Here is a 142962-nt window from a genome sequence, read left to right on the forward strand (position 1 = left end):
TATCTCTCTACTAAATCAAATCGCTAGCAGTCACTGTGTATTTTTTCCTGGTGTTTTATAGAGTGTCAGAGGCCTGTTTTCCATTTATTTGGTTTCCCGTTTGCCACTTTCTTTCTTCATGTTTTCCACTTTATAGATTGTATAAGGAGGAAAAGACTGTTTATCATTTTTCTAGGTCGGGAGCAAATAAAGACATTTATTTATGGTCTGATATACAGACCACTGTCAGGAAGGTGTTTAGGATCTGGGCTGGAGATTGAGCACAGGGGGATTTTTCTCAGCTGGAGCTTGAGATAATATTAGATTTGAGGAGATATTGCCTGGTGTGGCAGGTTGGTTTCCTCACAGTGAAAAGAAAAGAGAAGCTGTCTTGGCAGATTTGTATTGCCAAGAGTTATTTTATTCTATCTAGTTTTGGGGATGGTTGATTTAGGAATTAGAAGGGGTAACAATTAAGACACCAAGTCAAGAAATTCAGCATTTTTCGTAACAAATGTTCGTACTTGGGTTTAACTTATTTGCAATCAGTTGTCTTTAGTTTATGCATGTGTCTCTGCAGGGCTTTAATGATATGAATGTATCTATATGTGTCTCAGATAATAAAAGGCATGAACAGGGAATATGTATAGTTCTTTATTCTCTTCTTTCATCCTTACAAAACACACATGTTTTCATGAACACTACAGTATCAGTGTGTATAAGCTTAGACATGTTTAATAATTGACACAGTACAGTGGTTATATGCACGCAGAATTTGGTGTACTACACTCTGACCTTCATATACGTGCTGTGTAAACAAATCTAGCATTAAATATATTCAAATTACAAATAAAATCCTGCCTGGAAAAGCCATCTTATTGGTCAAAAGCTAGATATTTAATAACAACATCAGTGCTGTATAACGGTGCTTCATCAATGATTTATTTCTGACTGCATCGTCCATATCAATAAATAGAAATAGCAAGAAAAGGCTATAAAACCTATAAGGACACACATAATTCTATCGTCACAAACTCATTAATGTCCAAAAAAAACAATACAAAAGTTTGAATCTGTGAATGGCTAAGTGTGGAAGGACTTATAAGGAAGCAGAAAGAAATGGCTAAGTGTGGAAGGACTTATAAGGAAGCAGAAAGTCTACCGCGCCGACTATCTTCTTTCTTCAGAGGTCAGTTTATGATTTTGGCTCTTAAGGCGAAGACGGAATCCCGACTGTTAAATCCCAAACAGTCGGGTGGTTAAGTAGCCGTAGAGTTGGTAAAGAACGTGATGGAAATGATTTCACTAGCCTTCTGTGTCGTCCCTGCCAACGTTAAACTCTGTTATCTCCTTAGCGATGCGCTCTGCTATGGCTCTGCTGCTGGCGATGATCAGCCTCCGAGACATCAGATCAAACGCTCCACCTGGATCAAAGAGAAAATAATGAGTATTACTGGTATAATTCTGAACTTCAAATTGTTGGTAAAAGACTGGAAAATAGCATTTGGAATGTGTTTTGCTTTAACCTGAATACAGCAGCTAATGGCCTGTAAAGTAACTATACTCCTGACATTTTTAAGGGCGTGAAGATCACATTTCTAGAATTTGTATTCCTTAGTGAATAATGTTGCTGTTTATATATACTCTAGTTTGCTCATATAAAACGTATCTTCAAGTAATTGCCATGTTTTGTTGGTTTTCTACTTATTGTTGCTCAAAGCTCACCAGGTAATGTATTATTTAAGTCAATGATTATTACGCCCTTGAGTAATACGATTAAATTCATTACTTGTCAAAAACAGAATAAAACACTGCTAGTCATTATGACACCAGTGGAGCACATACTGTATATGCCAGTGGATATTTTCTCCTCCATAGATCTGGCTTATTGCTCCAGCAGATCAATGAAAACAAACACAATGCATTCATTTTGATGCTTGTGTGGGTAGAAAAACAATTGCCGAGTACTAGGCTAGCCAAAAGGGGAAGTGTTATAAATGAGATGGTGAGGGCGTGGGCGATGATTTTCCAGGATCAGCATTCAACTCATTTTAGAATTCTACCCTGTGCAGGATCACATTGTTAGCGTGAGAGCTGATCAGGGAGTTATGACCTTGTGTTGTTGTCCGAAAGACTGTGCTGGAGGGAAGTTGTGGCTATAAGTATGCTCCAAAACAACATGTACTGGAATGTGTTAACCAAGAAGGTTATTTATCCATCTTCCAATCCTTATTTATGAAATAGAAATCCCATTGTAAATTGTGCAGGTTTGACTTGACAAACAGCTTCTAAAACATCCTAAATCTCATTGGCAGTGTTGCCTAAAGTTAACACCACATTTCTCAGCTTCCTGTTTTAAGTACAAAGCCATCAGCTGCAATTCTCCCCATTTTTTTTTACAAATGTGTATTAGGCATTCATGAGCAGAAAGAGGGATGAAAACCAATAACAAGGAGAATTAGTTCAGATGAATTATTCATGAACTTTAATAACGTCCGTTGTGTTCACGCTTTGTTCTGTAAAAGAAATCTCCTTCAGCACTTTTCGCAACATTTAATCACCATGTTGGCTGCTTCACGAGCAAAAGGAGCTCGAGTTTTCTCAGTGACTCACCTGAAATGTCCATGATCACTCCTCCAGCTTCGGTGACGACGGCTGCCCCCCCCGCCATGTCCCAGCAGTGGATGCCCATGTGGTAATAAGCATCAGCCGACCCACACGCTACCAGACACATGTTGACAGCTGCACTGCCCGGGGAGCGGATACTGCGGGAGGGAAAGGTGATGTTTGCTCTTATTTCACTCCGAAAGACACACTGATAACCGCCACTGAAAGATTGGTGTGTTTAATGGGAATGTTTTAAGCTATAATCCTTAAAATGCTCATGCAATCCACACCAATATGTAAAACATTTGTAATTGGTATACTCTAATTACTTCTTTCAATTTACTAGTTTTGAAACATTGTTATAATTTGCCATTATTTAACAGTTGTAGGTCATGAGCTTAACAACTATGCTAGCAGGGGACCCCACTATATTGAATTTAAAACTGTTAGTGGCAGATTTAAGTTTAGACTGCCTTTCCAGACAAACAAGGGATGAATAGGAAGTAGTTCATGCATGCAAAGCAGCGCTACTATTTCTATTTTTATCACATTGAATTTGGCCTCAATGTTTACTATTCATTCCACTACAGCTGCATCAGAGCTGTGTGTTAAGAAGCAAACCTATTGCCACCTATTGAGCAATCTTTTTTTTTCTTTAGAAGGCACAGGAAACAGGTTTCAGACACAGAGATAAGTAATGATAACAATCATAGTTTTAAAGAAGTGACTTCTATAGCTGACTTCTCTATCCAAACACCACAACCTTGTTTGATTTAACACCAAACAAATACCAAAGTGAATCTCCTATTACCTTCTAATAATGTAGGTGCTAAATGACAGTTTGCTGAAGTACATGAAACACCAGAGGCCTGTACTACGAAGCTGGATTTTCGCTTAGCCGGCTAAATTCAGGGAAATCTCGGGCTTTCCGGTCCTACGACGCTGGTTCTCTTTTTAGCAGGCTAGATTTCCATGGTAACTTATGCTGAGCGGCAAACCTGCTCCGGAGCAGGTTAGGTGGCAGGCTAAGAGATCAACTCAGTGAAAGCACCGCCTGCTGACCAATCAGAGCTCCGTGTGCGGAGTTTAAAGCGATCAATTCATATTACAGGATAGAGGAAATACAGAAAAACTGCCGTTGCAGGAAAGACAGCCGGCCAAAATCAACTGACTGTGTGAACGTGAAAATTAATACAATATCCCCTCCCATCTTCAGAGCAATCTGACTATTATAATATTAGCGTTAAGAAAGCTTACTTAAATATCTGCCACGACATAAGTAACCGGATCAGAGTAACATTAGTACAGTCCGCGGCACTGTGAGTGCAGACGTCGATGTGTGCCATTATCATTCATATCATATCACATCATAATGTATCATATATTTCCTTATCTGAGTCAGCTGAGCCGTATCTGGCCGTGCAACACTCACAGTGTCACATACTGTATGCAGAAGTATTATTTTAAGCAACACATTAAGTTGACGAAACACTCGAGTCAAATTCTCCTAATTAAAGTCAGATCCACTCGTGTCTTGGACGGGGCAGTGATTTCATAAACCTGTTAATGTACGCATTCAAACACTTTTTCTGTTACCAGCTGTATTCACCTTGCAGGTGCAGCTATGTGGCTTTTATCCTGGATAAAGTGTTTAAGTCATGGATGTTTAAAGTTTAACTTCTTCATATTTGACTAATATTAAAGTTCACTTTTCATTCAGGAAGTATGACGCTGCGCTGTCAGTACGGTTATCCGTGTTTGAGATTGGTCGAATGCTCCAAATACCACCCCTTTCATGTGAACGCGCACCTAACTAGATAGGACACGGCTGGCTTGAGCGATCCACTTGATAACCGGCGTCGTAGTACAGTTTAGCGCCAGCGCGTATGTTTTGGCTTAGGCCAACCGGCTAACTCCAACATATCCAGGTTAAGTTGAACCAGCTTCGTAGTACAGGCCTCAGATCAACCAGATCTAAAAGATAACATTTGCATAGGTGTATTATTTACCCATGCACAGGGATGGTGAGGATGGTCTTGACGTTAGCCAACATTGTATTGAAACGCTCAGGATCCGCGCTGAAGTTCATTTCTGTCAGTACGATGGATCGGCTGATATCTTGGATCAAAACACAAAAAATATCAACAAATTCAAACCTATTTACTTCTCTGAATATGCAGAACAACTGTGTGTGGTTCCATTGTGTAGAGCTGTTGGTACTAGCAGATATTATGGCTGTGATGTTGCCTCCACCTGGTGGAATGATTGAAAACTGCAACATGACATGATTATCAATATTTACCTTCTTGTCCAGACACTTTGATGGGTTTTCCGTTGCAGAATGCCCCTTTCCCTTTCCGTGCGGTGTACATTTTGTCCTCTATGCAGCTGTAGACAACCCCAAACTCTATCTGAGGCAGAATAACAGCAGGGAGAGAGGCATAGAAAATATAACAGCCTTACACTGGGGTATTGATGCAATTACCATGCTGATGTTTCTTTGAATCAAAATGTTACAGAGTCAAAAGCAAAAAGTGATTTACAAACCCACCTTTTTCTTCACGGTGAAGCCAATTGATACAGACACAAATGGGAACCTGCACAAAAGAAATGAACAGTTCAAAAACAATCCCTAAATGAACTCCCTTTAGGTTTAAGCTCAGCGGAATCAATGTCTATTATCAGTTTAGTTTCATCTACATCGTCTAATTATCCCTGACAGAGAGGTCAATCCAAGAGAGAAGCTAATTAAAAGATAAAAATAGATAAGGAGCGGCAGAGATAAAAGAAATCCACAGCCGTATCGGGGCTCTGAATGGTTTATACAGTATTAGAGCAGGCAGTACCTGTGAACAAAGTTGGTGGTGCCATCGATAGGGTCGATGATCCAAGTGGGGTCGTCAGTCAGAGCGCTGGAAGCTCCTGCTGCCACTGACTCCTCACCTATGAAGCTTCAAAATCAGACAGAAAAAAAGATATGCAAATAGGCTGTTACATCAGATGTAAATAAATCAGAGATACTACTGCACTTCATTTAGTCTAATTGCTGTATTTACCTGTCTACTACTACTACTGATAATAATAATAATAGAGTACATTTGTATAGTGCCTTTCAAAGGACCCAGGGCCGCTTGACATTACAAACAAACAAACAAACAAACAAACAAGTAGGGCAAACAATAAAGTAAAAATAAATAAAGAAGCGCCTATATTTAAAGTGGACCTATCATGCTATATTTGAATAATATAGTGTAGGACCATACCTATATAAGGCATATTTATACTTTTTTCTTTTCAAAATACCAGATCATGCATTTTAGCCATGCCTCATTTCGCTCAATTTGCACTTTTTTTTAGATCTGCTCTGCAAGGGCAGATTCAGTGAGAACAGCACCATCTACTGGCCTGGCATATGTACTACAGCGTCTCCAGCACTTTCGAACGGCAATGGCCGTGGCTGTCTCCTCCTGATTGGTGGAGTTGGCCCAATAGCCGTAGCGCCACCGTCCTGACGTCAGGACAGTGTTCAAATCTGGATCAGTTTTTATCAGATCCGTTGCAGCCCCTTTTTTAGAGATTTGGGTATGGAGGAAAATAGAGAGGGTTGTGTTTTCTGACACTTGGTGAGTTCCCTGGAACACCGGGGACACATATTCATGTATAAAAGACGTACAAAAGTGCATTTTGCATGATAGGTCCCCTTTAATGTATATTATGAGGATCAGTTTCCATTGTAGTTAAGGTCATTGTTTTCCAATGTAGCATTCTCGAGAAGGTTGAAGATCTTGAATTGTTCCTTGTGGGTATTTTGATCATTTCAAACTTTAAAGATGAAGAAACAACAAATAAATAAATAAAAGCATTCAGTGCTTCCCAACCAGAATGCATTTTGGATAGTGCAGATAAGGCTGCAAGAGAATTAAAGTCTTTATATAAATAGTTAACTGAAATAATAAAATGCTTATAATTTCAATTTGTTGGGTCTTTTTTTTCCTCCCATAACATCAGATTAATTTTATTCTAGACTACATTACAATTATGAATCTGACATGTGAACTACAACAAGACAACAGCCCGTATAACACAGAGTGAAAACTATGATCCAAATTACAAACAAATTAAGTAAAATTAGTCAATTGCAACATGAAATACCATGGAACAGACAAAAGCAGCATGAACACTTGGAGCAAACTTTAAAAGTCTTAATACAAATACAGTCTCCCATGTCCTGCAGTACTTTCAAAGCATTCATTTACCACCTAGCATCTCTCTTTGGTCCAATACCTGTGAGTGGGGTACTTCTCCTTGATGGAGGATATAATGAGCTGTTCCACTCTCTGGTCTGTCTCGGTCACCAGGTCAACCGGTGAGCTCTTCTGCATGACGGCGATGTCCTTCTGCAGCGCCTCACGGATCACCTGGCAGAACCACAACAATGACCAACTCAGGAGGGGATGATTTGGATGGCTGACTACATCTGGAACTTTAATCAAGCCTAATGGGTTTTCTGTTATGGTTTTATACTGTGGCAACAATGATGGGTCAAAGATGAAGAGAATGAATAAGACCTTATTTTGAAAGGTTAGCTCGATACAGCATGAAAAAGTATCAATCAGTCAACCTTGCCCAACATTTTATTTTGACATTTTGTAAGAAAAAAGGGTACCACTTTACAATAAGACTACCCTTATAAAGGGTTTACGAATAGTTTGTCATTCATTTATTAATTAGGTTGTGAACACTTTATAAGTCATTAATAAGCTTTTATAAGACATGAGATAAACAGGGCAACTGTGACCGGTTGCTTGCCAAATAGTGAGCCCACATTTATCTGTACTGCTAAGTCTTATATTGGCTACTTAGCTTACTTCGATTTCTTCATCAGCCAGCATCCTTGGTATCTGTTGTTCACTGAGTTGATTCTCGCTAAGTAGCCAATATAAGGCTTAGTCATCTTGCCAAATAGTGAGCCTGTGTTGATGTATGAAAACTATGTTGAAAACTGGTTTATTAATGATTAATAAAGTGTTTACAACCTAATTCATAACCTAATTATAAGGCTTTATGAATCCTTTATAAGGGTAGTCTTATTGTAAAGTGGTACCATAATATACACCAATAGTGTTCACTCACCTGTCCAGCCTTTTTGGTGACCTCCACACAGTGGTCCATGCACTCTTGCCAAGGATCACTCATGTTGATTGGTGATGAAGAGTAAATAATCCCCTGTTACAGTTTATAACTTTAACTTCCTGTTGAGAAAATGAGACTGAATGTTGGTTTACATTCAAAGTAACAGTAACATATAGACCCGATGAGCTACTGGCTGCAAACAAATAATTAAAAGCAAGTTAATCTTATATACTTCAGGGAATGTTGTAGTTAGCTGAATGCTAGTTAGCTTTTACACGAATAAACTGTCGCTGAGCATAATGACAACTACGGCTACAAACCAATGCAAACGTACACATGAACGGTATAGCCAGGCAGCTAAATAATGCCTAACATTAAGGTACACAAGCTACGAAAGTAAGCTAACTCAACCCACCACCGGATGGACTGACTTCACTTGACAGTGTTGACTTTTTGCTAGCTAGTTTAATGGAGGGCGGGACTAAAGGCAACTCCCGCTGTCATTGGTCAACTTGTGCCGCTGATGTACTGTAAAGTGTCCGCTCTCATTGGATAGAAGGCTGTCATGACTTATCCTGTTGTAAGCAAAAGAGGAAGTAATGGTTTATTCCCCAAGTGTCCGTATTTATATTTCGTGTAATATTTATTTTGTATTTGTACTGCAACTGCTGCACACCAAATCCCCTAGTGCTTATCTAATCTAATCTTATCTTATGTTTTATTGTACTATTCATCTTCCTAAACGTTGTCATCTGATTTATGAATGAAATCTTCAATGCAGGTTTCATGAAAAATATATATATATATTTTAGTTTTGGGAAGGGAATTGTAATATTTACTGTTAAAGCACATTAGAAAACAGTGCCGCATGTTTATCAACAGTAGTTATAGCTGTTTATTTATTTTTAAAAGAATATGCAGTATGTTGAGATAAATACAGAATAAAATAATTATATTAATAGGATACAAAAACGTGGCTGCTTGTCTATGTGTATAGCAGTCACCGGCAGAAGTATTTACTGCAAATGTTTGCCAATGTAGATAAAGTACAAAACAGTTGAGCCAAAAACAAATAACAACTCTTTAGCATAACTTGTTTATAGATGTTTAGTTCAATATGTATCTTCAAATGTAAAGTCAGAGGGGACTAAATAAATAAATGTCTATCTTCTGTAAAATGCTAACACCAGAAGAGAAAAATGATGATATGCATACGAACCTTCTTTAGTCCAGTAGGTGGCAGCAGTTGCACTGTATGAAATGAGCACTACTACTGTAAAGCTATGCTTTTTGTGAGACTATTGTTGCTGCAGGCAACTTTGGATGTTTGTGTTGACATTAATAGATGTCAAAACATGTTAAAACCTGTAATACATATCAAAACCTGTTCCCATTGACCTTAACACAGCCTAATTTACAAAATAAGTATTCTATGTGCAATTCATATTCAGAGTTATATATAACAATCCACAAAAGTCCTCACAGGAAAAATACGAATTTAATGCTTTCCTGCAATTCTTTAACCATTTCAGTTTTTCGTTTGTTGCTGCTGGTCTCTTAAACTACTTTTATGAGACATCATTTTGGGCCTCAGTGACTTGTACCTTTAGACTACAACATCTCCTAAAACAAAAGCCCCTCTCATCAAAAGAGCACCAAATTGATCAAGTAAAATCACCCTAAATTACAGTGAAAAGGAAGGGGAAAAAGAGACACAACATATCCACTGTTGTTTTTATAAATTAGTCAAAGTTTATGAATACAAAGTGCTACTGAGATTTGTGTTACACAATCTGCAATCATGAGGAACAACATCTGCACAGCCCTTGGTGGAAAAGAGAAAAACTGAATGTATTTGCCCCATGAAGTGAGGTAAGGTTAAGGCTCATTCTGGTAATAAAGGGTCCTACTGTATATGTTTAAACGCCTTATGCAATATAATGCATGTTATTATGCTGTAATGACCTTAGGATAATTGTTCCCCTAGGGTCTGAGTGTCTAGTATTTTGGCTATGGTTTATTATTGACTTATTATAACAGCTGAGGTTGATCTTCCAAAACTCTACCCTTTGGCCAAATGCAAGGGCACAAGGGTTGTAACCAAATATGAAAGATTACGTATTATTTATTCCATCTTTGTGTCCATTTTCAAAGGGGTCATTATGTTTCTACTCTGCTCAGGTCCACTGAAAGCCGAGCTGGGGACTACCCCCAACATTAAACACATTGTGGTGGGAGTGGGACGGTGTTTCAATGACATAACACTAGTCAACTCTAGTCTAAGATAATGGACAGTACAAAGACCCATATTTTATTTCAAATCATGCATGGGACTTGAATTAAATTACCTTTTCACATGATCCTCAAAACTTGAATGACTTGCTTTCCTTCCAAAGCTTCTAGACTATAAAGTCAGTACAAATAATCAGTCCTGCCTCAAAGCCCACATGAAGGAGCAACACTTGTTTTGATGTTGAATGATTTATCTTGTGCTTCTGTAGAAAGAAAGAAACTGAGAAAGAGTGTTGAACTAGGGCATGCACTGACATTCTTTAATGTGAAAAGACGTTTCATCTCATTGGAAATTTGAGCTTGTGCAACAAAGCTGGGTGTGTATTTGTTAGGTCAGGTCATATTTGCTTAGTTTTTCTTGGGAAAATGCTTATCTCATTTGATCTGCAGTTTCAGTTATTGCTGTTGTTGGATTACAAAAAGAGTAGTGTTTTGCTGTAGATATTGAAATGTCATTCAATTTAGTAAAGAACACAAGTGATGTTTCGCAAAGCAATGGTGCCCCCAAGGGCTGCTAAAATATTGGTTTTTCCAATTAATCCATATCAAATTTCTCTAAGAATAATAGAAACTTCATATTAAAAAGATAAAAGAACAAAAATGTCCCACTCTGCCTGATAAACCAAGTGTAACGATTAATCAATTACTGTTTTAAAATATTTGCAGATTCATATTTTGTCTTTTGAGAAAGTTGACTAATCTTTATGTGTATGTTGGACTGTGAGGAGATCTGGAGACAGTTTGAGGAGGCGGTTGTCTGTCAGTCCTCTTGTAATGTGACTGTGGAGGATTATAATCACGTGTTTTATGTAATGCCACAAACCTGGCCTTGCGATAAGGTGAGGAAGTGTAATACACATCAAAACCTGTTCCCATTGACCTTAAAACAGCCTAATTTACAAAAGAAGTATTCTATGTGCAATTCATATTCAGACTTATAACAATCCACAAAAGTCCTCACAGGAAAAATACGAATGTAATGCTTTCCTGCAATTCTTTAACCATTTCAGTTTTTCGTTTGTTGCTGCTGGTCTCTTAAACTACTTTTATGAGACATCATTTTGGGCCTCAGTGACTTGTACCTTTAGACTACATCTCCTAAAACAAAAGCCCCTCTCATCAAAAGAGCACCAAATTGATCAAGTAAAATCACCCTAAATTACAGTGAAAAGGAAGGGGAAAAAGAGACACAACATATCCACTGTTGTTTTTATAAATTTGTCAAAGTTTATGAATACAAAGTGCTACTGAGATGTGTGTTACACAATCTGCAATCATGAGGAACAACATCTGCATAGCCCTTGGTGGAAAAGAGAAAAACTGAATGTATTTTCCCCATGAAGTGAGGTAAGGTTAAGGCTCATTCTGGTAATAAAGGGTCCTACTGTATATGTTTAAACGCCTTATGCAATATAATGCATGTTATTATGCTGTAATGACCTTAGGATAATTGTTCCCCTAGGGTCTGAGTGTCTGTTTTTTGGCTATGGTTTATTATGGACTTTTTATTATAACAGCTGAGGTTGTAATTCCAAAAATAAAAAAATAAAAACTCTACCCTTGGGCACAAGGGTTATCAGAAAGCAAAGATATCCAAATTTGAACCGTGGATATTTTTAAAATGTCTGTGGAAATTATTTGGGTTACGTTGAAACTTTTTACAGACATGAAATAGTTCCACGAAAGGAAGTAGTGTTTGGATTATTAATATTAGGCTTCCTTTTAATTGAGTTAATGATTCATAAACTTCCCCTAAAGGCCTGATGGGGCAAATCTTTATGTATGCATACTATACATTATGGGGAAGTATTTATCACAGCAAATGTTCCTAAAAGCCTACAGTATGACTATATTTCAGTTAGTCAATGAAACAGTGAATAATGTATGAACGAGTGCTTCAGGCTTTAGATCAGATATTGGCTTCCTTTTATCTGAGGCTGTATTTGGTTATTAACCTCGGGGCGTTTTATGTCAATAAGCCCGGGCAGTCCTGTGGAGACGCTCTGTTCTCCTATACACAGCACTAATAACGCAATTAGCTTTTAAAACACAAGGGCATCGTGTCATCCATACTGTTTTACAGATTAACCTCAGACGGCCTTTAAATCTCACAAAGAGGTGACAGACATTCTAATTCATCACAAGCAGTTAAGAGGCGTGTGGCGCAGTGGACTAGTGCACTTGTGTTCGGAGCAGGGGAGCACAGGTTCAAACCCCACTGCAGTCAGCATGTCGTTGTGTCCCTGGGCAAGACACTTCACCCCAAATTGCTCCTGTGGGGATTGCCCACAGTATTGAGTAAAGTCGCTTTGGATAAAAGCATCTAACAAGTAACATGTAATGTGAAGTCTGGCAACAGTAAGGCATACATTAAATCCACATTTTTCTAGCCTAGAGAAATATTATTATACATTTTAGGACAAGTATATTAAGGATCACATTTTCAGAATATTTGGTGCCAAACAACATGGGATGAGTGGATGAGTGTTGGTTCAGCAGCAACAATCTGAAATAATCTTGATCATTATCTTGATAAGACAGTAGATGGTTATGTCAGATATAAGATGCAGTCCCCTCACAGCCAAACACTGTATATCACCTGGTTTGACAGTTCAATTGTTGTCTCTTTAGTAAAAATGAAATGTATTCTCACCTCGCTAATGTCACATTTTGTTAAATGTGAAAATGACACATGCTAACCAGTGTATTTTAACATGCTCAAAATGACAAGCTAACATGCTGATATATTACAGATGTCCTTTTATAGTTTATGTTTACTATCTTGTTTCAGAGCATGCTGACACTTGCCAATTAGCACCTTCTCTTTGATTGTCTCATTACGTACTAATAAGATGCAATAGGCATTTAAAGTCCCCTGAGGCACATGTGCAATCATTATCATTGAGCTATATTAAACTATTTTATTTAATGTTTTTATTTAAGATTTTCTCACACACACACACTGACAACTCTTGTACTAATTTGTTTTCTTCCATAACATTATGACATCACTATGTAACATTCACGTGTCTATTGGCTAGGGCTCCAACTGATTTTACGTGATCGGCTAAGGGGCGGGACATTTCCTACACTGTTGACCAATCAAAACAGAGCCAGACAGCTAACCAGACTGGGCTCTGATTTCAGACAGAGGGTGAAAAGAGGTGCAGTATGAGAAAAATAAAGCACTTTTTGAACTGTAAAGCAGGTACACAAGTCACAGTAGAGGCACAACATACAAATATGATCCTGAAAATGAGCATATGTCCTCTTTAAATTGAGTCAAAATAATAATAATTCAGTGTTTCAAATATCGCAGTGAGCAATATTAACTTTTTCCTCCAGCAAGCAACACCATGCCATGAAGAACAGCGAACACTCTGTGTGGGGAGATTCTTATTGGTACTATAACGCCAGTCATGTGGATCCACTCAACAGAAGGCTGGAGGAAAAAACATGTCATCTGTCCTTAACGGACATCTCTGTGGGCATGTGAGACATTAGCCCTGGCCTGAGGTTACACATCAGATCACTCTGTTATGGGAATTTCTGCAAAGATTTGTCTTGAGCAAGCTTTTACCATCCCAACCATGAAGCCGCGTGTTCCGATGTAACCTTCCGCATCGGAATTGGTGAGGACACTGAAGTATAAATTTGGCATGTGTGACTTGCTAGGGTGTGTTAACAACTGTAATTGAAAAGATTTATATTATTTGTGTGTATCCCTGCTATGCAATACTGTTGTTGTATTTTAAATGTCAGCCAATATTAAGTCAAAACTTCCTCGAGGGTATTTGAAAAGCTGCCAGGTTTGACAGCACCAGATGAAAAGAAAAACGTGGGAGGAAGTTTTCCTCACGCAACAAGAACATTAGTTTTCATTCAGCCACAAAGCAAAACACTTTTCTTTCTGCTTGCCTGTAGAAAATGAGTGAAACTGGTTTCTTTTGCTGTTAATCTTCAAGGTGGATTAAGGCATGTGCAAACACAAACTGAAGACCCAACACCATGAGCTCCTTTACAATATCTGCAGCCGTTTTAATGATCAGCAGGCCATGTAAGTCATTCATGTCTTTCTTTCTATTGATGTGCCCCTCCTAAATATGAACGATAACGTATTCTTTCTTCCATCTTTGTGTCCATGTTCAAAGGGTTCATTATGTTTCTACTCTGCTCCGGTCCACTGAAAGCCCAGCTGGGGACTACCCCCAACATTAAACACATTGTGGTGGGACGGTGTTTCAATTACATCACACTAGTTAACCCCAGTCTAAGGTAATGTAAAGTACAAAGACTCATATTGTATTTCTAATCATGCATGGGACTTGAATTACATGACCTTTTGACCGAAGCCTTTAAAACATGAAAGACCTTCCAAAGCTTCTATATTGGTATAAAGTCAGTACAAATAATCAATCCTGCATCAAAGCCCACATGAACGGCAGCAACACTTGTTTTGATGTGAAAAGACGTTTCATTCCATTCTAAGTAAATATGACCTGACCTAACAACAACAACGCTGGGTTTGTTGTTGTTAGGTCAGGTCAAATTGACTTAGTTTTCTTGGGAAAATGCTTATGTCATTTGATCTGTAGTTTCAGTTATTGCTTCTTTTGGATTACAAAATGTGTAGTGTTTTGCTGTAGATTTTGAAATGTCATTCAATTTAGTAAAGAACACATTACGGCTTTCTTTGGAAGTTGATTGAAACATAGCGATGATATGCAAAGCAATGACGCCCCCAAGGGCTGCGGAAAAACAATCTTCCCAATTCATCCATATAACATATCTAAAAAAATGTGAGAAACTTCATATTCAAAAGATAGAAGAACAACATGTGCCACTCTCTGCTTTATAAACCAAGTGTAACAATTTATCAATGACTATTTTTGAAATATTTGCAGATTAATCTTTTGTCATTTGAGATAGTTGACCAATCTTTATGTGTAGGTTGGACTGTGAGGAGATCTGGAGACAGTTTGAGGAGGCGGTTGTCCGTCAGTCCTCTTGTAATGTCACTGTGGAGGATTATAATCACATGTTTTATGCAATGGCACAAACCTGGCCCTGTGATAGGGTAAGGAAGTGCTCCAAAATTGAATTAATCTTGATCATTTTTCATTGATATCTCATTAGATGGCGGATATTTGTGTTAAGCTGATTGTATAGTTCCCTTTTCTTCTGTTTAGTTCCTCTTCTGGAGTAAAACCAGGACACTGATGCACATCTACGCAGCTGTTGTCCCTCACTACTGGACCCTGGAGGACACGCTGGTTGGCTACATGTTTAATGACCTCATCTGGTGTGGACAAGAGGAAGACTCCGGTAAACCTGTTCTAGTTTTATCAAGACAAAGGCAACTCTAATATAACAAGAAAAGGGATTCTCAATAATAAAATACCAACATTTTAACACACCCTGAAAACTCTGCTATAACTTCATCATAATCCAACATTTCCTGTTCCCTAAAGTGCAGAACTTGAAAATACTATGATATTATTATAGCTGCTCTAAGCTATACTTTTATATTAAAAAGATGTGTCAAATTAAGACATGAACTGTAAGGGGTCACTCACAATAACAATTACTCTGCTTCCCCTCAGCTTTAAAGAGCATGTTAGTGTCTTTCACTCATTGTTTTGATTTTACAACATGCACCGTTATGTAGAGAAACTTTAGTGTAAAATATCTAAAACCCCAGTGTACAGTACCTACTCAGCAGCAAACAACACACAAACAAAGTAAGCAAATAGCTGATGACACATTGAAGCATTTAGCCCCCTAACAAGTCATATATTTCCCTCAGGAGTTGGTAGAGACCAAACCCAGAGCTAAAAGAGAGGGGAAATTGGATTTAAATGTATGAATAACGTCTTTTCTTGCATTTGTAAAAAAGCTACAATTTGCTAACAAGTTTGCCATTTCAACTTAAGAGTTAAAAATGTGTCGGTGTTTAACATTTTTTCTACCAGTTTGCCAAAAAGTCAGCTAATGCATTTTTAAAATGGTTAGCATTTTATTTGTACCGAAACTATAACTGATATACAACTGTATTTCCTTAACCATACTTTAAAAATATTATTAGCATAAAAACTGTATTTATTTTAGCTTTTTTTATATCTGAAACAGATCATTTGGTAGCACCAAGATTCAAATATAACCTCATCGTTCAGGCTCAAAATTGTTTCCTCATGCTTTTATTTTTTTATTACAGTAGTAGTAGTGCTAAGTGATTAACCACATGTGGTGGCATGTCAAAAACAACACATACACGTGCAGGTCTTATTAATCAGTCATATCTTATTTTGAAATGATTAAGGTGGTGATACATATTTAAACTGATGGCTGTGAATTTGACACACAGGTTTTGATTTCAGTTCTTGTCCGGAGTGGTCGGCCTGTAGGAATCATCCAGTGTATTCCTTGTGGAGGCAAGCCTCACAAAATGTGAGTGCATGTCCAAACTACAGGAGTGTAGCTGTGTCATTTGTTATTCATATATGCAACATACCGCAGTGGATTCATTTCTCTCATGCAGCTTTCTTCACTCGCTTGTTAGTTTGCAGAAATGGCATGTGGAAACATCACCGTGTTACTGAATGGGTCTATTGTCAACGCGTTCAGTAGGAAAAGGTAAAAAGAAACAATGAAGCAAATATTTTAGCGATGTTTTTTTTTTACGAGTATGTACAGAATAATAACGTTTTTTTTCTCTTGCAGCATGTTTGGGAGTGATGAACTGGACAGTCTGAACGCATGCCGGGTGGATTACGTTAACATAAAAGTGGTGACCAATCTAGATGGACCTTTTATGTAAGAAAAAAAAACAGCTGATAGTTTCTATAATAATATAAAATAATGAATAATATAAAAGTGACTAAGTTACAGCAAGACCACTTTCCAATAGGTCACCCTTTATCAAATGTTTGTAAATTGTAATTTATGACTAACTAATGTTTGTCTGTTCTCTTTAAAATAAACGTACAAATATCTATAAATAGATTTCCAATATCCATAAGTTCACTATCTTGAACAACTTGGATCATAACCAAAGATAAATAAAACAATGAATCTGTAAATCCATGAGTCATTCTTATTTAATGGTTTATAATCAGTCATAAAGTATCATTATCAGCCATTAAGTTCCCCATTAATTACAGCTTTATAGTGACTAATAATAGGGTGGTTAATATTTATATGGACAGATTAAGTTCCTTGTTTTTCTCCTGTACAGAGAGTCATGTAGTGAAGGATCCATTGTAGACCTGATCCAGATCCTCCAGTCCAGAGGGTTCCGCTGGACTTGCACAGACAACGAGGAGTAAGTGACGTACAAATAGTGCTTCAAATTAAATAACCAAATATGTTGTAATACGACACATACACACAGATGTATAGACAAACAGAGGTGGATCTATAGATTAAGTATGACTCACATACAGATGTTCTTTTTGGCTTGATAACCAACTTCCTGATGCAACCCTGGGGTAACACAAATCACATTTGTCCACAGGACCCTGATGATCCTTCAGTGTATCCAGAACCCCAAACAAGCCTCCTGCCAAACATGTGGGAGCAGCCTCTCGCAGTTAAAGAGCCTCACATTAACCTGACCCCTCCCCCCCACCTCAGAGAGTCAGCATGTATTATGATATTGTTTTTTTAAAGATGGATACACTCAAACTGGATGCTCAAAAGATTTCCTGTATTAAAGCTGACTGTTCTCTTACTTCCATTCACTTTTCATTGATCCCATTTGATTAGGAGATTACATCAGCAAAACTGAAAAACAGCACTCAAGCTAAATATCAGCCAACATGATAAATTATCATGTTGGCTGATATTTATATTCATATAATGCCCTCAATGTGGGATATTGTTACCTTCAATCAGAGGAACAGTAGAAGATGTACTCAATGTATTAACTTAAATAAAAGCAGCAATACTAGAGTGTAAAATTACTCAACTACGAGTAAAAATTGTTGTATTATAATTATTGATTCAATAATATCAGTATTAAGTCAACTTGGTAAAGGAGGGGGTAATTTGAATTACTTTATATTATTCTGTATAGCTAAACCTATAATAATATATAATAATTAAATAGGGTATTTATATGTTGTATTGATAAACTAAATCAGGACAGTAACTTATAAATAATAATAATAAATGTAGTGGAGTAAAAGTTGAAAGTAGCATAAAATGAAAATACTCAAGTAAAGTACAAATAACTAAATGTTGTACCCAAGTACAGTACTTGAGTAAATGTAAATAGTTACATTTCATCACTGCCTACAATCAATGTTTAAGCCCTGTCTAGTTTTTCAATCTTGTCTCATTATTTTGATAAATGTAGCCTAGATTTCCCAAAGTGTTGTATGAACAAATGCTTACTGGGTAATGCAGTTACATTTTGCCTTGAGCCTGAAAACTGTTTATCATGTCATGTCATGCAATGTGTGTCATGCTATCTGTGTTTATGGATCAAAGGTCAGGCCACACTGCACTCCCGTAACTTGAGTTGCAAGTATTTAGATTACTTTGTTAAATTTGAGCTGAACCACCTGTCTCTGACACACCTAAATGCAGTGTGCAACAGGAAGAGATTTGCTCTTTTAGATTTCTCATTAGTTAAATCCTGTTTGGTTCTGTCAACACATGCAGTTCCATGGCTGATTTTAACTTTAGCCAATAACAATCTCATCACTATCAGTGTGTGAAGCAGAACTCACATCCTTTACTTGAGTAAGAGTAGCAAAACAAATAGTATGTTACAAATTCAAGTATCATATTCAACGTTTTGCTTTAAAAAAAATACAAATGCATTAGCATCATAATATACTCATCATACCAAAGTAAAGGTAGTCATTATGCAGCATTTTGCATTTAGAATAATGTATATTATATCACTGGATTATAATTATAAATGAATTAATGTGTAAATCAATTGCTGTTGCTAAAATATCTTTTTTTGTACTTGTAGATGTACTGTTGGGTAGCTTGTGATCTCCCCCCTTGTGTTCAATAAAGTATTTTTTTACTTACTTAAAATCATACATAATCCTTTCTTTGTTAATTACATTTTGTATTATTTGTATTGGAACCAGCACAAATGGTTACTTGTAACTTTGTCAAATGTAAAGTGCATTTAAAAGTTTGCCTTTGAAATGAAGTGGAATGCCAACAAATCAGGTACAGTATGAATACATTAGATTCTAACATGTAATTGATTCATGGCTCAAGCTGATAGAAGATTAGCGATCCACTAAATAATAAGCTCATGTTTTTGGATAATCAAGTCACACACATCCTGTAAAAGAGACAAAGAACCTGTTTACTGGAATGGTTAACCTTTAAGTTTAGCTTCAGGTGCGTGGCATTTCCCAACATGTTTCCCAAATGACGGCTGAGACATGACCTTTGAGTTCTTCCAGTCACTGATTAGCTTTTAATGGCAGGAACTCCATGTTATTGTAACAACTCCTTATAAATGTTTGCCGCAAACATGTGAATGGTCCAGACTTGTTCATCCTTGCACCGTTTTGTCTTTTTTAAATTAAGTACAGCCAGGTAGAAGTTCCCTGTACCCGAAGCGGTTGCTCCTGTATTGTTGAGGAGAGAAGTTCAATAAAAAAACAAAAATACATTTTATTTTTTTTTAGATGTACTGTAACATACAGTAGGTATTTGTGCATAATATGTATCTTGTTGAGGTCTGCAATTGTTGGGGGGTATTTCTATACACCTGCAGTAGAAGAAACTGTGTGTAGACTTTCATGTGGGGACTTTCTTTTTTATACAGAAAAAATCATAGAACATTACCTGTATAAATTACACATACAAATATAAATGATTATTATTTTTGAGTGGCGGTGTACAATGAGTTAGGCAGAGTCGGAAGACGATTATTTCTGGTTTCATATTTTATTTATTTAAATATTTATTAATATATCAGTTTTCTTTACCCATAGTTATTACAAAAAAACCTTGATACAGCCCTGAATCTGCAAAGTAACTATACCTAACCTAACAAGTACATCAACTATATGTGAAGGAATGTACCATGTATCTCAAATATGCACTCAGGTAGGCACACACGAGTTCAGTAAATGTACATAGGCCTAGTTACAGAGGGGAAGTACTAAGTACAAATACTCAAGTACTTTACTTGAGTATTTCCATTGTATGCTTCTTAGTACTTCTACTCCACGGCAATTCAGAGGTAAATTGTGTATTTTTACTCCACTACATTTATTTTAAACCTTTAGTTACTTTACATATTTTGATTAATTATGTGAAATATAATCAAAAGTTAAATCAGACTTTAGTTACACCTGGAGTAAATTCACAAGCTACCCTGCAGTATACAAAGTCATTAAAAATAGCTGCACCTTTACCAGCTTTGAGAACACTTCAATGCATCAATAATTATAAAACATATCATATATATTATTCTGAAATGGACCAATCTGCAGAGGGAGTACTTTTACTTTTGGTAGCCTACTTTAAGTATATTTTGATGCTAATACTTTTGTACTTTTACTTGAGTATGTTTTGAATGCAGGACTTTTAATTGTAACAGAGTATTCCTACACTCTGGTACTTCTACTTTTATTCAAGTACACGATCTGAGTACTTGTTCCACCTCTGCATAGTTACTCACATCCACTGCTTAACGGTCTCGTTGTGGTCCTCTGACCTCAAGTTGGGCAGCTCCACCTAAACAGCACAGGTTCCTGATTGGAGCAGATGACCACGAGCCACCGTGAGTGCGCTCCTCTATAAATAGACGGCGGAACGCTCGCAGTGTCTCAGTGAAAACAAACAACAGTCATCAGGCAGCCAAACTTTCATGGTGGGGTTGAACTGTAACAGCCTTTAATGGAGCACAGTGAGTATCGTCTTCCGGAGAAGAGACGCAGGAGACGCTGTATTATTTTAAGTGTCGTCTCTCTCCTGCTCCTGCTTATTATCGTCGCCGTTGTGTTGGGACTCAGTCTGCGGCAGAATACATACAAACTAAAGCCCACATTCATTGCAAGGTGTCAGGAGTTCAAAGGGTAAGCGTTTTTAAAACTCAATGTACAGAATATAAAGTAGGCTCAAAGTTAAACTGGGATTCCTCACATAACTGGTAATTCAATCTGGAATGCAATGCAATGGTAAATATTTGATGCAGTAAACATTTGCACTAAATTCCCAGTGTATTATGTAGCCTACTTAGCCAGTGCAGCCTATTACAAGTTACAACACACCTGCAATAAGCATTTTCAGCAAAGTGTATCATTTTTTTTTTTAAGTTTGTTGTTTGTGGTGCTTTTGATCTGTAATGCATTACTCAGAAAGCTATTCTGTTATTTACCCTTATTCATATGAATGGGATACACAAACTAATAAAAACACCTGGCAATAAATACTGTATAATGCATGCATTACAGATTCAAAACCACAAACTACACCTCAAAATTATAAACTCAAAGAAGATCGTATTTCTTACCGTAATTATGTATTAGGCCTAAAGGCTGCATTCATTTTAGCTATGTATAAAGTTAGTTTTTTATAAGATGCCCTTTATTTGTTTGAATCAACAAATGCAATTGCATGGCAAAAACACAAGACATATAATCAAGAAAAAGTGTCAATACGTCTGTGATTATTTAGTCTAGGAAAGAATTCCATATTTCCGTTGCTCTACTGTCCATTTGAGTGTTTACCTCCAAACCGTATGAATCCTGATTCCTAAATGTGTTTAATTGATTGTATTGATATGATTGGAAAAACTATTTATGTATTTTATAAACTATTTAACACGTTAAAATGCAGAGACATTTTTAAAATGCAGAAATAGTGATGTCATGAATGAGAGTTACAGTGTGTACGTGCTAGTTTATAATCTTAAGGAATATTAGCAAATACTGATGATTCACATTAATGTTTAGAAAGAGGGAGAGGTGCAGGAATATTAAGTGCTCACGATGAGAGAAAGTAAATGAAACGCTAAATATGGAGTAAAGGTTCAGTAGTCATTGACTCACCTACTGCACATTGTTTGTGTCTGACCAGTGTAAATACAGCTGATGAAAATGATATGTAGCGTCTGTCTTACTGTATCAACTGTAATTGAGCTAATCTTGACTGTAAATATGAATTAATCATACTGTGTTGGCTGCTTTTCAACCATGATAGTTCCTTTACAATGATAGAAATGTATAAAGCACTTATTAAAACACAAGTGACAAAGTGCTTCAGAAAGCACACTCAAATAAAACATGAATAGAAAGTTCATCCACACTGTCTTTTATTTTTCAGGTACGACTGTGAAAAGATGTGGGATGTATTTGAGCAAGCCTATGTAGGCCGGGACCCTTGTGATGTTCCCATGGAAGCCTATGACCCTTTCATTGCTGCCGCCCCCTTGAAACCTGCCTGCAACAGAGTAAAAACCCCTCATAACACATGTCTGCACATTATACACTCAACCCCTCTTGGTAACACGTGTGTGTGTTTGGGTTATAGATGATGTTCTGGAGTAAAACCAAGGACCTTGTCCATGACTTCACGGAGAAGAGGGATTGTTACGTCACCGTGGAGGACTCTCTGCTGGGGTCTGTGCTGGATGGTCTCACCTGGTGTGGAAAGGAGGGCAGCAGGGGTAAGACTCTTTGTGCAAAAGACGACCTCATAACTGTGTAATTTAGTCGAGTTATGCGATTATTTGCTTAATAAATTAAACAATAAAGGGCAGAGAAAAAAGGAGCTGCAGTGTCTTAACGATGATGTTCTATTTGACATCTTTAAACAAGTTTTTTAACTTCACTTAAGTAAAAAACACCCAAACCTTTATGTCAAATGCCAGAGGTGTTATTTATGTTATGCCTAGAGTTATTTTAACACAGGTATCATAGTCATGTTAAAGGGGACCTATCATGCAAAATGCACTTTTGTACGTCTTTTATACATGAATATGTGTCCCTGGTGTTCCAGGGAACTCACCAAGTGTCAGAAAACACAACCCTCTCTATTTTCCTCCATACCCAAATCTCTAAAAAAGGGGCTGCAACGGATCTGATAAAAACTGATCCAGATTTGAACACTTTCCTGACGTCAGGACAGTGGCACTACGGCTATTGGGCCAACTCCACCAATCAGGAGGAGACAACCACGGCATTGCCGTTCGAAAGCGCTGGAGACGTTGTAGTACATATGCCAGGCCTCTAGATGGTGCTGTTGCTCACAGAATCAACCCTTGCTAAAACAGATCTAAAGAATGTCAAATTGAGCAAAATGAGGCATGGCTAAAATGCATGATCTGTTTGGTATTTTGAAAAAAAAAAAGTATAAATATGCCTTATATAGGTATGGTCCTACACTATATTATTCAAATATAGCATGATAGGTCCACTTTAAGTAAAGAGTGCTTGCAACAGTTGCCAAATTACCTCAAGTTTTCTGAGAAGACAAGGAATAAGTAACAAGGTTTACATTTCATGTTGTAGTACAATAAATATCATCAAATTAAATTGCAGTTGTTTTTCAATCAGGCAATTTTCAGTTTACACACATGTCTCTCCAAAATGAATCCTTCATTTTATCCTGTTAGACATTTGTCTAACAACAACATTCTTATCAATTAATCCTTGAGTCCAAATGGACATTTGTGCGAAAGTTGAAGGAAATTCTATGGGGGACATTTTTAGAATACATTTTTTTCTATTGCTTTACTATGTTTTGTTTATGTTTGGATCACTTGTTTTCTTTCTCAGTGTGGGTCTGTAGCGTCCAGTTTTCCGTTTTGTTTTCAATGCAGCTCATCAAAGCACATTCTTATAATTGAAATGCAAAAAGGAATGACTGACTGTGTGTGTGTTGTTCTAGAAACATTCACTACCGGCTGCCCAGGGTGGACAGACTGTGTGAACAACACTGTTCGCTCATTTTGGAACAGAGTCTCAACTGCTGTGAGTTATCAACAAGATTTCACTAGTTTTGCCAAAAATACAACACTTGTTGGATACAGCATGATTGAAATGACCCATTTTAATCGAAGGTGGCGCATGAGGTGAATGAATGAGGTTGATATAGAGGAGAAAAGTAAAAGGTCACTCAGCCTGGTTTTAATCAATGAGGCTTTGTGGCGGTCTCCATGGAGTCACATTGTGTAGCTCTCTCCTGAGCAAGCAGTGTCCACCCACACATTCAGCAGAGCCCTCTTTATTTTTGCCTGGGTTTTATTCTGTGATTAAAACACCCACACTAAAACACACTTTTCTTAATATTCACCTAAACAAACCACTAAAAAAAAAACGTATTGATCCAATCACATATAAAAACATTGACTTGCAGGAACACAACATTTCTTTTAAAAGGGTTTAAACTAGACAAGCTGAAATGGATACAATTCAACCAGGACACATGAAAAACATGGAACTAAAGAAGCACTTTGTTAGATTACATAGATTAAAATAAATTAAAATAAATATATAAACAGTTAGTATACATTCATGTGTTTGTTTTATGCTTACTTATCCCTGCAGCAGACCACTGGAGGTCAGAATAAACTAGATTTTATGCTGCTGATAAGATTAATTCTGAGAATATTGCAGTACCAACTTCAAAACTTCAAGAATTGTTTATTTGAATCAGAATGTATAACCCTAACCCTTAAAAATACATAGAACACATTTATTTTGCAAATCAGACTTGGAATTCCACATTCCAAGTGTTGCTTTATACCTACTTATTATATCTTCCAGGTTTCCTATAGGTCCCCTATTATACTATTTTTCAAAAATATATTATAGGTCTCAGATAATACAAAACATGTCTTACATTCAGTTAATTATGGGTTCTTCGGCTGCTTGAAATATAGATGTCTGTAGGAGAAGGTGGTCTGTAGTGTACTGTACGTATATATATAATGTTCTCTAACCTCATCTTCCTGTCTGTAGTTTGCAGATGCTGCCTGTGGTGATGTCACAGCAATGCTAAACGGATCCATCGTCACACCATTTCATCCTGCAAGGTGAGCATATTTTATAGTTCAATGACTTTTATGCAAACCTTATTTCAATATCTCACTTGCTAATGCTAATTCAGCAACAGTTTGTAAAGAAGAAGAAGACATACTTTATTAATCCCCAACGAGGAAATAACTTTTCCCACTTTTTTACACACATTTCGCACACAAGCTTAATAGACATATACAGAGGATATGCACAAACAACATGCAGAGTGATTAGTTTGCCAGTTAGCCAGCAGCCTTGCTAAAGGGCAGCTCTGCAGGGCCCTGGAGGTTAACTGGCACCTCTCCAGCTACCAGTCCATACCCCGTATTTTTCAGTCCGATCCAAGGCCACTGCTGCCCCAATAATAAAATTGACCCCATTTTTGTAAGTGAACAACATCTCAAAGCAAATCAGACCAACAGGGATTCAGGATTTATGGGCTCAAATGTATACTCCTAACTTTTTTTTCAGTTTGAATTTAATCACATAATATCCAGTTTCCATTACACTTTTACGTTACCTGAAGGCCAATTTAGGTTCTCACTGCTAAACACCACACTGGACCCTAGAGAGCAGCATACTGGGAACTGCTGGAGTCCAAATGTCCTACACTGAACGTTTACTAAAGCTTCTAGAAGGAGAATAGAAAATGAACAGCGAGTGCACACAGAGAGTTCAACGAGATCATTTTGCCAGACAATCTTCTTCATATTTAACAGGGTGTGTACACATGTTAACTTCAAGATAGGACCATATACAATCTATGGATAGGGCAAATGGAGTCAACGCAGGTCAGGGACACTGCATTCTAAGAAATCTGTAAAACCAGATTGTCTCTTTGTTGCTTGTATTCTCCGAGGCTCAGGACTCTTGTGACCTTACAGATCCCTATTTCCAATGCAGCTGTGATTTTACAGATGGTATAAAATGTTTTAATTTATGGGAGACGGCGGAACAGACTTCCAGGAATGGGCCATGTCACGATACTGAAATCTGCTCAGAACATCTGAATGAATGCAATCCTTTTAGAGCAGGAGTGTCGGATAATTCCATGTCAGACCTTTCAATCATCATGGTTTTGCTCTGAATGTCTTAAATGTGATTGATTCAATATTTTGTTCTCTTTAAAGTTAAATATGAAGCCACTCTGCAGCAAGATAAACATTTCATAAAATAACTTGTAGTGGTGGTTATATATTGTGGGTTTGACAGTAATTGGATCTCCAAAAATGAAGCCTTTGACTGAGAAAACATATATATTATTGAGAATTATGTACAAGAAACATATGTAATAAGTCATATATTTTGTAATAACCTTACCCTAACCCTAATCCGACATAATATATGTTTCTTCTACATAACCAAGTACATTATTACTTTTGTTTTCAGTATTTTTGCGAGCATCGAGGTGAAGAGGTTCAACTACCCCAGGGTGAAAAGCCTGAATGTTGTTCTGGTCACACAGAACAAAACTGTGTAAGTGTTTTTCTGTTCATTTTACATGTGAAAAGTAAATAAATGTTCTGTTTTTGCTTCCAGAGTGGTTTATTTTTTTGGTGTTCAACATACAAATATGCAGAAAGTTAAACAGGTAAAGTTGTTCCTTAAGTCCTGTTTTCTGTATCCTCTTCAGGACAAACTGCACTAACGCATCTTTAAAGGATTTACAGAAAGAGCTGGATCAAGGGACAACATATAACTGCGAGGAAGTGACTGAGTAAGTACAGCATGTTTGTGTGAGAGGACGTCCCCATGTATAAATTAATATACTCATATAACGACTACATGTTACTGTTGCTATGCAGAACCCAGATCCAGGACTGCAGCTCCCATCCAGAGAAACCCTGTGGAGCCTGTTGGTGATGACCTGTGAACTCAATATCAGAATATACTGTGTAAACAAAACAATAACCTACTGTAAAAATAATATTTTTTTCTAGAATATATTGTGTAAAGTCTTTGTAAATGGAATAATGTGCTATTATACACAAAATATAATTATGTTTCTACCTATGTGCCAGTGTGACTAAATGTGAAAGGTGTATTTTTATGTGAATGTCAATGACATGTTTAACAATGACAATGTCGTTTTTTTTTTAAATCTTTTTTTAAATCTGGTGCTAGCTAATACGACTGACAGTCTTGCTCCCACCTGTAAGAAATGTTTTTAAATAAAAAAATATATATATATAAAGTTGTTTGTGTGAACTATTACATGAAATATAAGAAATACTTTTAAGATCCAACACTAGAATATAAATGGAAATAACTTAAATAGAAATTAAATCGAGAAATTATATTAAACGTAATATGTGCGTTATAATAAATAAACGTTGGGATTCACGATTGAATGTGTAAGAATATGGATTAAAAGACAAGTGTAACAAATAGTATTATTGTACAGATTGCAGTATTGTGTAAACCAGAGGTATTGCACATTTGCACATTTTAAACAAAATTATTGACCTGTTAAATAAAGCTTCTAATGCTAGTGAGAGGTACATTTTCAACATTAGGGGGCCCTGTTCAGAGATTCTTAGTATCAGTTTCATTCATGATTGTTAAAAGCAAAATCATTGCATTCAAAATGTTGATGCCATGAGGATGTTAAATAGAATTCAAACAGTACAACAAGGTTTGAAAATTGATCTATTGGACATTATACATTATGAATTGAACTTAAGGTGGACTTACATAGCTGTTTCCTTTGATTATTTTGTGTCTGCACAAATAAGACTACTTTAAGTTAATGAGGAGTTGCAGTTGAGGGTTTCAGGAAAAATACCTATGGTGAAAGCTCTCCTTAAAACTGTCTATGAACTTAGATGAGCTTGAGGGCACATTTATTTTTACATTAAATACGTGATCAACTTGTGAAATGTTGTCTTGATTTTTATGGTAAATATTTTTCCTTTTCATTTTGATTTATGTGAAACTAGGCAGACGAAAGTGTATGCGCACTACACTAAACCACTGAAGTGAATAGAATCTGCTTGACACCTGCTTTTTGCTCTTATATGTATGCTCTATATTTATGTAGATGTAGGCCACAATATCTATTATGTGTGTGAGCCAAGAGCGTGTTCTTGTTGACACAGACAGGAACTTAAAGAGTGCAGTCGAGAGTTTGCTGTGAGATTGTTTTGGCAGGAAGCAGGAATCACGTCGAGTTCAGTAACAACATCTTCTTTCCTTTCTAGTGACTTGCTGCTGTGTGACAGACACGTACCAGAAACAGTCTGCACAGGTGTTACATGTAAAACTACAACATGCTGTTGAGATAATACATTCATTTAAAGTCAACGTTTTAGTTATTTCAGTGTTGAGTACTGAGACAAGTACTGTAATGTCGGTAAACATCAGCATAGTTTTGGTAATTTCCACTACCACCACGGCACCAGGATACATAGAACGTAGAACAGAATTGTGTTACATTGAAACCTTTTGAATACTTTTTGATATTAAGGATACACACACTTATCTATAATTAACATGAATGCAAACTATTACCAAAGTGTTAACCATAGACATGCCAAATGTTTGTTTGTTAAAAGCTAAAATAATTCACATTTTGTCCGTCTTTATGACCAAGTAGTAGCCTAGTAGTCTGTTTAAACTAGCCTAGCATGTTAGCATTTTTCTTAAAGGTCCCCTATTATACAATTTTTCAACAGTATATTATAGGTCTCAGATATATACAAAACATGTCTCTGAAGTGTTTGGCTTGAATTACAAACAGATCGTGCATTGTAGCATGCCATAAACCCCTCTGTTTTAGCCCTGTTTTAAAAGTGCTGATTTTGTGTCTGTAACTTTAATTGCGAATGAGCTGCTGTTAGCTACGCCCCTCTGCGAGATGATTGGTAAAACACAACTGTGCTGTGGGAGGAGATTCAGGTGATAAGGTGGGCAGGTGTTACCTTGGTTGGTTACTGGTAAAAAAAACATTGAGACATCACGTAGTGGCCAAAATCTGATCAGCTCATTTTCAGACCGTTTTTATACACCGATCAGCCATAACATTATGACCACTGACAGGTTAAGTGAAGAACATTGATTATCTCGTTAGAATGGCACCAGTCAGTGGTTGGGATATGTTAGGCAGCAATAAACACTTTGTCCTCAAAGTTGATTTGTTGGAAGCAGGAAAAATGGGCAAGCGTAAGGATGTGAGCGATGTTGAAAAGGGCCAAATTGTGATGGTTAGCAACTGGGTCAGAGCATCTCCAAAACTGCAGCTCTTGTGGGCTGTTCCCGGTCTACAGTGATCATTACCTACCAAAAGTGGTCCAAGGAAGGAAAACTATTGAACTGGCGACAGGGTCATGGGCGGAAAAGGCTCATTGATGCGCATGGGGAGCAAAGGCTTGCCCATATGGTGCGATCCAACAGAAGACCAACTGTAGCTCCAATTGCTGAAACACTTAATGCTGGTTCTGTTAGAAAGCTGTCAGAACACACAGAACATCGCAGTTTGTTGCGTATGGGCTGCGTAACCACAGACTGGTCAGGGTGCCCATGCTGGAACCTGTCCACCACCTAAAGCGCCTACAATGGGCATTTGAGCATCAGAACTGGACCAAGGAGCAATGGAAGAAGGTGGCCTGGTCTGATGAATCAAGTTTTCTATTACATAATGAGGATGGCCGGTTGCACTATGGGAAGAATGCAAGCTGGCGGAGCTGCTTTGGGCAAAATTATGCTTGGGTCCTGCCAGTCATGGGGATGTTACTTTGACTCATACCCCCTACCTTAACATTGTTGCAGAACAAGTACACCCCTCTTGAGCATGATAATGCGCCATGCAGTGGCGGCTGGCCCATAGGGGGCGATAGGGCGCCGCCCTCACTAAACCACACACAAAAACATTAATATTAATAATAATAATAATAATACTAATTAATTATATATATTGTCCATATTTGTGTGTTTAAAATATGGAATGCACCCAGAAATATATGTAAAATATGATCTAAAAATAATTTACTGACTGGTAAATTAACACTGAAAACTCCAGGTTTTTTTGCATTAAGTCATACTGGGATGTTTGCTGAAATGCATTGCATGTGGCACAGCCCAACCTAGAAAGAGTTCCACCAGCCGCCACTGGCGCCATGCCCCACCTCGTAAATGACAGGACTTAAAGGATTTGCTGCCAACGTCTTGGTGCCAGATACCACAGGTGTAGAGTCCATGCCATCGACAGGTCAGGGTAGCAGATAACCAGGAGTTGATACACTTGAGCTTAAAAACAACAGTTAGACAGCCCAACGTGCATTGCTAGTTTGGAATTTTCAAAGACTCTACAATGGAGAAGAAACGTACAATGGAGAAGAAAATTATTATTGTAACTGCTGTCCCTTCTCTGGTTATTGTCGTCGCCGTTGTGTTGGGAATCACACTGGGGAAGACAACATTCAAGCAAGAATTTGAATACAGGTGTTCCATGTTCGAAAGTAGTAAGAAGTAAGTGTTTTTGAGTTTTGAAAGGTTAAGTTACGATATATTCAGATAATGGGTTTACTTGGTTACTGCAGCCTAATACAACACACCTGCAAAAAGCATTTTCAGAAAGTTGTGTTTTTTTACAAGTTTTTGTTGTGGTGCTGTTGAACTGTAGTGCATTACTTACAAAGCTGTTTCTGTTATTTAGCCTGCATGACTCATACGAATGCGGTGGACAAAATAATAACAATTCCTGTCAATATAATCCATTAACGATTCAAAAACAACACCTTTATACTGTTTTCATGCATTGCAGTTTAGCACCACAACAATGTCCTCGGAAATTATTATACGGTTGAATTGGCACTTTTTGTAAACATTTAATATTATAAAATTCATGGAGATGGAATTTCTTACAGCAATGTTGTATTAGACTGCATTTATTAAAGCTAGGTATTTTTAGGATACCATTAGCTGTACCCTAAAGCTTGTCTTCCTGGGGACTCAACACATTTGATGGCATGGAAACGGTCATATTTATCCTAATAAATACATTCCTATATATTTATGACTTTATTTTAGCTACTCAACATGGCTTCTCAGAATAAACTACAGATCCCCCAAAAGCATAGAATCATACAAATATCTGTAAGGTATTCCATTTAATTATTCCAATGTGTATTAAAGGAGGAATCTTTTAAAATACCGATTATTCACATTCCTGTTTATAAAGAGGGTGAGGGGCAAGAATAAGAAAAAAGGCTGACAATGAGAGAAAGTAAATGTAATGCTAAAGATTAAAGAGTAAAGCTTTGGTCAATGACTCGCCTACTTCCTGACTGCACATTGTGGACATACAGCGTAATGACAAGTCATATTTTGCTGTACAGGCTGCTTTTCAACCATGATATTTTCTTAACAACAATGGCAACATTGTATGCTATGTATGAAATTGTTTCTTGATGTGAAAGGATGGGAGGAAAAGCCCTGTTTTAATTTTCAAGATGCCAAATGCCTTTTTACAAGCAAAGCCTGCACCAAATTTGGTCCAACACTTCGGCATTTTCATCATGATGACGCTGATCCACTTTCCTGACACTAAACAGTACTGATTTTATAATTTTTCAGGTACAACTGTACAGAGATATGGCATGAGTTTGAAAAAGCCTATGTGAACCAGGACCCTTGTAAGATCCCCATGAATGCCTACGACTCTTTAGTTGCTGCGGCGCCCTTTGAACATGCATGCAAAAAAGTAAAAACCTTTCATCACAAAACTGTGCACATTATCCACTAAATGTATCTTTGGCAATGCAGATTAATACATTTTATATTTTTGTTTTTTGGGTTAGACGATGTTCTGGAGTAAAACAAAGAATCTGGTCCATGACTTAACTGAGAACAGGGATGATGTTGTCGCTTTGGAGGACACTCTGCTGGGATCTGTGCTGGGTGGTCTGCACTGGTGTGGAGAGAAGGGCAACAGTGGTAAGACACTTGCAAAAGTCAACCTTGTAATGGTGCGATTTAGTCCAGTTTAGCTTTTACTTGCAAAATAGAGTGAAAAGAAACTAAGGAGAGAAACAAGGAGTATCAGCAGTTGTTCTTTGGGGAATTTCCTCACGTTCACGGGTCACAGTGAGCTGAATCAATAACCGAAAGTGGTATCAATCGTCTCTACTCTAGGTGATAAAGGGAATCAGTGTATTCCTTTTTGTCTTTTTTAACACTTTATTTTTGAAAGTTTTCATTATAAAGAAAAATCATACAGAATGTAATTGAGCAGTCTAATACATACTGTAGATGCAACAGTGCACATTTAAACCAGACTGTCAAAAAGCAGATCAAATATACCCCCCACCCCTACGATCAACAATGTTTTTAACTCCTAATAAAACAAATACATACAGTATACAATACATATTAAGATTCTCACCAATGAGATATTTTACACATCACACATCATAGTTAATACAATCTATAGGCACCCTTGTTTCATTCACTTCGTTGTCTTTTTTATTGATTGACTATGTTCTGTTTATTGTTTGGATCACTTTTTTTCTGCCTCAGGGTGGGTATGTACTGTAAAGCCGCTTAGTTTCCTGTACAGCTCATCATAGCAAATTCTTATAATTGAAATTCAAAAAAGATTGACTGTCTGTGTTGTTCTAGACACATTCACTTCCGGCTGCCCAGGGTGGAATGAATGTGTGAACCCTCGTCGCTCTTTTTGGAGCAGAGTCTCAACTGCTGTAAGTTATCAACAATAATTCACCGGTTTTGCCCAAAATACAACAGTGGTGGGAAAAAGCTGAACCTGTAAAACCCCAACTAATGGTTAATAACTAACTATCAGTGCTATGTTGAGAGGAAGGCCTTGCGCTCGTTATACTACGAATGTGTTGCTGTATACCTGTTTTCTGTGCAACATTTCGTTGAGATAGAAAGACCTCTAAACAACCAGCAGTACATGTTGGCAAGGCAAGTTTATTTATATGGCACCTTTCAACAACAAAGGCAATTCAAAGTGCTTTACAAAAATGAAAGACATTAAGAGCATTAAGAAATAGTGCAGTGGAAACGCATTATTAGTTGGCATTAAAAAACTGTTATTAAAAAGCAAATAGAATCAAATAAACATAAAACAAGCTAATATATATAAAAAAAGAATTCAAGTTACAGTGTAGTGTAAGATATACAAATGCAGCTGATTGTACGGGAGCTTCTGCTGCAGATCATACATGTCTATATTTCACAAGGAAATTGTTGGTCTGTAGTTTAAATCTAAAATGTACTCTAATGTTATTTTCCTGTCTGTAGTTTGCAGATTTTGCCTGTGATGATGTCACAGCAATGCTAAACGGATCCATCGACACACCATTTGATCCTGAAAGGTGAGTACCTCTAATGCTGCCCACATTTTTATTTAGGGTCGGAAAATTCCATTTCATTTAATCGTTTATTTGAATAGGGACAATGCACATTAATGAACACTTTAGACAAATAATGCTTCAAGTGTAAATATGCCGGATTTGAGCTTTGAGCTCATTTCCATCCGTAGTCCATAGCAGACCTTTAAATGATCATGGTTCTCTGAATCCCAAATATGTGCAGATGTGTCAATAATGTAATGTTTTTCCTTTAGTTAATAGTTGAGGAATACATCATTGGCTGATGTGGTTGTAGGTTGTTTGTTTGGAAATAATGTTAACCTCCAATAATCAAGCCTTTTAAACATTTTTTATTTTCAGTACTTTTGCAAAAATAGAGGTGAAGAGGATCAAATACCCCAGGGTGAAAAGCCTGAATGTTGTTCTCGTCACTCAAAAGAACATTCAAAAGTAAGATTTTCTCTTTGTTTGTAAAACTTCTGCAAGATTATTGACCTTTGTCTGTTCATTTTGAACGTGATAACTACATAAATGTTCTGTGTGTGCTTCTACAGTGGTTTATTTTTGAGGTACAACACACACATATGCAGAAAGTTAAACAGGTAAAGTTGTTCCTTAAGTCCTGTTTTCTGTTTCCTCTTCAGGGCAGACTGCAACAATCCATCTTTAAAGAATTTACAGAGAGTGCTGGATCAAGGAATAACATATAACTGCAAGGAAGTGACTGAGTAAGTACTGTACAGCATCCATGTTTATACATGTATATACTCAAAATATATTGACATGTTATTTGTTTATTTGTATGCAGAGCTCAGATCAAGAAGTGCAGCTTCGATCCAAAGAAAACCATTGGAGCCTGTTGGTGATGAACTCAATATCAGATTGGACTGTGTGACAAAATGACACACAACAAGCCAAACAAATATTTTGCCTAGAGTTTATTTTTGAAAAGTCTTTGTAAATTGAACAATGTGCTATTATACAGTACTTGAAATATACTGTATCATTATTTTTGTATGAGTTAGACAACATGTGAAATTACTCTTTTTTTATGTAAATGTCAATGACCCATTTTTACAGTGACAATGCTGTTTTCGATCTTTTTTGCTTTTTAATTACGTTCAATTGACAATCTTGCTTGTAAAGTTTTCTGCCTTTTATATGAGAACAATGTTAAAAAAACCTCAACATTATCGATCCTATTCTATAATAGAAATAGAAATATTTTAGAATAAGTCATTGAAATAAATTCGTAGAGAAATGTTGATAAACGTAATAATCCATTATTGTTTAATAAAAGAAAAAAACATTAAAATATGGAAAAAAATAAAATGTGTGTTGATAATAAGGATAAATATGGGATTTATGAATATATGTGAGAAAATAAAAGTGTTAATAAGAATATTAACTGTGTCAGTATATTTATCGTATGGCTTGATTTCTGATAAAATATCATGTTTTGCACGCTGAAATCGTGACCTTACAGATCCCTATTTCCAATGCAGCTGTGGTTTTACAGATGGTGTAAAATGTTTTAATTTATGGGAGACGGCGGAACAGACTTCCAGGAATGGGCCATGTCACGATACTGAAATCTGCTCAGAACATCTGAATGAACGCAATCCTTTTAGAGCAGGAGTGTCGGATAATTCCATGTCAGACCTTTCAATCATCATGGTTCTGCTCTGAATGTCTTTACAGTTAAATATGAAGGCACTCTGCAGCAAGATACAAATGTAATAAAAGACTAATTAAATACATTAAAACTGAACTTGTAGTGGTGGTTATATATTGTGGGTTTGACAGTAATTGGATCTCAAAAAATGAAGCCAACTGAGAAAGAATATATATTATTGAGAATTATGTACAAGAAACTGTAATAAGTCATATATTTTTAAATAACCTAACCTAACCCTAATCCGACATAATATCTGTTTCTTCTACATAACAAGTACATTATTACTTTTGTTTTTCAGTATTTTTGCGAGCATCGAGGTGAAGAGGTTCAACTACCCCAGGGTGAAAAGCCTGAATGTTGTTCTGGTCACACAGAACAAAACTGTGTAAGTGTTTTTCTGTTCATTTTACATGTGAAAAGTAAATAAATGTTCTGTTTTTGCTTCCAGAGTGGTTTATTTTTTTGGTGTTCAACATACAAATATGCAGAAAGTTAAACAGGTAAAGTTGTTCCTTAAGTCCTGTTTTCTGTATCCTCTTCAGGACAAACTGCACTAACGCATCTTTAAAGGATTTACAGAAATATCTGGATCAAGGGATAACATATAACTGCGAGGAAGTGACTGAGTAAGTACAGCATGTTTGTGTGAGAGGACGTCCCCATGTATAAATGAATAGAGATGGGGTCGTTACTAAAAAAAAGTAATATATTACATATTACATATTACTTTAAAAAAAAGTAATATATTACACTACTTCGTTACTCTCTACATAAAGTAACTCGTTACTTTACTCGTTACTTTACTCGCAGGGCCGGCCCGCCCCTCCCTACAGGCAGATCATGCAGACTGCTAAAGTTTCAAATGTTCTCTTTAGTTCAGTTTCCATTGTCGCATAAGACTGATCCAGATAGCTCTGACCATGGCTGTCCTCTTTCTCCTGCTATCTGTATTTTGCGCAGTATATCTCTGAACGATGCGATGGTGATTCCACTGTGCAAATGGGCAACATTTTCTCTACTATGAAGGATGCTACAAGCCTGTCCATCTCTGCTTTGGTTACCGGTCATTTTTGCTGCTTCGGAGTCGGCGGCGGCGCACTCACAACATCCTCACTCTGGGTTTGGGGGTCCTTAGCTATTAGCTTCAGCTTAGCATGTATTCTTTGCAGGTGTTTGTTGAGGTTTGACGTGGTGTTTACAGCAGTGGATAACAGCTTCTGGCCTGGACACAGTTTGCACCTCACCGTCACATTCCTGTCTATTCTTCGGACAAACTCAAAATAATGGGCATACCTCCACCCCTCGAAAGATATTGCTGACTCAGCCATGTTTATGCAGCACTGCAAGTGGAGATGTGGATGCGCAAGTCGCGCAGATTACGTACATATAAACCTGCGGCGGAAACCCCTCTTGTCTGTCAGTGTGATTATGACTGATTTTATAAAAGTAACGAAGTAACGCGTGTCGGGGCAATGTTAGTAACTGTAGTGTGATTACTGAATTATAAAAGTAACGCGTTACACTACTCCGTTACCGACAAAAGTAATATTATTACAGTAACGCGTTACACCCAGGGTTCGAGTTATGTGGGAGCCAATGGGAGCTGAGCTCCCATAAGGAGGGGTCTGAGCTCCCACGGACGCAGTGAAATCATACATCTGTGGGGGTCGCTAATACATTACCAACAACCATTATTTTAATCACAAATAATGCATGTGTCAATGTAATGAGTATTATTGAAAAGAAAAACATGTTTTCCAAAAGAACAACGCATCTCTTGAATAACAATATGCCTGCACTGCACCTCTTGCACAATCTATGCCTGTGAGCGTGCTGCGCGAGCCGAGATCATGTGTGTGTGCGTAGTTGAACCTTTTCATACAGGGCCGTGGTAAGTAGGGGTGCTGAGGGTGCTTGCAGCACCCCCTGATGGAGGACAGGGAATCTGCACGTCCACAAGATTAAATGGAAATATAATACAAATATAATACAAAAAAAAAAAGATTTCGGCCTTGATGTTCACATTCATAATTAAGTAAAGATAACACCCTTTTCAGCCCGGTTACATTTTCCATGTGCCCTGAAAGGACTCTGAGTGTTTAGATAGTTCACTTTAGTCTAAGTTATATGTGTCTCAAACGGTTTTATCACAATTTATGTAAACAAATATTTCCAAGGCACACCTTTATAATTATTAGGATAAATAAAAACAGGTTTGAAATCATTCCAATGTATACTATAGGACAGTAAACCAACAATATCCTTTAAAACTGGAGAGATTAAAAAATATGGATAAATAAATAAATAAATGTTAACTGGTAAAATAAGATATAAATGAACCAGCAAAAATCTTGCCTAGAGCAGCAAATTGGTCAGAACCGGCCCTGGTGTCATCCCCACAGCACCCCCCATTCGAAACATGTTCCCGCGGCTATGTACAACAATACGCCCAAGCTGCCCCTCCTTAAAAAAAATGACAGCTAGTATCTACCTCATTGTTTTGTTTTTAGAAAAACAAAAACTAGGTGTGTCTTGTTCTTGTTCTATCAGATGTTTAATGATTCAACATGTTTTTACACTTTCCTGTTTAGATTCTGCCTCGTGTTTGTTGTCATTGGGCCGTATGGAACAACATGTTCTATTCCAATGCTCAATTGCTCTAGGTCGGATTTCCTACTAACGTAATAGACACTTTGGACATTTATTAATCCTAGTAGATTGTCATCACTAGGCAAGGCGCGGCAAGTTTATTTATATAGCACCTTTCAACACAAAGCAATTCAAAGTGCTGTACACAAATATAAGACAATAAGATCTAACAACACTAACATGTGTAGTCAAATTTGTCTGAAAATGATTTAGAAATGTTGCTTCATTTGGATGGAACATTTGCGAGGCGAAAATGTACCTCACTCTTAGTTTATGAAATCATCAACTCACTATATAAAAAAATGAAAATTTGCATCAACAGCACGAAAACAAAACCGGTTGCAACCATGTTGTCAAAGTAGCAGCAAAAAGAGCCAATGTGATGTACTGCCCGCTTGTTTGTTTGAGAGCTTGAACAACTACTGACAAGTGAAGAAATGCATGGATGAAATGTTGATGTGTGGTTCAGTTGCCTCTATATGCATTGAATACAAACTGATGATTATTTGCGATGCATTTATGTGAAGCAGTATTTTATTGGTGTTGCTGGTTAAGATAAGTATGATGTAACTATTTTATAGACTAATATGTAGCTTTATCAATAATGCCGTGCCACATTTTATAAGCTATTTGTTTTGAATGTAAAGTAGTGAAGTGGGAGTTTAAACTAACAGAGATTTATGCCCGGGCAGCCGAAAATATGTTTTGTGTGCACACTTTTGGGCCTTTGGGGACTCCGTAGATTCACCGCAGACAATTACATTTCAGGAAGTTACTTTGAAACTTGCATGTAAAGTTTCACGCTATGTTTTGCTAAATGAAAGTTAAAACGTTTCACTATCACTCATATCACTTTGTCTGATCTCTCTCTCTCTCTCTCTCTCTCTCTCTCTCTCTCTCTCTCTCTCTCTCTCTCTCTCTCTCTCTCTCTCTCTCTCTCTCTCTCTCTCTCTCTCTCTCACTCTCTCGCCCTGTAATGAGTTGATTCAAGTTCTTAATGTCAGTCTAAACAATACAATTATGTTGGTGCATCATGGCATGTGGCTCATTAAAAAAAAGTACAGCTATTATCTACCTCTTGTATAACTGGTCGGCCCCACCTGCATTAGCACAATGGATGAAACAAATACATTAGGCAAGGCAAGGCAAGGCAAGGCAAGGCATGTTTATTTATATAGCACCTTTCAACACAAGGCAATTCAAAGTGCTTTACAAAAATGGAAGACATTATGAAAATGGCATTTAAAATCAGTCATTAAAAAGAAAAGATAATAAAAGAAACATTAAAAGAAAAAATACATGGATAAAAGTTACAGTTTAAGATGTGAATAGTTCAATTAAAAGCAGCGGCAAAAAGAAAAGTCTTCAGCCTGGATTTAAAAGTAGTAAGAGTTGCAGCGGACCTGCAGGTTTCTGGGAGTTTGTTCCAGATATTTGGAGCATAATAACTGAACGCTGCTTCTCCATGTTTAGTTCTGACTCTGGGGACAGAAAGCTGACCAGTCCCTGAAGACCTGAGAGATCTGGATGGTTCATAATTTAGCAGTAGGTCAGACATGTATTTTGGGCCTAAACCATTCAAAGCTTTATAAACCAGCAGCAGTATTTTGAAATCTATTTAAAGTAAAACCACTTTCCAGCAGTCAGCAGCACATTGTAAAAGCTGTCGATACAACTGTTCACATTCATAATTAAGTAAAGATAACACCCTTTTCACCCCGGTTACATTTTCCATTTGCCCTGAGAGGCTCAGTGAGGTAAAGGACTGTTTAGATAGTTCACTTTAGTCTAAGTTATCTCAGTGTGTCTCAAACGGTTTTATCACAATTTATGTAAACAAATATTTCCAAGGCACACCTTTATAATTATTAGGATCAATAAAAACAGGTTTGAAATCATTCCAATGTCATTTCATTTCATTTCAAACCTTTATTTAACCAGATTGGTCCCATTGAGATCATAGATCTCTTTTTCAAGGGAGACCTGCAGCATATAGGTTCCACATGAAACATAAAACAATAAAGGACATCATACATTATATTTACAGGATACATTTACATAGTTATAGACATTTACAAGTACCCATAGTATCAACGAGCATTTCATTTAGCCTAGCTTTAAAAACATGCAGAGGAATGAGATTGCTCAGTTTCAATTCTTGCTGAAGATTGTTCCAAGCAAGTGGAGCTGCGCACATAAAAGCTGTCTTACCTAAGACAGTCCTTGCTCTTGGCACATGTATACTATAGGACAGTAAACCAACAATATCCTTTAAAACTGGAGAGATTAAAAAATATGGATGAATAAATAAATGTTAACTGATAAAATAAGATATAAATGAACCAGCAAAAATCTTGCCTAGGGCAGCAAATTGGTCAGAACCGGCCCTGGTGTCATCCCCACAGCACCCCCCATTTGAAACATGTTCCCACGGCTATGTTTTCATATTTAAGCTTGTAGCGAGTAGAGGGCTGCTGGCAGGCCCAGACTGGCCATCGGGAGGGCCGGGAGGTTTCCCGATGGCCTTAATGTAGGCTATTGTGAACGCAACGCTGCGCAAATGTGGGTTTGCCTCACACAGGGTGACTGTCTGTCTACATGATGTGGCATCTGTTTCATATGGGTGTTTCCATAGATCTAGTCTCTTTATTTTCCCCTCAAAATGCACCAGATTGATGCATTTAACTCCAAAATTAAAAAAATATCTTACCAGGGGGGGCATGCCCCCGGACCCCCTTAGAGGATTTGAGGTCCACCCCCAAAATATGTTCACATGGATAGGTTCCCAAATACATTTGCAATTTTTTTTAAAATAGTAACCCCTGTCCATATGTTTATTATTGGTGTGTGTGTGTGTGTGTGTGTGTGTGTGTGTGTGTGTGTGTGTGTGTGTGTGTGTGTGTGTGTGTGTGTGTGTGTGTGTGTGTGTGTGTGTGTGTGTGTGTGTGTTTGAGTTTGAGTGTGTGTGCGCGTTAGTTTCAAAGACCCCCATAGAGCTCAGTTTATAACTCGAACCCTGGTTACACCCAACTCTGTAAATGAATATACTCATATAACGACTACATGTTACTGTTGCTATGCAGAACCCAGATCCAGGACTGCAGCTCCCATCCAGAGAAACCCTGTGGAGCCTGTTGGTGATGACCTGTGAACTCAATATCAGAATATACTGTGTAAACAATACAATAACCTGTTGTAAAAATCATATTTTGTCTAGAATATATTGTGTAAAGTCTTTGTAAATGGAATAATGTGCTATTATACACAACATCTAATTAAGTTTGTACCTGTGTGTCAGAGTGACTAAATGTGAAAGGTGTATTTTTATGTGAATGTCAGTTTCATTCATGATTATTTAACATCCTCATGGCATCAATGGAATGCAATGATATTTCTTTTAACAGAGTTCCAATAGTACAACAAGGTTTGAAAATGTATCTATTAGACATTATACAATATGAATTGAAATGAAGGTGCATTTACATAGCTGTTTCCTAGGATTTATTTGGGGTCTGCACAACTGAGACTACTTTAAATTAATGAGGAGTTACTCATGAGTTGCAGTTGAAGATTTCAGGAAAAAGTGGACCTTGAAAAAAAAAATATTTCTTTTAATTGATTTGATTTATTTTCATTATTTTCTAAATTACTAAACTACGGAATCAATTCCTTTTGTGCCTTTTAGTCGATACTTGAATAATGGAAAGTTTCTTTATATACAAAATCAGCTACATTCATCATATGGCTTGATTTATGATCAAATATTTTGAAGGCTGATTGGCTCCTGCTTTTGTTTGGTGGCAAAACCTGATATAAGTTTCAAATACCTTCTGAAATTGGAAATGATCTCTGTTTTATAAAACTGATTTAACAGTTTCAGTGAGCAAAATTACAGATAACGCAATGTTCTGAACATTTTGAAATGTGCCATTATTGAGCAAATATACTTGTTATATTTGCTCAATATTTGCTTAACATTGCTTGTTAAATATACTTGTATAAAAGATTATCTGAGAAAGAAAATGTAGGCATAACTATTTGGGTATCTGTTTATTAAAAAAGTGATGTGTCAGAAATAAATGAACATATAAAAGGTATCCCTGAATAACAGTGGATTATTCTGTAGACTTCGATGAGCTTGAGGGCACATTTATTTTTACATTAAATACGTGATCAACTTATGAAATGTTGTCTTGTTTTTTATGTTAAATATTTTTCCTTTCAGTTTTGATTCATGAGAAACTTGAACCTAGGCAGAAGGTGTATGCACACTACACTAAACCACTGAAGAGAATAGAATGTGCTTGTGAAAACAACACCTGCTTTTGGCTTTATATATGCTCTATATTTATGTAGATGGCCACAAGATGTCTTATCTATTATGTGTGTGAACCAAGAGCGTGTTCTTTTGACACATACAGGAACTTAAAGAGTGCAGTCGAGAGTTTGCTGTGAGATTGTTTTGGCAGGAAGCAGGAATCACGTCGAGTTCAGAAACAACCTCTTCTTTCCTTTCTAGTGACTTGCTGCTGTGTGAGAGACACGTACCATAAACAGGCTGCACAGGTGTTACATGTAAAACTACAACATGCACTGAATTAGGTTTCAGTAATGTGAAATCCGTTGACATAATACATTTCATTTAAAGGTCCCCTATTATACTGTTTTTCATCAATATATTATAGGTCTCAGGTATGTACAAAACATGTCTCTGAAGTGTTTGGTTCGAAATACAAAACAGATCATGCATTGTAGCATCCCATAATCCCCTCTGTTTCAGCCCTGTTTCAAAAGTGCTGATTCTCTGTCTGTTACTTTAGATGAAAATAAGGAGCCACTCCCTACGCCCCTCTGAGAGATATTTGGTTAAAAAATACACAATGGTGCTCTAGTGCCCCTTTCACACCAACGCAGTTCCCGTTCTAGCTCCGTGCTAGAGCTTTTCTGAAATGGGTGATGTTAGCATAGCAACCGAAGCTAAACTGACTATAACTTGACTACTTGTTGCTATCCTATTGTGGCATAAGCCCTTTTCTAGAGGCACATTTTACCGGCGTATTTTTCATTATGATTCTACTTGTGATAGTCGGACATGACAACCTGTGCAGCCCATGTATTGATTCCATCCGATAGCTGCTATAATACAAAACAAAACGTCTGCCTGCTCTCCACAATGATCAATAACAGCGAACGGATGGTCAAAGTAAGGTACAAATAAACAGAATCACACGAAGCCTGGTTAGTGTTGCCTGACTTTATAAAGTGTGTTGTTTTTTTTATAAGTGTGTGGTTGCGTTCTAGTCACTTTGCTCAGCACTACTGCTTGTTACAACTTTTATTTGCCGTACTCGCCTTTAACTGTTAGCTCAGGTTAATCTCGGCCCCCTCCGACGTAAGCGTGACGTATGCGGTTCTTGCTTCTAGACCGACAATTTTTTGGTGCTTGAAACGAACCCGGAGCTTAGAGGCGGCTCCGCTGCGGTGTGAACAGGAAAAACCGGTGCTTTTCAGACTCTAGGGTTGCGGTCGAATACTCCAAAAAAACAGCTCCTAAGTTCTAACCCTATCGTCTATCCCTTGACCTCGGAGTGAAACGTCATGGGGTTAAGGGATAGTGGACAGGAGAATTCAAAAGGACTTAGGAGAAGAGACTGCGGTACTTTAGAGAATCCGACTGCACTTTCACTATCCGACGTGTTTATGATGCGCCAGCGGAGGTCATAAATGTGCGCCTGCTGCTGTGGGGAAACTATGGAAACTACAGTTTTCTATACAGCGGACTACAACATGGATGTTTAATAAGAACGAGGGACTACTGTAAACTCATCTAGAGACTCTGCACCGTGCTCTGATGCTGTTGTTTTATGCTTTATGAACGGGGACAACAGAGAAACATATTCTTCATGACCAAAGTTGGAATTGAAATAAAAAAGGAAAGTGAAACTTATGCTCGTCACCCTCTCCCTCCGGTCCACATTAATACAAATGATCCCAATAAGTATGATTGTATGAAAATATCTTAAAATCAATACAAATGTATTTATTATAAACGTTAGTCCTTAACATCTATCACTGTGTATATCACCATTCAAACATCTTTTAAAAGTTGAACAAACCCCACACAGCTCAGTAAAGACTGTGAAATGTTGACTTTATTTGATCATTTCAGTAAAAACTAACGTTCATATTTCTCTTTTTGATTATAATACTGATGAACGTTCAAACAAAGCACTTTGGCAACTTACCACATACGTTTTAAAATGCTTAATAAGCACCGTAACTTTCATGATATCATTTCTCGTTCATAATCGGTTGTTTCCGTGAACGGCCGACTGTTGTGTGACGGCAAATGCCGCGGCCGCAAGGCATTGTGGGGCAGCATTTTCTCCTCTCCTTTCGGTTAGGGAGGTCCAGTGGTTCCTAAGCTAAAGGAGGTTATAAAGGAAGTTTGAAACCTCCTTTCCTTTCAATTTAGAGAATTCGAACGGCACTTATCATGGCTGCCACTGAGGGACTTCCGGGTCATTTCACTCCGTTAGGAAGGTTCCTAAGCTAAATGGACTATTCGACCGCAACCTAGCTCCGAACCGGCCCTGGAACCGCGTTGGTGTGAAAGGGGCATAGGAGGAGATTCAGGTGATAAGGTGATTGGCTAATGGTTACACAAGCCAAAAAAATCGTTATGACATCATAAAGTGGCCAAAATCTGATCAGCTCATTTTCAGACAGGTTTTTTTATAAACGGATCAGGACAAAAAGTGAGCAAATATTTTTTCCTGAAACTTTCAGAATCTCTTTACACAGAGGGGACACATATTTATGTTTAAAAAACATGAAAAAGTGGATTTTGCATAATAGGTGACCAATCTTTCCTTCAATAAAGTCATCAGCGGCAAGTAAAGTAGAATGTACCTCACAATTTAATCAAGCAGTCGTATTTAGTCGAGTACTGTGTTTTTTTCCTCCCACCAGCATGCTTAACTTCCTCTTTGTGGCCGTCAAAACTCAAATGATGTAGCTCCACCTCAACCGCTTCCTGTTCAAGCTGATGCGCTTGAGCTTAAAAACAACAGTTAGACAGCCCAAGGTGCATTGTTAGTTTGGCATTTTTAAAGTCTCTAGAATGGAGAAGAAACACTGTATTACTGTAACAGTTGTAATTGCTCTGGTTATTGTCGTTGTCGCCGTTGTGTTGGGAATCACACTGGGGAAGAGAACATTCAAGCAAGAATTTGAATACAGGTGTTCCAAGTTCGAAAGTAGTAAGAAGTAAGTGTTTTTGAGTTTTGAAAGGTTAAGTTAAGATATATTCAGATAATGGGTTTACTTGGTTACTGCAGCCTAATACAACACACCTGCAAAAAGCATTTTCAGAAAGTTGTGTTTTCTTACAAGTTTTTGTTTGTGGTGCTGTTGAACTGTAGTGCATTACTTACAAAGCTGTTTCTGTTATTTAGCCTGCATGATTCAAATGAATGCGGTGGACAAAATAACAACAATTCCTGGCAATACTCTATAATGCATTAACGATTAAAAAACAACATCTTTATACTGTTTTCATGCATTACAGTTTAGTGTAACAGCACCACAACAATGTCCTCGGAAATTATTATACGGTTGAATTGGCACTTTTTGTAAACATTTAATATTATAAAATTCATGGAGATGGAATTTCTTACAGCAATGTTGTATTAGACTGCATTTATTAAAGCTAGGTCTTTTTCGGATACCATTAGCGGTGTCCTAAAGCTTGTCTTCCTGGGGACTCAACACATTTGATTGCATGGAAAACACAAGACATATATTGGAGAATTAATTTAGTATTTATTCTAATAAATACATTTCTATATATTTATGACTGTATTTGAGCTACTCAACATGGCTTCTCAGAAAAAACTACAGATCCCCCAAAAGCATAGAATCATACACATATCTGTAAGGTAATGTAATTATTCCAATGTGTATTAAAGGAGGAATCTTTTCAAAAACTGATCATTCACATTAATGTTTATATATATAAATATATATATAAAATGTATATATAATATATATATATGGGTGAGGGGCAAGAACAACAATGGCAACATTGTATGCTATGTATGAAATTGTTTCTTTATGTGAAATGCCCTGTTTTCATTTTCCAGATGCCAAATGCCTTTTTACAAGCAAGGCCTGCACCAAATTTGGTCCAACACTTCGGCATTTTCATCATGATGACTCTGATCCATTTTCCTGACACTAAACAGCACTGATTTTATTTTTCAGGTACAACTGTACAGAGATATGGCATGAGTTTGAAAAAGCCTATGTGAACCAGGACCCTTGTAAGATCCCCATGAATGCCTATGACTCTTTAGTTGCTGCGGCGCCCTTTGAACATGCATGCAACAAAGTAAAAACCTTTCATCACAAAACTGTGCACATTATCCACTAAATGTATCTTTGGCAATACAGATTAATACATTTTATATTTTTGTTTTCGGGTTAGACGTTGTTCTGGAGTAAAACAAAGAATCTGGTCCATGACTTAACTAAGAACAGGGATGATGTCAATTTGGAGAAAACTCTGCTGGGATCTGTGCTGGATGGTGTGACCAGCTGGTGTGGAAAGATGGGCAGCAGTGGTAAGACTCTTTGTGAAAAAGTCAACCTTATGATGCCGCAATTTAGTCCAGTTTCGCTTTTACTTGCAAAATAGAGTAAAAAAAACGAAGGAGAGAAAATAAAGGAGTAGCATTGATTCTATGGAATTGTCTTACGTTCAGTGAGCTGACATTTGACCGTCTGAACGTAATCAATAACTGAAAGAGGTATCAATATTTTCTTATTATTAAAAGGAAATCAGTGTATTTCTCCAAATGACCAACGATTTATTTGAATCCTAATAAAACAGATGCATAAGAAACATATTATGTTTCTCATTCTCACCATGAGATATTTTACACAATCACACATAGTATATATAAGTATACTCTGCTAATACAATGGGGCACTTGTTTTCACTACTATGTTTTGTTTATGTTTGGATCAGTTACTTTCGTTCTCAGTGTGGGTATAAAGCTCTGAGGTTTCTGCTTAGTTTCCTGTACAGCTCATCATAGCAAATTCTTATCATTGAAATGCAAAAAATATGTGTATGTGTTGTTCTAGAAACATTAACTGAAGGCTGCCCCGTGTGGACTAAATGTGAGAACAATCCTCCTCGCCTTTTTTGGAACAGACTCTCAACTGCTGTAAGTTATCAACAAGAATTCACTATTTTTGCCAAAAATACAACAGTGGGAAAAAGCTGAACCTGTAAAACCCTCTCTTTTTATAATGTGTTGCTGTATCCATTTTTCTGTGCAACATTTCCTTGAGATAAAAAGACCTCTAAACAACCATGTTGTTTTCCAAATTGTACCGGATAAAAAAAAGAGCAAGGAAAACTTGTGAAGGCAGTACAATTAGTTTTGTTTAACAAGGCAAGGCAAGGCATGTTTATTTATATAGCACTTTTCAATTCAAAGTGCTTTACAAAAATGAAACACATTAAGAGCATTAAGAAATAGTGCAGCGGAAACACATTTTAAAATGGCATCTAAAAACAGGTTTTAAAAAGCAAAGAGAATAACATAAACATAAAATAATCGTATTTCAAATACATGAATAAAAGTAACCGTGCAGTGTAAGATATGAATAGTTAGATTAAAAGCAGCGGCAAAAAGAAGCCTGGATATAAAAGTATTGAGAGTTGCAGCGGACCTGCAGGTTTCCTGGAGTTTGTTCCAGATATTGGAGTATAATATCCATAGACTGTATACAAAGATAATATCGGAAAGCTGCTTCTCCATGTTTAGTTCTGACTCAGAGGACAGAAAGCAGACCCGTCCCAGAAGACCTGAGAGATCTGGGTGGTTCATAATTTAGCAGGAGATCAGAAATGTATTTTGGCCCTAAACCCTTCAATGCTTTATAAACCAGCAGCAGTATTTTGAAGTCAATACTTTGACGGACAGGAAGCCATGTCTAGACCGCAGAACTGGAGTGATGTGATGTTAGTGAGGACTCGAGCAGCAGCGTTCTGAATGACAGTGAATTCCTATGGAAACACAATGATCATAACAATGTTTTTTACCTTTTTCAAGAAGAGCATTGCTGGCAATATGAACAAATAAACCAAATTCCGTTGATTGCAATGGAGCTTCTGCTCCATAAATCCTAAATGTCTATATTTCAAAAGGAAATTGTTAGTCTGTAGTGTAAATCTAAAATTGCATTTACTCTAACTTCATCTTCCTGTCTGTAGTTTGCAGATTTTGCCTGTGAGAATGTCACAGTAATACTAGACGGATCCATCGACACACCATTCAATCCTACAACGTAAGCATTTCTAATGCTGACAGTTTAATTACTTTTATCCAACCCTATTTTAATATAGGGTCGGAAAATTCCTTAGCTGACCTCTAAATGATCATGGTTCTGCTCCGAATCACAAATGTGTGCAGATGTGTTAATAATGTAATGGTTTTCTTTTAGTTAATATATGAGGAATACATAATGTGCTGTGGTGGTTGCAGGTTGTTGGTTTGAAAATATATTTTTTAAAGATATAATAAATCCTTTAAATGTATTTTCAGTACTTTTGCAACAATTGAGGTGAAGAGGATCAAATACCCCAAGGTGAAAAGCCTAACAGTTGTTATTGTCCCTCAAAAGTAAGATTTTCTCCATGTTTGCAAAATTAATAAATGTTTTGTATGTGCTTCTACAGTGGTTTATTTGTGGGGTACAACACACAAATATGCAGAAAGTTAAACTTATGCACGTAAAGCTGTTCCTTAAGTTTCGTCTTCTGTATCCTCCTCAGTTCAACCTGCAATAGTGACTCTTTAAAGGCTTTAAAGAGTGCGCTGGTTCAAGGAATAACATATAACTGCAAGGAAGTGACTGAGTGAGTACAGCCTCTCTGTTTAAACATGTTTAAATTCGAAATATATTGACCTTATGTTATTTGTTTCTTTGTATGCAGAGCTAAGATCAAGAAGTGCAGCTCCGATCCAAAGACACCCATTGGGAAGTGTTGGTGATGACGTGTGAACTCAATATCAGATTGGACTGTGTGACTAAATGACACACAACAAGCCTTACAAATATTTTGCCTAGAGTTTATTTTTGAAAAGTCTTTGTAAATTGAACAATGTGCTATTATACAGTACTTTAAATATACTGTATCATTATTTTTGTATGAGTTTGACAACATGTGAAATTACTCTTTTTTTATGTAAATGTCAATGACCCATTTTTACAGTGACAATGCTGTTTTTTTAATCTTTTTTGCTTTTTAATTACGTTCAATTGACAATCTCGCTTGTATCGTTTTCTGCCTTTTATATGAGAACAATCTGAAAAAACCCTCAACATTATCGATCCTATTCTATAATAGAAATAGAAACATTTTAGAATAAGTACATAGAGCAATGTTGATAAACGTAACAATGCATTATTGTTTAATAAAAGAATAAAAGAAAAAAACATTAAAATATGGAAAAAAATAAAAGAAAATGTGTGTTAATAATAAGGATAAATATGGGATTTATTAATAAATGTGAGAAAATAAAAGTGTTAATAACAATGTTAACTGTGTCAGTATATTTATCGTATGGCTTGATTTCTGATAAAATATCATTTTTGCACGCTGAAATTGATCCTGCTATTAGATTCAGTTATTTTGATGGCAAAACCTGAAACAATATTTTTAATAAAATGTTGGAGTGTAATGTTAAAGGGGACCTATCATGCAAAATGCACTTTTGTACGTCTTTTATACATGAATATGTGTCCCCGGTGTTCCAGGGAACTCACCAAGTGTCAGAAAACACAACCCTCTCTATTTTCCTCCATACCCAAATCTCTAAAAAAGGGGCTGCAACGGATCTGATAAAAACTGATCCAGATTTGAACACTGTCCTGACGTCAGGATGGTGGCGCTACGGCTATTGGGCCAACTCCACCAATCAGGAGGAGACAACCACGGCATTGCCGTTCGAAAGCGCTGGAGACGTTGTAGTACATATGCCAGGCCTCTAGATGGTGCTGTTGCTCACATAATCAACCCTTGCTAAAACAGATCTAAAAAATGTCAAATTGAGCAAAATGAGGCATGGCTAAAATGCATGATCTGTTTGGTATTTTGAAAAAAAAAAAGTATAAATATGCCTTATATAGGTATGGTCCTACACTATATTATTCAAATATAGCATGATAGGTCCACTTTAAATTATTAAATTGTAGTACAGATCACGCAGCATTTTGACAATTTTGAAATGTGCAACCATACACATTTTGTTTTTGTATAAATGAAAATCTGAGTAAAATGAAATTATTATTATTTAGGTTATCTGCTTTAAATAAAATAAATCAGCAATAAGTATACACAACATATAACACAATAGGTAATCCTTAGTAAGTTCATCTGTGGTGTTACCTTAAGTAATAAAATGAGTTATTGGGGCATTTCTCTGAAATCACAAAGACATGATTTACTTCTGAGAAATACACATGGTGTTGAGGCTAAATATTTTTCTTTCTCTTATGATTCATGTGAAACCGTAACCTATACGAAGATGTATGGTGTATGCACATGTATTCAACCACTAAACCACTGAAAAAAAAAAGGACAACTTATTTTGCTTTTATATTTGCAGGTGTAGGCCACAAGATGTCTTATCTAGTATTGTGAGCCGAGGGCGTGTTCTCGGTGACACAGACAGGAACTTAAAGAGTGGGGTCGAGAGTGTGCTGTTTGATTATTGTGGCAGGAAGCAGGAGTCACACCAAGTTCAGAAACAACCTTTTCTTTCCTTTCTAGTGACTTGCTGCTGTGTGAGACTCACACATACCGTAAACACACAGCTGTTTGTGCTGGGAACACACTGAACAGGTGTTACATGCAGAAAGGCCCCTTCCCTAAAACCACAACATGGGGTACTGAGACAAGTACTGTAATGTCGGTAAACATCGTCATAGTTTTAGTCACTCCACCAACACTACAATGCCAAAAATAATCTTTAAAGCAGTAGAGGATAACATGTGTTACATTGAGTATGCACACATTTACATGTATTCCGTCTAATTTACAACACGGTAACTGGTTACTGGTAACTTTGTATTATGAGTTTGGAATCCATGATAAGACAATACCACTCTATGTGTACAAGAAATATGATGCTAGCCAACAAGCGCTTAGCTTAGCATAAAGACTGGAAACAGGGGGAAACAACTTAGCTTTGCTCTCTCTAATAACAACAATCAACACATTATATTTTGATTTGTTAAGCCAACGTTAAAAACTGAATTAAAATCTTGTAGTTTTATTGCAAGGCAAGTGCATTCCTGGAGTCTTGGTTGCCATGGCAGCCAAATGATGGCCCAAGATTAGGGTGCGTTTGTTTATCCAATCTGATGTAGAAGGAAAGTGTTGTTGTTAGAAGGAAGAGTGTTCTATTTCTAAATGAATTACTGAAAGGTTGGTTAAATGCATGAAAGGAAAACTTTCCCATCGATATGTGTAATTAAAAAAAAATATTGCTTATCAGTGAATAGCCTTAGATGATTATAATGAGACATGATAACAATATGTCTATGAAAATAAATAGGTAAGTCACTTCTGTCTCCTCAGATAGAGCTCCAGAGTCCGCTCTGCCACTTCCAGTGTGAGCTGCTCTGAATAAATGAATGATACATTCCAACCAAGCTTTAAATCTGAAAGGTCCATTTTGAGTGCTCTTCGGTACTCAGAGTGACTTTTTTCGAATGCAGCCACTTCATTTTTTCATATGACTCGGCAAAAAGTAGAGTCATATAGGAACAGCAAAAAGTGAATCCGAATATTTCCCAAATTACCTTCTTAATGATCTAGAATTAGGTCCTGAACCTCCAAAGAATTGCTTCCAAACAAATGTATCCTTCAAAAAGCAACATATCTTCTCAGTGAAACCAAATAATTTCTAAATCCATACAAAACACCCAATACAGACTAGCTACAATGACAGACTAATCAACTTTGTACTTTGAAAAATTACAATATCATATTTCCTCCACCTATATCAGTGTTGTTTTTTGCAACTAAATACATTTGCGTTGGCGTTGGCACTCAACTGTATTGGCTTTCACCAATATATTAACATCCTTATTGGGGAGGACTGTGTCTTTTATTTTGTACTTATTGGTGAAGTGGGATATCCCACAGTACCCAGCTGAAACCTTCCCAACATCTGCAAAAAACAATGTAAGCCTATGTAAAAACAAAAACAAAAAAATCCACAAAAGGAATATCTTTGGTGGAAAAAGTCTCAGAGGGGGAACTATGTTGCCTGTTTCCCTTTGGTCATTGCCTGATATCAAAAAGAAAAGCGTGGGGTTGAATCTTTAAAGTGAATGCATGTATACCTCCAGGAACCCTAAGACATGTTTCTAGAAAGAATAAATGAGCAGTAATGGGTGGAGTGAGTCCCCTGCTGAGAGCCTGTTACCGGAGGAGGAGCACAGCGTATTTTCCCCGCTCTGTCTTCCCTGAAACAAGACTGTTCTTCTGAGTCAACAGATTGAGTAACATGATAGAGCCTGCAATATGTGTGATTTTCCCACAGCCCACAGCAGTTTATGTTCTTTTTTTGGTGGGACAGTTTCATCTTGAAATTTTTTTTTAAACGTCTTCCGGTTTCTTAGTGTGAGAATGTAAACCAACCAGGAAGAAAACGCACAGTAGGCTACACTGTAAAAAATAAATGTAGGCATAAACTCATATCTCATTTCACTGGTATTTCTCATTTACTTATTTTCAAAAAATCTTGAAACAATCATATTTTGCACATGTTTATAAATCGTTTTTTTACATGCGATTGTGTATCTATATATTTTTTTCTTCCATTGTTCAATTCGTCAAATTAAGTCGAGTTTACCTTGAAAAAAGACAAGGAAACGATTAAGAAACGATCTCATATTGCTTAAGAAAAAAATAAATAGCATTCATTAAAGTTATTTCCATGTGTAATTTCTTGCAGTGGGGAGTAAGATATTTTCTTAGTCATCGATTCTTAGTGTACCATTACCGCTCGTGCTGCTGATCAGTTACTTGTACTTTCCTTTCCTTCAACAGAGTCGTCAGCGGCCCTGCCCCTGAATACACCCCGCCGCGCGAGGGAATCCCGGCATGTGATTGGACAATGCCGGCTTCCCCACGTCATTCAGAATCCTGATTATAAAATGTGCGGTACAAGGAGTCACTGCTTCAGAATCCAGCTGTTGTGGAGGACACGATAATCTGACAACATGGTGAGGGTCTTTATGTGATTGTAATTGTTTTTTGTGTGTCTGCATGCATATTTAAGATTTAAGAACTTTTAAAATGGCTTCATAGGATATACTCCTGTGTTCATGTTTGTTGTGTTAAATTAAGTGGTTTAACGATAGTTCCACGTGCAGCCTGACTTTAGGCGGTGTGAAATTGTTCACATCCTCTGCGTGGGTTTGACATCAGCTGTGGCATTTTCTGCACGTTGTAGTAACCTCACAATTGTATTGTTTATTTTGGCTTTATTAGGCTTGATTTATGAATTAGATTATTATTTAAAAGGTAAAATATTAGCTTTTATTTGCAATGTATCATTACCACATGTATTGGTATTTCTTTAGTTATTGTTATATATTTCATTTGATTCATTCATGCTTAATGACATTTAATAGCCTATATCATTTAATAAGATTTTTTTCAGGTCAGCATTTAGTTTAGTTGCTTTGAGGGTTTTTGTATTTATGTTACATTTGTACTAATATAAATGAATCTTTATTATTTTATTAATGATTCTCTTTAAGTAGTATGTAAACAAGAAATCAGTTAGCCATATAGGCTATATTAAAATAAACATTTTAGATAAAAACATTCTAAATATCAATAACGTTTAAGATTCCCTGCAGTCAGACTTTCTTTTTCATTGATTCCTTTCATATAAATGTTTGACAATGGTTTAAAATGGCTGTTATGTATAAAGTACCTGCTCCTCTGTTATTTGACAGTTACAACAAGCAAACCCAATGGACAGGCCAGCTGTGGAGAGATCACAGACCACAGACAACAGACGGACACACAGACTGTATCCATCACTGCCAGGCATAAACAGGTCAGGAACATCCCTTCATTTCATCAGATATTATTACTGCATGCATATTTATTTTTGATTTACTGACCTGCAGTGGTTGAAGAAGTACTCAGATCCATAATCTAAGTTAAAGTTAAAACAGTCGTTTTACACAGTACCAACATAATGTACTCAATACAATTTTCAATTCAGGACTTTTACTTAAGTATCAAGAGCAAAAGTACTCATTGTGCACAGTGACTCTTTTTAAAGTGTTCCCCACGGACCCGCCGAAGGGGCCGAAATCACAACATCTGCAAGCAAAAGTGTCTGAGGGCTTCTTAAGATTTAATAAACTATGAATGTTTCATATCTATGTAACGGGAAGAAACTCAGCTAACTGATCTTATATATATATATATTTTTTTTAAAACCTCAAAGCTAACGCTGAGCCTCTGAATTAGCCACGGGCAAAAAAATCTTAAGGCCGTTAGCACAGAACTCTAGCTAAGAGATGTCAATCATCAAAATCGACCAAGGGGGGCCAGAGATATGGAAAATCCACCCAAATGACCCCAGAAGTGTTTTTTTTGTGCTAAATCTCTCTAAAAAGGTCAAATGTCACTTGTTTTGCATCAATCATGATACAGGGTACTTATTATATGTTGTACTTTGGATTCCTAAAGCTTTTAGTCTACTAACCCATCATCCAAGGGTAGTTTTCACTATAAGTAAAAAAGAATTTTTGGACAGACACTATAATTTACAGTTTTTTACCATGTTCAATCTGAATTTTCTTTAAAATAAAAAACATCTATATTGATTCTGACTTTTCTACATTCAACTCACAGGTTTATCATTACTTTGAGAAAAAAGATTATTAATTTTCCCCTTTTAGAAATGTAGTTATGGTCATTTGTTCTGGAAAGGTCATTTTCGAGCCTGAGACCTGAAAAACAGGCTTGGGGCTTAACAGGTTGAATATTATATTTTGTGATTGTTATGTTCTGTTAACACTTATAAGTGCATGTAGGAGCATTGTAATGTTCAGCATTGTGGAGCAGAATTTATAATACAGGGTGAATTAGTATTGCAACCTATAGGAGCATTTGTTTTTTTATGTTAAAGTTAACAAGTCTTCAACAAGTTCAATATTGGCCTGTGAAATGTTTAGGAATAAAGTAGCATAAAATGGGAACACTTAAGTGAAGTACAAGTCCGTACAAATTGTACTTAAGTACTTAGTTGCACTTATTTATGCTATTAATTAAAGGCAAAATACTGCAAAATTGTCCTTTTTGTTTACGTGATTTAATGTTTTCAGGTATGATGTTTGTGTGGCGGTTTGCTCAACTGGAGAAAAGCCTCATTCCGCTGCAGTTCATCTTCCCGAGAGCCTGCTGAGAGACAATCAGGTAAAAAAAACAGATGCAACCTTGGAAGATACGTCTGAGAGGATAATCACTCTCATGCTGTCACCATCTGATTCCCTGACCTCAAAGTTAGACCATGTTCTTTGTGTTACTGGAAACACTCAAAAGCAAAACTTCCAAAAATGTGTAAAAGGAAGTTAGTGGATATAGTTAAATTGCATAATTGTCAGTGCAGTCATAGCTGTACAATCCGTGTGCCACATTGTAACAGTTCCTCTTTTATTTGCTTCAGTCAAAAACTTCAGCTGCCAGCAGTGATGTCAGAATGAAAGCCCAGATATGTATCTTGGAAAAGCAAAGGCAGGAGGTGAGTACATTTCAGAAGTTAGATTATAATCATCCAAAACACACATTTTCCTTTCAGTACTTAAAACATTCATGTTCTTTTTCTTTCACCCAGCTTCTGTGTATTAATGAGAAATGGGCAAAAGAGTACCGCACCATGGTACGATACTACAAAGAAAGGGTAAATTCACAGTCCTGAATTTATTCAGCATTTGTCAGTTTGTCTACTTTTATGTATTTGCAGTGCCTTCATGTTTTGTGTCATGTGTCGTTTTCAGGTTCAGGATTTAAAAACATTACTGCAACATGATCCCCTCGCAGTGGAGATTTGTGAAGGAGGAAAGAACGTCACATCAAACAAGAAAGCCGAAGACAAAGAGAGCACATGGGTAAATACAGAATTCATTTTAATTCCAGATATAATTTAAAGGTCCTCTATTATACTATTTTTCAACAATATATTATAGGTCTCAGATATATACAAAACATGTCTCTGAAGTGTTTGGCTTGAATTACAAACAGATCGTGCATTGTAGCATGCCATAAACCCCTCTGTTTTAGCCCTGTTTTAAAAGTGCTGATTCTGTGTCTGTACCTTTGACTGCTAATTAACTGCTGCTGGCCACGCCCCTCTGTTAGATGATTGGTTTAAAAAAACGTAATGGTTCTCTATGAGGAGATTATAAGGAGGCCATAAGGTGGGCGGATGTTACCTTGGTTGGTTATTGGCTAACGGTTGTACAACCCCAAAAAACATTGTGACATCACAAAGTGACCAAAATCTGAGCAGCTAATCTTCGGACAGGTTTTATTTATAAATGTATCAGGACAAAAAGAGAGAGAATATTTTTTCCTGAATCTTTCCTCTATGAAGGGACACATTTATGTATAAAAGACATGGAAAAGTGTATTTTCCATAATAGGTGACCTTTACATTTTAAATCTGTAAAAGTGTGTATGATAATTTAATCCTTGTGGACATTTTTTCAGACTGGTGAGGAAGTACTAAAAGCAGAAAAAGAGGCGGAGGAGCTGCGAGCACAAAACAACACTCTGACCCGGAGAGGGCAGCATCAGCATGAGGAGATCCTAAGATTGAACAAGGTGAGTCCAAATTGTTACATATCATAATGAGGGCCTTTTGAGAGAACAGTGGTTTAACAGCTGCTTTAATATGTTTGTCCAGGCACTAGAAGAGGCTCTTCAGAATACTAATCCTCTCGATGCGAGCAGTGAAACACTACAGGATATCTGGAAACATCAGGTAAGCTTTCTTCATCATCATAGTAATGTATTTCTTATGTACTGTATGTGCTTATTTTGTTTTACTTGAGTTAGGTGAGAAGACTGATACAACTCAGATGTTTGTATGTAAAATATGAAGCTACAGGGCAGAGGGCTCTTAGCTTAGCTTAGTTTAGCATAATGTCTGCAGTAAGGGGAAACTGCTTGCCTGGCTTTGTACGTAAAATCCACGTACAATAACCTTTAAAGATTTCTAGTAAACATGCTATTATGTTTTTTTGTTCAACTCTCAGACAGAGCCAGGCTGCTGTTTGTCTCTGTTTCCAGTCTTTATGCTAAGATAAGCTAATTTTAAGCTAATAAACATGAGAGTGCATGGTATCAATCTTAACAAAGGACAGTATTTCCCAAAATGTTGGTCAATTCCTTTAATGGTCTTGCTCAATTGAATCTTTATATAATGTTTTCTTATTGTTCATTTTCAGGCCCAGGTTTACAAGGAAGACTTTTTGACGGAGCGCAGGGACAGGGAGAAGCTGAAGGAGAAGAATCTGGAACAGGAGAACAAATATAGAAAAGTTCACAGTGAGCTACGTGTCCTCAAATCTCAGGTACAACACACAAGTACAGCCTGTTTTCTGCCTATTTCACTTGTAAAAAAAAAGGCATAGAAATTTAATATTTTGTATCTCTCTTTTCCCAGGTGGCTCGAACACCACAGCCTGTACTTGAATGCACCTGCACAAATTGAGCCACAACTCCAAACTGGGAGGTCCGCAAGATTAACCAGAAACACATCCAACTACAAAGACGCTATACACTTAACAACAAACTCTGAAATTCAACATCCTCCTCAGATCAGAGTTCATCATTAACAATGTGAGACTTTAGTTTATCAGGCAGGACAACATCAAGGAAGTGAGCTCTGTTCTGCTTCAGTCCTTGGCCGACTGTCTGCTGCAGATTCAGATTCAGGTAGTTTTTGTTTTGGTCGTAAAGAGGCCAATCCACTAATCTGGGCCCATTTGGAGACCTAGGAATAAAAAAAAAACCCACTAAGACTGGGAAATAGAAATGTGAAAGCAATGTGAACTAGTAGACTAAACACTTCCTAAGAGGAAAAAAGCAGCAAAGAATGAAATAAAATACTCTACCCGCTGCGTGCAAAGTTTGCTATGTACGCCATTGCAAACTTACTCAGTTCCTCTTCTTCTTGTGACACATGTCCTATACTTTGAATATGAATTATTGCACATCCATAACACTATTGACTTTATCAAAAGTGCAACAATAAGGCTTGTTTCCAGTACCTGTAACCACAGTGTGTCCGGTACAAAAGCAGGCTCTGAGAAAAAACAAAGCATCATCATAGTGATCTGCTTGGACAAAAGTGGGTCTCGTGCTGCCGTGCATCAGAGGAGAATGCTGAAATTCGTACACGTACACAGGCACGCCCGCGTCTGGAGAAGGAATTAAATGCAAATCATGTTGTAATGATGAGGTTTGTGATGGAGTCACCGCAAATTACCTCTGTGGTATGCAACCACTTTAAGAACAGGAAGAACGAGCACCATGTCGCCAAGTATCTCTCTGAAAACGTCACGTACGTTCTATGGAGAGTCGGCCTGTTGCAGGTATTCATTCAGTATTAGTTCATTTGCACCTGAGGCCTGTCAGAGGAAATATAGAGGTAGAAGAAGGAGAATTAATATATAAGAACATTTTTTTAGTATATTTATGAATACTTGAAGGATTTTTGGTTTCTATTTGTTGTTTATTTATCATGGAAATAAAGCATTGAATATGAATGTGTGTTGAAAGTCACTTACATGGGCGGGAAAGAACATGTTCATCACTGATATCACATCCTCCCTTTTCATACCATGATCCCACCCAGAAGGTCCTAGGAGCTAAATATAAGTACATGATTTCTACACTAAATAAACACTATTACCAATGTGTCATTTATATGCTTGGGAAATTACCAAACAAATGACATCCATTGTGATTTAAAAAAAGATATAAAGGGTCTTGCCATTGTACCTTTGGGAGCATCCATCCAAATTCATGATTGGTCAGTCCTATCATAATAGGAACCTTCTGGAATTCTTGATGCTTTAAAACTTCCTCAGGTGGGCCTTTCAGGAACACACCGTAAATAGCTAGACCCAAAAATGCTTTAAACTGAAATATAAAGGCAGATATCACCTAAGCTTACAGTATTTATCATATAAAGGATGGTCTGTGATCACATAACCCTTTAGAAAAAAAGAGTCCAGAAATGCATTATCTGGAAACGAATGCAACTTAAAGAGGTAATACAGTAAAATGAAGTTTAAAACTGCAATGAATATGATTCTTTTGGCCACTTGGAGACATTGACTTGTACCGTTAATATTCCATTATGTCCACCAGCTCTCTAAGAGTGTCAGTCCTCTGTTCGGCTCTGAGCATTTGGTGAACAGTTGGTTGTTCATGCTTTTTCACTGAAAAACGGCTAAAAATACACTATGAGAGTGGGGAGAGTCAACCAAAACACACAAGCTTTAGATGGTTGTGGACCTTTTTCTTTTGGATATATAAAATAGAGTCAACCAACCAATATATTGCAAAAATAGCCAATCAAATATAAGTGAAAATGTGGGACATATTAACATGCTTTAACTTGAATAGTTTGACAAAATGATTGTGCCTCCCATTAGGCCAAACCCTACTAAGGTAAATCAAATAGCGTTTAATAAGGCAAGTGACGTTTACATGAATCAAGTCAAACAGCCCTGCATAGTTGACACTGGTAAATCCAAACCACACCTTGAAGATATCCGACTAAATCTAAGATAATCTTACTTCCTTAACAATTTTTTGCAGTGTAGAATTCAGTGGTTTTAGGGGCCCTTCTTCTGATTTTGATCACCAAAAATACCCTGTTCAGCTTTAAAAAGGCGCTCAACTGACTTCTCCGAAATGTTAGGAAATTAAAAAACAATAAACAGTAGGCTACTGTACTGCTTATTGTACCTTCTTCATGGCGCTCAGTATTTCCTCCTCAGACCGGCCTTTGATACACTCGACAAGCTTCTTACTGTTGCTGCTCTCACAGTCAGACAGATTGGCTATCATCTGCAGGAGGGATTGGTGGAATAAAAATAATATCAGGGAAAAGTAAATTATCATTATTATTATCAGTATATGTTGTAGTACCTGAGCCATAGCCAGTGGATTGCTGGTGTAATGAGCTTCCAGTGGTGCCACTCCACTCATGGCGATAGCTTTGTGGAATAAATCCTCAGCTAATGGGGACAGTACCTGCACAGAAACATGTGTTACAAGTCTGTATTCCATATCTTAAGTGAATTATTCACCTTTTTCTCACCAACATAGAGACACTGATGCCACCTGCAGATTGTCCAAAGATGGTCACTGAATTAGGGTCTCCATTAAAGGCCGCTATGTTGTCACGAACCCACTGAAGGCTGGCTATTTGATCCAGGAAGCCCCAGTTACCAGGTGCATGCTGGTCACAATACATTATGGTGGAGGGATATTAATGCCACAACATTATAGCCTACTTTCACCTCATGTTAGCATCAGGAGCGCAGAGATATCTACAGTAGGACCTCTAGAGACCTCTACTGGCAAACAGAAGGAACTACAATTACTAACTGTTTTTTAAAATGGCAAAGGACTTGTACATCTGTATTATCGCTTAATAACTAACTTTATGATGAACTACTAAGGCTGTTTTTTATTTAAATAACTATATTATGATGATTTGACACCTTATGTTTCCTATTTAAACAAGTTTTTGGACGATAAACCGAAAATGTTAAATGTATCTGAGTCTGAAACGTACCTTAGGAATCCCAAAATACTAAGGCGATACTGAATTACAACCACAACCACATTCTGACATGCTGCCAGGGGTGAACCATCATACCCCATGGATCCACACCATCACCTGGACAACAAACAAACCCAAATTACTCAAACTGAACACAGTCTCTGTGATCTTTGTAGGATTTAGTTTTAAGCAAATCCCTGTTTTCCATTCATTCAGCTACACTCATTCACTCCATGCAGCTGATCAGTACTGCCATATTTTATTACTGTTGCATATTCTGCTGAGTCATTATGTGTGTGCTGTGCACATGAACTAACAGGCAGTTTGTCTCCTGAGGCAGTCCCAGTAGGTCTGTACACATTAAGATAAAGGCACTTCCTCGGATATTTCTACTGATTGATACGTCAGTGGGAAAGTTTTCCACGCTTCCTCCACAGGTGCTGTATCCTGCAGACACCTGAAGACACAGAAAGTCTGATTTAAGCCATGATTATTTAGAGCTACATGCTGTTTAGCACATACAGTATAATGTTGACCACGTAAACCACATTAGTTTCGTGTGCGATCAACAACTTTTCCCAACTAGCACTTAACACAAACCACAACTGAGGCTGATGGGAATATTATTAGTTTTGCAGATATGCTACAGAGAACCGAAGTGAAACAGGAAGTTCTCTGTTCTGTTTTAGGAGTAGAAAACCTCATCCAAAATCCCATTGACGTTAGCAATGAGGCTAATAATCAAACTACATTAATATTGTGTGTTTATTCATAGGTTAAGGACATGTATTGTTCATATTTTTCTTCATAAAAGCAGAATTTGATTATAGACTATGATACTTTGTTTTGATGACACAAAGTCTTGACCCTAACCCTAACCTGCACATTTTTATGTGCACTATAATTTGTTGTGTACTTATTTTTGTTTAAATCAAACTTGTTTTACTTCTTATAGAAAAAACAGTACTTGGATGCTCTTTGTCTTAAAATAGACAATTTGTCTTAGGTAAGTAATCTAAACGTATGGTTATTCGCTTTTACTGTCAGTCAATTTAATTGAAATGAAATGTAGCGTAATGTAAACCTCAGGAACCCTCCTAATTGTTTAAGGAAGATTAAAGACCAATGAGTAAGAGATTACATTAAGATACAGGGGCTCCAGCAAAAACAACCCTTGTGTATACTCACATTTTAGGCATTTTAGTTGCATCCCTCACCCCATCCCAGGGCTCAGCTGGCTGGGGGGCAGCAAACCTCAAGGGCCCCACAGGTGGATGAGCGAATGGGATGCCTAAATACTCCTCAACCTGCTGCTACACCTTTCACTGCTGTGTAATGTCCTCGCACAGTGCCAGATTTTAGAGTCACTTCAGGTCCAGAGCTCTCTAATACACAGAAGCACAGAATGTATCAAAACAAATATGATTAAAAGTCATTTGGATCAGTTAGGAGATTATCTGGTTTTACTTTGTGTTGTTATTATGTCGTATACTTGCCTGCTTGAGCCAAGGAACGCTGCAGGAGCACAACAATAAGGAACAGGTGGAGGAGAAGGTTTCCCATAGCTGACAGGAACTATAACTGCAGGAATAATGACTTACATCCACACTTAAATAACTCTGAAGCCTTAAAACCAGAGTGCAAAGTTGATATTTATATCTGAATGATACCTTGTAGACCACCGTCTACGGTTACAAGCAGAAAGCACTGCCCTTTGAGCCCTTTGAGCCCATCACACACACACACACACACACACACACACACACACACACACACACACACACACACACACACACACACACACACACACACACACACACACACACACACACACACACACACACACACACACACACACACACACACACACACACACACACACACACACACACACACACACACACACACACACACCTCAAAACATCCATATATGGTTACCCTGGATATTTACTCAGTTACCTTAATGACTCACAAACATGTGCAGGCTTAAATCCTGTGAAGAGGAGTTCAGTTAAACACCCACAGTTGGATTTTGAAGAAGTTTATTGGCACAGTTATAGCAGCAATGTGTTTATTCCCAACAACAGTTTGTTTCTATTTGGCTGTCAAAAATCTCTGGCTAATAGTTTAATATACAGGAAATGAAAAAAAAAAACAGGATGAGCTCAGTTGAAGTGATTGTCAACACGATTGCATAAAGTGCATATGCAACATAACAAAAGTGAAACTGCAAATTTAAGTCGCCAAATCTTATTTGTAGGTACATCTCAGTGGTTTAATCTGAACCTGTTTATAAATAGATGCAGTAATGAATGATTATGATATTCTAAGGCCATATGGTGTTGAAATATAATATATTTCATTGCTTTTACATGGTAACACAACTGTACCAAGTGCTCATGTTGAACATTGTAATGTGTGATGTCGAGAAAAGTCAAATACTGAAACACTTCTCTGCCTTTTTACAGATAAATAGGTTAAATACAGTCTATGGAAGTAATCTCAGCCCTAACAGCCACCAAGCGGAATTAAAGAGTACATTTCTGGCCAGTATTGCACACCAGTTCTGACGCATCGGCCTCTGAACTCTGCCAACTCCGGAGCATATTAGAGAATATTAGAACATCCACTTGTCAGTCCAAGAACTCCCCTGCCTTCTTTCAGTAGAAAGCGGGGTTTGTGTGCTCGATGACGCAGCGCCGGCAGTGGCGTCTCACGAAGCGCAGAGCCTCTGGCGACACCTCGCAGTCCTGCACGTTGAGAAGCTGCAGCTCGCAGCAGTTGGCAGCCAGAGCTTTGAGTCCTCGGCCTGTCACACTCTCGCACGCTCTGAGGCTCATTCTCCTCAGGCCTTGGCAGTACATAGCCAGCTGCTCCAACCCGCTGTCTGACACAAGCGGGCACTTACCCACGTCCAGGGACTTGAGTTTGGGGCAGCTCCTGGCCAAGTGGCTCATACCGTGGTCTGTCAGCCCCTCGCAACCTCTGGCATTCAAATAACGCAGTCTAGGGCAATATCGAGCCACGTAGCGCATGCCTACATCAGTTATACGGGTGCAGTGGGCCACACTCAGGTAGCGAAGGCAGCCCTCCAGGCGGGCGACTTCACGCAGGCCGAAATCCCCCACCAGGCGGCAGTCACTGAGACTTAGCTCCTTTATTGATGGGCAGTGGAGAGCCAGGTGGCGCAAGGCTTCATCCGTCAGTCTGATGCAGCGGCGCAAATACAGATGTGTCAGGCGGGGGCAGTGCGAGGCGATAGTTCGCAAGCCCTCGTCCTCCAGGGAAAAACAATCGGTCATGTCCAGGTAGTGGATGGAGATCTGCTGGCCGTGAAGAGGGGACAGCTGCAGGGAGGCCTCCTGGGTAAGGCTGATACATGTGACCTTGGAGCAGCCTGGAGGAAGAGGAAGCAGAGGTTGTCAGCTCAAAGACAATTGGTTTCTGACAAGGAGATTGTTTTTGTTTAAAGGATAAGTTCACAGATGTTCACATGACCAATTCATTTTGGAGGTGTAATTTCAAACTTAAAAGGACTTACAATACAGACTGCTTATTCAGAATGCTAAAATTATTTCTTGCCAGAGGGAACAGGAGGAATAACTACAGCAAGAACAAAGTGGGTTTTGTTTTGACTAACTTTTCTTTAGCAAAATTCCACTTTTGAAGCTCTAAACCCTGCCACTGGAGGGCGCCAGAGTAAAACATGCTGTATTTGGCTGCATGCCTGTAGCTAGTAGCATGAGTGCATTCAAGAAAACCAAAATTGTGGTCGGTTTTCTGAAAAAATAAATAATCCAAGGCCAATGTCCTTACCAGATAAAAAAACACTTGATTTTCATTATTGTATTCCTTTCAAAGAGAACCACACGTTTCTTTAAAGTCTATTTTTACAACAAAGGGCTCACTTCCTGATGCTAATGGTGCAGACTCTGCTCTGCCGCGAGAGTCCTGTCCAAGTCAATGTTATTTGTGTCACTTCCTTAATGAAAGCAGCAGACCCCTCTCCTTACTCGCGTTGAGGTACATTTTGCTTTCAGCTAAGAGAGCCTTTCTTCTCCCACATGGGAGCTTAAGGTTGGCAGAGCTTCTCCTGCTCCTCTAATGATTTCACCAGCTCCAGTGGAAATGAAGAGAGGGATTGAAGAGAGGTAAATCCACACATGTGTGTGATATAGGGTAGTAGTAATAATTCTAGAAGAGCCAACCATTAGACACCAATCGTCGTATTGTGTAATAGGCTAGATAAGATGCTATAGATTTTTTGCAGAGGTTCTGCAGGACGGCCATGTTTTTTTTTGCCGGCAACTGGAAGCTTTATGACATTGCCTTGATCCTTATTTTTCATATATAATTGTGCCATTTGGATTGTCTATGTCAGGGGTGTCAAACGGGCCAAATCCGACCTCATTTTATGTGGCCCGCAAGAGCTTGCAAAGAATATAATATACAATTGGTGTAATTGTTGAATATTTGCTTTCAATTATTTGCCCTAGACTTATGCTTTCAGACGTAGTTATGTATGAAGTTATTACCAGAACTGATAATAATCCAATGCAGAGCACATAATGTAATATAATACATTACTTAATATATATTATATACGTATATTTATATCGTTTTAAAGTGACAACTGGCCCTTTGAGTGCAACCATAATGCTAATGTGGCCCACAATGAAATTGAGTTGACACCCTTGGTCTATCTATTTTACTATGTTTTTATTCTGTAACCTCACATATATTACCCATCTATCTTCCTGGGAGACGGATCTCTATCCTTGGCTTTCGTGAAGTTCCTTCAATTTTTATTGTTGGGTTTCTTTTGGGGAGTTTTCCTTGCTATATTAAAAGGACAGAGGGTGTCGCATGCTGTACCGATCTTAAAACCATTTGTCATATTGGTCTGTTTCAAGACATTATGATTGATTAGTTGACTTATTTGTACCTGAGAGGTTTAGGTGTTCCAGGCCAGGGCAGCGGGACACCACCTCAAACACAGCATCGTTGGAGATGTTGTAACAGCCAGCGACCTCCAGGCGACGGAGCTCCGGGCAGCACTGAGCCAACACATGAAGCCCCCGGTCGGTGAGCCTTTTGCAGCCGTTCACCACCACCGTCTCCAGGGTCAGGCACACGTTGGGGGTGTCCTGGCACAGCCGGTGGGTCAGCACCCTGATGGCGCGGTCGGCATGGAGAAGCTCCCCCGTTAGCCGTACAGTGCTCCACAGCCTCGGGTCCCACGCCAGATTGTACCAGCGGCGGCATACTCGAGCGCAGCGGCACAGCTGATTGGTGGGGAGGTGGGAGAAGATCTGCAGAAAGGTGAGGTCAGGGAGGAGGTCAACGAGGGCGTGGTGGTGGGTTTTGGACTGGCGGGAGCGTGTGTGAGTGCCAGGCTGAGAGTGGACCACGGCGACGGTTTCAGCGTGGGCAGAGGAGGAGGAAGAGGAGTGAGTCTCATGGCCGTTACTGGAGAGGGCAGGTGAGGAGAGAGAGGAGGACTTTGATGGGAGGATGAGACCGGGGCTGGGGGTGCTCAGAGTCCGAGTGCTGGAGTCTAAACCTGAGAGGAGGACAAGAAAGATATGTCGATATGTGAATGTTCTCATGTCCAATCTTCCTTATTATCTTGCAAACCATCAGATTTGAACCTCTTCTTAAACATTCTCTCAGCCATATCACATCTTAACTTGACAAGGATATAGCTACTTAGCTTGATAGAGAAAAGCTATGACATTTCCCTATTACAAAAGGAATAAACAATTCACAAATCTGAATTGTGTTTTAAGCAGTCTCTGGTGTCTACTTGTTAAACCATTGCTGGTTTAAAAAAGTATAAACACAAGGTTTTTTAAGTCGAACCTGAAAAGGCAATGACAAAAAATGAATCTCAACATTTTTCTACAACATTAAGTAATATATCTGCCCCTAACTTTTGCTTAATGTCCAAATTAAAAGCTGTGAAATTGGAAGCCAACTTCAAAACCATCCTTCAATGTACACTAGACAGTACCAGCCTCTATAAAAGAGGCAAAATCCACCTTAACCTTTTTAATATCATCAATGATGTTGAAAGTATTCCAGAAATAACATGGCAATGAAAACTGTCATTTCACTTTTCACTTTATTTCCCTTCAATCTGACTCATGCACTTTTCATTTCCTTGAATTGCTTTCTGACAACTAATAAAACAATGACCGTACTGTCATCTGTGGGTTTCACAAAGGTGGAGAGAGCGGCTAATGGTGATCCTGTTAGTAAGACCCTGCAACAAAAGAGTTTCCATGCATAGGGGTATTCCAGCAATTTAGTATTGGACTTACACATAGTTGGGGGACTCATATGAGACATATTGGAAAAACACTTGTCATAATTGACGAAGCAGAGGGGATATCCAGACTTTTAGGGCTGACTTTTCAAAGTGAGGCAACTGTATCCATATAGCATAGGGAAACTCAATGTGCTTTACATTAAAGTGACATACGATTTTAATAAAAAATCTAGGCCTTGTAGGGTCACATTGCAAAAACATAGGGTCCTACACTTCCAATAATGGAACCTACAGCATCCCTTCATTGCCTGGTAAATTGCAACATCTGTCGAACTCCATGCACCCAATTTGTAATGCAGGCTTGTAGACTCCAAGCCCTAACTGAGATAACCCTCGGGGTATTTACTCAAGACTCATCAAAGCTCCCTTCAGAGCCACAGAAGACTTTATACAGACTGAGTTTTACCAGAGAGTTGTACTTCACAGATTTAACATTTCTTTTCTTGAACATCTACAAACACACTGCTTTTTCTCATGCAGTCACACTCAGCAAGACCTGTTTACAGACTTTGATGTGTGAACTCCGCCTTAAACCAGATATATTGATAGACTTTCTTCTGGTCCTTTGAGGCTTCTGTCTGTGGCGACACTGGTTTTTCTTCTTCTTCTATGAGATCTATTTAACTATTCAATGTTCTTTTTGAAGAACCAGCACCAGATATTCACCGCTGCTGTTTCAAAACAATTAAATTATATTTGTCACCAGCTTTTATCATAAAAAAAGAGGAGTTTCCATGGACATCGTTATCTTGTTTTTGGAAAAATGTGTCACATTTATCTTCGTGGCACTCACAGGGCCTCCTCATCAGATGAACTGTATGGCTTCAAAGCGACCAGCTGAAGAGTTTGGTGCCGGGGCTGACAATATACGATAAACCCTGTGTAAACACTGAGGCCCTCCTAACAGATGTGCACTGATTACCGCCACGTCTAAAGACGCAACTGTGAGAGGCGGTGGCTGGATACCATCACCGTGGCGTGAGACGGTGGAGCCCTCCGTCTCGTAAGCAGGGGTGTGGGGATCTGAGTCCTGAGCTCGAACCGGCACACCCGGACACGGACTGCTCCTCTCTGATGCTATCTGCCTCCACTCACCACATCTCCGAGTCATCCATATCGTGAAACTAAGCTGGATTGATAGTCATCACTAAAAGCATTTCAAGTAGTCACGAGTATTATGTCGCTTACATCTGTCCAACAACGAGTGGGAAAGCTTTATGGGCATCTTTTAATATACAGATCATTCTGGATGTTTCAGACTTAGTTATGAAATGATAAGGATGGATCTAGAACTTGTGTTTTAAAAAGTTAGTTATAAATCATTTTCAAAGTAATAAGTTAGGACTATTATTCCAAAATACAATATACAAGTTTTGGTCAAAGGCATTTATCTATGATTTTATTTTTCAATTTACACCTTTGACAAAATATTCCATGCATCTTTACGATCTCATGCAATTTATTCTGTGAGTCTTAAAATATGGGTAGAAAGGGCAAACTGTTACTGAGTTAAAATTGTTCTTCAAGTTATTATATAGATTCTAGTTTGCACTAAAAATGTCATATAAGTCTGTAGGATTAACAATGTGATGGAGACAATAACAGCCATATAAAAAAGAAAACGTTTAAATCATTTATTGGTTTTGTTTGTCTTATCTCTTTTAAGATGCTTTAAGAAACAACAATTTGCTGACATTTTAGATCAGGATTTTGTTGAATTTGAGTACCTGCGCTCTTGCAGGATTTTTACACATATGGTAACAAATATTGTACATTTGAATCTTATGTGTGCTTTTTAATGAACCATCAGAAAGTGTTCCGTTGTAACTGTTTCAAAGTTTTTAACCTCCATTTCGAGTCGCAGTCATGCAGACTGAACCGTGTTTGTTAATGGATGCTTCAGGACCAGGTCAGCTGGTTCTACACAGCCTATGTCAGCATCTTCATGACAAATGGACCACATCCTGCCTGTCATGTGGATTTGTGTGCAGGGACAGACAGCTGGGCAGTGACACCGTCCTTACGACTGTCCTGCGGATAGGTATTCCAGACTTTGGCTCAGTCAGCCTCCCGCCTCGCCTCTGATGACATCCACAGACTCTTCCTCTCGGGGACATGTCCACTGTTTCACGGCTTCTTTAAATCCTATTTGTGGGAATTAACATTCTCAGTTGGAAAAATAAATCAAGAAATCTACATCAAACTCCATTCACCTACAGCTTAATTGTTCTTGTGGGTTGACCTTAGTGCACCAGATTCTTGTGGGTGGTCTTCCTATGGTTAGGATTTTTCCCTAAAGGTCATCGCTTACACTCGCCTGTTTATTGTTTTACCTTACAAAGGATTTAACGGTCTGATTTTATTATAAATACCTCACCTATTTCAAATGTCACACACCTGTCCAAATATGTCATGACATGCTTGGTGCTGAGTTTTAATGTTTATTCAAGTGCACTGCAAATATTGCAAGATTCCTGAGTTAATACCGAGTGATTGTGGATTTATCCAACAGGGCTGGAAACCACACACTATGCAACACAGAGCTATACAAACAAATCAGTCTATTTTTGCCATTTCAGTTTAATATTTCCATATAACAAAAATAATATTTGTTAACCTTATATTTAAGGTCAAAAAGCTGAATTCAACCATCAATCCTGTGGTAAAGAGTCTCTCAAAGTCTCGGAGAAGATCCGGTTTTCCACACAGACACATTGCTTGAGTCATTATTTTTGATGGATGTTTTTCTCTGTTGTCCAGGTCCGAGCTAATGCGATGGATTTTGCACGCAGGAGACAAACTCTTCTACCACTAGCTAAGAAGCAACTCCCAAATTGCGTATTTACATACTGATCAGAAAAGAGCTACAAGCCTGGAGAAACAAAGTCCTAATAATTACACTACATTCACCTCCTTCCTCTTTCAGTCACACTTGGACACAGCTGATGGGAAAAGTTAAATGAAGACAGTTTTGCAGTTGGACGAACTGGATCTTGGATCGAGATCACCTGGGTCTCTTTAAGGATGTGCAGGTGTTTTCTATCTGTGTTTCCTTGTTGAGTCAGACATCTGTTTATCCAATCCCTATTGACCACTGATTCTGCACAAAGAAAAGGCATTGTTGAAGTGGCGGAAAATAATCTTATGACGGAAATATTCACTTTTCTTTTCACACTTTGTCACTTCTGGATATGGAGTAAATCCTTTAAGCATCTGGACAACCTCTGCTATTTTTTTTTTGTATCTATGTGATGTTGATATACTATGATCTATTTACAACACACAGTCATTTAGATACTGTGGAAATAAGACATTTCGCCAGGTATAATAACAAAAACACATGAAGCATATTAATGTACCCAAAAAGGAAGCAAAGAAATGTAATCTGGTGCAGAGCAAAACTTATATCATACATAATTAGGTTGTTAAAATTCTTATCATCTTTAGGATCAAATCAGGGACCTGCCTTAAAAAAAAACACTATTGTTGTACTGGCTATAATATAAAAAGTCACTCTAAATAATAAACTACATTGACTTTTGAAGCTGTTGTTGGAAACTTCAAGGTGAACTTACTCTACAAGGTTTTTCAAGAGCTTAAAACTGTATCACATGTAAGTGGCCCTAAACTTGGGCTTTTTACAGCATGGTGTCACTGCCAGGGCCCCATAAGCTGCAACTTGGGCAGCGTGTATCAACGTTTTTTTAACAATCCACAAGGCAACCCTAACCCTAACCCCAACAAAACTCCAATGTAAAACCATCAGCATCATTATAAGACAAGAAATGGGGTTGGCATGGGTCAGAAATCACAGGACTTTGAGCAGTCACGCAATTCATGACCCCTGTAAAACCCAAAGCTTACTTATTTTTATATGGCACAATGTATTCCGGGATGCTACGTCACTGAGTCCATGATATAGCATCCGTAGCATGTTTCAACCCAAACTATAACCATTCATACTGTAGGTCATTTTCTAATAATAACCAAGTGATTTTGTTGACTAAACCTTACCAAGTAGTGTTGTTTCTTAGACCTAAATTCTATGTTATATCACATGAAGCTACATCACTAAGTAGCGTGTTGTGCGTGCAAACCTTCTGCGCCAAAATGCGACGCAAAACTCTTCTGCCAAAGCCTCAAAATATGACGTGTAGTTATGAGTTCACATTGCTTGTTAAGTGTGCTGCATTTTCCTTGGTCAAAAATGAACTCTATGCTCAAATTATTTGCCAACAGACATGAGGAGTCCCAGAAGCGCTTTGGATGAAATCATTGCACGTCAACAGATCTACTACCATGACAACTTTGCAAACTCTATCCACTAATAAAGACCATCTGATACAATTGAAAGTTCTAGAAAAAGCTTGGTCCTTGGGTCAGGATTGTTGGGACTTATACCTTCAGCTCCACACTTTAAGTGTGAAATAATGAAGTTAGTGCTGGAATCTGTATATGTTAACCAGTGCGGTGTCGTGTTTTATATCTCTGTATCACTGCAAACCTATCATTAACAGAACAAATACCATGCAGCTGTTCAAATGCTTTTGAAGGGACTGTAAGTGCAGATGGTGGAAGATTCAGCTTGGTTTAGGAAATCAGAGGAGAAACAGTGGAACATCTGGTCTTTACCCTGGACAAAGAACAACGAGGCAGTGGTGAAATGAAAGAGAAAGTCATGCATTTTGAATGTGCATATAGCCACAGAAAGGCATACTTGGCTGAAATCATTTGCCACTAATACCCAAATCTAAGCTGATCCACAGCAGTGCCGCAGCAGGATCACATTAACATCAACGTACTTCTGAGACACATCTGGATCGTGCTTTGATACCACAAGTTTAAATGTACATCAATGGGAGTGATCACTGAAGATGCTTGCGTGATGAAGAGGCACAGCTGCATGTTTGGAGCGATGTCGCCTTAATGACATAAACCCTCTGACTTTTGAAAGAATAAGTAATGCACAAAAACAGATTCATTTGAAGGCCTCTAAAAGAGAGGCAAGAGAGGGGGAAGATACATTGGCAAAAGAGTATGCAGACTTTAGCAGAGACGAAGACAAGTGCACAGGCAGGGTCAATCCAGACTTTGACGCAGTCTGCTCATAAACTAAAGCTATAGGGATTCTTTTCAGGATCTCACAGTGCCGTGAAGCTCTGCTAAGACCCTGTCTGGAGCTCGCAGGATTATTACCGCTGCATCTGGCAGAACAGACCAATCCATTACCTCGATGCCATTAGCCTTGTGACATGTTCCTGCTCTGCAAGCCTGCCAGCACCGTGACAGGGTGATGGGCTGCATGTGAGGGAATTAGAGATGCTCATTTTCTACTCATAGGTCAGGAAATCAAATGAAAAATCCACACGAGGGGTAAAAAAAAGCAAAGAATGTGTTTTTGAAAAACAACCAGGCAGGAGGGATTTGACTGAAATTGATTTATCAGCACTAAATGGTTATGTGCTCCAGTTTTTGTTTTTAAAGGGGAAACATCCGACTGAGAGAGAACTCCTGAGATAAAAAAACATCTGGCTCTGTCTTGGGTTTTATTGAATACAAGGAAGTTGATATTACGGTACAGTGTGGCGGTGGGGCTATCAGTAAAGCCTTCACTACAGGAAGGTGTTACGTCACCGGACGACCGGGGAGACAATAGGGCCTGCTGGTTCCTTTACAATGTGCACACTCGGACAGGAAACAGACTCCTTAGTTCCACACAACCCCCATTACTTCTGGTCTGCAGCTATTCTCACACTCACTCAGTCTCGGGATTGAGTTTTGAAGCCTGTGCAGCAACAGATTCGCTACACATGCACCAGGAACTATTAAACTCTTTCCCCCACAACACGACTAATTTCCTCAGGGGAGTTCTCCGCCTCTTAAAGACCCTTCTGTCAGTTGACAAGACACAGACGTCTCCACACTTCTGTCACTTTATAAATCCTCAGCTGAGGAGGACAGCCGATGGATATCTTGAAGCCAAATCTAAAAGTCTGATCTATCGAAAGTCAGAGATGACCATTTGTTCACGGCACAGATTTTCCACTAAACATGACAGTTCAGCCATAACATTCAATAATTGTTTAATAGGTTGTTAGATCATGATTTTTAAGATGACGTTTTCTTCAGAGAATCGTGTGCATGAAATGCCTTTCTGTACAGTCGATCCAATTTGGCAGTGGTGTGTGAGGAGGGTTGGAGTGTGGAGTGACAGTAGAGCTAAATGACTGAGGAGGGTAACGTTGGCTACACACAGCAAACAGTTAGAAGAACTCCACATCACACGGGAATGGAAAAGCGAGCGCTGGCCTAAACGGTTGATTTGGTCGTGACGAGGAGCAAATGTAATGATCTCATGTGGTCGAAGCAACAGAACAAGGGAAGTGCTGGAACTGCTGCGGTTATATTACACTCTTGACGAAAAATCTTTCATTTTAACTCCAGAAAGATGTTGTTTTGTCTGAAATGGTAGAAGGGACTTTTCGTTTTTGAGACACTTTGCATGGTTATCTTTCCCACTGTCTTTCCATGTGTGTTCCATTGTGCATCCCATAGCTACATACCACAGTTCTGAGCAGTCACATCATGGAACCGGGTCTAACATTTGAGTTGGTCAAAATGAGTCACACAAAGAGAGTTGGCTTTCATCTTATCAAGATTGAGCGTATAAAATTGCCATTCCAGGCAGAGTTAAAGGGCATAAACTCCAATGATTTTGACAAAACATTTTAGATAAGAAGATTTGTACCACTTCCTGGCGCTGGTAACGCCGTTTCTTTTTACAACCTATGTCTTAAAAATACTTTAGTTGTTCTGGTTTAATTTATTGAACCAAGACCCCCTCTGTTTTTGTACCACTGCAGCTTAAGCCACATCTGACACTTTGCTGCTTACGTAATGTAACAAACCACATATTGAAAAGAGCTGGTCATATTGCCACATGAAAAGCCCAAAGACCCAGGTGTCTCCCAGTAAAAACATCACTCGCAAGCCAACATCTTACAGGAAGCATGCGTGCGTTTTGGGCCAAGTGGCATTTTTCCCAACCCCTGTCAAACATGCTGCTAGTAGGACTGAAAAATGTGACCCTGTTGAAGAAAATGGCATTCAAACAACAGGGCTGGCGCTTCCTCCCCGAGACAGAGAATGAGAAAACAGAGCCGTAATCAGAGAAGAGTTATGAGATCTCCTCACTGAACTGCCTTTACCTCCCCTCCTCCTCCTGCTCCTTCCCTAAACTGCTTTCACTTGTTTTCTTTTTTCTTCCACTGCCTTGTTCTGTGCTTTTTCGCTCAGATTTCCAGGCGGTAGAAAGGAAGGGGGAGGAGCGTGGACAGCTGATGGAGAAAATCTGGGGGAAAATAGCATTAGCATTCTTAGTTTCTCTGCGTAGCTCTCTTTACGAAGACACTTTCCAATGAGGTTTAAAAGTACAGCACTGATTTTTCTCTTTAAAATTGCGTTTAGGCTTCTTAAAAAAGTATTAAAACTACTTTGAGAGTAAAAAGGGACAGTCTTCTTTTTCCCCAAAACTGCCTGCATTTAATTTAGTACACACTTCTTGAGGAGGTGAATTCCTCAGCATAAAATGGGATCAATCTACAACACAACTTTCTCTAACGCTCCATAAAATAGTCAATCACCTGCCAAATATTTCCCCCTCAAAAAACAGATGCTTCTACATCTAAACAAACTTATTTTTCCCGTGTGAGAAACTCCAACACAGCTGTAGAGCAGCACAACAAATTCAGCATTAAGTTTCTCTAAAAGGTACATTTGTCATTCTGGGATCAAAGTTTTCCCAGAATTGTTTGGTTTAAAAGATATAGTGCAGTGGTATCTACTGATGAATGGTAAAAGAAAGTTACAAAATAAATGGAACATAGCTTAAAATCTCCTCTCTGCAGTTTAAAATTCCCAACGGCAATGACACACACAAACACCTCGCTAAGGCTCTCTCATACTTGGCACGGCAAAAATCAACAGTGAAACACTATATATCTGCTTGAGTAAACACGAGAAAATATTCATCAGTGAGTGAGGTTACTTTGCAGATGAAGTGTGAGGGATTTGTTGCCTTTGGGAGGGCAAACATATTTAACATGCTGGAGACAGGGGATTTGTGGAGGGGCTGTTTAGACTGCACAGCTGACCCTCAAGTGGCAACACTGTCAACTAAAACTGATCGAAGTGTGTATTGATGAAACATTATTATATAAGATGGTGTGATCCCATGAATATCCAGCATAATAAAAAGGTTTTATTAGGCAGAGTAATAGAAAACACTGGTGTGCGTGCAGAGTCTTTCATTTGCAAATTAAGGTTAAAGGGGACCTATCGTGCAAAATGCATGAATATGTGTCCCCGGTGTTCCAGGGAACTCACCAAGTGTCAGAAAACACAACCCTCTCTCTTTTCCTCCATACCCAAATCTCTAAAAACGGGGCTGCAATGGATCTGATACAGACTGATACAGATTTGAACATTTCTCTGACGTCAGGACGGAGGAGCTCCGCCTATCTGGCCAACTATCCACCTATCAGGGGAATGAGAGGTTGCCGTGGCATGGTAACAGCATGGTAACAGCATGGTAACATGACGCTCGTAACTCGGCCCCCTCCTTTGCAGGGGGGCGTGGTCAGCTGCAGCGCATGCAAAGACAGGGGTGGAGGAGAGCAAAATAGAGCGAAATGAGGCATGGCTAAAATGCATGATCTGTTTGATATTTTGAAAAAGAAAACGTATAAATATACCTTATATAGGTATGGCCCTACAATATATTATTCAAATATAGCATGATAGGTCCACTTTAAGTTACTATTTGGTTAAGGAGAGAGGACCTTTGTCATTTGAGCATTAAACTTGTGATTATATTTAGGGATTAATCATGGTCATGCTTTACAAAAAAACATTTACTTTTGATTGGTAAAGTGAAGCATCAAGTGGTCTCCTGTGTTGAAGTGAAATGTTTTTTTAGTTAAAACCTCCAAACTTCTGATTATTTTTAGGGATTAATCATGGTCATGCTTTACAAAAAAACATTTGCTTTTGATTGTTAATGTGAAGCATAACTGTGTTAATTAAAGTGAAATGTTTTTTTAGGTAAAACCTCCAAACGTTGTTGGTCTACACAACAACGTTAACCCAGTTCTTGCTTTGTGAGTTAAGGACATTTGTTGTATCAAATTACCAAGTTGGCAGTCATGGGAGGCAACTGTCTAAAAACCCATTGGATCTAGGAAATGCATTGTCACAAAGCTTGAAACAGGGCAAGTTTTGTTTCAGCTGAGAAAAAGCTGTTGTTTGGAGATAATTGGTTTCCACAGGCAGTCACCAAGTGGCTACACACGTGGGTCAGAAGAGAGTCATGCAGGAAAACCTGAAGTCAAAAGGTTCAAACAGACAGGTTTCAGATTGTAAGTTTCAGATCAACAACACAAGGGCCAGGAAGCAAAGGCAAGAAGCAGAGCAAGTGGAAAGGTCTGCTTAAATATGTGCAGGGCTGATGAGGGAAAGTGGGATCAGGTGAGCCGGTAAGCAGGTGGGCGGGGACTGGTAAAGAGGTAGAAAATGGCAATGGACCACATTAAAGCAAATGTATGCCAATACTAATTTAACTTTTGATTTCTACCAAAGAAAACTTGCATAACATTTAACTAGAAAAATAATTTACAAAAGACAAGGTGACCGTAGGCCTTTAATTTCTTATTTGACTTGGCTTTTAAACATCAAATGACTGTAGACTGAACCTGAATAATCATTTAATGAACATGCCTGACATGCTGAAGTATATTTTTCTTTCTTCTTTTCTGCATAATCTTATTATTTGGTCATGGCTCTAAATAATGTTCTTTCTCTTTTATGTTTTTATTTGTAATCTATGTTATGGTTCTTATTAAGTATATTGTATTATTGTACAGTATGTGTACTCAGGTCTTCAAAATGTAACATACCTAATAAAATAAAGATTATAATGGGCTGGATTTATTTGTTTACATGTATGCAATTATAAAAATATATATCTTAGGCATTCTGATTCTTAATGAGGTAAAACAGTTCCAACTTGCTTACCTTTCTATCATATACTTGTGAAACATGTATAGTAGTTTTCTCTCCACTATCTGATCTGGCTATAATTAGCGTGATAGTGTACTATATAAACCTGGCAATAAGTACTTGTACATAAGGCTGTAATTAATTTATAGACAGACACTTGTAAAGAATACAAATCTCAGTTTGATACAGCTTCATAATTTCCTAATAAAAATCACAACATGTTTACAGTGTTATCTTTTACTACAGTGTTTTCTTGGAAGGACAGAGTCAGCTTTTCCCCGTTGCTGTTATCACTGTTTCTGTGGTCCTTGGCAGGCATAAAGGAAGTGGACATGTTCTTTGTTCCCACCATTCCCTGTTCCTCAGCTACCTTCCTGCTGCCATTATAAACGGGTGAAGGAGCTGACCTTAAAGTATGGCTGCTTTGACGATGATTGACGCCCCTGTGAGTCGGCGTTACATCTCAAACTCTGCACAGCTGACACAGGAGGATGTAAGAGAGTTACCACACACAGGCTGAACATCTCAGGGTGTTGTCAGTTTAGCTTCAGTCATGTCTGAGCCACATTCCTAAGGTACCCTGAGTTTGGCTGGGCAAAAGCAAAACCCTAGAGGCCCAGACAGGGTCCTTGTGGAACCCCTGCTGGGAGATACTCACTTTCCTCCCACAGGAAGTATTTACTGTCCACACTGTGCTTTTCAATATGTGGCTAATAAGCAACTGGGTCTGACCACAAGCCACAAGCCAGTCTAAATAATAAATGAAAACAGAGACAAAAATGTGCCTGACTCGGTTTGTTTTCAGGAGCAGAATGAGTGTTTCTCCTTCGTGTTGATTTTGTGGGAATGCATGTTACAGGCAACTTGCCACTTTCCATCCATATGCTGATATTAGGGCTGTTTAATATTACGGTTCATTGAGTTTAAAGCGTATTGCGATGATTATCACATTTTCAGATGTATTATTTTTAGAAAAAATGAAACATTTCTGGTTATTCTCGGTGCAGTCTCCAGCACCTCATTCCTAGTGGCTCTGGTTTGGATCTTTGACACAGGGTTTTAAAATAAGAGTATGTGTCTTTAGAAAGAGGAAATTATTTTACAAATAAAAAGTTCAAGCCATAAGAATTAAATAATGCTTTTTCTTAATTTAATACACACTGGGGTTTGGGAGACACAACGTCTTGTATGACCAGTATCTTATGGCGGAAAATGTTAGTTCACTTTAGTTGGATAGTTCAGTTCAGAGTTCACTGACACTTCTTGCTTTAACATTTGCCATTATCTTGTAATTATCACTTGTAGCCACAGTGGCTGCTGCTCAGCTAAAGTTATAAAGCAGTGCAATTATATGGTTCCCAATATCATGTATGTGCCTTTTACTGGAAACCAAAAAATATGTTGTTTATTGTAAGAAAAAGCAGAACCAAAGACGGCTGGTCTCATTACTTGGACAATGCCTGGGAAAAGAGGAGAAATACTTTATAGGGATAAATCGTCAGCTTGTACCATTTAGTATTCTTTACTTGGGCTGTAACCAAATCAGATATTGACTTCAAGTCTATTAGGGACAAAATCACAATAACGATATTACCACATAATAACTTTTTTAGATTTTTTTTTCAAATGTAATATTTCACACTCCAACTAAAAGTGCACAAATGCAGTCAAAAATAATAATACAATTAATAATAATAAAAAAGTATGTATTATAAACTTTAAATGTGTACATAATGTAATGTTTTTTGTGAATGAGTTGTTGTGTTAACTCACTAACAAACTAACTAACAAAGTGACATCTTTGCAGTATGAGGATACTGTGTTAAATATGGATACCCCCAGTGTGTGGTGGGGGAACAGCCCAGACTGCTTCCTGACGATGCAGAGAAACTAGTCCATGCATTTGTTACTTCAAGGCTGGATTATTGTAACTCTTTATTATCAGGGTGTACCAAGAAGTCAGTTAAGTCAGCTGATTCAGCTGATTCAAAATGCTGCAGCACGGGTACTAACCAGAGTTAGGAAAAGGGACCACATTACTCCTGTTCTGGCTGCCTTACACTGGCTCCCTATAGAACACAGGATAGAATTTAAAATTCTTCTTCTCGCCTACAAAGCCCTTAATGGGCAAGCGCCATCTTACCTTAAATAACTTATTATACCCTACTGTCCTACTAGGGCATTGCGTTCCAAGAATGCAGGGTTGTTGGTTGTTCCTAGAGTTTTTAAAAGTACAATGGGAGCCAGAGCCTTTTCTTATCAAGCTCCACTTTTGTGGAATCAGCTTCCAGTTTGTGTTCGGGCGGCAGACACCCTATCCGTTTTTAAGAGTGCGCTTAAGACCTTCCTTTTTGATAAAGCTTATAGTTAGGGCTGATTAGATAGCCCCTAGTTTTGCTGCTATAGGCTTAGACTGTTGGGGGACACCTTACTTCTTCCTTCTCTCTGTCTGTACCTGTGTACTCTCATGTTCCGAATAACCCAGCTTCCCCAAATTTCTTTTTGGTGTCGATCTACGCTGGGATCCTGAGTCGTGGCTGATCCTGAGTCCTGAGTCCTGATCTGAGTCCTGGATTTCGAGTCGTGGCTGAACCTGTCACTGTGGTCCTGCCTGAATTTCATCATACTACTTCCCTGATGGCTCCCACAGGATTGTTGACATCCTCGTGGATTCATCTTCTTGTTATAGACACATGCATTTCCAAACATTTGGTCTACCTATGTTGTCAAATGTATTATCTCTTCGATTTACACACGGCATCTATTGCACGTCTGTCCGTCCTGGGAGAGGGATCCCTCCTCTGTTGCTCTCCCTGAGGTTTCTCCCATTTTCCCCTTTAAACTGTGGGGTTTTTCCTTTTTTGGAAGTTTTTCCTTGTACGATGCGAGGGTCTAAGGACAGAGGGTGTCGTATTGTCATACTGATATTCTGTACAAACTGTGAAGTCCACTGAGACAAATGTAACATTTGTGATATTGGGCTATATAAATAAACATTGATTGATTGATTGATTGATTGATTGACTGATTGGTTTAGTGGACCACAGGACGAGGTGGGCATGGGACTGTGTATCTGCCACTATGTGTGAGTGTGTGAGCGTTGGTTGGCATTTAAGTGTGTGTACATGCATGTGTGTGTCTTTTTAAAGAGGGGGGATTTGACTGTGGCCATAGCGGTTCTAGACCATGTAATTACTCCCACTAAGCATGAAGGAAAAAAATAACAACTTTAGTCATAACACAGGAGCAAAATGATGGGAGCGAAGCCACTGGTCATGGTTTTTACTCCGTATATTTATATCTGTACAGGTTGTTCTCTAAGTAAGACAATTATCAATTTCCACAATACAGCTCCTCAATGGACAAATCCAAGTGAGTCATTACCAGATCATTTGAAAAAGTAATCTCCCTGGTCCCACCCAGAGGAGGACAGAACATCTCGCTCTGTATTTAGTGAGGTTATTCAATTAATTAACCTCACTAAAGCAAACTAATTGACAAAAAGTAGATCTGACGTCTCGTGAGGAGCTCGCCCGGTGTTTTTCTCTCTCCGAGAAACACCTTGAAATCTTCATTTGAGTGACACTTACAAGTACAGGCTGTCAGCTGCTATTTGTTTTTCTTGTGGGCAGCTCTAAAACCACAAGAATACTACATTCACCGTGCCAGAGCAAATTTAAGATTGGTGATGACAATGCATGAGGGGAACAGGGTAAGTGTATATGTGAATGAGCGTGCAAAAGAGTCGTGAGTCACTGGTCAACTCAGAGAGAGAGAAACACAAGCACAAAGACAGAGAGACCATATCTGTGGTGGGGTTTGATACGGTTTTTGAGCGAAATCAATGACTTCACAGGGTTCTGAGATTTAATTTCCACTGACTGACTCATACTCCTGTAACATTCCCTGCCCTGTGGAAGTTTAACACACGTCCAGAACCTGTAAAGCTCTGTGAGGTATACCTTCAATCTTAAATGAGCTGTAGGATGCAATGTTGTTTTAATGATATAAAGCAAGGAGTCTTCTATACTGTAATGCTTCACGGCACTTATCTATACATATTATTTAAACAAAGGATCAAATTACTATGTTAGGAGGAGTTCTCTGAGGGATGAACCCACAGTGAACTAACTCTGCAGTTCAGCTCAGCGTTATGAAGAACTTTTATCGTGTTTAGATCTTTGTTTTCTCAACTTTTTCGTTGTGTTGTCAACCTTGTTTCCCGTATGTGGCTCTTTTCTCTATGAAAATGCTCTGCAAAACCCACCATGTGCTACATGCCCATCAAACAAAGTTAGCTTAGCTAGCTTGTGAACATCAAGAGGCAAAATATTTTTCCTGAGGAATTGGTGGAGACCAAAACGGAGCCAAAAAGGAATGGAAATATTAGATTACATTCAGAAACCGAACTGCAACGTAATACTAAGCTTGCTCTGTGTCTTCTAGACGGGGAAATAACTTTAGCTAACACTTTAGCTATATCAACTTTAGAAGGTTTGTCCATATTTTTTGCTTGTTGCGCAAGTTTAAATGTAGGATATATCCGAGCAGTGAAAACATAACTGCAAATGTACATGTATATTAAAGATTTAAGCTTGTGTTAAGATTCTAAATATATGTATTTGTCAAATAATAAGAATGGAATTTGCCTTTAGGATTTAAAGTTGCCATATGGTGGTCAAATTCAATGTTTTTATAAGGAATTTGAACAAAAAGCACCTGGCATTGCAGTACTTTTAGGCTCCAACTTTAAATGATTTTGCCCTGTTCTAAAATAATATTTAAAATACTTTAGCTTTGACTGACAGATTGTTACAAATGTTTTAGACCTGCTGACAGGAGGCTTCCAAAGGCATCTATCATCTGCAACGCATTTTCTAACCATTACAGTGAACACACAGTTTACATTTGTAACACATACACTCCTGACAGAGAGGAGCCGTTCCCTACAGTCTGTCTGCCAGGGTTTGGAAGAGTGCCTTTGCAGAAGGTGAAACTCTCTTTTCCCATTTTTACTCCCTACACCTTCTACAGCAAAAACCCTCTCACCCTCCTCTCTCTCCAGCACACGTACCTCCCTCCCTGGCAACGCTTTAAGCCTGATACGACCACAGTTTAGATAAGCATTCTTCCACAATGAGAGGCCAGAAGTGTTTTCTTTTTTCTTCTCCTCAAACAAAGCCCAAAGAAATGCCTTTGGTTTCTGATGGGAGCTGTGTTTTCAGTTTAGGGTTATCCCAGGAACACGCAGGTTTCTCTCCAAAAATAGGCAGTACAGAGAGTGGATGAGGAGGAAAAAGAGGGGTGGGAGGAGGAGAAGAATAAGAAGGGAGGGGAGTTTGGTTAATGAGCACCAGATGCCTTACCTTCGGTGGTAGCCACATTCTTTGGAGCTTTGGTTGGTGTGTGATCTGTGCTCGAACTTATGTCAGAAGAGATGCTTGAGCTCCCTTTACCTGCAGGGGAGAAGGGAAGAAAAACAAAACTGCTGGGACAGAGTATAACCACTTTAACATGACACAGTAAAGTTATGATATACTGGTTTTTACCATTGTTAGAAAAAGTATATTCACTCAAATAATACTCGTAAGTATCTCACAATGCATTTCTAAAGACTAAACTAGTGGTAGAGAAACAAAAGAGGTCAAATTTTCCAAAAAAATAACAAAACAGGAATAACTAGTGACATAATTTGATGTAACAACAATAACAATCTAATAATGAATTATATATAGTAATAGGTCACATAAGGAGGCCATTTTCTGCACATTTACTTTTAATACTTAAGGTACATTTTGCTGATTATTCTTCAATCTTTTAACTTAAGTGAGATTTTGAATGAACTTTTTCTTGTTACAGAGTATGTACTGGCACTTTTTCTTTAGTAAAGGATCTAAATACTTATTCCACAACAGTTTTTTACGGTACAGCCTTTGAAATTTGTTGAGAAAAAAAGATTTCTAAGCTTAATTTCTTTAGAAAATGTGGTAAGAATGAATGAGGTGTAAGGAAAATATGAAGCCCATCCCTCTCTGCTTTCATGGCTTTTAAGATTCTCCATTTTGGAAGAATGGTTAAGCTTGGCACATGCACAAGTGTCCATTTTTTGCTCTATCTGAAGAAGAAGAAAGTTTCCTCAAATCCCTCTCAGCCTTCACTTACACGAATGAGAAAAGATTTAAGCAAGTACAATAATGAATTATTACAATAGCTTTTATCATCAGCTGTGTACTTCTTAGCTCCTGTACAACCGCCAAACAAAAGTGCTTGTTATTCGGTTTACACACTTTTACAACTCTCACTTTATGAGCTTTTCTTGTGTTTGTTGGATTTTAGATTTTTCTACACAGTCACACACAAGTGCAACATTTCAAAGAGATATTCTTTGAACATGTGCATCTGCTGCCAGAGTACAACAGGCTTGACTGCCATGGTGACTGCAGGCTGCCTGCGGAGTAGTTGTTTATGACATTTAATTCCACTGTCAGATCATAAATGCAGCTTTGTGGCTTTCCTGAGACTAAGTATGAGCCTTTCACCCAGCACGAAGAGGTATTCCCAAACAGTCACGCCCACATGCACATCAAGTGCAGACTAGACAGTTCCCAAAATAAGAAAAAAATGCAACCTGTGACGCCATGTTCAGCCGCACGAGAGACACACGATCCCACCGATACGTATAAAATCCTTTTTAACCAGTGCAGCTCATGGTGTGACATTTTGCGGTGACATCACTGAGCCGTCTCACATCTGCTATGGCTTCTTCAGTCCCCAGAAATTACTCAGAAATTCACGCTTGCAGGTGTCCACTTTTTTAATATGTTAACAGCCTAGAGAGTTATTTTATATATTCATCTTTTGCTTGTTACAGTGTTATTTTCCTCCGCATGAGGAACTCCACATTGAACAATTGTTTTCTGACTTTCATGGAAAAAAAGACTTTCAAAAAAGCTCCTGCTTCCTGTCTGATGTTTATATAATTTGTCAGTGGGTGGTTGGTGCATAGTTGTGCCTAGTGTGTAATTAATTAAGAAATCACACTTAAAAACAGATGCGGACTGATTAATTGCAACATTCTGCAGTTATTAAGAAGATGCTGGTCCCTTTAACCTAACCCTAACCTAAAAAAAAACTAAAGCTGCAATTACTAGTTGATTGATTGTTTAGATATCCAATTGTCAACGATTTTATAATCTAATAATTGCCTGTGTCACTTTTCCAAAAATGATATGAGATGGTTTCCTGAGTATTCCATACTTTTAAATGGAATATCTTTGAGTTTGGCCTGTTGGTTGGACAAAACAAGACATTTGAAGATGTCCCCTTGGGTTCTGATGGACTCTTTACTATTTTCTGACATTTCATAGACAAATTGATTCATCAGCTGTATAATCAGTAATGAAAATAATAGTAAGTTGTAGCCTGAAACTACACAACTTTGGTCATTGTTTGGCTGTTTACAATGCAGACAAAATCCTTTTTTCTCTTCTGACAAAATAGTGTAAGAAGCTACTAACCACTGGCCTCACTAACTCAAGAAGGACTGAAATCTTACGTCTATAACTTAAAGTTGTAATGGATATTTGTTGATAGGACACTTCAGATACATGGCTCAGGATTTAGATACTTAACAGGCATGCGTTGGTGTCATAACATTTATATGAACCGCAATGGAACCTCTGCATAAAACCTGCATCTGATGTCTTTAATTGTTCATATTCAAACTGTCTTATTTTCCTTGCTACATTGTCTTGACTTTTCTTTTGATGGGCCTGCCTCAAAATGTTTTGAAAGATGAAGGTTTTAGTGAGAGGATATCTCAACAGTGAGCAAGCCAATGTTTGTCGCAGACCTCACTTAGTTTGATTTATAATGCCTGTGTTTTATAATGCACATCACATTTTTCCAACCTGCTAAACTAATGAGAGTAAAAAAAGTTGATATGTTGCAGATTCAGCTCAAGGAAGACTGAAATCTGCGACAGAATCTCTTCATGTACCTGAACAGGCCGGATTCCTGGGTGGAGCTGGTCCACTTGTTATGTTTTAACATCATGACTTTCAATATTTTCTCCGCAGTTATTGACTTAGGAAGAGAGCTCACTGGAATGTTATTTATACAAACATCTCTGCTCTGGAGACAGAAACGATATGTTTGGTGGATTCCAGCCACAGTTTTCCTGAATAAGTAATGTTGGAGATTAGCTGAAAAAGACAGTTGGGGTGGGAGGAGGAGGCGGATAATATAAAGGCTAATACCCTGGTATAAACTGAATAAACCAACCATGCCCATAGCAATAAAGCTGAGGCTCAATGTCCTGCTGAGATTTCAGCAATATGGTGGTATGAGATTCGGTTGGCAGATATGGATTTTCGCTATTATGATATCAGGAAAACGCGATTTCCCAGGGATTTAAGCTGCATTCCAGTTGAGTGAAATGATATTCTAAATATATCCATTAGCTGAGTGAGAAGGACAGTGAATGTCTGTGCTTGCCTGGCCATCAGCTCTACACTAGCTACTAATGACTTTTTGTTGTCTTATAAACAAATACTGGCTTATTATTAATAATAATGAGCCCAAATGTTGTAGCATTTCTAGTCATATTCTGTCTGGTTCTTTTCCTTTATGAATAAGAGAGGAATTCTGTGCTAAAGGGACATTATTTGTATGTTTTATGTACGAAACCTCTTAACAATTAGCTGCAGGAGAGCTTAATGTCAAAATACATATTTACTTAACATTTTAGCTACTATAAACTGTAGAAATGCTTTTATGGTAAGAAAGAGGGGCTGTTTCCATAAGCTTTACCACATCTTTTATTGACATAGGTAATTTATGTTTTGTCAGGGTGTCTACATATTTTTGTTTACATAAATATCATATGGCATTGACATACTTGCACAAAATGGCTGCCAAATAAAACCCCATTAGTTTAAAGGATTGCAGACAAAAATCTTAGGAATTGGTTCTTATCAAGATAAGAGTGACTGAGTGCCCACATGCCCAAACACTCGTGCACTTTGACCCACCTCCTCTGAAACTGCAGAATCTAAAAAAAATACATACATTTGGCTACTTGGTGTTGTCCTATGAACTGCCCTGCCAAGTCAGCTGTTTTTGACTGATGATACAGTATGAGATGATATTTGAACAATTAAACGTTGTTGTGCTACTAGTCTAAAATGCTTTGCTTCTAACTTAACGTTTTGCATGTCCAAAAATACCAAAGTTATAGGAGGGTAACCACCCCCACACTTTCATTATAGCTTATAAATGTAACTTTAACTTACATTAAGTTGGTTAAATGCATTTCACTCAAGCCATAGACAATAACACAATAAGATAAGACAAACAATCTGGCTAAAAAAATGTAGGGATGTGGCTAAAAGTTAGATATATTTGCATTTCAAATGCTTTAGGCTACTGTTATTGTTTAAAAGATGCAAACCAGAAACCACTCTGTATCTTTGAAGAATATAACCATTACTAAAGAGTCAAAATCAATTAACCATAAATTAGTTAAATTATTTTGACCATCATTCAAACGTGTGGAAATGATGGTCAAGGGTTGCTTTAAGCTCGATATCAATGTATATCGTAACAATTTGAAGATTGTTGAATGGAATAAGGCATAAATTGATCTCCACACAAAGAGAGGAAGCTCTTACTCAGAGAAAACTAGAGTTATAGAGAAAAACACGTTCATTTTAGGCAAGCTCTCTGATGTCCAGGGGCAAACTGAACGAAGCTACAGAGCCAAGAAACCGCACATTGTTTTCTGTTTTAGTTTATGAGAGACACTATGGCATGGCACACGGCGGTAACATGATAGTGTATAGTTTGATTTAAAAAGACTTTGTTTCAAGTGGAATTCAAATAAAAGTTGTTAAAAAGTCATAACTCCAGCACTTACCCTCGCTTCCATACTGTTTTCCATTGTTCGCACCCATTTTAAAGAATACATAATCTATGCGCAAAACTCGGTGTATCAAAAGCAGTTAAATTCCAGAGAAACGGGCAGTCTTTCCATAGAGATAGGCTAGACAGTCAGAGTTTTGTGTAGGGCCGCTAGCTCTGACTCCAAATAGTTAATCCAGATGTTGAGCAGAGGACGCCTCAGTATTACGCAAAGCTACAGTCCAGAATCCAGCTTCCAGCGGTGCAGACTTTCTATATCTGAACTTCCACCGACAAAGAGCGGTGAGCTGAAAAAAAATCCCGATTCGAGGAGTTCGGAGAAAACTTTTGTGAAGTGGCCTAAATGGTAAGCAGCTGTTTATCAGGCTGAGTGCGGCCAGACAACTGAGGACTCGCTGCTCTCCTCCTCTGGATCTGGATTTAAAGAGACCGCAGACCAGGGAGGCAGAGCTGGATATTTAAAGAAAGATAAGCCATCGACAGACTGGGATTCAGTGGTAGTGGTGAGAGAAGTACTCAGATACTTTACTTTAGTAAAAGTCGAATAATGAATTACAAGTAGCGTAAGAGTTCTGAATTCCAATTACTTGAGTAAAGGTACGTACGTGTACCATCAAAAACTCATTTTAGTACCAAAAGTAAAATAATCCATTACACAATAGCTAATTTCAGAGTAAATGACTGAAACCATTTGCATTTGAATCTATAATAAGATTTGTTTGCTAATCCACTGTGTATTATTAATCTGAATCTTCAGAGTAACTAGTAATCGACGTTTTTCAATAAAAAAATGTGGAGTAATACGTTTTTGTATATAAGTATCATTGTAACAAACAAAAAGTCCCATCTCAATTACTTGAGGAAAACTGCAAAATTATTAATATCAAATTATACCTTCAACTACAAAAACTCCAAATGATGCTGAATGCTTCATTTCAGAATAAGATATATATTTATCTTAAGCTATAATCAACATAATTGTTTGTCAATTTTGTTCTTCAAGGAAACCAGTGATCAAAATTAATTGATAAATATATAAAACATATTTGCTAAGGAAGTGGAGTAGAAGAATAAAAAAGCAGAACAATGAAATAGTAAAGTAGCATCGTAATTGTACTTACTGGAGTAAATATACTTTCCCCCACTGGAATAACACAACCATAGTCTATGGCTGACCTAATGGAATCATTCAACAATCCCATTCAATTATTTGCCCTTATACCTCATTAATATTTAAGTATTATGTCATCACAGGTGTGACTTGAAGAGATTCACACTCAGCCAATCAGAATTGAGGTCATATAATCTTCTAAATATTCTGAGGATATAGGCCTGCTGACAGAAGAGAATGGTTTAACCACACATGTGGGAATGTGCCTATGAATAGCATTCATCCAGGTCATTGGATATCTAGAAGTAAAGTCGGTGGACAAAGCCAGTTGTCTACTGATGACAGGTGACTTAATATTCTAGATAGAAGTGGAAATTCCTTTCTAAATGCACACAGTATGCAGATCTATAAAGGATAACGTTGTATTTGTGGCTATAGTGACTTCTATTCTCTAGTAACATTTGCAGCACAATGTAAAAGGCCTTTAGCTGCAGCTAAACAGGTAAAAGTAAAAAATATTTAATAGAAATATGGGTAAATATCTATAGTGAAGTGCTGTAAGAGTTAAAGTTAAAGAGTTAGTTTGAACTTTAAATGTTATTCTTTACAGTTGAAATTATTTTATCTATTTAAAATATGTCCACCACATATCGCTATCAATTTACTATTAGGAATATAAACATTGCACATCTTTAATTACTATAAAAGCAGGACATTTAATACCAGAGAGCTCACCTCTCTTTATTTGAAGATTTCTAAATGGAATACAGATTAAGTTAAACTCTACACAAACTTAGATTAAAAAGGTATATATATATATATAACAGTTTTAGATTGAGGCTAAATCATGTAAAAAGGTAAAAGTTACAGTACATAAAACTGCACATTTGCTATTCTTTAAAAGTATTTTTACATTAGGAAAGATGTCATGGCTGCCACCCAGCAAGACGAAGAAGTTTCCATTCCACAAAAGGTATTGAATTACTACACTTTTCACTCAAAATTGGGATAACACCATTTAAAAAAAATGGGATAACAGGTCTAGGAGTGTGATTAAAGTCATTGCACATCTGTAATATTTTATGCTGATCACAATCAGACCCTTCCCCTTGCTATTATTTTTGCTTACAGAAGAGACATTCCTGACTTTAATGTTTACGGTGTTGATCTTTTCACTCTGGTGTTGATCTCTTTACTCTAACGAGCCTTTAAGAATGCACTTTTACAATGTTTGATTGGCTCACATGGTACCAATCAACTGGGCTCTTGGCTGTCTGAGAAAGGTCAAATGCCAAACCTCAAAACCTTTACAGGCAACAATCTCTGCCACACTGGAATGCTAAGTAAGAAACACTTTAGCTTTCTGCAGCAACATTTGCTTAACCAATGTATTTATTTAAGTCTTGAAACGACAAATAAAAAAAAAAGGTAATGTCACCACTTGTAAACATAGTTTCAGATCAGCTCTGACAGGTGGCCATTATTGGTCATCCAGTGTGAAAACACCCCCCCAGGAGCGAAAGGGTAAGGGCTGACAGCAGGACTGGTGTTTATTTCAGGAAGGAGCTCAGATTTGTCAGAGTTGGCATAGCAGGCCGAACCAGAAAGGCTGAAGTCGTCTTCTGGCAGAGCTGCATTCTGGGAGAACGTGGTCAACGCACCATTGGTGTCGGTCGCAGCGGTAGTTGTGGAAGCTGATTGGTCATTTTCAGCCTCTGTGGTGGCCTCAGGGCTGGCAGAAAGTGGGGCAGGGGTGATCTCCTCCAGTTTGAGGTATAATGTCCTCAAGGCCAGAGGGATGGACATGGACCTGAGACACAATTCAAAGAAAAGCAAAGTTCATTGGCATTTTTATCTTGTGTTCTATCAAGAAATGTTAAATTACTGCATTTAAGATGGGCAATCTATTAAGTAGGTATCATCATCTCGCATCAGTAAAGTAAGGGGTATATATAACTTTTGAATACATACTTCTTCATAATAGTTGAGAGGTTTTCATCCATAGACGGGTCCCCTATGTCTGCCCCAAACAAAGTGCAGGTAATCTGATGAGAATCGGATACATTCACCAGCACTGTGTCAAACGAAGAAATACAAAGAAAGTCACACAAGGCATACACTTTTGCAAAAAAATTCAACGTTGACGTAGATAATGAAATGCTTACAAACAACGAGGGAGTCAGTGTGAGGTCCCTGGAAGGTCACAGAAAAGCTGGTGTCAGACTCAGGACGCACTTCAAAGTGTTGGTCACACTCCGAACCTAAGGGGAGAATCCATTATTAAACCATCACATATCTCACTCTAACCTCTTCACCTTCTACACGCTTCCCATTTATCACAACGTACCCCACCATAGATGCATTTCCACCATTATGCTGATGACACCCAGTTCTATATCTTTACCAAATCCATTACTCGTCCCCTTCAAAGCACTCCGCAATTTCGATCTCTTTTACCGCACTGACCTCATACTCGTACTTTTAAACCTCAGACAGAAGTATTCATCCTCCTAATCCGGTCCAAGCACTGGGCTAGTGGGAGGACAGGGCCTTCTCCATTGCTGCCCCCTCCCCCTAGAACTTCCAACTCAGACATTCTACCCCACTCCCCACTTTCAAAACCTCACAAAAATGTAAATCTGCTTTTAAAGGTTGCCTATTATACTGTTTTTCATTAATATATTATAGGTCTCAGATATATAAAACATGTCTGAAGTGGCTCGAAATACCAAACAGATCATGCCTTGTAGCATCATAAACCCCTCTGTTTCAGCCCTGTTTCAAAAGTGCTGATTCTGTGTCTGTTACTTTAGATGAAAATAAGGAGCCACTCCCAACGCCCCTCTGAGAGATATTTGTTTAAAAAGAACACAATGTTGATCTAGGGGGAGATGCAGGTGATATGGTGGGAGGGGGTTACCTTGGTAGGTTATTGGCTAATGGTTACACAAGCCAAAAAATCGTTATGACATCAGCTCATTTTCAGACAGGTTTTTATATAAATGGAGCAGGACAAAAAGTGAACAAATCTTTTTTTCCTGAAACTTTCAGAGACTCTTTACACGGAGGGGACACATGTTTATGTATAAGAGACAGGAAAAAGTTGGTTTTGCATAATAGGTGACCTTTAACTTGTCGGTGACTGGTCCCGCCCATTAATTTCTTCCCCTTTTAATTGGTGTTGGTGTTTTTATTAACCAATACCAACCAAACTTTGTGTTACCTGTTCCGGTACACTGAGAAGTCATACAGCTCCTCAGCAGGGTGTTGATGACACACTGATGTCGAAGCAGCTCCAGTAGGGCTGGTACATGGGCAGGGTGGGTGAAGGGGATACTGTCCACCACAGCCCCTCTTTGGGCAGGCACCTCCCATGCTGCTCCAGGGAGGATATAACTGTGCATCACACTACCAGGAAGAGGCTGGACAGAAACAGAATTGATTCCCTTCATGTAATCAGAGATGGCAAAAGTACCCACATCCTTTAGAAGTACAGTAACTTGTGTTTAAAAATACTCTGGTAAAAGTAGAAGTACTGACTAAACTTCTTTACTCAAGTAAAAGTAAAGAAGTATGGGCTTAGAAATGTACTTAAGTAAAAAGTACCCATAACTACCAACTGCTTTAAAGAGTAACTGACCTCCCTTTATATTAATAAAACAATAATGTCATTGTTAGCTAATTAATGTTTCGATGCTGAACAATGGCAAAATGACAACGTTTTCATTGGTCCCTCTTCTTTAGAGAAGACCAGGAAATGATGGATACACGGATCGTGTTAAAATCAATAGGCAGGCACTGACTCTAAATAATAATGATCACGCCACCAAACAGATTAAAACTAAAGTAACAAAGCTGTTGTAAGAAGTAGAAAGTACAGGTATTTGTGTTAAAAATGTAAGAAGTAAAAGTAAAAAGTCGTCAGAAAAATAAGTAGTGGAGTAAAGTACTGATACCAGAAAATTGTACTTAGGTACAGTAACGAAGTATTTGTACTCCACTACTTCCCACCTCTGCATGTAATCGAGCAAATGTTAAAGCCTGCATAATAATGTAGCTTATATGAACCCAGTTACCTTTCACTTTAAGCAAACACAAATTAGATCATACATACCGCCGTAAAAATAGCATCCTGCTCATCTAATGTCTCCATGTGGATTTTTGCACTTGGTGAACTACTCATAAGAAGCTTGGGTAGGGCTGCCCACTGCAGGTCAACATCTGCTATGACCACATCTATGAAATATAGAGGGGGAACAAGAGAGCATAGGATGGGCTGATACATCCTAATAGATCATTCTAAAAGTGTAATATTTCAAACTAACCTGTTATTTGTCTGAGCTTGTCGACAAAAGAACACATCATTGGTATTGCTGGCTGCAGTTTGAGGTGAAAGCAGGCAGGCAGCATCTCACTAGGCATCTCACTTAATGGCAGGAACACAGGATAACTGCCACAGAGCAGCATAAAACCAGCATTGGCATTCACATTCACAGTGGGGTGTAAAATGAAACGTATCCTGTCGAGTGAGCGATTAAACAGCAACATGTTACCCCTGGGGATCCAGCTGTGGAGGCTGTTGGATCACAGAGGCTGTCTGAAGCTTGTGAGGCACATCACTGACATCAACTGTCACCATTGCAGCCTGCACCACCATCTCTCTATCAGTCATTTCTTCCTCTTAAAAAAGAAGAGATTTTACAAAAGAAAACCTACATTTGGTCTATTCAAGTCTGAAGATTTCTGTCGAATTCACCAAATTAGCATTACATGATACATGATAATTGCATATTTAACTGCATATGTGAAGGAAAAAAAACATAAAATATAATTGTCTTTATGTTGGTAATAGACTGGGGATGTTTGATGGCAATATCTATTATTACGTTTTTTTTAACCCAGTTACCCTTTAGTGTTGTATGTGTGGAATTCCTCATTACATGTCTTTAAAGGCATTGTCATCTTATTCTCTTACACTTACGAGAAATGTCCCACCTCAGTAGAACCTTCATATACCAGACTTTCTAGTTTCATCCCCACCTTTGTTCTGAAGGTTTGCGATGAGGGATTTGTTCATTTATCAAAATTCTGATTTATTAAAAAAATGTATACCTACAAATATTTGAAAAAATAGTTTTCTTATAGATCTGTTGAGGGTATTTTCAGATGTATGTAATGATTGAAATAGATATCTAACATTTGTTCTCCAAAAACTATACAAATGTCACAACAAAAAAAAAGACTTTTGCAAATGTATGCAAATAAACCAATATTTGATATTTATCTGCCTCATTTGCATTTTTAAAAACATGCTATTTCAGTTAGCTTTGAATTCTTAAAAAAACAATTTGCCTTAGTGAAAGGGAGAGGTTTTGTGGGCCCTATTAAATACTTAACACTCAAAATAGGAATGAGTATAATGCATACAAACATTTAATAGGTTTATAAAGTGAACCAATTTCATTGGCCGGAGCAAACATCTTACGTAAATCAGAGGTCTTCATTCCATCAGTTGGGGTGGAATAGAACTGGATAGCCAGAGGGCAATCTAAAGTGAAAAATGAAATGTCTATTAACAAAAATATATTGGAATAGCTTGTGTTTTATGTTTTGTTGGCATAATGTACCTGCTTTTCCAGCAATTAGACACCCAACTCTGCCATTGTTAATCATGTCACCTTGGGCAGAGTCAATTGGCACACTAAAAGCACATATCAATTTGTATTAGTGCTTTTCATGAAATATAATTAATATTCCTATAACAACGGAGCCAGAAAGTATTTGGTATTTTTGCGTGAAGCAATTAATGAAAATCACACAACAACAAGCTCTGTGGTAATGGTATGTTTAGGTTACTCACCATGGCAAAAGTGATATCTGCTCCAAGTCTTTTCCAAGGAATTGCAAAGATGCAAACAATTTTAATTTCTGGTCACTGAGAAAAGAAGACATAAATGCAGAGTTAAATGAGTGCAAGAAGGCCTACAAGTTAACAGCTAAATTACATTTTAAGATTATGTACTTGTCTCCAGGGATGTTGTACTGGGTGAAAAGGTCTGCCAACTTCATGGCGAACTCAGTGAATTGTTTTAACCTGTGCCCCAAAAAAAACGGCACAATCAGCATCAAAAACTATTTATTTATGTAATAATTTCAATGGCACATCTTTATGCATCAAGCTAAATGTCATCATTTACCTCATTTTGTCAACTTACCTCAGCAGCCGCAAAAAGGACTCACTGGGCTGGAAGAAAATTGTATTTTATTACAATGCAGAGTAAAGGGGAGTAATGTAATTTGCAGTCTATTCCACTTACAACAGGGTATCCTCCATGTGGGGCCACTTTGACCTCCTCCACCCCGCCACACAGCAGCAACACCACCTCCAGGTAAAACATATCGGCTGTCAGGTAGCATGTGGCCTCAGTGATGTGAAAGCCCATTCTAGGGAGGATCAAATGTGTGCCAACACGTTTTATTACAAGAGGAATTAAGCTATATAATGAGCTTGTTAATAAAAAAAGTAGACCAATAAAATAGTTATTGTAGGGCTCTTCAGTCACATATCAAAAGCACTATAAATACCCTTGTTGTTTAGCAATCATTTCCAGACGAGACCTCATGGTATTCATAGAGGACACTGAAACATAGAAAGGCAGACATACTCACAGGTGGAATGTCATACAATCGTACACCGAATTATTGGTTTATTGTTTGTTTACCATTTACCACTTCCTGGAGCCTTTCCAAGGATCTAAGCAGCGGCACACGGGAGGCATCTTTTGGTTTGTCCTATTGGGGGACAAAGGGAAGAAAACACAACAATGAACCAGTTGTGTAGTCATCCTTGTGTAACAGTCTCTGGTGCTCGCAGCCCCTCCCATGACACCACAGCGAAGGAAAATGTAGGCTTTTGGAAGCTTTGCACTTTAGGATGGGTATGTTTTTAAACACCATGGGAGGCTGCCACGCCTGCGTTTGTCAAATGAAAACTGACACTGTCCTTTCTGAGAGGCCTGGGTCTATAAAGTCCTCATCAGCATCACTGCCGGCAAAAACTGCATGACTAAGCCTGGCTGCCTTATCCCCTTGGTCAACACATCACTTCACCGCACCAAGTAATCAAGTTTCTTTACGACACAGACCACTGCCAAGCTCCACTTTGTATTAATCCAAAAGTACTATCTGACCGACTGCTCCACCCATGACAAATCTAAAAGAGAAACACACCCTTTCGTAAACTCGGCTTGCGAGTCGGCATAGCAGTGCAAAACACATTTAAAGCATTTTCAACACTTTTTGTTAAGTTTAAAAGACAGCAGAATCTGAAAGGCTTTTTGGGCCCTAAAACTGTAGCAGAATGATTTGCATCTGCAATTGGAAAAAAGGGATTATTTTTACAGAAAAGTAAAGTATAAATATAGAAACATAGCCATAGCCCAAATGCAACCTTAAAAAACAACTTTGTTTTGTTCCAAAAGGCTCCCTACTCACACTATGCCATGTGGTTGAAGGGATTCCAAATAACCCTCAATGCACAAACTGATGAAACAACAAAGACTTGTGTGTTTCAGGATAGATGAGCTCAGTGCGTGGCCACACCAGTTCCTGATCTCCAGCAAGACATCACATATTAGATAAGCCCTCTAGTAAAAAGTACAATAGCTTGTTTAACCAATCATCTATTTTTTCTGCTTTTAACTAAGAGCACACTTTCAAATAACCAGGACAAAGGGTATTTAAACTCCAGTTGTTCGATGTGGAATTTAAACAAAGGGAGTAGCCTAAGCTAAAATGAGAATGAAACAGAGATAGTTTTCTTTTCATTGCAGTTTCTTACCATGCATCTTCGGACAAGCTGAAAGGTTTCTTTCCATGTCTTTTCTGCAAATTTCAAGTGCAGATCAGAGATTATGGACTTCATGACTAAAGCATTTGCCTACAAAAAAAGAAAAAAAGTATATCAAAACATAAAAATACAACATCCACACCATTTAAAACGGACTTTAATCAATTTTAGGGACCTTTAAAGTATATCTTTGGGTTACAAACAAATAGACTACTTTTTGTGTTTGAAATCAATAATAAATGTCTGTAGGCCTAACAGGAACTTTAAATCAACATTACCTGGCACTTGAAAGCCTACGTTACTCTGACTTGAAAGAGGCTTTTTACTTGAACAAACGTGCCAGCATTTATGTGGATTACCAATTATTCAATTAGCCTACCATGCATATCCACTGTCGGTAATCTTTTTTTTTATGTTATACCACGAAACCAAATCACTAAAACAACTCAGAAATAATATTATTAATCATTAAATGTTATCGTTAGTGTGAAATTGATGTTACATTGGCACACAAAGTGAAGCTGAGTGGTGTCTGGTTCTCCCATGCGGGCGGGCGTTGTCAGACAGAGCCAAGCCCCACAGGATGAGTGCACTCAGTCTGCTGCTAAGTCTCTGGAGTTAGCTAGGGAGCTAGCCATGAGCTAACAAGTAGCTAGCTGAGACTTCTCATTCTGCCACCATAATTCAACCTTCGTCAAACGCCGTGCCAAGGTGAATACTGTCTTATTTAAAGGTAGGTGGTGTTATTCATACGAAGGCAACTGTTGTAAAGCTTGCTGCGGTCATGTCTGCTCTTCATTTATTTGAACGTTGTATATTTCAGTTGTGATTAGCCGCTTGTTATCGCTTGCTAGACATTTTGACTGTGTGGCCAACCTAGCTGGCTAGCGAGGATCGATTAAACATCTGTTGCTAGGTATCGGATTTGAATGATTTGTGTTTTGTGCGTTATCTGAGCTCCTACCTTCATGTTCGACTTCCTCACATGTTAATTGATGTCCAGCTGACGAATTGCCTGGTGTGTTGGTAAGTTTGTTAGCCACATCACCCACTGTACCTGCTAGCTTGATTACCTGCTGTTGACATGATAATTAGCACATTGTGCGTTTATATTCATTATTTCAGTCATCTTTTGTTGTAATGATGAGAAAGAATTGTCAGTTTTTAAGATGACAGCATAGCATATTGTTTTGTTTTTTTGAAGTGCCATTACTATCAACGTTATTTACCCAGTTCCATAATTCTAAATACATTTCTTAAGCGTTTATGATACAGCCAATGGATGAAATGTAATAAATCACTATTTTTAGGTCCTATACCTATATACTTGCTGTTGTCCTCATGTCAACGTGTCCTAAAGACTTTAACTTGCCTTACATTAAAAATATTGCATATTGACCTCACATAACGATACATAACGTCATATGGCGTTTTATCAAGTGTAGAAGAGAAACGTTTACATTATGGGGTTTAAAATGGTTGAAGTAAAGGATATTGCTTCCTACACTACATCGTAAATATTGACTTTAAGTGCATACACTCCCTTTGTTAATTTGTTTAATTAATGACCTATTGGCTATATTCCCATTTTAATCCCTGATTCTCAGAAGTCTGGGTGGGCCTGTGTTAGGGAAAAAGCATCAACACACACTTCTGGACATCATGGTATTCCCATAGACTGTCCAGTATGTCAGATTTCATCCTGTCTTGTCAAAGTTTGGAAAATACTGCCAGATGTTATGCAGAAGCTTTAAAACAAGTTATATTTATTTCCTAAATGGCTTTCACAGGTTTCTCTTCGACTAGTGGAATTTGCCTACTGTTTGTGAAGATGTAGTAGATAAGTTTGCTTATCCATATGTCATCAACGTCATCGGGTTTCCCCAAAGGATGCCACAAGCGGGTTTTTTTTGCATTTATTTTACGGTTGTCTGACATCTAGCATGTTAACGTCGGTTGCAAAATATGCATATAAATAATTCAAAATTCTGGCAGATGTTTTTATGTCAAACTTTAATGTTGACTCAGGTATTTTTGTTTGGGTCACCCGAATAATTTCTGCACATTGTATCCGTATTCTTTATTTTTAAGTAAATAATGACTTCTATGTCTTTGTGATTCACAAATATTCACTATAGCTATGTTAGGGGTTCTGCAGACCCAGGGAGAAGTGGTAGTATTTAAATACTGATTTATTTAGCAGTTTCTAGTGCCATCGGCCATTATAACAACAGTGCTTCTTGCTGTAGTCTTAACCTGTGGAAGAGAATTATCATCTGCACTACATATTTAGTGTAATGGCTCTTATTGTATTACTATGGGACACAATGAAGTATAGGAATCTACCTGCAGAAATGTTATCTATAGCCTCGTAAATGATGAGATATCTAAGGATTTCTTCTCTCTTTTTTTCCCCTCAAGGAATTATCATTCGGCCCTTTGTCACAGCTGTATTATACGTTCTACATTTCACAATCCTTCCCTGCACCGCCAGCTTCACCTTGAACTTCATCCCTTTCACACTTGGATCTCCTCCTAGACAGAGCTATGGCAGCTGCTAAGCCAAAGGGGCAGAACTCTCTAGCCCTTCACAAAGTGATAATGGTGGGCAGTGGAGGAGTGGGGAAATCAGCCCTCACACTCCAGTTCATGTATGATGAGGTGAGCAGCTTGCACAACAACAGTTGAGTACATTTAAAATACGTTAAGGTAGAAAGGGTTTCTTTTTTAATGGACAGTTGCTAACATGACATGTTATATTTCCCCCCCCTTGTAGTTTGTTGAAGACTATGAGCCCACCAAAGCAGACAGTTACAGGAAGAAAGTGGTGCTGGACGGAGAGGAGGTACAGATCGACATCCTCGACACAGCTGGACAAGAAGACTATGCAGCCATTCGAGATAACTACTTCCGCAGCGGCGAGGGTTTCCTCTGCGTGTTTTCCATCACAGAACTGGAATCATTTGCAGCAACAGTTGACTTCAGGTCCAGCAGCATAAAATATTACATCAAGGCAGTTTTCCATCCAATATAATTTAACGACATAATGTATCATTCCCCTGCTAAAATGCATGAACAGTCTATGCTCTTTTGGCATTTTGGAACATTAAAGGCTGTATTTTCTACTATTTGACCTCATACTCTTCAGCGAGCCTTTTTATTTTACATAATTCATGGCTGATTGACCTTTCTCTTTTTGCAGAGAGCAGATTCTGCGAGTGAAGGAGGATGAGAATGTGCCCTTCCTCTTGGTTGGTAACAAATCAGATTTGGACGATCGACGGCAGGTTAGCGCAGAGGAGGCGAAGGCACGTGCTGAGCAGTGGGGCGTGTGCTACGTGGAGACTTCTGCCAAAACCCGGGCTAATGTCGACAAGGTACGCTAGACTAGCTTAGCATTCCTCGCTAAATATGCCGTTTATTATGAGCAAACGGAGGAACTATATTTTGTGTTTTTTTTCACAGGTGTTCTTTGACCTGATGAGAGAGATCCGAGCGAGGAAAATGGAGGACAGCAAAGAGAAAAACGGGAAGAAGAAAAGTAAAAGTTTGGCCAAGAGAATTAGAGAGAGGTGTTGTATTTTATAGTGGTAAACAAGGGCAGGATAGCTGCTTATGTACATATACATTTCTCAGACTTTTGCATTTATTTTGTGCCCACACCTGACCATGACTTTCTGTTCCTGGCTAACAGGACACCTGACCGTGTGTCAGGGAGTAGTAAGGTGGCACTCCATTAATAGCTCTAACTTTGTATGTGCTGACACTCCAAATCATGTATGTACCCTCTCCTACTCTGACCAAGTTACAGAGTGTAATACATGGATGGTGTTTGATGTAGGCCTACGCTTGACAAGGGGCTTAAGCCGTGAAATGTTACGAAACCTTTCATTGTAAAGTTTGATGTGTATAATATATTCAGACAACTGTGCCGATACGAAGTGATAGAGCCAAGGTTTGAATGGGGGAAATTGTAAATGAAGATTGGTAAGGAAATAAGTGAACAGACTCAGCAATGAAGTGTCAACCCAGAATTCAGTGCCACCAAGGAAATGTATGTTGCACTGGTGAATCTATGAAGCATTTTAATTGAAGGGTTGTTCGAGTCAAAATTGCACTCTATTTCTATTTGTTGATTTACACCTGGATTTTATTATGTGGTAAGGTTATGACCACATTTTTAACTGTGAAGTCAAACTCTCCCCTTCCTTTTATGTTCTCTATCAACCAGTGTAAGATGAGCGCATTCATGTTTCATCTTTCTTTCCCCTTTGTGTCACTTTGAGTCTTCAAATACACAACTGATCATTACCCTAAAATCTGTGAGGGAACACTTTCAACAGAAGATTAACTTCATTGCCTTTTTTTGTTTGCGATCAAGGAATGCCTGGTGCTCTGATAAAAGGCGATTCCATAACACTACATCCTTTACATGCTGTTTTTAAACACAACCTAAAGTTGATAAAATAAATTGCTTCCAGTCATGTCAAGATTTATTTTGCCAATTTTACTTTTCCTGGCTCAGACTTTTAATCACAAACATTTTCTCAATAGGGACTTGTGTTGGGATAACTTAATGGAATTATGAATTTTAAGGCATACACAAAATGAATGCAAGCTTTGTAGCAGAAAGGTGGTACCTGTCCAAAATAGTTGCTCTCAGTCACCAAAGGAAAATGCTAGCTAGTACAAACAAGTGCCCACTTATTAATGGAACTGAAGGACAACTTGCTATAGTGAGCGTGAAGGGGAAGCACAGCAGTGTTTTTGTCTTTGGCAAAGAGGAACTTATAGAATTTAATTGCGAAGGACCTGGGGGGAAAATTGCAAAGTAACGAGGGATTCAGTAATTCATGTACAGTGCATCACTGTTGCCTCTGTCCATTGTGAATGTGACCCCCACCCACCCCCCATGCCCTTCCTGTTTGCCTGTAATCTTAGCCTGCCATGATGTGCAGAGTTTGAAGGTCGTTGACGGTCTACTTTGTTTACCTTTGCTACGTTTTGTGCAAGGCTTCCAGTTGTTATAAAGCTGCAGTAGCATCTTCGTGAAATTCCTCTTGTAGCTCGTGTACTATTATTTTAGCAGTGTAAACATTGGCAACATAAGAAATTCATCCGTGATTAACACCTACAATTGCATAGACCAAACCACACTGTGAAATATGCCCCTCAACTCTCTTACTTTCCCTTTATGACTGAGCCACTCTTTTTCTTTTAACTTATTGAAAGTAATTTATTTTTCAAAGGCTGACCATCGTTCAGAAATTGTTGCCTCGTTTCACAGTAAATGTTTGTGTGTGACACGTTGCTAACAACAACAGCTCACCATTTACATTACAGGATTTCCTCAACAAATAGGATGTCCAACGCTGGAGTCTATGCAAAAGAGCGATTGTTACTGCAAAGAGCAAGAGACTATGAAACTGGGAAACATTTCTAAAGAGTTTCAGTGAGTGCACTAGAAGCATTTCAGCTTAGAAAACCTTACATCGTTAAAACATATTTTTACATTTTTAAATAAATCATGTTGATTCCTTTGATATTATCAGTTCCTGGTTTTGATTACAGGCTTTGATTGTCTTATATGTCACTGTGTAAATTGTACAAACACGACAGTAATGCAAAAGAATGTCTGGTATTTGTTGTTAACTGAAAAGCACACTGTAGAAAGACTTGGAGTTTAAAGATATGTGAGGCAAACCCAACATGTTGGGAACTTATGGCAATAGAATGTTAAGAAAGTAGTTTGGGTTAATTTGCTCAAGGGCTAACCTCCAGTATAGAAATGATTGAAACACATCTGATGGTTGGAATGATGCAGAAACTGACAGAGTTATAATCACAGTCTGGTAGGCTTCCTTAGCTTATGGACATTGTGTCTGCATTGTTAAAGAATACAGAAGCTACTTTTGGTAAAGTGACCACCATAGTGCTTGCTTACTCTAACATTTGCTTAACCCTGGCCGTTTCTCAATGTCGAGTAAAGCTGCTGCAGAGCCACTATTTCAAGTATACTACGTCATCGAGTGGCGCCAAATGCTGGGCATTTAAACAGTCCTTCGGCGCCACTCGATGACGTAGTATACTTGAAATAGTGGCTCTGCAGCAGCTTTACTTGACATTGAGAAACGGCCACAGTCTTAATTCTTGTTTCAGTACTTCTCTTTAGAAGAAAACACTCTAATTATTTTTTCTTTGTCTTCATGTTAATAGACTTGATGGCCCAAATATTTTTCAAGGGTGATACTAAACTGATATTTGTGTGAAAACTATGAGCAAACTGTCCTACTGGGTATTGAAGTAGCTTTTACTGTGATTTAAATACCCTTGGAAGAAAGAAAATGTACCTATGTCTATGATTGGATGGTTGTATGTATGACATCAACAACATGTTTTCTTCCTATTTTAGAACATAACCACTAATGTAGCCCGTCTGTCTATCTGTTTGTGAATGCAAGAGGTGAAGCTTACATTTCAGTTAATTTTTTTTGTGAGTTATATGAAACATGGCAAATAAAATGGATATTACTAATAATATTTTCCAAATGTATTCAGATTTTGTGTGTGATGTTTTCTTGACTTATTACAATGAGGAGTGACTGATTGGTGTGCTGCTCACATTTATAGGAACAGGCTGAATACCACCACATGCTGACTGACCTTCATTTCTATGATCACACAAAGGTGAATTTAAATATTTGTGTTCAAGCATTGACTTCTCAGATTTGATATATGTTCAATCTATTGTGTTATTGTTTATATGTTATTTAGGTAGGCAGTTTTTGATGCAACATTTGACAACACCAAATGATGTTGAAGTATAATGTATGCACAAGCACATACAGTTTGGCGCTGCCCTTATCTCAGTGTTTGCACAACCACACAGATTCTTTGTGCTGCATATGTTGCTTGCAGAACAAGGGGAAATATTGATTTACCATAGTACAGACGTGGACATGTTGCTGTTTTATAACAGTGGGAGTTGAGTGTTAAAGAATAGATTAGTGCAAACTGCATACTACTGCTGACATATTTTGGATAAGAGAGAAATTAGTATACAATTGGCAAATCCCACCGGATCAACTACAAAATGTGGGGATTAATTACAGATTTTTAAAACGGGGGGAAAAAGGAAATCAGCGTTATTTGTATTGAGTATTTTATATGTTTTTTTTAAGTATAATACCAGTAGCCTACTTTTTTCATTAATAATTTGTATTTTATCTAGCATAACCTTTATTGTAATTATATGTTTATGAGAGGATCAAATCAAAGTATTACCAAATGTAATGTATGGAAAGCAAGTTTCCTAATTGTCTTAGTATTTGGTTGATAGAATATAAGATACTAACTTTTGTACATTGATACATTGATTTCGAAATGTTTATTTTTTTAAAGTAGGGGTTTCCCTTGGCGATGACGTAGACACTGAGCTGTGTTACGCATACGGGTATTATTGGTTAACACCGACGCACAAGGCCTGTAGTTTGAAAGCTGTCTGGGCCCTGGCGAGTTGTACCGTTAGCCACATTGCGAACAAAGTTACAATATATTGAAATCAATTCAAAGAATTGTAGAACCTTTTTGCCCGGAAACACATTAACACATTTTGGACCATGCGGTAGTAAGAGGGAGCTACAACCCGGAGGGATACGTGGAAGCAGGCGTGCTTTTACTTTTGTATTGCATCTTGACTGAGTTGAAGTGAACTCAACGCAAGGAGAAAAGAAAGCGAGCTGGCTAACGTGCTAGCGGCTAGTTAGCTAGCAGCGGCTATCCAACTCGCGTGCTATTCACTTCCTTGTTGCACATTGGAGTGTGATGGAAGGCGAGAAGAAGTTTGTGAGAAGGAGACTGAGTTTTTTTAACTTAAACTTTAACACTACCTGGTAAATGGATATACATGCTTGCACGATCTGCAACATTACAGAAGAACTGGATTTTAAAGAAAGAGATGATTTGGGCCTGTGCTTTGACCATGAAATGGAATGCCACTGTCTCGTTGGACACAGTTAGCTGTTGGAGGCTAGCTGGCTAAACCGACTGCCATTAGCTAGCAAATCTTGGAGATTTACGTCCTGGAATACAATGGTTGAGTACTGACTGACTCTATAACTAAACACCATATGTAGATTGTATGTGACGGAATCTACAGGCACCAAGTGTAATGGATTAACTACCGTCAGGGGTAACTCACTTTGTATTGAACCTCAAACGAGCTAGTTGTGTAATGCTAATGTTAAGCTTGTGATTTAGCTAACGTTAGCTAGCTGGCTGGCTGTCGTAATTGTGAATTGGCTGTAACGTTAGCCAACTAGCCTGTGACATAGCTAGCCCAATGTTTTTTTCCACGACACAACAAGAAACATAGGAAAAGTATATAATATAAAGATAATTCTCAACTTAGGCATAGGGTTTTATTGAGGATAAATGCCTAATTCAGAGGTGCTTCGGGAGGGTCGGGGACGGAGCCCCTCTGCTCAGAAAAATGCTAACCGACAGGACAGGCGTATCAAGCCGGGGAGCGGTGCTGCTCAGCGAGACAGACACCGAGAGAAGAGGCGGTCATCGGCTTCTAGGAAAAAGAAACGCAGACAGGCCAAGGGAAAAGACTTGTTGCATGCCGGTACAACGGGAGACCCTTATAATGACCGAAAGGGCACTTTTGATAAAGACGCTGAACTTCGGACATTAGTAGAGTATGACGACGTTAGCTCTCAGTCAGAGCGTTTCTCTGGGAGCCCCTCTCCCAAACTGGACCCCCGTGCTGACAGGCTCTCAGTAGACCGACTCAGCGATGTTGACTTTGGTGAGTTTAATGGACCAGCAACCACAGACCGAAGTCACCCTAGAGTCCGGGAGGCAGTGGGCATAAGCAAGGACGAACCGACAAGGGGACCATCAGAGAGGGGCAAGCAAGAGAAGGAGCCAGGCAGGAAAAAGGACCGCCAGAGCCGCGAGAGAGACTCCTCAAAAGCTAAGAGTGGAGCTAGCCTCAGTGGCTCTAAAAATCACAGAGACACCACAAGGAGCAGTGACAGAAATGGTAAGAGAACATCCACATCTCAGGCCACACAATCTGCAGATAAAAGGGATTCAAAAGGGCACCGAAGTAAAACAAGATCTGATAAAGAGCCCCCATCTGCATACCGAGAGGCTCCACAATCCTACAGAGATGACCGCGAAGACCTCAGGACATACAGGAGAAGTCCTGGTGTGAAAACAGAAAGTCCCTATGGGACATCCCTTCCATATAACTACCAGTCTCCTGGTGGTTATAACCAGCAAATATCTAGAAAAAGTCCAACTTATGGGAGCAAAAAAGTCTCTCCAAGTTCCACGTATTATAGCCGGGATGCAGATGGGTATGGTGCATATGGTGCGCCAAAGTCACCCACTGCATACTCCAGCAACAAAAGGAAGCGATCCCCAGTGAGCCCGGCAAACTGGCGTAGATCCCCGAGTTATGGCCGACACAGTCCGTATGAACAAGGAGAGTTTGGTTCAAGTCCTTATGGAAACCGCCGGAGATCTCGAAGTCCATACAGGAAGTCCCTGAGCCCAAGTTCAGATGTCAGGTGAGTTGTTATAAAGCATAATGTGTGTTTCATATATTGGCTGTTGTGTGGTTTTTTTTGGGGTCAGGGTGGTAAGGAGGGGTCAGACATTCATTTTCCACAAAGGGTCTTCTAGATTTTTTTTTATAGTTTTAGTTTATCATAATGGTTCAACCCAAACCAAGGTAAACATGTATCTTTACTTTGGTGGTGTCACGATTCCTTTTAATTGAAAGTCCTGCATGTGATATTAGTGTAAAAACTCGATACTAGATATCCACTAGAATGCTCAACTAAAAAAATATTCCCATCTAAAAATGTGTCCATATCATGTTTTTTTCAGGCGATCTGCTCGATCACGTAGCAGAAGTCCATATTCATCCACCAGGCCTTCACGTTCTCGCAGCCGTCACCGCCACTCTCGCTCCCGCAGCCGCCCCTCCAGCCTCTCTCCGAGCACGCTCACCTTTAAAACCAGTCTTGCTGCTGAGCTCAGTAAGCAGAAAAAGGTTAAAGCTGCAGAAGCGGCTGCCAAGGCCAAGAACTCCAGCAACACCTCTACTCCAACCAAGGGTCCCTCATCTGCTCATCAACCCAGCCCTAAGACAAATCACACATCCAGAAAGGGCCGCCCTCCCTCTCCACCACCACCGCCGGAGAAAGGTCCCAGAACTCCCCCAATGAGCCACCCCCAGTCCCCCTCTGACAGGTCAGCCAAGAGGCCCACTGAGCCCCAGCCCAGCAGAGATGGAAAGGGGAAAGATGACTCTGTACATCGGGACAAAAGGAAAGCACCAGCATCTGCACAGAGCAAAGAAAAGGAACGAGCCGCTGCTTCACTCATCTCCACTCTGTCGTCCCTGCCCCAAACAGTTCTAGATCACATGGCTAAAGGAGAAAGGTATGCATGTGTGGTTGTGACACATAATTGTCATGCACCATTTCATTGTGAAGCCTTACTTACACTCTCCCTGTGTTTGTATCTCTTTCTTCCCCCCATTATCAGCTTGAAGAACAGCTTGATCGCAGGGAAGAAAAAGTCAGAGAGGAAGGCCCGTCAGCTGCTAACCGACTTGCCCCTCCCTCCTGAACTTCCCGGGGGCAAGTCTTCCCCGCACAGCCCAGCCGATGACAAAAAGTCCCAGACACCTCGCCGAAGACCTAAGTATGTTGCGGTGCATTCAGTGATATTTCAAATTTTCTTCTGCTGTATATTAACTTGACTAACACTGACATGTTTTCTTGTAATTTCCAGAATCTGTGGCCCAAGACACGGTGAAATTAAGGAAACTGAGATAGATTGGGGCAAACGCTGCGTGGACAAGTTTGAGATCATTGGAATCACAGGGGAAGGCACCTACGGTCAGGTGTACAAGGCTAAAGACAAAGACACTGGTGAGTGTATAGAAGATAGAGGTTCATTTATAATATCAATATCGTAAACATGAATCCGTTAACTATGGGCCTCGTTCCCTAACCTTCTTGAAATTCCTTTCTTGAAACCCACTTATGCCGTTTTCTTGATGAAAACTGCATAGTTGTGACATGTTTGTGCAATATAATTTGTAAATGCAGTTTTTACCATTTCACAGTTGGATGTAAAATACAACAATCACATTTATTTATTTATTATTTATAGTGCTTATAATTATTTCAAGTAGTTCACAAACATGGTCCTAAAATAAAAACACACTAAATCCTGAATGAGTAATAGCATCTTGTGCATATTTCTTATGTTATTTTATATGGATATTTAGTATCGCTACACAAAATGACTTTGAATGTTTTCTTAACATTTGGAATCCAGTGCCTCTTCAGACTTGGATTTAGTTTCTGTATGCACGGCCCTGCAGTGCGACACCCTTATTATAGGGATTGTCAGGGCGTTTACCTATACTAATTAGGACAAACTTGCACGCTCTTTCAATATTGATGACAATTAAATGCATCCTTATAAGAGCATGTCATAAATCAGAGGTGAAAACCTTTCTCAAGATCACATTTAAGAAAAAACATTGGAGGATCGCGGTGAATAAGGGCCTTTGTTTTCTTGTTTTGAATATTTAGCAATGAAGTTAGCTCATGGTGGGAGGTGTGTGGCGCAGTGGATAGAGCCTTGGTATGGGGATCAGATGGTCACAGGTTCAAACCCCACTGCATGTCGTTGTGTCCCTGGGCAAGACACTTCACCCCAAATTGCTCCTGTGGGGATTGCCCACAGTATTGAGTATGTAAGTCGCTTTGGATAAAAGCGTCTAACAAGTAACATGTAATGTAATGGTGTTATCTTCTTACGCTGCTCTTTCGTGTGATTCACAGCTGAGATGGTGGCTTTGAAGAAAGTTCGGCTGGACAATGAAAAGGAGGGCTTCCCAATCACGGCCATCAGGGAGATCAAGATTCTGCGGCAACTCAACCACAAGAGCATCATAAACATGAAGGAGATCGTCACGGACAAGGAAGATGCTCTAGATTTCAAGAATGATAAAGGTATATGATCCTGCCACACAACATTGATTTGTTTTATACCTCTTTTTTGAAATCTTAATCTTTATTCTCTTATCTCAGGTGCTTTCTATCTTGTATTTGAGTACATGGACCATGACCTGATGGGTTTGCTGGAGTCTGGCCTGGTCCATTTCAACGAGAGCCACATCAAGTCTTTCATGCGACAGCTGCTGGAGGGCCTCGATTACTGCCACAAGAAGAACTTTCTGCACCGAGACATCAAATGCTCCAATATCCTGCTCAATAACAAGTCAGTCCTTTTGTGTTTTACACTGAAACAGAATATCTATTTCATTCTTTTTTTATTACAAACACATGTTTTTCTGAACTGCATTTCATTTGTTTTTTGTCCCCGTCCTATTCAGAGGTCAAATCAAACTTGCTGACTTTGGACTTGCTCGGCTCTATAACTCTGAAGAGAGGTGAGTCCTATGTTTTAGATGTCTTAGCGTCACAATTATTTATCAATCTTGCTTCTTAATGCTAACAACTCGTGTTTTGTTCTTATTTTCAGTCGTCCATACACCAATAAAGTGATTACACTATGGTACCGTCCCCCAGAGCTTCTTCTGGGAGAAGAGAGGTACACGCCAGCTATCGATGTGTGGAGCTGCGGGTAAGAGCACGACTGATATTGAATGAAGTGTTGTGGTTTTAACTTCTGTCTGGGTAGTTTATATCTGTCATAATGATTAATTGTATCTCCTTTTGTCTCTCACAGATGCATTCTTGGGGAACTTTTCACAAAGAAACCAATTTTCCAGGCCAATCAGGAGCTTGCCCAGTTAGAGCTCATCAGGTACTTGTAGACTAAATCAAGTTAAATGTCAATGTTTCAAATCTGGGTTTGGTTGTAAACTCTTGCCTGGTTTCCACAGTGCTTCACCCAGTTGAGAAGATTAGAACAGGAAGAGAAAGTAAAACGAAATGTTTCCACTGATTGACCTTAAGCCTACGCAAACACAGATGTGTTTTCATTAACTGCTGTTGTTTTGTTATGACTACCCCTCTTAGAGGAAAGGTGAGGGTAGTGATTAATCTAGTGGCGGCAACCCGCCTCTGCTGGGGAAACCTTAAAAGTTTGTAAATATCCTTATTACTGTGAGCTATGCACAACATAGACTGGAATACTACTGTATGGTTCATGTTTAATCTCTTGTCTTATTTAATTGTATCACTTTACAATGTAACACATTACAGAGAAACTATGTTCTAATACATTTAAAAGTGATTTAAAGCAACACGTCATGCCAGTTTTCTTGGTGGTTTTATGAATTGAATCTGAGTCAAGATTGCAAATGATGTCCACACTTTGCTGTTAATCAACCAACTGCATTTCTGTCTTTTTCAGCCGAATATGTGGCAGTCCTTGCCCTGCTGTGTGGCCAGATGTAATAAAGCTCCCCTTCTTCAACACCATGAAACCAAAGAAGCAGTACAGGAGACGGTTACGAGAGGAGTATGCTTTGTAAGTGAATGCATATGGCGTCTAATTGGAAATATAAGGATTGGGGAGTGCATTATATTGAAATCTTTTCTTTCTATTGTGTTCCAGCATCCCTCCCTCTGCCCTGGACCTGTTTGACCACATGTTAAATTTGGACCCCGGCAAACGCTGTACAGCTGAACAAGCGCTGGGCAGCGAGTTCCTGAAGGACGTGGACCCCGACAAGATGCCCCCGCCTGAGTATGTCAAGCTTCCTGTTGCACTAACATGCTTATTATACAGTTTAATACGAAGATTACAACGTTCACTGTTTCCGTCTCTCCAGTCTTCCGCTGTGGCAGGACTGTCACGAGCTGTGGAGTAAGAAGCGCCGGCGTCAGAAGCAGGCGCCGGAGGAAGTGGTCGTCCCGAAGGCCCCCCGTAAGGAGCTGGGCCTCGACGACAGCCGCAGCAACACTCCGCAGGGCTTCCCCGCTCCTGGGGGCGCTAAAGCTCCAAATGCAGCTGCTTCTGCACTGCTAGGTGAGCTAACTGCTGTTAGCTACAAATAGCTTTTGAATGCACCTGTATGAAAGGTGCTGTGTTATTGGACTGTCATGTTATCATACACAATGCATCCAAAACAAGTACAACTTTACTTAATACATATAAATATAGATATGTCTTAAAATTCACAAAGACCTGTGTTATTTAACCCCTTCACTTCCATCTGTCTGTCGATATCTTCTCAATGTTGTTTGTCCTTGGAGGACCGGTGCAAAGACAAGACACTGAACCAAGCGTGGTTTTTTTTATAAAGGGGCTGGCCCTTCTACGAAACTGTGTAGCATTCTTCACACCTATGACTCAGATTTACATTGTGCTAGTGATGAATCAGCGTGGTCTGGAGTCCGACTGGTCCGACTGGTCCAACTTGTTTTTGAACCTTGATTTTTCTAATATTACTAAGGTTAACAGGAATGTTCTGTCCTCTTACAGACCCAAAGGGCCCGACCTCTCAGTTAACCCAGGAGCAGCTGGCGGTCCTCCTGAACTTCCTGGGCCAGTCCAAGAGTTCAGTGAACACGGCGCAGTTTGTGCAGTCCATGGGCACGAAGGTCAACCAGGAAACATTACAGCAGCTCTCCAAAGCCCTCGCTCCCACGGACCACGCCGAGCCGCCTCCACCTCAACCTACGCCTGTGAAGCCCCCCCAGCCCACAGCTCCTGCAGGCATGCCCCGGACGCCCCCTATGCCCAAACCTCCTTCACCCCCCATGTCTGCACCGACGGGGATTCCAGACGGAGAGGCAGCAGCGGCCACACAGACGGCCATGACGATGCTGCTGGCTCAGCTCCTTCAGGCTCAGCAGACCCAGAGGCAGGAAGTGAGTGATGAAGGAGTGGAGAGCACTAACCCAGCAGGGGCAGCGCCGGGGGGGCAGCCTCCTCCAGAGGTCAAACACCCCCCAGAGCCAAGCCCAGTCTCTCCAGGTAACCCAGTCTATTATTTTCAGAGAGAAATATGTCTTTCTAGTTGTTTTTTGAACCACGTGTCAATGAGAGAATTGATATTGACTTTAATGAACATGGTTTTACCAGAACACTCTTTCTGTGCTAAGATAGGAAACAAAGACAATTTGAATGAATAATTATAAGAAATGCATTCCAATACCTAATAGACATGTTTCTGTCTCTCAGTGTCTGAAGTAGGCAGTGTGTCCATCCTGCCCCCAGACCAGAGGCCCCCGGAGCCCCCAGAGCCCCCCCCACACGCTGACCTGGACTACCGGCAGCCTCCACCTGAACCCAAGACCGGCCACGCCCCACCCATCGCGTCTGCACGCGGAAGTGATGGAGGGAGACCCCCGGAGCCAGACTACCCACCCCTCACTACCGCAGAGGGGCCCGGATACGGCGGAGACTACCACCACCCCCCTCCTCGTCCCTTCACCCCTGCAGGCTTCGGGGACGGTTACATGGGCCACATGCTAGGCGGAGGCCTGCCCCCCCACGCTCTGAGGGAAGTGTTCAGCGGACCTGCTGCCGGCTCCTCGTCTGCTGCCCACCCCGACCCCTTCCCTCCACCCACGGGACCTAGCAGCATGGTGTTCAGTGGGGACCAGGACCATCGCTTTAAGTACAATCACAGCCCCTTACCTGTGGAGGGGCAGCCCAACCCCAGCTCTATCCACATGTACAACCACGCCATGGCTAGAAAGGATGGTGTAGCTCCTCCCCCACCCATCCCAGCTCCAGGACAAGCCTGGGGATCCCCTTCCCACGTGGGGGCCCCGCCACTACCCCTCGGCTTCGGCCCACACGTGAACTCAACGGCAACAATCAGAGGACGAGGCCTGCCCTTCTGAGAGACTGAAAATGGGAAAAGGGCAGTTTTGTGACAAAAGGCTGCAGGACTCAGTTTGAGCGGGAAGCCTGTCAGGCAGAGCCGAGGGATCTGGAGACTCACACTCAGTTTTTAATGACTTCAGTCTGTGTAAGGCATTGTGTTCCTCCTCCGTCTGGAATGTGGAGTACGTTGCAGCCGAATTACACCGCAGGAGCTTTTCTCGCTCATACCATTTTCCTATTTTTTTGTAATCTATTCTGCTGTCTTTTAAATTAAACTTTTACCTTTTTTTGAGTGTACATTTATCAGGCTGGGTACATTTTAAACCTTAGCCTTCCTGTAATTGCTCCAGGGGCGGACTAGTATTAATGTTTTGCACTACTGACTAAAGTAGGCGGCAACTATTTTAGCTACGAAATAAAATGGATGGTGTGCTTTATCTGCACAATTAGGAGTATGACCAGTAATGTAGTGTCCTCTTTTTATGACGGCCATGATTATGTTGAAACAATGATGGCTCAGCTGATGCAAGGGTTTGTTAGTGCCAGACACACTGCTCGGACTTGGATCTGATCTGACTTCATGGAGAAAGGCTCTTTTCACTTTAAATTCCACATGCCTTTTTGCCAATATATGTTGTAAAACCATGAGCAAAAAAAAAACAAACAAGTAACCCAAGTTCCAAAACAATTTCTTTTATTTTGTACTAAATAATTTTGTCCCCCTCCCTCATCCTTTGGCAAATGTTTATTAAAAAAATGCCAACAACGAATCATTGTCTGTTTTTCTACAAGGGTTTTAATTGAACGTTTTAGTTATATCCTAAATAACCATGGTTGATGTGGTGATGTAACCACTGGATGGCAGTGTCATATAAAATAGAACCACCCACATTTACCTATAGTGTCAAAAGATACATATAAGCATTTACAATAAGTGCTGTTACTGGTAAATGCTTGAAACCAGTATAGATCTTATTATCTTGACACTCGTACACCATTCACAAAATGACAAGCTCCTTGAGAAAATCAGTAAAACACCCAACAGACATATTTTTCATGTATTTGTAGCATGAAAACCTGTATTTAAGAAACTGGCAGGTAAGCACTGCTGCTGAGAGTTTTTATCAAGGGAGACATGTCTAAGGAGATAGCAGCACGCATCACGACTGTCAGGAAGAAAGAAAAGGTTCCAAAAGCTGACAGCTCCCAGTGGACTCAATCTTCAAGCACTTTAAACTCATTCTTTGAACTCGATGGAAAGCAGTTTCTCAGAGATCACAAGCCAGTCCTCCATGCTCCCTCTAAACGCCAGCTTTGATATTAATTTTTGTGGATGTCAGTAGAGTGCTAGGCTTTTTCCCATTTATCAAAAGAGGTGCTGCTTTCAAAAAGAATCTGCTTCATTTTGAACTGTTCCCATGCACGTTCAAATACAATTACTTTTCCAATGTTTTGCTATAAAACAATATTAGTCGTACAACTTGTATGAAGCATTACATTTGGGATAAACCTTGTATCCTCCTGAGATGTAAATCAAGGTGGAACTATGAATAATGTATATCATTTCACACAACGCAATAAAAAATACAATATATGGTTCCTAAAAAAGATATACTTTACAGATGGAATTGAAATTCCTATCATTTCCTATCGGGTACAATTAAATCACTATTTAAAATCTCCACCACATACACACACTATTACATTACACTCTGAACATATACACTAGAGTGCATTAATATTGCAATTTAAGGCTGACTAAATGTTTACAAACCATACAGAAGCTACTAATAGATAGCTTCTGAGGCATCACCCACTGGATAATACTCTCCATGCAGCTAAATAAAGAGACACACATCTATCATTTGCTTTACACATCACCGCCACATCGCTGGTGATGAAAAAGTGATTATCTCAGAGGGGTTCTGTTCTGCAAAACTAATTCGGAACGTAGATGGCGGCTAGTCTGTGATTAATATGGCGTGGATGATGGATTGCTGAAAATTCACGCCAGCTTCAGCAGAGACTGGCAGCATCATATTTTATGTGTGATTGATTGAAACAACAGTTGGTACATTCTGGATAGATGATGAGAAGAAGAGGCAGGGAGTGAGACAGGAAATATATGTTAGTCATGGCTTTTGATTGCAGCAACACTCTTCACATTTTGGTAAATGTTCATTTGAATAAGAAAACATTCAGCTGTGACACTGACAAAAAGAAACAAAAAAAGACCACATGCTTCATTTTGCACTTATAACAAACAATTCTAGTTATATTTGCCATGCTTTCTGTTTGGTCTTGTGTTGCCCCCTTAATGTTGGTCACAAGTCTCATACAAATTCAATTCTATCATTTGAAAATAAGACCAACAAATGTCACCAAACCCCAATCCTCAAGCTTAGACACTCACATGACTTCCTATCACAATAAAGGATATTTCCATCAATCACCAACGACAAAATCAGGGGATTAAACTGACAGTATTTAAAATCTTAACACCTTTGTAAAAAACACTTTTATATATATATATTAAACATAAACATGACATGCTGCCCCTTTCTTCTTGATATCACTATGGGATTATCTGTCCTTGACTATGACATTCTGTATTTCCATGCTGTCTCATCAACACTTTACTTGTATAACCCTGTGTATCATAATGCATTACAATCAAGAAGACATAACCGTCTTGTGTTATCCATTTATAAAACTCAACTGTTAATGTTTTAAAAAGTACTTCATATCTATTCCCTTATTTAAAAAAGTTGGCTTTTTGGGGTTTGGCGCCTCAGTTGAACTTCAATAACATAGTGACATTTCTATGTTTCTTTTGGCTAGCACTCAACACACTGGCCGTTTCTCAATGTCGAGGAGGCTTGCTTGGTAGCACATGTATGCTGGGCATTTAAACAGTCCTTCGGCGCCACTCGATGACGACACTTGAAATAGTGGCTCTGCAGCCGGTATACTCGACATTGAGAAACGGCCACTGTCTGTGAAAGGTCAAGGGGCGGGACATTTCCGACACATCTCTAAGTGGTTGACCCATCACAACAGATCCGGCCAGCTAACCAATCAGAGCAGACTGAATATTTTTCAAATATGAAGCTGAAAATTAGTATAATAGGGCCCCTTTAAATCTAGTAGCTTTAGTACACAACCCAGTAATAACTCCTTCTTAGATCGACTAAGATCCTCCTATACATTTATGTTGGTTTCAGGTACCACAAACCTTTTCCATTCCATTGGGAGGTTTTAAGCTTTGTTATCTGATGGTTTTGATGAACTGTTTTAAATCCTTGTTTATTGTGTAGTTGTGCTGTTTCAGGGCTGTGTTATTGTGAATGTGTCTTGTTTTTAAATCTCTTTTGGACAACAGATCTAATCTCAGTGCAACTGCCGGATTCAGTAAAGATAAAATAACATCTTATACTTCATCTCCCAGCAAGAAAGTTAACATTTTCATGGCATCACTTTTCAAACACTTGGAATATTTCTAAAATATGTACAGTAGCTTGACATGGCAGGGTTTAAAACAAACTGTGGGAGAGGTAAGCGGTTAACCCACATGTAAAAGCTCCAAACTCTACCAGGAATGAGAATAAGGGCAGCAGCAATGCTTCTGTATTTGTATCACTCTTCTTCTAAAGGCCTTAAACTGTCTAGATTCTTCCACTAACTATGTGCCTAACCTTTTGCCTCTAACAAATCGTGAGGATCAGCAAAATGTCAAAGACACTTAACTTTAACACACATGCACACAGCAGGTATGTGCAATGCATGCACACACACATAACACACATTCTTGCTGTACTGCCCAGATGAGGCACAGTGTGGTGCTAAAGGACTGGAAAGAAAAGCAGAAGTGTCTCAGTATATCAACTAGATCTCATAAAACCTATAAACAAAGTAAGGATCAAGATACCATTTTCATCCCTGAGCCAAAACCCATGAATACGGACACATGCACATTAAGTAAATACATTTCCTCAAGTACTGTACTTAAGTAGGAATTTGAGATACTTTTACTCAACACAATACATTCTGATGGGGATTATTCTCTAGTTTTACTCCACAAGATTTATTTTACAGCTTGATTTAGAAGCTACTTTGCAGATTTAGAATATTATTAAAAAAGGTAAAAAGAAAAAGCTAATTTATGATATATTATTATAGTTTAAGCTATATGCAGAAGTATATCAAATAATTGGAGAAAAAAAACGCCTTTAACATGTGCAAGAAAACACGATAATATATCAATAATTATAATAAAATAATGTAATATATGTATGATTTTATTATCATGCATAATGAGCAACTTTGCATTCAGTAAAAAAATGATATATCATTATAATTATGTAAGTATTATTTTGAATGCAGGATTTTTACCGTAGCTTAATATATTGATACTAGTTTTGCTACTTTTAGTAATACTCTTTCCCTTTTGAGTAATTGTGATGTCTGTAAAGTAGATTACATTAAGTTTTACTTGGATGCCTTTCGATTAAATAAGGAGCCGGGAGGCATTCTCCAACTTCCTTAGCTCCTGGCTCTTGTTGAAAATGGACTACAGCCAACTTCATCATGATCCACCAGCTCATCATATTTGGCTAATAAAAGACTAACCTGGACTTGAGCTTGTTAACTCATTACTGTTCCAAGGTGGCTTGAGGACAGGAATTGGCGCTACCTGTGCTAACTGTTGACAGTGGAGTCGGAAAAGGGGAAATAATTAGGACTTAAGGATGATTTATGGAAGAACTAATGGGCTGACTTTGAATTAACCTTTGAGATTTTCCAGTAAGTGAACCATAATGTGACCCACAATGCATCACTGTGCCTTGGGCCATACTGCTCCTTGAAGAGGTGAGTCAGCTGAAGTAATGGCTGTTTAATGGCCACTGGTCAAACCTTGTTTTCTTTGTGCGTTTGTATTAAAGAGATGAAACTAAAGATAGTGCACGCCGCAGACAATTTTATATTATGTTTTGTTTACATTTTTCCTTTTAGCTTTTTTCTTTCTGAGTGATTTCCTCCTGGGGCTGTGTTCAAAGCAGTTTTTAATTATAACATGAAATCTAAAAGTAGTGGCAGTTGCACAGCAGAAACTTTTCACGGTGTCAGAAATAACGCCTGCCGCATATTAGGTGGAACACCAGCCATTAGCGTGACCACATTAGAGGGTGTTAATCACTCTTACTTAATAAGCGGTTTCTTTTCAAAGACTGTGTCATTTCAGAGATAGTGACTGATCTAATATCCCCTGAATGAGGAGTGTAAATCCTTCAGAGCCGATCAATCACGATGGACTGTTAAAGGGCAGCTCTAACATCCTGCTGCTGTGCGTCAGGCTGTGTGTTCAGCAGCAAGGTGACACTCTGTCCAAAGGTTACGCTGCATGTGCTGACCTTTATACTGCTATTGTCACACATGGTGGCAGAAATGGACAATCGCATATCTCAAATTTGTCCGTCAGTAGCCACATGCTTTGAAACTGCTGATATGAATTTCAAGAAGATACCACATGATTGTTCTTCTATCTCCTCTCCTCCACCAAGACGTGGCCTCGCCTTCTCCCTGACATCCCGATTAACTCCAACCATGTAGACAAAGGGCGCTCCAATCATTTTCAGCAGAAATGACCCATAAATGTCAGGCCCAGCTGCTCTTCACACCTTACCTTTGACATGTGAGGTCAGGCTCTAGTGAGTCATTATGAAAGTGAATGTGGTCCTGCCAATCTGCACCAACTCCCTCCACCCCCAGGACTTGTTTAAGAAGGGCACATCAAGCTGTTAGAGAGCATTCATTCAAAAAGTTTGCCGGCGTGAAGTCTAAACAGACAAACACTTCTCAAGCCTGGACACAGTGGTTGTGTTTGCCTGAGAGCTGGAAAAAAATATTAATGGCTTTGTTGAGCCATGAAAATATCACTATTAAATTATTTTAATGAAACACATGGCTTGTTCCTTAAAGGGGACCTATCATGCAAAATGCACTTTTGTACGTCTTTTATACATGAATATGTGTCCCCGGTGTTCCAGGGAACTCACCAAGTGTCAGAAAACACAACCCTCTCTATTTTCCTCTATACCCAAATCTCTAAAAAAGGGGCTGCAACGGATCTGATAAAAACTGATCCAGATTTGAACACTGTCCTGACGTCAGGACAGTGGCGCTACGGCTATTGGGCCAACTCCACCAATCAGGAGGAGACAGCCACGGCCATTGCCGCTCGAAAGCGCTGGAGACGCTGTAGTATATATGCCAGGCCAGTAGATGGTGCTGTTCTCACAGAATCAGCCCTTGCAAAAACAGAGCTAGAAATTGTCAAATTGAGCAAAATGAGGCATGGCTAAAATGCATGATCTGTTTGGTATTTTGAAAAAAAAAAAGTATAAATATGCCTTATATAGGTATGGTCCTACACTACTATATTATTCAAATATAGCATGATAGGTCCACTTTTACTTTGTTGTTGAATAATGATTATTTATGCTTTGGGTTGAGATTTTGCCTTCCTAGATTTGACAAGATTCTCTTCAGTCATTAGAGTCTGCTAAAACAAAGCATTGCAGCAGCACAACTTTACGGTGGTCAAATAGTCAGAAAACTGACGGTAACATGAGTTATACAAGAGCAACAATATTTTAAAGGAAGCTAAAGTTAGCTAACGTTAGCCACAATATGCTTGGTAATACCAAACCAAGGATATAGCTGCTAAATGCGCTAATTGGGGAAAATCATCATGCGCTAACACGTTTGAAAATCACCTGGTTTTCAGACAGATTCACCAATCTTGACAATGGTCAGCAAAGTAAAGATTTTTTGATGGATCTGGAGATTAGCCAAAAAAAGCAATGTGTTTAGTGTGGGCTATCCCTAATTTAACCGAATAGAGTGGTGCAGGGATGACATATTTACCCGGAAATAAGCTGCACATGGGTTCCCTCGACAAAAAAGCAATGGGATTTCTCCATAGGATTTTGGAGAATAGCTCGAAATAAGGTCTGTGGAAAACGAACCTGTTAGATAAATGCACGTTTTGTTCCGCCGGATAATATCCACATGTCTACCGTACTTTTATAATTTTCGAATCATAAATTGCATAAATTGCAAGAGCGCAGGTACTTGCTTTCAAGCAGAACAGGGCAAACAAACTTAGCGGGAGTGTTTACGTGTTCGGTGTAATGACGTAGCCTACAACGTCCTCGACAACTTCTATAGTCCTATTCAGCCACTTGTTAACAACCATCGTTTTTCAGACACGTAAACTCTTCAAAAATCACCAGCGGGGTCACTGCTGATGTATTTAATGTCGTAGAACAAAACGTGATCCGTCTCTTAAATGTGTCAACCACAGACCTTATTTCGAGCTATTTTCCAAAATCCTATGGAGAAATCCCATTGACTCTGAGACGAGGGAACAGGAAGTGGTCAAATGCTAACTCACTTCCGGGTTTTAGGACTCGTCACTGCACCACTCTATTGAGCAAAGCTGCATTTTATTGCCAATGAAAGATTTTGCTGTTCACTCTTTCAAACGTTACACAATCCTGCTTTTATTATTTCAGTTTGATCCGTGGTTGGAATTTTTACGAAAGTGACAACCCTGCAATTACAGGTTTTTACCAACTGTCTTCAAAGTTTAATAATTTTGCAGTTCATGAGTTTTTATTTCTCTATACTTATACAACACCTTCATCAATTTAAAATAATGTATTTAGGTTGTTTTTGTTATAGCTATTCAATGACGTACAGCTCTGACTGCAGCAGTGATAGCTTGTATATTGTACATCTGTTACTGTATTTACTGTATGATGCTACAAATCAATACTACTCATCGTACAATGGAGAGAAGCAGTGACAATGAAAGAGTCTGTATCCATTAATCTGTGTAATGACATGTTTTTAAAAGGATTGTGGTAAATAATGTTAGTATTGTTGGCAGTGTAATGCTGTTATGTAAGCAAACCCCTTGCTTAAGGCCATGTAATTTCACATCTCCAAGGTGAAACAAAGCCATATGATCTGTGACAAAGGATACAACTGTTTTTATAAAGCAACTTCCCACACATTATGGCTGTTCTAGCCATAGCAAAAACAATCTCCAGAGCCATTAACGCAAATTGCGTAAGCAAACACAACCCTTTTTCCATAAATGTGGAGAGAAGTGTGAAATCAAGCGTGAAATGTAAGAGTTGCAATCCAGAGAATTATAGGGGCTCAAATTGAAATGGCGTGGGGGGGATGGATACAAAACAGGCAACCACTTTGACGTGCGTAAAGGTCGATAAGTCAATAAGACATCTTGTTTATGATTCATTGCTTGTACTGTAGATTAAGCCTTCCCCAAATAGTGCACAGTCTGTGCTCAGCAGTTCTGTTTGCAGTACTGTGAAACCTTGACGACGCTGCACTCGGAGTAGAAACAGGAAGTGTACAGTACATCTTGTTCTGCAGTTTTGTTTTTCCAGCAGCTTCTGCAGAAACATACTGTTTTATTTCACAGTGAATATACTGCACATGAACTGTTGACATCTTCCCGAGCAAACAACCTGTCAGAGGAAAACAGACTCACACCCAGAAGGCATATTTACCTGGAGGGTAAAGAAGAGTCTAGGATGAAGAAATAAATAGCTGGTAGTTGGTTGTTTATGCAATGATGATATACACTAAAAAAGATGATGATGGTTGACTGTCTTGTGGATTTCTTTCATGATGTAGGGAGGAATTTAATCATATTTAGTGGCTGATGATTTTTTCAATTATATTACAACACATTGCATTTAATACATTTCACTAACAGGCAGAACATAGGAAAATAAAACTGATTGCTCTTCTTTAGTTAAGTATTTATTAATTCATATTTTTAGGTCTCAAAGATATTTGGACTTTCAGGCCAAAACGGCATAGATCCTACACTTCCCATAAAGCAACAGAGTCTTGGCTTTTGTTAGACCAACCAACAGCCATATATTTTAATCCCCACACTCCCAGTTGTTCTCAGATTTATAAACAGGAAATACTGTGCCAAAAATGTAAACACACTGAATAGTATGCCCAGTGATAAATTGAGTTTGACATGTAAAATCACTGAAGTGCGCCTTTATGTGGCACAATTCCCTATGGAAATTAGTCTCTTCCTGAGAGACATGCATGGATCTTAAAGAATGACTAAATTAAAGCTCACATTGCGTTAGTTGTAGTAGATCTATTTATTTATTCAAAAACTGTTGGGTGTTATTCCATTTGATTGTATTTGTTAAGTGCAGTCATTAGATGATTAAACATGCAAAACAGCCTACATTCACACACTGAGAGGTACATTAGACTCAAAGCAATATATTTTTTACAAATAGTGTTTGGATTCCATTAGGGAACCTCATTATGTTTGCCTGTGCATCATGCAGCAATAATGGCTTATGAGTTTAAGTTGCAGGTAAATGAGCACCCTTGGTTTCCCAATGTGGAGGCAGAATAATTAGAGAAAGGAAATTATGAAAAGGGGTCCCTGTTACAAAGTCCTTGTTTCTTTTTTAATTGTATCTGAAGTCACAGGATATTATATATCACCTTGGAAAGTGTGCTGGTTTGTGCAGTTTCTGTGCTTTTATTGAAACTGCTGAATGAATGTCAGATTATGTCTTTGTTTGTGCAATTTCTCACCTATAGGTTTGAATAGTTCTTTTTAAAACACCATGGATTGATGAGGGGAGCGGTTTCATTCACGCTCCTCTGAGGATGAACACAAAGCAATCAAAACACCAAAATGTTAGATTTGTTTTGTTTGTTTATTTGAAGACAACCTCAGACAAACTTGTCAACCTGTACCAAACAAGTGGTTTGTTGTCATTCTAATTGCCTTTCCTTTTGAAACGTTACAATTAAACATCCTACCAGCCAACCATTTGAAAATACAAACAATGAATTCTCTTCGTCCGTTTCCAAGTATTTGAGCTTAGCAGCTAAACACGGTTATAGAGAACAAATCATCATTTAAATGTCATCCTCATCACTTTATGCGTTTTCATGTTTTGCACATTAACTGGCTGGGATGCCCTCACATTTGCTTGGGCCATTGTTTGGTTTGTAAAATAACAAGATAACTCCTATTTGCTTATATAAATGATGACTCATGCATTCGAGTCTTGTGGTAATCTGAAGGCATGCTTAAATAAATACTGTGAATATATTGTTGTGTACTGATAGTGAGGTTGTTGTGGTGTGTCTTGGGCATCTGCTCACACAATCTCTTGACTCTTATTTATACCACTGTCTGGTATATTTGCTGTTTTTAACTAGCTTCAGGCAGAGCTGGAGTTTGATAGCATCCAGGTTCTTCAAGAAGGAACATATAGCATGTTTTTTCCTACATTTAAAGTTTAGGAGTTTCCATTTTAGGTATACATGTGTTGCTCGCTAGCCTTGCATACCTGTGTAGGAGCAACTGCTGTCCAATGTCTAGTTTTTAAAAGGAAGTAGGATTTTACATAAATACTGGGGATTCTCTCTATGCCCCATGTATTGGTATGGGTTACCATAACAATTGCTGGGCAAACTGTATGAGTCATTTATGACCCTGTGTGGTTTTCTGCTGTAATAGCACTTTGTATGGAGTGCTGAGATGAGGACAAACTGTATATTTAGTGTTGGGCCCAGTCTCTCGCTGTGTGATTAATGAGCGAGGAGACAGACAACCCCGGTGCATTCTAATCACCCTCAAGGACAAAGAGTGATAGAGAGAGACAGAGGGTGTGAAAAAAAACCTCCTTACTAATGGCTCCGACAGCCGGCAATCTACAGGAGACTTAACTGAATCTGTAAAAGAAAAACCCACCCAATGATCATAAAAAACATATTGAAATATTTCCTTATAATGATTCCATACACCACATTATGGGCTTTTCTTGCATATCTGTTTATTTTCCCATCATGTCTTGACCTGGTATGTTATTTGAATATGACTATATTTCTCAAAATATGTTGCTTTTTTATGTATTCATGGATTTCAGGGATGGCACCGCTTCATACAGTTCCTGCCGAGCTTGGAAATAGAGGTTTGACCCAAAAATAAACTTTTGGTCCTCTAAGGGCCCGATCAAAGAGAGCACTTTTTTCAGCCTTATATGTTTTATAAAAGAGCCAAGCTAAAAAATAAATAAAAATAGAGCAACTTCCCAATCACCTGTCCTTAGGCTACATTTTTCTTAATGAGCTGTGAGGCATACTCCCAGATATCAACCTTTTATATTTTTTTTACCGTCTAATTTATAGTAAGTAGGCTAGTTAGTAGCAGGTTACATTTAATACAAATCTTCCCTAAAGAAAGGACAAATGCGTTTACATCCCACTTTTACGCTTTTTCAAATCCGTTTTTGCCCTGATGTGTGAAGTGAATTTAACATGGCACAGTAAACAACAACAACTGCCGTCAATCACATTTGCAAAGCTCCAGCAGAGAGCCAATATAAGGCTAGGCTTTTGAACATTTTGAAAATCTCTGATTCAAATTAATGTGCACATTTGGGAACACAGCGAGAGCCGAGGGCATCTTACTTCCAGTTTCTGCCTCCGTGGTTTGCCACAATTTCTGTCTCTGAGATAAATATTCAACTGTCATTCAGCAACCCAGTGAAGCCATCCGACAAAAAAGCATCATCAAAAGCAAGATGCTTCCATTATCTGTCATCTGCAGGATACATTTTGAATAAAGCATTATGGTATACAATTTATGGCCTTATACTTGGAAAACATGTAATTGGGTTGTAAAAGAGAATTCTTCAAGTTGTCTAATGGTAAAATTATCTTAAAGTCTCAAGATGACTTTTTATTATGAAATGCATTAGTTGTACATTTAAGATTAATTGAACGACAAAATTATAGTCTTTATTCAATATTTCTTATATTATAACTAATGGCTGTGTTTATCTCCTTATTAGAAACCATTAATAATTAGCAATGAAAACCCTCTCTTGCCCAGAGGACACTTTGTTTGTTTCCAATTTTCGAATCTCTCCCATCACGCCCATTTTCTCCCAATGAAAATCGAGTGTGGGATGTATTGCCAAAAGTCACCATAGATTTAGGTGATGTATCTACTGTCACTTTGTGCATTAACGCTCTGACCTTTCCTTCCTATTTCAGAAGCAATGTTGCCCAAGCTGGTAAGAAAGATGGATACGTAGAGGATGAAATCTGTCAAGAGGAGAGAAATTGAGCAGGCGGTCTCTCCACTGTGGCTGTAGCACATATAACCCATCGCAAATAACTCAGAAATGTGAAACAGCCACACCATCACACAAAAGTGTAATATACTGAAGTTGAAAATGGACTAGAAGTTATCCGTAGAAGAATAGAAAGAGGTAGGAAACAATAAGAGGACAGACAAAAAGAGTGAAAGGAAGATGGGTCTCAGAGTGTAGAAAAAAATCGACTTCTTTATTCATTTGTGTCTTTTTGTCTGAGCGGCGACATAATAGATCAGGCTGAAATGTGGATTGATTACGCTGTCACCACAAGTGTTATCCCCCTTTTGAATGGATTTAATATTTGATTCACTTTGTTATTCAGGCTCTTGATTCTTTTGGCGAAGCATTTTTGGCTCCCCTGTCACTGTCAATTCATCTTGTACGGCCCTCATTGTCATTAGCTGAATGCATTATTAAAGAACAGGCTTTTAAGTTTGGTGAGTGCAATTGTTCAGTTTTATTTTTTTTTCCTTGTGATTTTTGGCATTGAAGTAAAAATACACTCTTCTTGGCCCTTTCTGTTAGGATACATTAGTCAAGTGTTTAGATACTTCATTTAGTAGCATTAGATTGAACTGCCTGCAGAAACTGTATTTAATAAAGTTGAATCTAGCTCCACCTAAATGAGCCAAACACTTTGAGTAATATATAGATTGTTGTGCATGTAAGGCTCTGCAAAGCATAACATCCCAAAGTTCCCTCCAGAGGGAGCGACATGGTGACATCAGAACGTAACACTCGTGATTCTATTGGCTACAATCCAACACATTTTGCGTGATATAGGCTAAGGGGCGGGACATTTCTGAGTGGTTGACCAATCATAACAGAGCTGGCCAGCTATCAATCAGAGCAGACTGGGCTCTGGTTTTAGACAAAGGGTGAAAAGAGGTGCTGCAGCACAGTATGAAAGAAATAAAGCATGTAAACATGTCCCAGTAGTGGCCTAAAATACAAGTATGAAACTTGAAAATGAGCATAATACTGTATATATAAACACAGTAAGACAAATGTAAATGCCAATGTCATCCTTGTTCATACTGTATGTCTAATACCTCAAGACTGAATATTTTTTTTTTTCTGTGCTTTTTATATACTGCTAGCTCATCCTACTTTCCTCCCTCACCACAAGAAACCGTGCAGTGTTATTATTTTTTCTTCCCATCCGTCTGTCTAACTGCAGGGTTTACTGCCCTCAGCACCATCCACAGAGTAGCTGAGTCAAGCACCATTGACAACAAAAGAGAAGATTTTTCATACAAGAGCACCATGAGGCCTTCAGTTTAATAAATCATTTATATTCATGTAAATGTGTTTACGAGTTGGTATGGTCTTTCAGGAGAAAGAAGATACACTAAAACATTCATATCTCTTGTGTAGAAACCTTACTAAATCCAAGCTTGGATGAAATCACAACACAAACAGATGAATCCTTAAAATGTTACCAGTAACTTAGTGGAGTTTGAGGGGATCAGGAAAAGAAACCACGTCTTAAAGCACCCTGTTGATGTGCACACGTCACAGATATGGAATATTTACTCTGCGTTGAATAATTAATGTATTTTGATCATTTCCTGCTGTGGGCTACTTGCCAAGAGAGGTGGATTTTTACTCCGAGCTGAAGGCACGTGGATATTTGAAGCCCTGAGGACTTGGATGTGTAAGAGATGCGAGCTCATGCTGCGCGAGTCTCTTGGCACCTGAATTCCTCCGCAGGAGCATATGTACGTTGGAACGGATGCACGGTTCTAGCATGCTGAGAGGTGAACTGCATGCTGGGATGGCTGAGGGCTGAGAGAGTCTGCCCGGCTCATGTAGCCATGGCAGCAGTTGCGGCGACGGTAAGAGGTAAGCATGCTGTCTCTTCAGATGACCTCTATTTGCCACGGTGCGAAGCGTGGATGCCAGCCGTCGTCATGGTATCCGGAAAGTTTCCCAGTCAGTTAACAGCCGGGGGGGAGGAACTGCTCAACAACATGAGCTGCAATGAGAGGCTGAGGAGTAGCTGCGAACCATCCACCAAAACACACACTGCATCAGGCTGGTTAAATAAGATATGACACATGCCTCATTCCTTTATGCCAGCCCATGACAAGTGATCAGGAAATCTCATATCTCAAGCAGCGCTGTGCTAGCTGATGCACATATTTAAATATATCTCCATATACATTATAGCTCTGCTTTGTATTCCAGCATTTAAACCTTTGTCAGTTTACCTTTACCTTTTCCTGATGTGAAGAAACACATTTGTAAACTACCGGGCTCCAGAAATGTACACCGACGATGTTACCAGGAGTATTTGGGAATGCATGAGCTAGCTGTGACATGGAATTTCAAATGTGATCTTATAAACTGCAATTCATATTTGATGGGGGTAATAGAACATGCATTTTTCACTCTGCAGAGAGAGGGGGGAAACTGAGTTTGCATTCACTCTGCATTACATATTTGGAATTCAAGGCTGTGTTGCTTGCAGACACACATGTGCACAGAAAACCACACACACCCACACACACACACCCACCCACACCCACACACACACACACACACACACACACACACACACACACACACACACACACCCACCCACACACACACACACACACACACACACACACACACACACACACACACACACACACACACACACACACACACACACACACACACACACACACACACACACACACACACACACACACACACACACACACACACACACACACACACACCTATTATCTTTTGTTATAATTTTTTTTTTATATTATGTGTTAAGTGTTGAACTCTAAATGTCTTGGTCGGCTGAGCTAAGCTAGGTACTTCTCAACATTTCCAGTCTTTATGCTAAGCTAAGCTAATTGTGTCCTTGTACTAGCTTCACAATTATTATATTTGCCACATAAGTATAAGAGTGTTATCAAACTCATTGAAGGTATACGTATGTTTCTCAATTCAATATAGTATGAACACTTTTCCAACCATACCTTTCCTTGTGCATTTCTTGACTTTCCTGTTATACCTTTAAGAAGAACAGGTTACTGAGGACAGAGCATTTGTTTTCAGATACAGGCCTATAGGGAGAAAAAAGCCAGAGATTGTCTTCTATGAGGAAGCTGTGCCCGAATGGTTTCATAAAAAAAAATATATTTATACCCAGGCTGCTTATCACCCAGCAAATGTCGAGATGTATTAATATGTAACATCCTGCAGGGCTCTTCAGGACACTTGCCATTGCTCCAAAGAGGGAGAGAGCCTGGTGTTATCAAGGCTTGGCAGTGTGACTTGGTGATGGTATCAGCCATACTGACTGGATTCCATTAGGCAATGCCCACATCTATGTCTACTGAACATATTGGCTCTCACTGTGGGGGAAACGCAGCGAGTGATAGGCCTGCAGTCATGACATATAAGCTATCATCCAGCATCCAGGAAGGCATATCAGCACATACATGTGGGTTTACTGCAGACCTGATTCTGCACTGCAAAGATAATAGCAAGTTTCTCTTTTTCATAAACATTCTAGATTAAAATTCAGCAATTAGGAAAGAGGGCAATTTTCTTTTTAAAATGTTACACCCTGACTACTACCCCAAGTGCCCAGATTTTTCAAGACTAATAGGATGAGTCATTTTTCAACTTGTGTTTGTGTACACAGAGCTGCTGATTTAAGCAGAATATTTGCATTGCAAAGACAGTATTAGAACAATTCTAAAAACAGAACAAGGCTATAATGAGACAGCAGATAAAGGATAAATAATGAGAGGCAGTTCTCTGTTAAACGCAGTGGCCCTTGGAGGTCATAGATGTGAGTTTGACGGTGCTAAGCTGTGCATCTGCATCACACTGTTGTTGTAATGAGCCCAAAATCACAAAGTCATAAAATCCATGGATTTAAATAAACCTTGCTCACCTACACAGGAGATGGCCAGCTCGAACACATTTCAGAGGTTGGATGTTAACAACATTTTGAACTTTATCTCAAGGTTCAAGGTTCAAGGTTCAAGGTTCTTTATTGTCAATCTGACATAGCTACAGAGTAATTATGCAGTTGAAAATCTTATGTCACAGGCTTCTCCAACAATGCAACATAATAACATAACATAATAACAATAAGAGCAAGAGCAATACAAAAATAATAATAGTTATAAAAATGAAATAAAGTTATGATGTGTAAAGTCATTCTTTTGGAATAAATGGTATGATGTCCTTTTGCCCTTAATTTGATTTCAGGCAGAAATTTGAATGCAAGGTTGCTACCACTTTCCATTCAATATAATTTAAGCTACCCTTAGCCGGTTAGCATAGCATAGGCTACATACTGGAAACAGGGAAACAGCTAGCCTGGCATTCTCCAAAGTAAACATAATAGCAACCCACAAACTGACAAGTTATATATAACTTAAAAATCAACATGTTCATAAATGAGTTTTAGAGTTGCTGATAGGGGAATTTTGTTGCTTTGTGGATTTTGTTACCCCTGTTTCCAGTCTCTATACAAAGCTAAGCTAACCAGCTAATCTGGCTTTATACTGGGTGGTTCTCATCCTATCAAGAAAAATAACACTAGTATTGTATTTATAAACTATATGGAAACCAAAGAGTGCATACGTTAAGCTATGGCAGTATTCATGAGTGAAACATAATGTGTTTATCCAGGGCTGCCAACACTCACGCATTGAGCGTGAGAGTCACGCAATTAACCCATATCTCACGCACTCACGCCACACATGCCTTTCCTCACGCTAAGTTTCCGTCCAAAATAAATGTATATAAAAATAAAGTGAAGGAACAGCAAACCGAGCGGTCTACGAAATGAGACGGTCTTCTGGCTTAGTTCAGTGAAGTTGGAACGATATTGGGAGATTCGGATTTCACGGATCAATAACTCATGAACAAAACGTTATTCAGACACAAATGACGTCTCCTAAGTACCGTGGTAAGGACAACGAACTACAATCACATTTTGATTAAAAAAAAGCCAATAGGCTACGCGCCGTCCTCCGAGCTGGGCACATTACATGGTCTCTATCCGCAGCCGGAGAAGAAACGAGTGCTCAGGGACCGTCTGCAAAGTGCAACTCCGAAAAAAGATAATACAATAATATTCACTATTATACAGTATATTACTAACTCACTACACACATCAATAGTCTCCTGGTGGTCATACTACAGCAAGGAGTTTGGAAGAATATGCTTTTGAAGAATTTTGGGGAATGTTTATAATGTAAATCTTCAATAAATATGGCATTATCTTGAATAACTTTACTACAGTATACTACAGTATATTTCTACCGAATTCACTATTTGCATTGTTGTTGTTAGCATCTGGTTAGCTAGCTGCGCTAACGGATATTAGAAGCTGTTTCTAAAACAAGGAGAGGAGAGCTCTCTGCTGTCAGACTGAGAGAGATAACTACAGCTCAGTGAGGTAAGGGACTCTCTGATTGTTTAGATAGTTAACTTTAGTCCAGTTATCTCAGTGGGTCTCAAACGTTTTGGTCACCATTTATGAGAATAAATGAAAAACAGTTATGAAATACTATATGACAGTAAAACAAGAATACAGTTTGAAAGGGGAGTGATTTGTAAAATATCCATAAAGAAAAAGAAAATCTGTTTACAGTTCTGTTTCATATGGGTGTTGAGAGATGTATCCATAAATTAATTTTGCTCTCAAAGTGCACGAGATTGATGCATTTAACTTCAATATTTAAAAAAAAAATCTTCCAGGGGGAGCATGCCCCCGGACCCCCCTAGAGGAGGTGAGGACCCCCCCTCCACTTATAAAATAGCACTTGATTGTAAGAGTCGCGGGTACACTGTGTATGTGCGTATTCCACTGTAGCACCCGGTACATTAATGGGAAACCCTAGTTTGTACATATTCAATACATTTGTAACACTGTACACATGAACGTTTCTTTTTTCGGTTCACCAAAAAAAAAATCTCACTCCAAGCTGAACTCAAATGTTGGCAGCCCTGGTTTATCCGCCCAATGATTCAGAACTGCTCCAAAACATATATGGGTTCTCCTTGAACATTGGGCTAGCAGTTTTCCCGTAACTCTGCTGACAAACATAACATTACAAGGATAAATGCAAGGCTGTTTTAACACTGTTTAAACATGTTGTGCAAAGTATTTTTGCAGTAGTACAGAGCTTTGTGACATCACTTGAACAACCACCTTCACTGCTTCTGTTTTTCTCTTCCTGCCTCTCTCTCTTAAATTCTAGTTTGTGTGGGTGTTCATTCATTTTCTTCTGTGGCAGCTTACAGGCTCAGGCTTGAGTTCACAGTTCTCCCATAGCTCAGACAAACACATTGTGTAGCCTTTTAGGATTATCTACAGAGGAGACAAGCTCCGGAGACACTGCCAAACTCAATCCTAATTATGCCGAATGCACTGTGCTCTCTAGCAACGTGTTGACTCCAAAACAGCCTGTCCTCCTACACAAAACGACCATATAGGTTGATTGTTCAGCAGCTAAATACGACCCAGAGTCACGTTTTAAAGTGTAGCACCTCTAGTGGTCGTGCAAGAAACAACATGTTCCCGTTGATTGCAAACGCTCCGGAGGGTCGTTTATTCACAAATAACCCTCTCTGGAAAATCCTAAATTGTGGAATAGTTTGGCCATTAAAATGCTTTTTTATTAGATTTCTAGCGAGAAGTGTATATTGTACTTATATAATCTACGTCCAGTGGATGTGTAGGATCTATAGTTTGATAGATATTACGAAGATGATTTGAGGTCTCGCCAGGAGAACGTGTTTATCATAATAAAACCGGAAGTATTCCTCTCACTGTCAAATGATTACACAGTGATATCTGCATTACTCATCCACTAAAAAACATCAGTTTATCCTTGTTAATTACACAATATTGATTGGTTTAAATTGTGTGCAATGCTTTTGTGTTTTTAACCTTCGATTCGGAGAAACAAATAGTTTTTTCGGAGTTTAGACACTACAGAGTTTCCGAAGACACTACACTACCCAGAATCCCCAGCTATCGTTTGGGACTACAACATCCGCCTTGCTTTACAAACCCCGTGATTAGTCCTCAAGCTCTGTGATTGGATGTTGGAGTGGCAGTGCGACAAGGTTACGCCGAGCGTCAAACAGCTCTTTGAAATGGAATGGAACCACGGCAGACTATCCAAAACTGGACTTGGACGGGTCCAGCCCAGCCCTCCCCCCCAGAATTACACATGCTGGCTATTGTGTGTTTCGCAACATGTTCTATGGCACGTCTCTACTGGGAATTGTAGTTTTAAAAGACGTTTTCGTATTTCCCACAATTAGAAGTTGCCAGTATTAAACTGTTTACACCCCTGGAGGTTTAGGGGATACGAAACACAATGGTGTTATCACATTTAAAACATATAATTAATAAATGGGTGAAAATTGCTTGTGTCCATAATGGGCAGCATTAATATACCCACATGACAGCTAAAGTCAGAAGAGCTTTATTTAAAAGATGGTCTTATGTCTGTGTGTGACCCCTCCTGTTGTTAATCGATAAGCCTGAAACATGCACTTGTATAGGTTCAGAGGCAAATTTTGCAAATATGGCAGTAGCCATCGATCATCTTAAGATAAGATAAGATAAAATAAGATACTTTATTGATCCCAAGTTGGGAAATGTTTTTGTTACAGCAGCATGTACTACTTTGTTCTACTCAGAGGTTAACCTGGTATTTTTACTCCACTACATTTATTTTTGTTACTTTGCAGATTCTGATTAATGATGTGAAATATAAACAACCCTTAAATCAGACTTTAGTTACACCTGAGTAAAATTCAGCCTTATTAGTTTGTCTGTTTTGCACATCCTCCTGTTAATATCGTTGGACGTCCTGCACTAAACTGTTTTATTGTAGAGATCACTACAGTATCTTCTTGATATTTTCTATTCTATATTTCTATCATTGACCCCTATTTTGTATGTAGGCCACTCTTAATATTTAAATGTTTTCATCAAATATAACTTATTCAACAACAAAATTCAATAACGTGCTTTAACCACTAGGCGGTGCGGGTTAAAAAAACAGTGGTCTAGTTAATAAAACATAATAATATCAAACATAATATTACTATTAACTTTATTGTGAAATTAAAACAGAATGGTAAAGATAAATACAGTTTCAGTCTCTTGATTTGAAGCTTATGCATTGTACCATGAACCTGTATAAACCTGTAACAGTCAACTGCATGAGGAGTTGGAAAGTCCCTTTCTATCAGCTGTGCACCGTTATGGTGTAAATATAACCTATCTACCAATTGGATCAAATATAAAAGTCAGCCGAATTAGTGTTGATAATGCAAGGAGACGTATTGTGTGAAGAGAAATTGAAGATGTTGTTTAATTGCTGATATATTTATGATCCACGTCACGTATTCAGTTTTGGCGGCATTTCTTCCAGTTTGTCCAAAGGTCTTCTCATCAGGGCTCTATAAATAGAGAACTACGGCAGATGTGTACAATTTAATGCAGCCGAACCGTGTATTACAATGCCGTTATGTGATGACTTCCAAAGAGAAAAGCAAGAACACTCGGAATAAAGTATTATTTTATTTTTAAAAAATGTTTTCCGATTTCATATCACATAAACACCATATCCCAACATGCATTGCGGCTAAAACATTCAGGATTATGGGTGTAGTTCGATGTTTTAGCCTATCAAAACCAAGAAATGTGTCTCTCAGAATTGAAAGAGAAAAACCTATGGGAAAAACACAAAAGCATTGTACACAATTTAAACCAATTAATGTAGTATAATTACTGTAACAAGGATAAACTGATGTTTTTTAGTGGATGAGTACTGCAGATATCACTGTTAAATCATTTGATCATTGGTTTTATTATGAAAACGTCGAGAGAAAAATACTGTTTTCAACCCGTAACCTTATATGGAAGCTGCCGCTTACCTCAAATCATCTTCGTAATATCTACCAAACGATAGATCCTACATATCGACTGGACGTGGATTCTAAAAGTACAATATACACTTCTCGCTAGAAATCTAATCAAAAAGCATTTTAATGGCCAAACTATCCTACAATTTAGGATTTTCCAGAGAGGGTTATTTGTGAATAAACGACCCTCTGTAACGTTTGCATTCAACGGGAGCACTAGAGGTCGAAAACCTTAAAACGTAATTATAGGTCGTATTAAGCGCTTGAACAAACGACATATTTGGTCGTAATAAGGGCTTGAACAATCGACCCATTTGGTCGTATGAGTTGGAGGACTTGTTGCTCCAAAATGTTCCTACATGAGAAACTGGGCTCTGAAGTGTACTGACAACACATATGAATCTTAGCCGATCATTTTTGTGAAATGGCACAGCTTGCTTAAGAACATTTCATATGATATTATAAACAAATTGTGTGTCTATTAGTTTATGTTTATTAGTTTAATTTTGGTAACTTTTTGCTTTGTTTAAAGTGCCCATGTCACGCTTTTCCGGTTATTACCCGTCCCCTTGTGTGTTATGAAGGTTTTTGTGCATGTAAACGGTCTGCAGAGTCAAAAACCCTCAAAGTACACCCTGTAGCGAGTAAAACTCTAACACAGAAAAGACCTGTCTATGCTGCCCCAAAACGCCTCGTTGGAGATTTCTCATTTTCCATTGTTTTCTTCCTGGGTTCTCTGACGTGTGAATACCCAAATCAACAACAAATGACCGGATTGGACCAATCCGCGGTGCACCTCACACACCAGGATCCCTTGGCTAACTAACAGGGAGTCCCAATTGACTTGCATAGAGCTCCCTGAACGCTGGTAATAGACGAGTTGGGATCGCAGAGAAATGCTCTCCGCAGACCCATTCTCACAGCGTTATAAACCTTTTTCTTACTCAATATCAAGCCACACTTATTGTTTTTACTTCGGCTGTGAGTGTTTGTGTGTGCTCAGGATGAGTTTCGCTGTGTCTCGCTGTATCGCCGACCCGGAAACCTGTTAAACCTCGCAGCAGCGAGCCTCGCAAGGTCCCGACCAATCAGAGGACACTGGGCTCACAGAGAGCTATTATAGTAGACCTCAACAATGGAATTATGATCAGTAGAAATGGCCATGACTTTAAAGGTCAGTAAACACAGCATGCTTATTCCTCAAATCATGTGGAAACATTTTAATAACACTAAAATCCAAAGAAAAACCAAGTTTGGGAAGTTGTGGCTTTTAATTGCACTGTGAAATCTTCAACTCTTGGAAGGTTCACCACTTAAATTAAACCACTAAATATTTTATACAAGGAGATTGAAGTATGTAGTCTTGAAGGCAATGCAGCAAAAGTATAGGGACAGTAGCACACCTCTCACAGTAAAAGGAAACACATTTGGCTTTCAAAAGTACCACAAAACATATTTTATTATGCATAACATCTGTAGTGTACATTTTCCATGAAAAGGTGGAAACTATTACAGGCAGAAAGTGTAACAGAATAGGCAATTCAAATAGCATTTGTTTTGATATCCCCAGTTTATAAAAGGGTTTGAATACACAAATGTCTGAAAATCTGATTTATTTGTTATTTTGGAGTCTCTGTATTAAAGGTTACAAATCTATACATAACAGTCTTGTTCTCTGGCTTTCATTAATTATTCCTGCCTCCAACACTCATTTTATTCTTATTATAAAATGTACTTTTGAATACACTAAGTACAGTATAAACATCCCCCGTAGAGCTATTGTTATATAAAACAATGTATGATTTGTAGTTCACCATATTGTTTGTGTTTCCTTATGTAAGATGAAAAACATGTATACGCTGTCAACAGTAACATCACTTATAAAAGATTAGAGGATGACAGGGTCTGCACATGTAAAAATAACATAAAACCTTCTTTGCAAATGTTTTATAGGATTAATCATTCACAAATAGTTGAATTACTGTGTGCTTCAAACTCTGAGTATAAACAAAACCTTGTGTTTACACTATTATAAAGTGGTGTAAATTGAGTGCTACTTCAGAATACCTTTTCTGAATACATAAAAAGAAGATTCTATGCCTGCTCACTACCTCCCAGTGTGAGCCATACCTGAGTCTTAACACACTGACATGCTTCTTCTCTGTTCTTATCTCTCATTAGGATGGTCTCACTCGTGTCCTCAGACAGTCAGGCAGCCAAGCACATCAGCCAGTGACAGGTCTGGGAGAGCCTGATGGTCTGATAATGTCGAGGTATTCTCTTCAAGAGGAACAGAAGACTGGAGTTTGGCACGTTATCCAACAGAACATTTGCTGCAAGACATGTTGTGCAGGTCTTGCATTTTAAGTTGTGTTTGCCTGAGATTTTTGTCAGTACGCTGGTTTGTAAAGAGTGGTGGACAAGAACAAAAAAAACGAACAATCCAACCAAAAAAAGAAAGAAACTTAGCATAGTATTTCCAACAATTTTCTGCAGCTAGACCGTCCATCACTATATTTGTGTCAAATGTAGTCTTGATTGCTGTGACCCTTCTTAGATTTAAACGTGCTAGCTGGAATCGTAAGCATTACTGCTTTACTAGCTTACTACCCACAATCATTAAACGATCATTACTTCCATGGCCAAGGATTAACTTTGTAAGGTGACAAAGAAAAACCCTGTTTACAATTTGCTCATTTGCAATGTGGTATTGTCCCACTATGAAGAAGCTGGTCCTGGGTGTTAAACCTCAGGAGCGCTACACCCCCAGTTACGAGATAAAGATAAGGGTTATCACACAGAAGCAAAGCAAATTGCAATGTTCTGTTGTGGCAAAATAAAGCAGGAAAAAATATAGCGTATATATTCTTTTGGTGGGGCTTACTTTGAGGTGAATGTGCTTAAATGTGCTTTGCTTATGCAGAAGTACTTTGCATTGCTTCTGTGCCATAACTCCTGTCTGCTTCTCCAAACTGGGGGCATACCAACTTGTATCTGCTGTAGGTACTAACTATGTCTTAGTACCTCATACAACCCCACATCCTAACTATTCCTTAAAGCAATATACTTGGTAAACCCATGAAAAAGTTCATTTTCAAAGCAGAAGGAGAGTGTAGAAATGTTATTATGTCTATGTGTGTGCGGGCCTTATTAATTCTTAAAGCCTCTTAAGATGCACCGATGTTGCTTGAGCCAAAAAAATCAATAATACATAAATATGACTCAACGTTGACTGACTGGTGAAGTTTCCCCTTTCAGAAGTTGCTTGTTTTGTACATGGCTGAGGGGAAAAATGTCCAGTCATCCAGGAAATAAGAGAGCAGCCATGTGATTTAGAGAGGAAGGTTTGTCAGGCATCCAGTCCACCTGAGACTGAGATCATTCTGGGTGTTCAGCAGCCCGTTGATGGATAGTCTGGCCTTTGATCATCCCATTGTGGACATAACTATTTCATGTTTTATCTGCACTGCAACATTATTTTCAATATATTACATTGTATACCAAGAGACATGGTTTCAAAACTTCAAGGAGAGTTTGGTCTTGGTTGTATGCTTTGTGTGTGTGAGTGGGTTTCTGTGTGTGTGTGTGTGTGGGAGAGATCATGTCTCTTGTTGGTTGATTAAACCTCTGTAACTCAAACCACCTCATGGCCTTGGTGTTTATTGGCAGGCACTTCAGAAAAATGCACTCACAGGTGCACTACAGTACACACACACACACACAGATATACACAAACCATACTAACAGCTCCAATTCTATTGAGCCTGGCTTCGTAATGAGCATCTAACAGCAATTTAAGGCCATGGCACTGACATCCATATTGATCTAGGTGGACAGGGCATGAAAAACACCCACAAATCAGTGCAAAAGTGTTAAATTGCCTCTCTCATCGGATAAATCAGCACTGTGGAATGTCCATGAGTCCATGTCTTCTCCATTGCATCTCAGCAATTTTCTATGTTTTAATAATGTACCTCAAACTGATTTATTTCCCCCCTGTTTCCTGACAGTGACTGCTACATTTATTTAGGCTATGCACACAACTGTATGCCCCATTTTAGCACAGATAATAGGTCATTTTAACTCGTCAAGAATGAAGATGAAGCAGAAATATAATAGTGATAAAGGCCAGTTTTAAAGTGTTAACGCTACAACAGATTTTTACACTGGTCCCACTTAAAGGGGACCTATCATGCAAAATGCACTTTTGTACGTCTTTTATACATGAATATGTGTCCCCGGTGTTCCAGGGATCTCACCAAGTGTCGGAAAACACAACCCTCTCTATTTTCCTCCATACCCAAATCTCTAAAAAAGGGGCTGCAACGGATCTGATAAAAACTGATCCAGATTTGAACACTTTACTGACGTCAGGAAAGTGGCGCTACGGCTATTGGGCCAACTCCACCAATCAGGAGGAGACAGCCACGGCAATTGCCGTTAGAAAGTGCTGGAGACGCTTTAGTACATATGCCAGGCCTGTAAGTGGTGCTGTAGTCTGCCACAAAAGCAGCGAAGAAGACTTGGTTACCATGGTTACCCTTCTGTTTATTCTCCGCTGTGGCTTTCTTTCTCCCTCCCCGAGGCAAGTGTTTGCTCCCGCTGCTTTAATTCAATGCAATCCCTCCCCGTCGAGGCAAGCACTGTAATTCTCTCCGGTTAGTCCACCAGCAGATGACAAACACCCACCTCTCCGCCTCTTCCAAGGAACGAGGGGACCGTGCGGCAGAGTTTCAGTTTCAGTTATTTTCGCCGGTCAAGATGTCCGTTAAAGTTTAAATCTTCCGGACAAAATTTGAAAAGTGCCGGTCAAAGGTCTTCTTTGTTATTTATTGAGCTTTAAAACAAATGAATAACGACTCTATATAATAAAACACGGAGGACGGAGATCTCTTTTTCTCCCCCTCTTCTGACAGCCCAGCAGCTGATCAGAGCACGGCTCACCTCTCCTGCAGGGGAGCGTGGTCAGCAGAATCAGACCCGTAGACAGCAAACAGCACATAGAGCGAAATGAGGCATGGCTAAAATGCATGATCTGTTTGGTATTTTGAAAACAGAAACGTATAAATATACCTTATATAGGTATGGCCCTACAATATATCATTTAAATATAGCATGATAGGTTTCCTTTAAACAACTATGGTCATTATTTATAATGGTATAATTTGCTTATAATCTACATATAATGAATGTACTTTTGCACTCAACATGACAACCACATTTTATTTGGGTATTTGTCTTGTACAACTTATGTATATATGTAAAAGGCTTGTGATTATTTGGCCTATACCTTTTGGTTATTTCTGGTATTTACATACCAAAACAGCATTTTATGTTTTGTATGTATGCAGTTGACATCTCTCAACGTATCTTATCCATGAGACCAAACCAACTTTTAAAAAAAGGGAAAAAACAATAATTGTATTTAAACCAAAACACTTTACCACCCTAGTCCGTGTTGTTTGAGGCTTCACAGACCAATTTGTAAGCACTGGTATGCAGTGTGAGTTTCCATCAGGTTACATCAATTCTGCATTTTCCACATTTTGCAAACATCTTACTTCTTGCTACCATCTGGAGCTGCCAGTGTTCAAAGCTGCTTAGTGCAGATGTACAGGAAGTCATGAGTGATGAGCTGAGAAACTATAACATTTAATTGAGTAAAAGGTATCTGCAGGTAAACCAACTCAAACATAATATAATATTTAAATAATTGTAATGCATGATGTTTTCTAGATGTACAGTATGAACTGCATTGCTGTTTCTCAAAGAAATATTCAATTCACTCAGGAGTTTACTTAAAAGCAACTCATCAAAAACACTAACACTGGCTTTGTCTAAAAAGCTCATAGAGAGATATATTATCAGTGTGACTAACATTTCAATTTTAGTTTGACTACCCCATCAAAGAACTCTCAGCTGTTCATTTCACACACACCTGCTCGAGTGAAAGCATAGTTAAACCTCGAGAAAGATTTGAAATGATGAATAAGATGACTGCTAAAACACCTCCTTGCTGTAATAGAACTTGTGCATAGCATGTCTAAACTGACCGAGGAGGAGAGAAAGGTGGAGGTCAGAAGACAAATGTATGACGAGCTAAAAGCAATGGAGATGGAGCGAAGGCAAAGAGTTGCTATTAAGACCTTTGCAAAATGTGAGAGGGACAGAGAGGAAACTGTAAAAGTGACAGAGATTCTCAAGAAAGAAATAATGGAGAAGGACAGGAGGAGGACGCCCCTGAGAAAAGAAAGCAAGACCAACTGAAGCAAGAGAGGCTTCAGTGGCGAAAGGTTATGATGGAGGAGGTTGCAAGCAAAGCCCCACTTCCAATTTAATTGCTCTAAACAAAGAGCAAGAGAAGAGGCGGGAGGAGGCTGACAGCCTGACCTCTGACCTGAAGTCACCTGACATAAAAAAGAAAAGAAAACTCTGTACAACAAATGGGTTGTAGTGAAAGAAATGGACAGTGCTGGGCCGGTCAGAGATAACTCCACCTATCTCCTCTTTGCTGCAAAATCAAACGCCATGGTCATATTCTTCTACTTTGGCATGTATTTAACTTCAAACAGGGGCTTGAATCTAAATAAAGATCCGCACGCTGTATTTTCAAATATACCTTTGAATATTAATTCATGATATGACGATAAGGATGCACTCAGATACACACTAATATGTTTCATTGACCCTCCATCTAATCTGAATGAAGTGTTCTCCATGACCATGATATATAAGTACACCATCATCTCTTATTCTAACATAATGTTGGAATAAAATATCTCATCTCATATACAAGTATGTGCTCTTTCTGGTAATGCTCTGAATGTAAATTCTGTGACACATTACTGCGTCTGGTAGCATAAAACCTCCAAACACAGAGCTTCTCTATTTCTCTGCAGGAGTTTTCTCTTCACCTGAAGCAAAGCTCATTTCACTGGAAAATTGGCTCTACCTCTCAGCTCCCCACTCCCCCATTCTCTCAGCCTGCCTCACTAAATTCAGCCGTTATTGTAGTGCCTTAAGCACTAATCCAATTAGCTTTCGGAAGCAAATGGAGCCATCTCTCATTTTAGCTTGTCACCTGCGCAGGGGGCAGTAGAGGGAGGGGGCAACATGTTTGATAGGGATTGGGACTGGAGGGAATACCTGGCATGCTAATTTGTCAAGCCTACACACGAGGAGTTTTGACATTAAAGTGAACCATCGGAAAATGATTCAGCAGTTGAATATGAGAGGCGTGAAAAAGGAAATCCCACCACCTAATTTTCTTTTTCCCCCCAACACATTTGCTCATAACTGAAATGTTCTGGTCGCCCTTCAACACTTCACTGCTTGATGATTAAACGTCAACATTTCACTCATCTGACTTGTTTGACCCTCATATGAGGCCTCAGGTGGATGTTCAGATTCTTGGCCTTGCGCTGATCTATTAAGCACTGTAAACATATCCTCAAAGCACTTGCCCCAGGTCGCCCTTGGCAGTCAGACATTCCTGCAGAAGCCATATTTCTAGTGCTTCACTTAATGCCAGATGGTGTCAGTGCTCACAATGCCTGAAAACAGTGTGGGTGGTGATTCCAGAATGTACCTGCAGCGATGATTTAAAAAAAAAAAGAGTAAATGGATGGGCTGAGTACCATTTTACAGTTAAGGGTCACACTGAAAAACAACTTTTTTAGGTCAATAAATGAAGGTTAAATAAAAAAAGAAAGTGTTTTTAATGGGTGTCACACTCGAGCAGTCTAACTAATCTTCAAATGTCAGTTTATTTGAGGTTATCCTCTCACTTTGATTACAACATTGAAATGAATATTGGGCCAGTGCATACACGATTTTTCTTCTTCGTTAAAAATGAAACAGTTTTTTTTTACACCAAACAGAAAAGACAAAAAAGGAACTGCCAAGGTTATACAGATGCAAATTATATTAAAGCTACAAGCTTGTACAGTGCATCAAATGGTGATATATCTTTTTTTTAATGCACATGTGGATGCTGCAACCTCCACTGCTGAAAGATGAATCAAACACCACTCTCCAAAAGAGATTCAATTGTCATTGTTTCTATAATAAAAATCCCAACTTTACAGCAAAAATAAACATGTTTACATGCTGGAACAAAGAAGTGTTTTGGAATTGATCTCTATAGCAAAAGTCCCCATTCATGATGTATGGGGTGTTTATTTTTGTAGAACACACCTGTAAAAATACATTACAGCTTCAAGTTAAGGGCATGGCAGCTTCGACCCCACACATTTACTTGATCTCCATGAGCGATCCACTAATAGGAAAACGTTTTTAATTTAAGATATTGTAGATAACATTTTTGAATGCTTGTAAAAACCCATTCCTCGATGGAGGAAGTGTCCTCAAAACACCTTTTTATTTTGGTCTTTGCATATGTTCCCTGCCAAAATGGCAGTTTAGCCTTGGCTTTGTTATTCATGTTGACATTGGCAGACAAATGACTGACTAAACTTGAAATAGAATGTTTGGATTTCAGTTAGTATCAGGTGAAGACAATATGGGCTTCGTTCATCTTGAGGCAGGCTACATTCTTTGTACAGAAGTAACATATTCAGAAGACATCAGTACAATGTTTTCTGGCAAAGGCTGTCAGATCTTCTTAGGAAAAGACTCTATACCCCTGCAACACTTTAAAACACCTCAACTCTGCAGGGCTTGAAAATGGACTGAGCCCCATTGTGGGTGACAAAAGAGATGTATTTATATAAAAAGCATGAAGGGCTGGTGAGACATTTGTAGCTTTGTCCTATTGTGACTGTCCTCATATAGCACTGGCAGACCTTGCCTGTAGTGTTGCCTGGCTTTTTGACACCCTGGTGCCCTGTCATGATGACAGTTATGTATTTTTGCTCTCTGAGTTTTTGTAACAGTACATAGCTTGTGGTAGATTGGAACATGATGAAACAGACGCACAGTACCTGCTGGTGTGTCAGTTTTTTTTGTATACACCGGTACATGACTGTAAGGTGCTATGAAGAGGTCAGGTCATCCTTCCAGACTTCCTCTAGCATGTTTTAAAGCTTACACTACTCAGAAAAGCACCATGAAAGTGTGTCTTCCATTTGTGCGATATGTCCGGGGTTTGGTTTCCATTATATTTACAAATGTAGAATGACTACAAATGTAAAAAAAAAATGTCTGAAGCTATTGGTGTTGGCTTTTCATGGTAAGAATTAATGGGAAGAGGAGAAAAAAAGAAGACTGACTTATCATATGCCGTCAAACCTATTTTAGAACCACCTTTAACAAAAGGCAGCAGATGTTACTGCGGAGTTCCTTCATCAAAAAAGGAGGCAATTTGTTTGCAGATCACAAATTCAACTGTAGTGCATGTGTCAGACTTCAAAACGAACGCTTTCACTTCAGAGAAAGCGTTTGAATGCTTTCTCTTTTATTCTGTGACATGTTTCTGTTATGTCAAGGAGAGAATGTGCCCACCAGCTGTATGCAGGACAAACGCCAATCTCCACGGTGCTGATGTCTCTGGAGAGAAGGGGGGGGGGATGAAACACAGACGACTAATTGAGACCAAGTCCACCCCCTGCCTGCGAGCTGCAATTCTCTTGGCTGAAGACACTTACTGTGGTAATTACAGTGCTGGAGAGCACCAGTCTCTCAAGATCATGTGCAATCGCAGGTTGGAACCTGACATTAAAAGAGAATCTCACCATATTTGGCTCACTAAGGCTTCCTTGTAGAAATCCTGCTGTCTCCCTATCACTCATGTGGGCCCTGCTTTAACTTACCATAGAATGAATTCACAACCAAAACTTCAAAATACTGCTTAATGTTTTAAAAGCAGAAACATCTAGCATGTGCTACATCGTCTTTCTTGCACGAACGACACAGTATACACAAATAAATGTCTCTCAATATTTGATGGCTGTCTCACAGAGTATGAATCTTGCAGCAGAAGGTATACTGTCCAAGTCAGCAGGTGCTAAATTATTTAGAAGGAGTTGAATGGTAGTGTGACAATGATTTTAAAGGATGGCTAAATCAGGCTGGCATAATAAGTGCCCCTGTCACATTTGCACCATTCATTTTCTTAGT

The 142962-nt window shown here is 38.8% G+C and overlaps 11 protein-coding genes across 19 annotated transcripts; 7 read left to right on the forward strand and 4 right to left on the reverse strand.

Annotated features, from left to right (window-relative positions):
* Window positions 1-613: 613 nt before the first annotated feature.
* Window positions 614-8215, reverse strand: LOC117498386 (inositol monophosphatase 1-like). 3 transcript variants are annotated; one of them, XM_034150444.1, is made up of 9 exons: window positions 8135-8215; window positions 7720-7838; window positions 6871-7004; window positions 5433-5537; window positions 5138-5183; window positions 4889-4997; window positions 4596-4704; window positions 2593-2744; window positions 614-1403 (listed from the first exon to the last, which is right to left on the reverse strand). In XM_034150444.1, the coding sequence occupies exons 2-9, from the start codon at window positions 7780-7782 to the stop codon at window positions 1285-1287; spliced, it is 837 nt and encodes a 278-aa protein (XP_034006335.1). In that variant the 5' UTR covers window positions 7783-7838; window positions 8135-8215; the 3' UTR covers window positions 614-1284. The 3 variants fall into 3 exon arrangements, with proteins under 3 accessions (XP_034006335.1, XP_034006344.1, XP_034006353.1); XM_034150453.1 differs by having other exon boundaries at window positions 8054-8138; XM_034150462.1 differs by lacking the exon at window positions 8135-8215 and adding an exon at window positions 8040-8114.
* Window positions 8216-13991: 5776 nt separating this feature from the next.
* LOC117498409 (ADP-ribosyl cyclase/cyclic ADP-ribose hydrolase 1-like) lies at window positions 13992-17776 on the forward strand. The gene is made up of 9 exons (XM_034150489.1): window positions 13992-14068; window positions 14163-14286; window positions 14962-15088; window positions 15201-15336; window positions 16376-16458; window positions 16571-16644; window positions 16732-16824; window positions 17246-17332; window positions 17525-17776. The coding sequence occupies exons 1-9, from the start codon at window positions 14020-14022 to the stop codon at window positions 17622-17624; spliced, it is 873 nt and encodes a 290-aa protein (XP_034006380.1). The 5' UTR covers window positions 13992-14019; the 3' UTR covers window positions 17625-17776.
* Window positions 17777-20824: 3048 nt separating this feature from the next.
* On the forward strand, window positions 20825-27205 carry LOC117496890 (ADP-ribosyl cyclase/cyclic ADP-ribose hydrolase 1-like). Its single transcript, XM_034148744.1, has 8 exons — window positions 20825-21071; window positions 22321-22447; window positions 22528-22663; window positions 23887-23969; window positions 24960-25033; window positions 26406-26492; window positions 26650-26733; window positions 26822-27205. The coding sequence occupies exons 1-8, from the start codon at window positions 20893-20895 to the stop codon at window positions 26877-26879; spliced, it is 828 nt and encodes a 275-aa protein (XP_034004635.1). The 5' UTR covers window positions 20825-20892; the 3' UTR covers window positions 26880-27205.
* A 2998-nt stretch (window positions 27206-30203) lies between these two features.
* On the forward strand, window positions 30204-40854 carry LOC117497347 (ADP-ribosyl cyclase/cyclic ADP-ribose hydrolase 1-like). The gene is made up of 8 exons (XM_034149313.1): window positions 30204-30482; window positions 31590-31716; window positions 31814-31949; window positions 32634-32713; window positions 33282-33355; window positions 35329-35415; window positions 35573-35656; window positions 40763-40854. The coding sequence occupies exons 1-8, from the start codon at window positions 30325-30327 to the stop codon at window positions 40818-40820; spliced, it is 804 nt and encodes a 267-aa protein (XP_034005204.1). The 5' UTR covers window positions 30204-30324; the 3' UTR covers window positions 40821-40854.
* A 3874-nt stretch (window positions 40855-44728) lies between these two features.
* LOC117498413 (ADP-ribosyl cyclase/cyclic ADP-ribose hydrolase 1-like) lies at window positions 44729-49312 on the forward strand. 3 transcript variants are annotated; one of them, XR_004557577.1, is made up of 8 exons: window positions 44729-44948; window positions 45945-46071; window positions 46168-46303; window positions 46830-46912; window positions 47968-48041; window positions 48299-48341; window positions 48529-48612; window positions 48691-49312. XR_004557577.1 is itself a non-coding variant. In XM_034150502.1 (8 exons), exons 1-8 carry the CDS (start codon window positions 44803-44805, stop codon window positions 48746-48748), a joined length of 786 nt encoding a protein of 261 aa, XP_034006393.1. In that variant the 5' UTR covers window positions 44730-44802; the 3' UTR covers window positions 48749-49312. The 3 variants fall into 3 exon arrangements, 2 of the variants coding, with proteins under 2 accessions (XP_034006405.1, XP_034006393.1); XM_034150502.1 differs by having other exon boundaries at window positions 44730-44948; window positions 48299-48376; XM_034150514.1 differs by having other exon boundaries at window positions 48529-49312.
* A 3508-nt stretch (window positions 49313-52820) lies between these two features.
* On the forward strand, window positions 52821-58550 carry LOC117496353 (TNFAIP3-interacting protein 3-like). The gene is made up of 10 exons (XM_034148021.1): window positions 52821-52994; window positions 53736-53839; window positions 55122-55212; window positions 55463-55537; window positions 55631-55696; window positions 55794-55904; window positions 56506-56619; window positions 56702-56779; window positions 57246-57371; window positions 57464-58550. Exons 1-10 carry the CDS (start codon window positions 52992-52994, stop codon window positions 57509-57511), a joined length of 816 nt encoding a protein of 271 aa, XP_034003912.1. The 5' UTR covers window positions 52821-52991; the 3' UTR covers window positions 57512-58550.
* On the reverse strand, window positions 57587-61823 carry LOC117497901 (cocaine esterase-like). The gene is given in 14 exon segments (XM_034149938.1): window positions 57587-57793; window positions 57915-57987; window positions 58071-58220; window positions 58289-58430; window positions 58590-58670; window positions 58804-58944; window positions 59779-59880; window positions 59962-60066; window positions 60134-60282; window positions 60609-60697; window positions 60699-60718; window positions 60919-60975; window positions 60977-61058; window positions 61819-61823. Coding segments are annotated over 14 exon segments (1371 nt in total). The 3' UTR covers window positions 57587-57618.
* An 803-nt stretch (window positions 61824-62626) lies between these two features.
* On the reverse strand, window positions 62627-87274 carry LOC117494881 (F-box/LRR-repeat protein 7-like). The gene is made up of 4 exons (XM_034145891.1): window positions 86905-87274; window positions 82355-82444; window positions 65547-66164; window positions 62627-63998 (listed from the first exon to the last, which is right to left on the reverse strand). Exons 1-4 carry the CDS (start codon window positions 86939-86941, stop codon window positions 63262-63264), a joined length of 1482 nt encoding a protein of 493 aa, XP_034001782.1. The 5' UTR covers window positions 86942-87274; the 3' UTR covers window positions 62627-63261.
* A 1424-nt stretch (window positions 87275-88698) lies between these two features.
* zgc:111976 (uncharacterized protein LOC553663 homolog) lies at window positions 88699-97482 on the reverse strand. 4 transcript variants are annotated; one of them, XM_034150850.1, is made up of 17 exons: window positions 96834-97482; window positions 95861-95959; window positions 94743-94812; window positions 94606-94660; window positions 94338-94464; window positions 94236-94264; window positions 94043-94114; window positions 93881-93955; window positions 93648-93721; window positions 93506-93568; window positions 92574-92700; window positions 92346-92470; window positions 92135-92256; window positions 91244-91442; window positions 90186-90281; window positions 89992-90094; window positions 88699-89830 (listed from the first exon to the last, which is right to left on the reverse strand). In XM_034150850.1, the coding sequence occupies exons 1-17, from the start codon at window positions 96837-96839 to the stop codon at window positions 89476-89478; spliced, it is 1797 nt and encodes a 598-aa protein (XP_034006741.1). In that variant the 5' UTR covers window positions 96840-97482; the 3' UTR covers window positions 88699-89475. The 4 variants fall into 4 exon arrangements, with proteins under 4 accessions (XP_034006741.1, XP_034006751.1, XP_034006748.1 ...); XM_034150860.1 differs by lacking the exon at window positions 96834-97482 and adding an exon at window positions 96372-96418; XM_034150857.1 differs by lacking the exon at window positions 96834-97482 and adding an exon at window positions 96148-96213.
* ralaa (v-ral simian leukemia viral oncogene homolog Aa (ras related)) lies at window positions 96412-102422 on the forward strand. 2 transcript variants are annotated; one of them, XM_034150885.1, is made up of 5 exons: window positions 96412-96580; window positions 98291-98530; window positions 98646-98854; window positions 99072-99246; window positions 99335-102422. In XM_034150885.1, exons 2-5 carry the CDS (start codon window positions 98417-98419, stop codon window positions 99455-99457), a joined length of 621 nt encoding a protein of 206 aa, XP_034006776.1. In that variant the 5' UTR covers window positions 96412-96580; window positions 98291-98416; the 3' UTR covers window positions 99458-102422. The 2 variants fall into 2 exon arrangements, with proteins under 2 accessions (XP_034006776.1, XP_034006770.1); XM_034150879.1 differs by having other exon boundaries at window positions 96415-96602.
* Window positions 102423-103340: 918 nt separating this feature from the next.
* cdk13 (cyclin-dependent kinase 13) lies at window positions 103341-112485 on the forward strand. The gene is made up of 14 exons (XM_034150895.1): window positions 103341-105450; window positions 105773-106330; window positions 106436-106594; window positions 106685-106824; window positions 107749-107919; window positions 107998-108187; window positions 108303-108359; window positions 108452-108553; window positions 108659-108736; window positions 109289-109405; window positions 109493-109624; window positions 109710-109906; window positions 110363-110857; window positions 111065-112485. The coding sequence occupies exons 1-14, from the start codon at window positions 104303-104305 to the stop codon at window positions 111730-111732; spliced, it is 4212 nt and encodes a 1403-aa protein (XP_034006786.1). The 5' UTR covers window positions 103341-104302; the 3' UTR covers window positions 111733-112485.
* Window positions 112486-142962: the final 30477 nt, after the last annotated feature.

The sequence above is a fragment of the Trematomus bernacchii genome, unplaced genomic scaffold (assembly GCF_902827165.1).
Source record: "Trematomus bernacchii unplaced genomic scaffold, fTreBer1.1, whole genome shotgun sequence".
Lineage (NCBI taxonomy): Eukaryota > Metazoa > Chordata > Actinopteri > Perciformes > Nototheniidae > Trematomus > Trematomus bernacchii.

Bases quoted from the DNA above. Each gene is read 5' to 3' on its own strand.
- LOC117498386 (XM_034150444.1), bottom strand. From the start codon at position 7,782: ATGAGTGATCCTTGGCAAGAGTGCATGGACCACTGTGTGGAGGTCACC. The intron at 2,745-4,595 runs GTAAATAATACA...TCCCTCCCGCAG, and splicing joins CTCACCATCCCTGTGCATGG to TATCCGCTCCCCGGGCAGTG. The intron at 1,404-2,592 runs GTGAGTCACTGA...TCTTTGATCCAG, and splicing joins AGTGATCATGGACATTTCAG to GTGGAGCGTTTGATCTGATG.
- zgc:111976 (XM_034150850.1), bottom strand. The intron at 93,569-93,647 runs GTACATTATGCC...TTTTCACTTTAG, and splicing joins TCTAATTGCTGGAAAAGCAG to ATTGCCCTCTGGCTATCCAG. The intron at 92,471-92,573 runs GTAACATGTTGC...GCTCTGTGGCAG, and splicing joins CCACAGCTGGATCCCCAGGG to TTATCCTGTGTTCCTGCCAT.
- LOC117494881 (XM_034145891.1), bottom strand. From the start codon at position 86,941: ATGGGTGCGAACAATGGAAAACAGTATGGAAGCGAGG. The intron at 66,165-82,354 runs GTAAGGCATCTG...TCCTCCTCTCAG, and splicing joins GAATGTGGCTACCACCGAAG to GTTTAGACTCCAGCACTCGG. The intron at 63,999-65,546 runs GTACAAATAAGT...CTCTTCCTCCAG, and splicing joins GGAACACCTAAACCTCTCAG to GCTGCTCCAAGGTCACATGT.
- LOC117496353 (XM_034148021.1), top strand. The intron at 55,213-55,462 runs GTAAAAAAAACA...TATTTGCTTCAG, and splicing joins GCCTGCTGAGAGACAATCAG to TCAAAAACTTCAGCTGCCAG. The intron at 55,905-56,505 runs GTAAATACAGAA...ACATTTTTTCAG, and splicing joins AAGACAAAGAGAGCACATGG to ACTGGTGAGGAAGTACTAAA.
- LOC117497347 (XM_034149313.1), top strand. From the start codon at position 30,325: ATGGAGAAGAAACGTACAATGGAGAAGAAAATTATTATTGTAACTGCT. The intron at 31,717-31,813 runs GTAAAAACCTTT...TTTTTGGGTTAG, and splicing joins TTGAACATGCATGCAAAAAA to ACGATGTTCTGGAGTAAAAC. The intron at 33,356-35,328 runs GTGAGTACCTCT...TTTGTTTTTCAG, and splicing joins ACACCATTTGATCCTGAAAG to TATTTTTGCGAGCATCGAGG.
- cdk13 (XM_034150895.1), top strand. From the start codon at position 104,303: ATGCCTAATTCAGAGGTGCTTCGGGAGGGTCGGGGACGGAGCCCCTCT. The intron at 107,920-107,997 runs GTATATGATCCT...CTCTTATCTCAG, and splicing joins AGATTTCAAGAATGATAAAG to GTGCTTTCTATCTTGTATTT. The intron at 109,406-109,492 runs GTAAGTGAATGC...ATTGTGTTCCAG, and splicing joins TTACGAGAGGAGTATGCTTT to CATCCCTCCCTCTGCCCTGG.
- LOC117496890 (XM_034148744.1), top strand. From the start codon at position 20,893: ATGGAGCACAGTGAGTATCGTCTTCCGGAGAAGAGACGCAGGAGACGC. The intron at 22,448-22,527 runs GTAAAAACCCCT...TTTGGGTTATAG, and splicing joins TGAAACCTGCCTGCAACAGA to ATGATGTTCTGGAGTAAAAC. The intron at 26,493-26,649 runs GTAAGTGTTTTT...TATCCTCTTCAG, and splicing joins GTCACACAGAACAAAACTGT to GACAAACTGCACTAACGCAT.
- LOC117498409 (XM_034150489.1), top strand. From the start codon at position 14,020: ATGAGCTCCTTTACAATATCTGCAGCCGTTTTAATGATCAGCAGGCCA. The intron at 16,645-16,731 runs GTAAAAAGAAAC...TTTCTCTTGCAG, and splicing joins AACGCGTTCAGTAGGAAAAG to CATGTTTGGGAGTGATGAAC. The intron at 17,333-17,524 runs GTAAGTGACGTA...ATTTGTCCACAG, and splicing joins ACTTGCACAGACAACGAGGA to GACCCTGATGATCCTTCAGT.
- LOC117498413 (XM_034150502.1), top strand. From the start codon at position 44,803: ATGGAGAAGAAACACTGTATTACTGTAACAGTTGTAATTGCTCTGGTT. The intron at 46,072-46,167 runs GTAAAAACCTTT...TTTTCGGGTTAG, and splicing joins TTGAACATGCATGCAACAAA to ACGTTGTTCTGGAGTAAAAC. The intron at 48,042-48,298 runs GTAAGCATTTCT...ATGTATTTTCAG, and splicing joins ACACCATTCAATCCTACAAC to TACTTTTGCAACAATTGAGG.
- ralaa (XM_034150885.1), top strand. From the start codon at position 98,417: ATGGCAGCTGCTAAGCCAAAGGGGCAGAACTCTCTAGCCCTTCACAAA. The intron at 98,855-99,071 runs GTCCAGCAGCAT...CTCTTTTTGCAG, and splicing joins GCAGCAACAGTTGACTTCAG to AGAGCAGATTCTGCGAGTGA. The intron at 99,247-99,334 runs GTACGCTAGACT...TTTTTTTCACAG, and splicing joins CCCGGGCTAATGTCGACAAG to GTGTTCTTTGACCTGATGAG.